Source organism: Semicossyphus pulcher, unplaced genomic scaffold (genome assembly GCF_022749685.1).
Source record: "Semicossyphus pulcher isolate SPU_LCO1_2020_fin unplaced genomic scaffold, fSemPul1.0.p SCAF_4, whole genome shotgun sequence".
In the NCBI taxonomy this organism is placed as follows: domain Eukaryota; kingdom Metazoa; phylum Chordata; class Actinopteri; order Labriformes; family Labridae; genus Semicossyphus; species Semicossyphus pulcher.
In genome coordinates this window covers 11,174,382-11,318,560 of record NW_027211715.1, presented here as the reverse complement: position 1 = coordinate 11,318,560, position 144,179 = coordinate 11,174,382, and the positions used below count along the sequence as shown (strand labels likewise).

Here is a 144,179-nt window from a genome sequence, read left to right as displayed (position 1 = left end):
AGTTTGGAGTTTTTGGAGTTGAGATGAATTGATCCTGATTTTGCTGCCCCTCATTTTGTTCATGTTGAATGCAAAATATTACCATTATTTAGAAGTTTACAAGTTAGAACTTTCAGTGTGGACTCATGTATGCTACAACTGTAGTATTTAGTTTTGGAAGTGTATGTGCACAGGTCTGTGTCCTCTGTTGAACTCCTCTCCCACACTTAGTGGAAGGAGGAGCATTGAGCGAGTTTGCTTCAGGCCAGACGTGTTCACCTCACAGTCACCTAGTAATTGTACGAGTAATTTCTTTGTTGACACTACTTAGAGTGACAGAACAGTATGTTCAACCGGTCGTAGATCAAGACAGTATCACAACATGTTTAATAGTTAAAACACATCAAACAATTTGAATATGTAGGACAGGAGGAGTTAACACAGCCCCTAAAATGAGCCTGCTAATATGCAAATTCTGAAAATGTGTGCTGTTGTACTGTTGTGTAGTTACAACTTGTCCCAGAGGCCCAGTATTAAGACACAGCCTCTGGCTCTGCATCGTCTTTCCCGTTCCTTTCAGTCAACACACTAGTGACTTTACATATTATACAACTCAGTCTGTGATGACAACAGTTGTTTAATGTTCTTTCCCTCTGGTGCCTGATGAGGTCTTATCCAAACAACCCTGATTTTATCATAGAGATGTCATCAGCATGGGTCTGGGGGCTATCATATGTGACAATCTTGGATGGAAGAAGTAGGGGTCCTAAGGCCAGCTCTAATCTATGCCTAATAATTGCCATCAATTGATTAAAAACGTTTTTAGTAATAGTGTTTGTTTGTTTGTTATTTTATTTAATTAATTTTAAAAAAAAATTGGGGGGGGTATGTATATGTAATACACCTTCTTACTGCAAACGGTTTGTGACACGGAAGTTATTTATCATTATTATTAGTCTACAATACTGCCGGCAAAGTTATGAGTCCTTTTGATGTGTCCCACTGTATGATAATAAAAAGCTATATGCATTATAAAATTTATTTTTTTCCCCTTACAATTAGCTGTGCTTGAGATGATTTATTTAATTATGTTTTGATGGAATCTTACTCACTGCCCAGAGAGAGAGAGAGAGAGAGAGAGAGAGAGAGAGAGAGAGAGAGAGAGAGACAGAATGATGCATTTGGTCAGAGGTACAAACAAGTTATAAAAACTTTATTTGACCATCTCGCCTCATGTAACTCAACTATAACTGTGATTTTGATTGTGAATTATCAGTGAAGTGTATGAACTATACTGCAGGGAGCAGTGTCTGTTAACAGTAGCAAGCAGAGGGACAGCAGTCTAACATGAACCCACAAGCAGTGTTTTTTTGAGTAAACACTTTACTTAATGAAATGGCTGCATCCTCTCTGCCCTGCATTATTACTGTAAGTGTGATGAACTGATCAGGGACTACATCTCTTACTGTGCACAGGCTGCCTCATTCCTTCATCATCTCCTATAACTTTTCCTTCTTGATTTCTGTGCTCTCGCCTGAAGTTTCTTCGACATACAGTTCTTACATTCAGTTTGCTTGTCAGTCTTGTGTAACATTTTGTGTTTGAAATCTGAAACTCTGGTGCACTGTGGGAAATGCAAGATGCAGGACAAGTAGAGGTTGTTCAATACCAGAAACTACAAGTTAATGATATTAGGCCTCTGCTGCTCTCTTACATTGAGGCTCAGTATCATCATAATGGTCCAAAAATGGGTCCAATTGTAATTGTGTGAATCTTGTGTTATTACTATTTGTTTCTAGTTGAATGTAAGTACTTCCAGCGTTTATAAGAATCCTGGTACTTAAATAATGATGAACCGAATCATCAGACAGTTTCAGGACTCTCATGAAACAGATAAGAATTCTCCCTCAGTCTCTTAACTATTTTATAATAACAATTTTCTCCTCAGATCACTCTTTCTGAACTGACTTCATCCTTTCACTTTGACAGATTGGGGATGCTGCCTTTTATTTATTCATTTCATAAGATTCATGAGATATTTGACTTTCTGTAAGTGATCTTTCCTGATCTTTATCTTTAAAATGAAAAATCTGATGGTGCAAGGAAAAAGCTTGGGAGGAGAGTTTACACTGGGGCTAAGTCCTGATTGATATTGGTCTTTTGTGTGTCTCTGCTGTTATTGGTCAGCACTCCTTCAAAGCTCGATGGAGCTACATCATTTTGCTCTAAAAGCAATGGGACCGTAAACCAGATGTGTGATCACAGAGGCAGCAGGACTTGGTTAATATCAGTGTAGATTCGGTCAAAAACTGTGTTTCACATTAAACACAAAACAAAAAGATAGAAAACAACCGCGGATGGTCTGAGACAAAAACTCATGTTGTTTTTGTTTTCATACTTTTATGAGATGATTCGTGAAGATCAATGTCGGCTGTGAGACGCGTTGTCGGAGATTATTAGCTGGCCAGAGACCAAAACGAACTGCAGCATTTAACAACAACAGTTAAAACCAAACCATAACATGTATTGAGTCTTTAATATCAAGAATCTGTTTTCATTCTTGTGTCAGAGCTGTTCTGTTGCACTTTAGCTTCTCAGCTCAGTGGATGAACTGTCAGTCATCTATCTCTGAAGGCCTCGGTATGATTCAAATGAACCAGTTGGTACAATTTGTTGAATTACATTTATATTTTTGTTACTGTCATTTCCACGAGAATATGGATAAATATTTTCTGCCAAAAGAACAGTCCCATGCCAACCATATGCGCTGTGGATGAAACAACCAAACTTTAACAGCTCATGTTTATGGTCTCCTGACAAGCAACTTTTTCTCCATCAGTGAACAGCGACTGATGTCTGTTAGAAGCAAACGCAGAAATTGTCAGTTGCTTTAAAGCCAGAAAACCTCAACCACTTTGTTGACTTTTAGTAGAATAACTGAATTAGATGACAGTGACGCGCTGCGGCTTTGAGCTGTGTGTGTGAGTTTGCATGTTTTTAAAACAGCTCAGAAAGAAGAAACCAGACATGAAGTGTCTGGTTTCTCTTTTTATGTTTGCACGAACAATCCACCTAATGACTGCTTTTTTGGGATTTCCCCCAAAACACCAAAAGTAAAGAACTGTGTGTGTGTGTGTGTGTGTGTGTGTGTGTGTGTGTGTGTGTGTGTGTGTGTGTGTGTGTGTGTGTGTGTGCGTGTGTGTGTGCGTGTTTTCCTCAAACATGCACATTTGTGTTCGTTAGTCCTTACATGTAAGTTTTCACACAAGCTGCTGTAATCTGCTGAGCTGAAAGGGAATGTTGATCGAGAGACAGACGCTGTCTACAAACAAAAACTTGAACAATAACTGTGATTACAAGGAAACTGTTCAGGGTTCTGCACTGTCCAATCCCACTGGTTGATTGTACCAGCATTACAATTTAAATGAATGAAAATATTTAATACGTTTTCTGGGCGCTTTTTGACTTCATAGGATGGTCATGAAAAGGTGTGAACTTTTTGTCCATGAGCATGCTTATGAGCTTTAACACTCATAATCACACTTGAAGCTCACATTCTGTAAATGATGAAACCAGATTGAGATGTTAAATCTGCAAAGCAGTGTGCATGAAAATGTGCGTTGTTGATCTTGATGATTAAAAAAGAAAAATTCAATTCTTTTTTTAATGTATTAGAAAAGGAAACATAATGAATATAAAACAAACAAAATGCAATGTGGGTATTCTGTGTGATAATATTTAACATCCTAAAATTGATGCGTTCATGATGACTAGTCTTGTGGATCCTGTGCCTCAGCCTGTATGGAACTAGAAGAGGATAAAATAAGTTGTTAAAATGATATATATACAATATAAAATGATGAGTGCATGATGACATTATGGCTGAAAAACAAGTGACATGAGACAAACTTCATTGTGGTGAAAAATATACAGTGTGTTTTATTAACAGAATATGCATCAGATATCTAAAGCCATTATGTTGTTTGTCATTTATTGTGTATGTGTGTGTGTGTGTGTGTGTGTGTGTGTGTGTGTGTGTGTTTCCAAGCAGCTAATATGAGTGTGTCTTGCAGGAATGCACTGGCTGCAGTCTAGACAGCTGATCCCCATCTGTCCTCTCCCAGCGTCCAAATAACCGAGACTGTCGCAATCCGCGATGTTTCCTCAGAAGAGATTGACATGGATGGTGGTCGGAATAAAAAGGGCAGATCCACCCAAAGGCTACATTCAGAAGCACAAAAAACATAGATCATATCATTCACGTGGAAATTCCACTAATACTGGTTTTGACATCACATCCACACAAGCCTCCACACACAGGTATGAACCATTACTCCATCAAAAGCTGTGATTAAGAATCCTTCTGTCTTGCTCCTGATCCTTGACCTTTGTCAAAAATTTGCTGGCTTTCCACGGACTGTTCATTTACTTATCCAGGCCAGTGCAGTAGTATGACGAGTTCTATGTGCGACTAGTTCCGGACAGATGCAATATAAACAACAAAAATTTGATCCGAGCAACAAATAAAAGCAGTCGTACTTTGCCACATCAAAATAGTAAAGCTATCTATTTCAAGATGAACATAACCCCCTCAGTGATCATTTGTATATGCTGTTTATGTAGACATGCAAATTTGGTTATTGTTTTGTGGTTCCGTTTTCTTTCTTGTGTGTTAAGGCTTCTCATTTGTCATTCAGTAGGATTGTGATTTGCTCCACATCGACCTGCTGTGTGAACTTGAGATAAAAGGCTACACATTAAATGACCCAGTTTTAAACCACGACAGTACAGTGGTTGTACCTTAACCTCTAACAAGGTATGAATGTGTGTAACTGCCCCGAGTGTGAATCATGATGTTTTTCTCATGCAAGTTTTTAATCAGCGGCGCAAGTCCTGTCTCAGCAGGCTCATCAGGTCTGTCCTGATGGAGCACTGTGACTGTGTGACTGTTTTTCACCTCAACATGTTTCTTGTTGTCGCTGCCAAACCGCTTTATAACCTTATCCCAGTTTCATTTCTAAGTGAAAATAAACTTTCATTTCTATTTGAAAAGCTTTTGCTGTAATATCTTTTCTCAAGACTGTAGGAAGATCGCATCTCCCTTGTTTGATCAGCATCTGCATGGGTCTGCACACAACAAAAGCAAATGTGGCATCCACGTAGTACAGCAATAACTGTTTCAGTCGTCATTGTCAGAATCAGAAGAGAAAGCAAAAGCCCTGGCATCTCAATATTATTCATTTCAATTGGTCAGTGAATGGTGAGTTACAAAATGCTTTGCTATGCATTCACATCATCAGTTAACACATGCAATGATAGCTGAGATGCAACTACACTACACTCAAAACATGCCGCCAAAAACAGATCAGTGGCCCACAACAACTTTGTTTTTATTCTTATGCTGAAAATTGCTTCATTTTTATGATAAATACCAGAGCATAACACAGCTAATTTAAACCCACAATCAGAAAGGTTTATATAAACTTAAATGACAATATTAAGCAGTTCTCAAATGGTGCACCAAAAAAGGTTTCATGTTGTAAAGAACTACCCTCCTTTCTTTATATTGAGTGTTGATTTTTTGTGGTCATATGCAAAATGTTCTCCTTACATATTCACTCAGCTTGTGATAGCCAGTTGACTAATCAATTTGTTATCATCACTTGATTCTATCAACACATTGTAGATTTCAAAGTTAGTATGGAGCCACAGATCACTGTAAAACATGGACATGCACTTGGGCATCGTATCAACAATTAATTTAAACTCGAATCCAAGCATTAAAACAAAGAACAAAACCAACTAAAGACCTGCAATAGTGTTTGTGTAAACCCTGTTATTACTCAACAGTTCTGGCATTGGGGAACAGGAGCTGACGACCACAAAGTACTACAGCATCCCTCAGACCTCATCAACACCTGCTCTTAACCTTAAATACTGCTGTTCCCCCAAGCACATTCTGGTTGTTTACATGGTGCTGTTGCGTTAGTGAGTGCACACAATAAGCTGCTGACTTTCATAAAGCATAATTATCTCAGTGACAGACACACTATGAGAGCTTTACGGCCTCAGCCGCAGGTACGCTCGCTATGCAGACAGCCGATGATTTGTAACGCTACCAGCTTTGTCCTGTCGCTGTGAGCTTCTGGAATCTATGACAGAGCTGTGACAAAAATATGCTGCAGCTCGTGGGAATCTTCTGTCGATGGAATGTGGCTATGAGGATGAACTCAAGAATTCCAAACATGCAGCTTACCTGAACTGCACAGCCAGACACAAAAGAGTCCAACTACAATAGAATACACTAGTGCAAACAATCTTACAGGCCGCTGTCATCCCACACTCATGTGAGATGGATGGAAACAGCAGAACCATGTTTAGCTTCCTACTGATTCGGGGTCACAGCCAGAGGTGGTCAGCTGATGGAGCAGTCAAGGGTTCTGTTTCCACTGCACACTACAGAGGCAACAAGGAGAATATTGACTTTAATGGACTTATTAGCACACAGAAGAGGACTAATATTTTCTTAGCACTTCAAAGACCAGAAAGAGAGTCCAGTTTCAGCAGTAAGTGAGGGCAGGAGGATGGTGACTTTTCAATGGTGAAGACAACAGATTCAATGGATAATATAATAAAAGAAAGATAGACCCTTTTAAAACAAAAGTTACAATGTTCTTTACAAAAGATGGAAGGGAGATCTAAGAGACAGAAATGTTTAAAACAATAAAAAATAAACTTACAACTCAACTTAACAAAATAAAAGGTCATGGAAATAAATTATTGAAAAGACAAAAAAATAGATGTTTAAGCAAACATGTCTTTGGCAGCTTCAGAGTTCAGAAGCAACAACACAAAAAGCACTTTCACCTTTTTTGTTATACGACTCATTTAAATCCAGTCAGAACTGCGAGAAGTGTTCGTGTAAGGAGCCTTCTGGACCAAGTACAGATAGTGAGTTTAATGAGGCAGTTATAGCAGGTGAAGTACGACATAACAAAAAGCAGCTATAGATGAAGATAAGATAAGATAGTCCTTCATTGATCCCCAGAGGGGAAACTTTGTGCAGCAGCACATAGACAAACTAGCGAGTAGTAAATACAATATAAAAATACAAATAGATAAAATACATAAATAATAAGAACAAATAGAATAAGAGCTATATACAACTGGTATACAAGTAGGAGTAAGTGAAAGTTAAAGTGACATGGTGTTTAATAGCAGCAGCTTTTAACAACATGACAAAATATAGCATGGTATGAGATTTAAGGTATAAGATAGATATAATATAAGGTGCAATGAAGTGTGTGGTTTTAACTGCTGTTGTACAGTCTGATGGCAGTGGGCACAAAGGAGCACCTGAAGCGCTCACTTCTGCACCTTGGTGGGATGATCTGGTGGCTGAAGGAGCTGCCCATCTGCCACAACTCATCATAGAGAGGGTGAGAGGGGTGTTAGATTAGAGAGAGAGAGACAGAGAGAGATTTATAACAATCTTGTAATATACGGCATGTGCTCTACACTGATGAGACCAAGAATTAAACACTGGGGTACGTCACATATGAAAGGGGCTGATTATCAAAAATAAACATTTGTGGAGACACTGAAAATGTGTTTGGACTAGTAAGAATACGACTTGCAGTTTCATACATCCCCTCCTGCCCCCTGAACACTTTCAGTAAGATACTGTGATCAAGTGTCAAATAAAAAGGTGATAATGTGGGAAACTAGATAAACAACTCACAAGACCTGAATGAATCCAGACCAGAGCTACGGTTAAATCTAGCAATAATCCTCACAGACTGGGGAAATGGAGGTTGGCGAGGTTTACAGGAAGGGCAAAGAAAGAGGCGGACAGATTCAAAGATACTGACTGGAGTGTGATGATGGTCTCCTGTCTGATTATTTTCCTGAACACTGAACACGTTAGGTAGGCTGCTCTGCATGGAGCCTTTTCAAGTCCTCCACAGTGTGTGGAAAGAAAAATAATTGAGTGTATGTCTTCATGTGTTTACTGTGCATGGCCAATGCTATTTAACTTGACATGATAGTGTTTATGAGTGTGTGTGTGTGTGTGTGTGTGTGTGCGTGTGTGCGTGCATTTGTGTGTGTGTGTCCGTGTGCGTGTTTGGTGTAGAGATGGGGATGGCTCAGACTGGTCGGGGGCTCTGCCTCAGAGCAGCAGTGACTTTATTAAACAAACCTGATGGTCGGAATTTGTTTTCTGTAGCCCCTCTCTCTCCACTCCACCTGCTGTCTGGGAATGTTCACCAGCTGTGGGAACACACACACACACACACACACACACATACAAGCCATGCATTTCAGACCTGTCATATTAATCAAAAGGGTCTGTGCATTTACAGTCAAACAAACCTGTTGATCGAGAGAGTGACATTATGTTTAAACACAAGGGCTCAAACACATCTGTTTCTGTACAGTATGTTGGTCCTAAACAGAGGAAGGTGTAGCGGTAGAGGTGTATTTGAACTTCTGCACCACCTTTCAGGCTACCTTCATCCTTAAAAATGTGGATAAATAACAAGAAATTATAATAAGATTGAATATATGAGCAGGTCCCCAGGATGACTGATCCCCCCCAAAAAACAATAAAAACTGATTACATAATATTTGTGGTCTTTAGCATCAAAGCATCTTTACAATATGTTACCATTTAACACCTGCAGTCACAGGTAAAAGGCTACACTGAGTCAGTGTTGTCCTCCCAGCGCTGCTTGTATATTCAGTGGGCAGTTGCCGGAAGAGCAATACAAGCAAACACATTCCTGTGCAGTTGTAACAGGTGTGTGCAGCTACTGTTAGCTTGGTTGGAAGGCCAGAGCCTCCGCAGCAGTAATATAACCTACCGGGAGACATTGGCTCTTTGATCCCAGCGCCGACCACCTCTCAGTGCTCTCAGAGTTTGTGGGAAAATCATGTTTACACAAATCCTCACCAGTTCATGCTGAATGGACTCACTTTGGATCCAGAGTTTGAGGTGCACAGTTTAGAGCTTCAACACTGAAAGCTTCTCACTACTCAATGATCAAACAGGACAAGAATGCCAGATGACAGCTGCTATTGTCGGACAGTTTTGGTACATTATTGTGATACAGGCTTATCCATGACTTATGGACTGTCAACGAAACAATCTTTGTTTGCAGTGTGCTGTTTTATATTGATTGTTTTGTTTATTTTCACCCTTGTGAAATAAATGTACATCAGCATGTGTGTGCATGGGTTACAACCAATCAGAGAGTGACAAAGATTGAAAATAGGCATGTTGTATTTCATTTTTACGTCCTGTACTTTGGCAGCTCCATGAGTTCTCTGTGACACTAGAAGAGATATTTAAACACCTAAGAAGCATTGAAGTGAAGAATGAACTGCTGTCGGTCCCCAGAAACAGATTTCCCAAAGCCCAGTCCTTTTATCACTGAGAATACATGATGACATCACCAAAACTGTACGATGCAGGAGGTAATCTCTTCGAGTTTTCACCATACTGTTGCAGCCACGCGCTTTCATGAGCAGAATATATCACATTAATCACTGTCATAGTACCAGTATATCAGTAAGCAGTAAATGGAAACCATACTTGCATTCAACTTTGATTGATACTTAAATAGCTGTTGTTCTGTGCAGTGAGTCTGTACATACTGCAGTTCACATGTAATCAACCCTGCTTAAGACACATGCCAACCAGGTCTAACAACTTAATACGTGTGTCGTACTCGAACACGTGTACAGCAGCACCATGTGTTCAAAGTGGAATCTGACAGCTTTGCTTCTTTTTGGATCAGTGCCAAAGGGGGAATGCAACCTTAAACTTTTAAGCTTTGATTCACCTCGTGAGTTCCAGGCGAGCTGCTCACGTGACTTTGTTGCTGCTTGTACCAGTTAACTTGGTTGCTGGGCGCTGTTGTTTACCTACCTGTAAGTAATTCTGATGTCAAATTTTTAAGGTGAACTTTTATTCTTGTCCATAATAACCAATCTTACCATAAGGTCCTATCAGTAGCTGTTAAATATCTTACTTAAGTTGAGTAATCCATTTAGTAGCTCTTTGAATAACTTTTTCCCAATAACTTTACCCAACAAGCTAGCACCTTTTTTACTATGCTAAAAGCACCACAAACAAATTTAGATTCAGAAAATTTGTAGGCCGACATCTTTGAATCTGGACAAATGAAACCCAACGTTGTAAAATAAAAAAAGACTTGAGTTCCTCTTCCCCGAAGGCTTACATAAATGTATTTATAAGTCGGTCTAGGGTTGTTGGTAACCAAAGGTTTCAGGCTAGCTGATGCACACAGTTACTTAAGCTTAACCAGTTGTGCAAATTGTCCTGCCACACAGCTGATTGGTTGATCTAAGTCCAGGTAAATTGAAACAGAAAAGGAAACATTTTGGATAATTTGGGATTAGAAGTCTGGTTTAAAAATTAAAACTTAAACCACTTAAAAGCGGGATAGTTTTGGCTCACATTGATCATACTGTGGCTAAAACTTAATGTTCAGTGTATTCTCATCATCTTTTTACGTTTTCAGGTTCATGTATCACACTCTTCACTTTATCTATGTTTATGGAATTATTGAAGCAAATGATCATTTTCTGACAAAAAAGCGCAGGTCCAACCCAGACGTGTGTTCCACCGTCAGTGCTGAGGAATGTATGTGGGTGCCACAGGTCTAAACACTGCCCATTCTCTGTGGTGTGGAAGGGCTTACACTTCCATTACAGGATATGTGTGTGTGTGTGTGTGTGTGTGTGTGTGTGGCTCAGAGTTTCCTCTCTGTGTGCGTGTATGTGTATGGCATTATTGCCAACTGCCTACCGACTGTTGCTGTCTGGTGTGAGGCATGACTCATATAATATACACAAACACACGTTTTCACACATTTGAATACAACTTTTAGAAGAGTGCAAGTGATGCACATCAAACCCAGTGTATAATGTGTATTACTTTGGTAAAATAGGACACAGTCTGAAGTTCACATGACTGGCTGCATTGCAAGGAATCTCTTATACTTAAAACGCTTAAGGCTCTACATTTACAAGTATACCATCCCTAAAGTAAAAACGAACAAAGCCATAAAGCTGGATTCAAACAAGTCATCTGATCATTATAACTTAAAACTGAGTATATAATAGTCATTTATAATAGCTTTATTCGTGTATGTTTTACTGTCGATTTTTTTTTTCCCGACTGTCTCATATGAACAGTGTATATTGGAAATGACCCACTCTGTAAGGCCCATCACCACTATGGTGACCACATTTCATCAGCTCCAGTGCTACTGTTTCACTTTACTGTATGAGTCAAACGTGAGTATTTTCAGGTCAGCGACTGTTTTCCCTGCCTGAGAAGTTTGCTCTCTGAGCCAGTCTTTCCCATGGTTCCAGGATCCCTTTAGCCCTCCACACTTCCTCTACCGTCACCAGATTGTGGTTTAGAAAGAGCTGTTTTTTCCCCTCACCCTGGTTCGAGGTCTGGCTTAACAGCAGAAGTGCCATTTTTCCACTGCTAAAAGAAGGAAAGAGAAAGAGAGACAGATGTAGAATGAATGCAAAGGGTAGCAGAGGGACAAAGTAAAAGAGTAAAAGAGTTGGTTTCAGAGGATGTACAGGAGCCTTGGTATTGTGTGATTTGTCTGTAAGAATCTGTATGAGCTCCATGTTTGAACTACTGTTTTCTGACCAAAGTTTTATATCAAACAAGGAATGTATTCAATAATTAAAGACTCATATACAGTATGTGTATGAATGTCTTCGTTTTTGCAGTGATATTGTTTGACATTGGACCTTTCTTTATGAACAAATGTTCCTGAAGAAACATATTTCTGTAAAAATAAATGTTTCGCTCTAAAACGGACACGTGTCAATGCAAATAAAATCAGACTAACCTTTCATACTAAACAGAACTGTACAGATCTTTCCACTGACAGCTGCTAAGTATCTCATCTTTCTAACATGCTGTGGAAATAAAGTAATGTTATTACTGCAGTGAATTATTTTAAATTAGCTTCAAAATTCTTCAACCTCTCAGATTTGTAAGAAAATCATGGGCATCACTGCCCTGTCAACAGGACACTGTTTGTATTGAGATGAAGATTAAAAAAAAGTGAAAAAATTGGAGGATAAGCGTGTTTCCTGTTTTTGTAGAACAAAAACCTCAAGGGAAGCACACATCTATGTTTTGGAAATTATGCTATAGACTTGTCATAAGATAAGGTAAAAAAATATATATATATGAAAACCTGTTGTCTGTTGTTGACAGGAAACGGAGAAGCTGACAGAGCACTGACAGATCCAAAACACTGGTATTGTTTATTTTACCTCACACATATTACCATCTCGACCATGTTAGACTATTTTGTGTTGATTATAGGAATAGGAGTTTATTAAGACTGAAAAAATCCTCATTCAAAAAGTACTATAACTATAACTGGTTCTTGTCTTAACAGGCGAGAACAAAAAACACACACACACTTGTTTTGTTTGCTTCTTTCATCTTAGATGACTCACCTTGGATAACCTTCATGCAGTCCTCCTTCTGTCAGCCAGCTGTCTTGGAGTGGATTACCTGAAGATTCCCTCACCTGACACACAGTGCAGGTATTCTGGTCTGCAGCTGGCAGGGTGATCCCTCTGTGTCTGGCTCACATGTGTTCAAAAACACTGGTGTTACATAACAGGAGACAAACATTTGCCATTTAGTGAGTCGTTTTAATCCCAGGCACTTTACACCTAGACTCTTTAAACATAGGACTTTAATGAGCCGTATGAAGTGACGAGTCAGGTGGGTCCAACCACAAAGGAGCTTGCCCAATCACTCAAGGAAGGCACACTCAGAGTACATAACAAAGAATAATTGCAATGGAGCAGAACAATGATGGTTTTGAGCAAGTAGGTAGTGTACAGTATTTTCTGTGCCTCAATTTGACCTCTGGGCCCACATCTGGGACTTTTCCATTACCCACAGGTTTGAGAACTCTGATAATACTGTTGGCCTTTCCTTCACTACTGTCTGTACAAGTCTTATGCATGGCATCTTCCTTCTAGTGAAGTGCTGAGCAGTTTTCATCACCCTCTGTAGAGACTCTGTAGAGGCTGGATATTGTTGCAATTAAGGACGTGAAACTTTAATTTTAAGCTCCATAAGACATTATCTAGATACTTCTTAAACCTTTATCAACTGAATTCAGATCTGTTCAATAAAAAATAAATACTATAGAGCTTTTTTATTCATGATATAGATCTGCAGTCACATTTAGGATTTAGTATGTGTAGCTCAAGAAAATAAATTATGAAGAATCTTCTTTTTTTAAGTATGTGATGAGAGAAATAGAGTTGCGCAAGGAGCTAAAGCAGATTTAAGGGTAATAATTTACTGTATGCTACCTTGTTTCAAGGGAGTAGCTGCAAGACATGCACCTGTTAACACATGTTGACATGATTCCCTGCACAGTGGGAAAGAGTGAGAGGGAAAGGATAACATACAAGAGGAGATGAAGGGCACAGAGGGATTGTGGCATGGAAAAAAATAACACTGTATCACTAACAGTAACTGTCTGTATCTTAGTTTAAATAATTGGAATTAAATTATGTGAATTATGTAAATGATATTATTTATTGATGTATATATCATCCTATATCAAATGTATATACCACTGCACGATTTACTTTAAATATTATCAAACCCATCCACCTCAGGTTTAATATTACCATATTTATTTTCCCCCTGTGAGCTTGTTGGCCCTTGTTTTGAGTTTTGAGTATGTGTACTTCTGTGGATATATATTAAGAGAGAAAAAAAATATGGACAACACAGCACAATATCCCATGAGGTTAGTAATCTGCGGGTATACAAATTACACACAATCACACCCACATGGTTAGTCTTACATGGTAGGCATAGATTTTGATTTGCATAGATTCAAATAGGGTGGGGGGATACAACGAAGATAAAGGATGTGGACAAAGTCAAAGGTTTTGTGTGTGTGTGTGTGTGTGTGTGTGTGTGTATGCTTTTTGTGTGTGTGTGTGTGTGCCCTTGTGTTTGTGTAAGAAAGTAATTTCCAACACAGTTTACTTTAAACTTAAGCTGCAGCAGTGTGAGAATGCAGCTGTGTGGGATTTATTGACGACCAATATGTGCATGTGGTCTTTTTACAGATGATAATATTTTTTTGGTATAGAACCCAGACACATTTAAGTAGATTTATTTATGTGTGGGGCTGTAAAGTATTTTGGCCTGTTTAACACAGGGACTGTTCAGTGGGGGCTGTGCAAGCAAAACATGAGAACCACAAGGGTTGATCTAAAAGGGCATTTGGTTTGGCTGCATGTTGGAAGCCAAAACGGCCTCTGTTACTCTGGCTTCAGGCTAAACATGATAAAGGACTGTGAGATTAGCACAGTTTCTGTGACACTACTGTAGGCCTATTTGATTGAGTCCAGGACTGTAAAACTTGCAAAACTAAGTTCTTATATTTCCAGTGTTGTATCACTGAAAGGTAGAATGTTGCTTTGTTTGAAATGTTGAAAACCGCAGACATCTTTTCTCTTACACAGGGGCGGATCTAGACTTTTTTGACAGGGGTGGCCCAACTGGGGCACTGATTTATGCAGGGGTGGCATGAAGTATGTGTCCACACACACACACGCAAATGAATAGCATTTAATTAACCCTTCCTTAGTATTTCAATACTAATTTCAGTCACCCTCAGTGGGATGTATGGTCAGTCAAGTCAGCTCAGATGAACGCCAAATGGAGCCTTGTAACTCGAAGGTAGCCAGAGAGATGGCTTCTTTTAGGATTATTCACATTCAAACAAAAGCCATCATTCATCCCATTGAGAGCTCAGTGGTGTTGATTAGCCAGTGCTGCTTTGCAAACCTCTCCGAGATGTTGACACAAAGAGTGCTGCACTTGTTGAGTAGGAATTACAGAAATTGACCCACAGCCAAAACACACAAACTTGCAGTTCTTGTAGGCAGCAGAATGAGTGATGGTTTTAGCGTTGTCACTTATTGTACAAATTGTCATATTTGAAGAGAAATCTTTGAGACCTTCACAAAGACTCTTCAATTACCTTTGAATACATCTTGATATCCAAACCATGTGATTGAGCTCTATTCAAAATTTAATTTAGTCTAATGCTGCCGCAGAGTCACACAGATATGATACATTTGATTTAATTTCCTCAGTGCGTGAGGACATCCCTCTCTGTCACTGTTTCAGCTCAGTGCTCTGGTGTTTGTCGTGTGACTCACAGGCAGACCAGGCATTAATCAGAAACCATAAACCAGCCATGTCAGTGAGCGTCTCACCACCCACTGGATACAAAGACATTCAAGAGTCTGTTGTAAAAGTCAATCTATTCTTAATCCTCTTGTGTTTATCTCTCATGTTTGATTATGTGTCACAATAGTTCCTGTGTCAATGAACTCACTGAAGGAGGTTGACACACTCTATCTACATTACCAAGTTGTAGTGCTTACTTTTAATACTGTGCCATTCGTGACAAACCTGGCTGCTGTTTGTTAAAGCTTACAGCAGCTCTGAAATGAATCTATTGGTTTAGTAAAATCCCTTTAGCCTGCCTGTGTCTGTGTTTCCACAATTTACTTAACTATTACCCTCATAACTCTCCACTGTGGGAACTTTTCAAGAGGACCAAAAACTTTTAAAGGGACTCTTTTTTTTGGCATTACAATTTTCTCTCCCCTTATTGGCTGCCTTTCTCTGTTATCTCATGAATCAAAACGTTTCCGTGCAATCCAGGCTACAGGAGTTACCTACTGTCAGGTCAGTTTTTCAGCCAATCATCACTATGGTTCAGAGCAAGATAGTAAATAATGTACAATTATAATAACAATAAGTAGCTGAATTAGGGTCAATGGTGATCTAATATCACAGTCATAGTTACATAAATGAGTCAAATCAAAAGTAAGGATAAGATGAGGGGCAATAAATCATATTTGGTGAGTGGAGAGGGGGCTGTCTCATGGAACCATCTGTTCGAGCACACTTCAGGATCTTCTGTGCACCTTTTTCTCTAATTTATCTTTACATTTACAACAACTTTAAGAACATAAAAATCCTCTTAAAGTCGGGTTGGTCTGATTTGGAAATTTGCGATTACACATACATCCCACCTGGATAATGCCAGGGAATTTTAAGGAGTGCGTAAGGAGTTTAACTGAGAGAACTTTACCATTCTTTGAGCTTGAAACCCATGCAGTGATGACTAGATGCTAAATAAAGCTAACAAAGGGCTAATATAGCTATACTCACAATAAGCACTGTTACAATGACTCATACTCGGCACAGGCATTTATTGTAGTAGATTTGTATGAATACCAGCTCTAAGCTGTTATTATCTTGCAGATTGGACCGTGCTTGCATGGATACAGTGCAGTTAATGTCATCCTCTCTGACTTTTGACATTAAACAAAATCCAGCGGGGCTTTTGTGGTGGATTTTAATTTGCTATTTCTAGTTTCAGAAACAGAAACGACATAATGAGCGGCCTTGAGGAAATTACTAAAAGATTCTTTCTGTCTGTGCCACATGTGGGGTCCCCCCTGGCCCCTTCTCTTTCTAGGACTGTGTGTGTATGAGTCTATTTTTGTCATTTTGTAGATGTCATTATGTGGTGTGGTTGCTCTATTTATACTCTCTCTTTTCAACCAGACCTTTTTATCCCCCTCTCTCATGGTGAGGCCTCTGGAGCCTCATCTCTAGCACCAGGCCGACCCTCTTATTTGTAAAAAGGGGCATGATCTGTAAATTGCATGCTGGCTTGTGCCTAATCATAACAACTCAGTGTAAATACCCCCCACCTCCACGCTGTCATCCATAAACCCCAAAGTACACATGCTTCTAATTCTCCTCTCACAGTAAAGAGAGAGAGAGATAAAGTGGAAGAAAGAGAGATACGATGGAAGAAACTGACAGATTTTAATTTATCATGTTCAAACACTTGTTTCCATATTGTTCTTCACATATTTCCTCTTACTGAGTATTTATGTATTTAAAAATAGAATAACAAAAAGAAAATATTAGATTGTATCATGTAAACAAAACAAATGTATCTGACTCTTCTTGAAGGAGAATTTGATAGCCTGCAGGTGTTAAGGTTAGAGTTAGCAGAGTGGCAGTGCGTTTATGTGTATGTGTGTTGGTGTATCGCTGTACTCAGCACAAACACGCTGATTATAGTTGTTTGGATAAATGGTGGTGTTTAAAACTGACATTAAAGCTTTCCCCACTCGCTACACGTTACATCAGGTTTCTGTGTCTGAGCCCCCAGAGATGGCACACATCAACCTGCTGCATAACTGGGACTGACGACCACTACAGAACACTTCATGGCTCTGTATGTTTTAAAATATATACAATATGATAAGTAGCCTACACTTAGGCAGTAAACATGCTCATAGTTTTAGTAAGATGAAACAAAGATTTAATGATATTTTCAATTGTGTTATTGAATAATAATGCCTTTAAATATTTAACATCAGTGTTTTTATCCACCTCACATATTATTAGAATGAATTAGTATGTTTTACCGGAAATTCAGGTATTCAGGTGTTAGTGTGTGAACCTGTCAGCCTGTTTGCAAAGTTGTGCACAGCTGCCTATGTGTTGTGTAGATAAGTGTGTGTATGAGGACAGCTTCTGAAACTGTGCAATCCCTGTTGTTTCACACTGCTGCTAGTGTGTTTAGTGTGTGTGTGTGTGTGTGTGTGTGTGTGTGCGTGTGTAGTAATGTGCACACTGGCATGAAGCTCTGGCGTGCACACACATGCTCACTCACATGTGCCACTGCAACAACTGTCAATAGCTAAATGTTACTTATATAGCACCTCTTTATTCTTCAGACCACTCAAAGCACTTTAACACTACATGTCCCATCCCACCCTTTCACACAATCATTCATACACATACAAGTACACTTTGACATGTAGACAAAGAGGATCGAACCGCCAACCGATTGAAAAATTGACCCACTCTTTTACTGAGCCACAGCCGCCCCAGCTGAATGTGCATGTGTACTAATGAATATAAATGAGCACATTTCCTCTCTCCATGTTTCATGAAAGCTCATCATAATCATAAGATTATTCTGAACCATAAGTAAAGATTCTTTTATTCAGTTATAAACCTAAGTGAACTTTTTTCAAGAAAAACATTTAATCCAAAGAAGGCAACCAATGAGGAACTCTCGTCCAAGAGTTTGCTGTTTAAGTCAACTTACCTGTTCAAGGGGGTACAGTGAACCTTTACACTGTTTACTCTCTCTCTCAGTGAACCTGAAACAGTGGGAGTACATGGGAGTGAACACCCTCCACAGGCCAACAGAGAGACCTGCAACAACAGAGATATGTAGCTTCTGTCAAAATAGCATATCAGTTTGAAAGAGAATTAGTAAACCCTCACATTTGTGATCAAACCTCAGAACATGATTAAAGGGAGATCAGCCAATTAAGGCAGCAAAAATAACCCATTGTTTATTAATACACAAGTTTCTTTTTAATGTCCTGTAGCTGGATGTATTTGAGAGCTGTCCTGATCTAAACTTTTTTTTTGAAGAACCTGTGTGTGAAATCCATATAAACACGGAGGCAGGTCTTCTGAGGACAGGTGCACCAACATTCACTTCAATAATTTAATAACATGTTTGTTATGTTAGCTGCCAGAGTGGTTTCCGTCTTCTTGCTTGAGGTGAAGTTTGAGAAGCTGAAGTGTTCTGACGGCGTTTAATGACAGCTACATAACTCGCATGTCAGCTACAGAGAACAAAGTCAGGAGGCAGTATCACAGCAGGAACAGGGAAACAACTCCATCAACTTAAGTCAACTGTGTACGTATGTGTTTGTCCTGTGTTAGCGTGTGATATTATGTCTGCCTGTTTGCAGATGTGTGCATACCTGTCTACATGGGTTATCTTTATGCAGACAAGTGTGTGTCTGCTTCTGTACCAGTGAGCTCCCCGGTGTCTCACGCTGCTGTTCAATTTATCCTAAGGAAAGGATTCAGAGGAAGGACTGCAGCAAAATGACGATGAAAAATACATTTCTTTGTATCTTCAGAAGGAACTTTTACATGTTAGAAAGTTCTTGTGCTTTTGACACTCTTTCACCAACTGTCAGCTTCATTTACCCTGTTTGCGTGAATGTAGGTGTGTTTGAGCTTGCGTGTGTGTGTGTGTGTTTGCGTGTGTACATTAAAAAATAGATACTTTGACATCACATCTTATGCTCACACATTAACAGTTTCCTTCTATGTGTTTGTGAATGTGTTGCTAGGTAACAAGCACCAGGTCAAACAGTCATGTGTGCAATGTAGGCTGCCATGACGATACCTGGTGATTCCACGTTCTTCGTAACAGTGCTAACTGTGCGTAATGAAACCACATGAAAGGCTTGGCCACATTTGGACGCATCAATGGAACTTTTTTTTTTGTGAGAGGCGCCTATGCTCATCATTTAATAAGCAATTAAACTGTCAGCTTTGCCGTCTGCGTGATGTACGACTGCAGGTTGCAGGTGAGAGGATGAGTCTTGGCATGTCCTCACAGCAAAGTCAGAGACCTGAAAAAGGACAATTAAGCAGAGGATTTCCAATGCTGCACAGCCTCTCTCTCTCTCTTTCTCTCTGTCTCTCTTTCTCTTTCTCTCTCTCCCTCTCACACACACACACACACACACACACACACACGCACAAGCCATCCACTTCTCCTCTTAAGTGTATAATAGGGAGATTGTACATTTTTCAGCAGATTAAGATAATTGTGCTTTGTTCCAGCAGGGTTGTGAAATGATGGGGGATGTATTGCAGCCGACTGTTATAGCTGATTTGAATAAAGCTGTCAGTTTAGTTCAGGTCAGATCAGGTAAACAGACAGCTGATATGATGATAATAGCAGAAAAACAAGTCTCTGAATTAATAAGAGCACGTGATGGGAGTGCAGGGGTCTATGAAAGCAATGAAAAAATAGTTCACAAAGACTTTATTTAATTACTTCAGAGATTTACGACATGTTATTATTCTTTCTACAAATCAGCAATAAGGACTTTTGAAAGGATCTATATGATACACATTTGATAAAGAATAAGATAAAAGCTTTAAGACAAAACAGCAGGAGATATAAGATAAATTGCTAAGAGACCTTGCAGGGAAACAAGAGGCAGTTTTTGATGTGTTATTACCCTACAGAGGAGGTTTGTGCCGTTTGTTTGTCTGTCAGAAAGCAGGGTTACAGAAAAACTACTGGCCCCATTTGCATGTTACGTGGTAGAAGGGTGAAGAATGAGCCAAGCAAGATCCCATAAAATTTTGAGCTGATCCTGGATCACACTCACAAATTAAAAGTACTAGTGGATATAACTTTACATATACAGCAAAGTTATTGACCAAACAGTGTCTCTGGCAAAGTGAAGGATGTGTAGTGCAACCAAACGTATAACAAAACACAAGAGCCATGTCAAACATCACACACAGCTTGAGCTTGTCAGAATGTTTTGACATAAATTGGAGTTTGGAAATACATCCAGACATACCGGATTGTGCTTGCCGATTTGAATTTCATTAAAGATTGGACAACTGGCCTTGGTGGAGGTCTAAGCTCTTTGACTTCCCTCTTCTTAAAGAGCATTCAAATGGTATAAAGATCAAATAGACTAAAACTGGTTTTGAGTGCTAATATTTTGCCCAGCAAAGGTAGTCTCAAAATTCCGATAAGTTGTTTTTTATCAGATACATTCAGAAAGATGTTATGAACTTGTTGTCTAATAATTAAACCAAGCAAGCCTTCAGTCATTAGTTACACATGTGTAGGTCACCATGGAGTCCGAGGGGGTCAGGCCTCTCCAACCTTTGTTATGTTTTATTATTTCATCTCTTTAAATTCTTGATTACTCTGAAGGACGTTTTTCTAGAAGGAATCCATCAATTAATAGTGCAAAGTCATAACCAAAGTTACCTTAAGACACTTTATAAAGAAAGCAGGTCTAGACTGTACTCTTTTTTTATGATATTCTGTAAATATAGATAGTATCCTTGTCTCTCGTGTTAGTCAACTTCCTGCCTTTGTGTTTCCCGCTTGTTTGATTATGTGCCCTTGATTGTCTCACCTGTGTCTGATAAGCCTCACCTCCTAAGTTTATTTAGTCTTTGTGCTCCCCTGTCTCGTTGCCTGTTCATTGTCGTCCATCGTGTGTGAGTCTATGTCCCTGACCTTACTCTGGATTATCTTCGTGCCTCCCCTGATTTCCTCGTGTCCCTTGGATTACCTGTTCCTGGTTTTGTTTGTAAGTTTTTTTGCTGTGTCTTTGATTTTCCTTTTTGTCTTTTGTTGGAGTTAGATTTTGTTTGTAAGTTTTTGCCTTTTATTTAATTAAATCCGTTGTCTAAGTCTGCTTCTGGGTCCTCACCTTTTTGTTTCTATTGAAACTGTGACAGTCAGTAGGACAATGTGCGATGATTAAAATCTACAGGAAACTTTAGGGAGGATTCATCATTTCCATTTGTGCTGTCTTTGCATGTATTTGTTAGTGTGCATTAACTTTGGCCAAATCAACTGACAGACATCAGGAATCAGTGAATCAAGGGATTTCACAGATAATCACACTCCTGAACAGTCCCCCTCCCCCTCCTCCTCCCCGCTGTGCAGACATGTGTTGGGAAGAGGTCCATTTGGCAACCAGAAGCACATATCCCAAAAACCCTGCTGAGTTTATTGTGCATTTATGTAGAATCAGGATAATCACATACAGCAGTTTCTGATGAGGCGAGGCATCCTCAACATTTCTAAAAGTCCTGCACTGAAGATGTAGTTTTAGGAATGTGAATGGGATACAAAAAGGCTGAACATCACTGACTACATCATATTGAATACATCACTCTGTCTAGTAACAATAAGACGTCAGTAACACACTCACTAAAGTGATGTGTGACTACAGTACAGTAAGTTCAGTGTGTGTTACTTTCAGAAAAGAAAACAATAAATTACTCAAAAAGTACTTTTTTTTTTACATGTCAGTGATTGCCATTACTCTCATCAAACATATCAATGACGTCAACCAACACATCAGGTTTGTTTTGAGAGTGTACAGCAGGGGGCCTAAAATGTGAACTGTGGTCACAAAGCTCTGTTTTAAGTCCATTTGAGGTATGGTGGCTCGGAGGTGTCTGTGTTCTGTAGGGGACTGTGTCCCTATGCACTGGCCAGCACCTTGCTGTGTGTGTGTGTGTGTTCTCAAAGTGAGGAACTGTTAGGGAACCACCAGAAGCATTCCAGTCAGACTCCCTTACATGACTGGATAGTCAGAACACTGAGCCATTTAGCCTTGGATCGACAATCACAAACCTTTTAATAGCTTAAGATCTTTTTTGGATCTTTGCTGCAAATACAGGACCCACATGTGACAGTTATGGGGAACAACCCATCAATGAAACAGCTAAGACTCTGGGCAAGAGACTGAATTAACAACAGAAACAAAACATCAGCAATTTGTCAAAAAAAAAAGACCAAAGGATGGCGGGAGAAAGATCAAGGAAGATACTAATATATGACAGCAGGGCTTGTTATCATGTGACTGAGGTTCCATATTTAAGTTACATGATTGCAACTGAACAATATCCATGAAGGATGTTTCACCCTGTAATGACAACATGAGATATGATTGAAAGTTCTGAAAAATATAATAAGTACATTTTTGGAAATTGAATTATTTTAAAGCTGTAATTAAAAACCAGGTTATTCCACCAAATAGTGATTTCTGAACTCTTCCTAAGTTAAAACATTAGTATTCTATTCTTTAAACATGAACTTGTTTTCTTTGCTTATTCAAGGTCTGAAAAACATCTTTTTTGCATGTTTTGGTTACCTTAACCAGTTGTTTTTCCCCACAATTAAAAGGCCTAAATGATAATATTTTATTTGGAAGTAGTGAGAAATTCATTTCATTTCACAGAAACACAAACCTATAAATAGAAGAACCAGAGAAGAACATTTTTATTACACATTATCTTCCGGAGCTGTAGATTATGTTACCTGCCATGCTGACCACACTAAATGATCTATCTATCTATCTATCTATCTATCTATCTATCTATCTATCCTTCTGTTGGACCTAAATCAGTCTGGCTTTAAGCGGGGCACTCTACCGAAACGGCACTACTGTCGGTAAAACAGAATCACTGCGTCTGGCTAAAGCTGTTGGACAGTCCTCAGCTCTATTGCTGCTAGATCTGTCAGCTGCCTTTGACACAGTGAACCACCAAATCCACATCTCCACTCTCTCTGAGCTTGGTATCTCAGGATCTGCCCTACACAGGTTCATGTCCTACCTCTCAGGGAGATATTTTAGAGTATTTTGGAAAGGAGAAGTATCCAAACCCCACAGCTTATACACAGGGGTGCCTCAAGGGTCAGCGATCGGTCCCCTTCTCTTTTCAATATATACCACCTCACTTGGTGCAATCATTCGCTCCCATGGTTTCTCATACCACTGCTATGCGGATGATACCCAGCTCTTCCTGTCATTCTCGCCAGAGAAAATGACGCTTCGGAAACGGATCTCACCATGCCTTTAATTATGCCCTAAATGGATGAAAGATCACCACCTTCAGCTCAGCCTATCCAATACTGAGCTCCTTGTCATCCCAGCCAGTGCATCTATGCAACCACAGATCAATACCCAACTTGGACAAACTGATCTAATACCCACTAAGTCTGCCTGGAAACTACGAGTCATAAATGACAACCAGCTAACCTTTAAGGTTCACATAGCCTTGATTGCTTGGTCATGTCGATTTGCCCTGTACAACATCAGGAAGATCAGACCCTACCTTTCAGAGTATGCAACACAAGTGCTGGTACAGGCTTTCATGAGATCACGCATGGACTACTGTCACTCAGCTCTCCATATCCCTCTACTGGCTCCCAGTTGCCAGCAACAAAAAGGGCTCCTGCCTACCTGAACACCCTCATCCAGGTCTACACTCCCTCCAACCCACTACGCTCTGCCAATGAAAGGTACTCCCATCACAACAGGGCCCTAAGGCACTAACAAGACTCTTGTCTAAGTTGTTGTTTATGTTGATTAGGATATTCGTGATGATGATGACTATATTGACCTTCTTGATGCTGCTGATGATTATAGTAATATTTTTTTTTTTTTAAACGCCCTGTGCACTGCCTGTTGGCACCAGTGTCCGGTCGGACTTGAAGCTGTTTGTTGGCACTTAGTGACTGTGTTCCTTCCTGTCTCGATTGTTGTTTGTGTTGTATTACCTCTCAGATGAACGTTGCTTTGGACAAAAGTGTCTGCTAAATGAAATTGTAACACTGTATGAGTTACTTATTAAATACAACACAATGGTGTGGGCATCTCTATGACTGTGTATAGCATGGGGCTGTTCAATAATACATCAGGATGTTTCAAACTGAGTTCCTTATAAACTGTGTCCCTCTTAGGAATTGAAATAATGCATCCATTATGATCCAAGTCAAACCGGAGTATCCTCAGTGAGCTCTTGGCAGTCAGCAAATGTGCTGTGAAACTGATCGGAGGTCTGAAGAATAACACTGATCAAACATTAAAGCAGTAAAATGCTGATTTCCTTGGAATGGAGAGTCTTTGTGGGAGATGGCTGCAGCATGAACATGCAGTGACTCTAACTCTGTCTGTGTGGGAACATCAGGGAGAGATACAGGTAGGTGGGAAATGTTGCTGGTAGTAGACTGATTAAATACAATGCAGTCATACTTGACATATGTCCTGTTCTCTAATGTACAGTGAATAATTTGTGTATAGTATGTAGTATAATTTTAATAATACAAACATTTTCAAGTAATTGTGAGCCTGTGTAAGAGCAGATGATTAACATATTTAGATTTAGCTGTGTTTTTGCCATTCTTAAATACATTGTATTATAAAATGATTTCGGATTTAAAAAACTCTGTTACTGCTCATTGTTAGCAATGAGTGACTTGGAAAATAGACTGTACTTATTTGGAGCTTTTAGTGTTCTAACCACTCAAAGCGCTTTTACACTACATGTCACTTTCACCGACACACACACACATATTCACACACCTAAGTGTCAATCTCCAATCAGATTTATGTCCATTCATACCTGATGGCTATGCCTTCAGGAGCAATTTGGGGTTCAGTGTCTTGCCCAAGGACACTTTGACATGTGACTGTAGCAGTCAGGTATCGAACCACCAACCTTCCAATAGAGACGACCGACTCTGCCACTAAACCACTGCCGCCCCAGGCAGCAAACATTTTTAGATTGTAGCATGATTATACATTTCTTATAGTAAGATCACGTATTTTGATTTGTCAGCTTTTTCTATGTGTCATGAACAATTCAGGAACAGCAAGAGCTTTGTTCTCCTGAGGGACTTATTAGAGCGCCGGCCTGAAGGAGTTACAGTGAATTCACTGGACAGAACAAAGTCACACTGGCTTTATAGGCAACTTGTCTCTCGCAGAAAAGGCACAGGTATCTCCAATTGTCTAGGAGCGCACAGTACCAATATCATTTAGGTTGTTCTTATTCTTTGCAGACAATCTTTTAAAACAGCAGATAACTATTGCTGGGTAACCAATTTATCTATGAATGCAGAACCTGCCGATATGTGACTCGAGTGCTGGTGTAAGCGTTCTGGTTTCTTATTGAAATCCAAGCAGTATCGTCCACCAGTGTTTCTGCTGGCATTGGCTCTGAGCTGAATAGTCTGGGTGGAGCAAAAGAGCCGTTACCCATCAGTTATCAATCACCTATCATCTGACAATGTTACAGCTTTTATTCATCTCTATAAACAGACATCTGCATGCCAGTGCAGCCAACAATCCACTTAGACATCTTCTGTTGACTATAAGTCATTCTCACGTCCCAAGTTGCTATTCAGACAATGACCAGCACACGGAAAAGGAAGTCTTGGCCAGATGTCCTTAATCGCCAACGGTTGACTCCACTGGAAGCACAGAAAACATTATCAGTCTATCGTTATCAGAGAACAGCTGATGGATTCTGAGATTTCTGAAAAAGTGAGATATTCACTCTCCATAACACAACAATAACATCAGAGCATTGAAAGATAATGATGTATTTAAAGAAAATGAGCATCATATCAAACATGTTAGGACATGAAGATAAGTGTAATTAAGAATAAATTCATGGTTCATTAAGTTATTACACCCAGAAATACCCAGAAATGGAGAAGGTCAGTTTTTAATAGATTCATTTATTTGTATGTTACTTGTTTTAAACAGACTTCTTATTTTACAACAAAACAAAATCATGTTTCCTTATGATAAGAAACAATGAAATCATTAAAACAAGAAAATTACAAAAAAAACAAACATTGACTTAATTGAAGTGATTCAAAAAATGATTGGCTAATGACTGCTCTTTGCAAATTTAAAAATTAAAGGCATAAAATTTTAGTGTTGACTATGAAAGTTCATTCACGACTTTGGAATCAGAGGCTTGATGAGAGTAAATCATTTTCTTGGCAAAAAAATGAATATCTTAAAGCTATCTTTCCCAGCAAAAACACAAAACTTAAGTTACTTCATCAATAAATAAAAAACTGCTGTCTGATGAAAGTGCTGGTTGAGGTCCTGTAACATTAAACCCAGCTGTAAACACACTTCTCTCCAGCTTCTCAGATGTAATATATTAATCTTATGACTTTTGTAAAATAGTGCTGCAGCTGGTTTGTAGACTTTATAAAAGCCTGCATCACACACTCCCATTCAGTTGTTGGTATATGTCTATATCATAGACTGTACAGTCATTGGTCCATATTTCCACAGCATGGAGGAACAGCAGGATGGAAACAATATGTCAGACTGTAAAATGTATTTAATGAACTGTGATGCCTTTCAGGCAGGGCCGGGTGTCAGTTAAACTACAGTAACAGTGCTTTTTCAAATGTTCCTGCTGATTTGATGATACATATGATGTGATACACTAACAATTCTGCATTCTCTAAGGCTCAGTGAAACTAACATAAACACAATGCAGGTGCAATTTGTTTGTTACTAATACAATATCCCATGAGACCATCACTGTATATGGATGACATTGTGTCTCAGTGTATCAGGCTGAACCTGGTTTAGTCCTATTGTGTCCAGTTAACAATGCCACACTCCATCACAGAGCCGAGCTCTAGGAACACTTTAACACAATATGATCTACTTTTAGCACTGCTTTTTTGTAAGCGTGCATGAGTGCGTGTGTGTGTGCACGTATGACTGCAAGTTTGTGTCACTGAATCAGGGAGCTTCCTCACTGCGGCCAAAATCCAAATGAGTTCCTGTGCGACATTTCCCGATGTGACCTCACTTACACAAACATTTCTGTGGCTGCACTAAAGACATGGCTGATATTCCGACTAAACATGTACTAGGCGCTGAAATTAACTTTCATACAAAGTTTCAAGGAAGAAACCCGCAGTCAGAAACACAGAAAAACAGACACAAGACAATTTTAAAATCACTTTCATGAAACATCTTTATTGATTTTACAGACATACATCCTTAAAAACAAGATACTTATATGTTATATAATCCGTTGGTACCATGTTACATTTTGAATACTCGTGCTTTCAATGTCACTTGCAAAAAAGGAGCAAAGTGATCTTTCATAACCAAATGAAAGTTATGAGCATTGTACACTGCTAATTGTATATTGTTTAATAGCACACCAGTTGCACTTGGAGAGCTGCTTTATTTTACATTTTTCCATTGTTTTGAGTATCAGCAAGTGCCACTGTAATTTTTTGTGTTGTTGCCTTGCACAGCAGTACAACACTGAGATGTTTTCAGCTACAAGGCAACAATGCTAAATAATATATTAAATATCCAAATTCACACTAAATAGACTGTTTTCTATGTGTAATTGGCAGTTTTACACAGGCAGGTTGACGTGGACCTTGTTAAGCTCTTTAGTTTAGTTTTGAGGGCCTTCTCCCTATATTTAGCCTCTCAGAAGGTTATTATTCCAAGGCACTGCATACCTTCAGGCAAACTCCATCAATGAAAGGTGTAGTTTAGGGTATCATATAAAAGATGGTTAGTAGAACCTTGAAACTTGATCTCATTTAAAACAGTGCTATTGTTTTAAACTTTAATTATCACTTGGATTATTCATATAGAAGAAGGTGAGTCTAGTTTTGCAGAAACGTTGTTTGTCGACCAATCATCCCACTGCTGTCAAATTTTAAAGCTATTCTCTTCTTTTCCACCGACTTTTGTTTCAGCACGATCACTGTGACCCTCGTCTACCCTGTTCACCTCCAAACCATCTCATCAGTGTCCAAGTCCTCAGCTCATCCTGCATCCTGTCTTCAGCCCCATCACCACCACTAATGTCTCCACTGGCGGTATCCTATCCTGCTCTCGGCCTCTCCTTGAAGTACATGAAGACATCACAAGTTGACAGTTTCTCACTCTCCATAGACAGCACCTCTGTTTCCCCCTCCCCTCAGGTTAAGAGTCTGGGTGTCATCCTCGACAGTACTCTATCTTTCCAATCACACATCAATAACGTCATCCGGTCCGCTTACTTTCACTTACGTAATATCAACCATCTCCGCCCCTCCCTCACTCCCCACACCTCTGCTATTCTTGTCCACAGCCTCGTCACCTCCCGCCTCGATTACTGCAACTCCCTTCTCTTCGGCCTCCCCCAGAAAGCCCTCCATAAACTTCAGCTTGTCCAGAACTCTGCCGCCCGGATCATCACCAGAACACCTTCTTCCCACCACATCACCCCCATCCTACAGCAACTCCACTGGCTCCCAATCAACCAACGGATCACCTACAAAATCCTTCTGTATACTTTCAAATCTATTCACAACCTCGCCCCTCCTTACCTCTCCGACCTCCTCCACATTGCCACTCCATCCCGCAACCTCCGGTCTTCCTCCTCCATCCACCTCACTGTACCCCCTGCCCGCCTCAGCACCATGGGGGCCAGAGCTTTCAGCGGCTCTGCTCCCCAGCTCTGGAATTCTCTCCCACCCGACCTCCGAAACTGCACCACCCTCCCAATCTTTAAATCGAATCTCAAAACTCATCTGTTCCGCCTCACCTACTCTCCCCAACTCTAAGCACTGTCCCTCACCCACTCTTAATGTATTTTATCTGGTTTGTTTTACTCTTGTTGATGTTTTTACTCTTGTTTGTGTTTTTTGTACAGCGACCTTGAGTGTCCTGAAAGGCGCTTATAAATAAAATGTATTATTATTATTATTATTATCACGATGGGGTCTAATCGCCAAAGACTTTGCACATTTCATTCTTTCCAAACTTGTAAATAAATAATTGTTCACTCTTGAAGAAGTCTCCTGATTGAAATATACATGGTTTCTCCAGCTGACAGTGTCTATGTCCAAGCTGTCTTGTGTCACTACCGCGTTCTCAGTTGGTAGTCTATAAGGAAACACAAAGGAGAGTAACAAAAATAGGTCAAAAGGTTGGAAACTGAGGACAAATTCTCAGACATGCTTATATAAAACACAAATGGGAATAAAGAAAGTGTTGCAATATATTTCAAGCATTCGTGTTTTGTGCTTTTTATGTGAATTTTATATCTTCCAGATTTTTAGAGGATTTATACTAAACCTGTTTTATGTGCTGTAGTCTTTTTAAACATTGGGAAACTAGCTATGGGAAATGATGACTATTAGTAGGGGGGCCAACGTAGCCAGTATCAATAGCCATCATTGTTTCTTGTTAATTTTTGGAGATTGTTACATCTTGATTCTTGGGGTTCCTAGCAAGACAAATAAAAGTGTCTCAATTTTTTTCCTGTTGGATTTAGTGATAATAGTTGTAGGTCAAATTTAGATGTATTCCCGCCGAAAATCCTACCTTTCCTCATGAACATCTAAGAGTATAAGCCTGAAAAACCACAGAAATACAACAAAGTAATGCACAAAATAGATTCAACTTCATAAAATAATATTATGAAGGCTTCTGGGCTGATGACCTCTTCCTTTTCGGAAAATTATACTAATTGTGACATACCAATTTTTATAAACCTAAAATGCTCAAATCTGTACAAGGAAAATAATACTGGTTCATTATTATTCATCACTCAGAAGTTAGAATTACCCATTCATTTCCCATATTTTTGAAATAACAAGAGTTGACACAGGAATTATTTTCATCGCTTTTACCATTTCAAAATGGGCCATTTCTCATCTCATAGACAGCATATAAGGGTAAGTTACATAGGCCCTTTTTTTCACTACCATTGTCTGTGTTTTCACTGTGATAACAAGCAAGCTAACTAGCTACCTAAATTGCACTGAATTTAAGGAATTAGTCATAAGAATAACACATCAGCACTCATCCCATTATGACCTTCAATATTTTGTGATGCAGATCTGATACCACCATAGACAGCAGTACCAAGATGGCACAGAGTCTATCCACTACGAAAGCCAGGCAGGAAACAAATTTTGCACAATGTATCCTGTGCCAGAAGGCAGATGAAGATAGAATGGTAAAAGAACCATCATTGCAGACATATTCAAAATGTCTTTATTTTATCCACAAGAGAGGACAGTATGGAGATGGCGATTACCCACAGATCAGCGATAGACTAAAACCCTACAGTGCAGATGATCTGCAACACAAGAAAGCGTCATGGCACAGAAATTGCTATGGATCCACCTGCAACAGTGAGCACCTAAAACGTGCTAAAGCTCGCTACCATAAAGCATGTGAAGAAGGTAAGAGTCAGGTTCTTCAGAAAAAGCTTGGACGACCATCTTCTGCAACTGCAGCTGGATCAAGTCCATCAAACTTGTCCAGTGAAACCTGGTACACTCGTTCTGCAGCAGCTGTTGAGTGGAAATCAGTGCTTCTTTTGTCAGAAGGAGACAAAAGATCCTCTTCATGAGGTTTCTTCATTCAATGCAGGTAAACAGCTGAGAGAAGCTGTCCAGAAAAGCAACAACCAGCAGTGGAAGTTCAGCTGAGTGCTGCCATAAGTTCAGATGATGCACGCACAATTCAAATAAGTCAAATATCACCTGCAGTGCTGGGTGAAGAATGTCCATTGTGGTAAAAAGAGTTGTGATGAAACCCAGGAATGCCAAAAGCAATAAGATAATGTTGGCATAGTAGCCTCAGATATTGCTAAGCTGGTCTACTCCAGTATCCTTAAATGTAATGGTGTGCATGATGTACAGCCATCAACACATGCCATCAAGGCGAAAATCATCACTCACATTGATGATGTCCAATTCACTAAGGCGAAACGCCGCAATGAGCCTGATCGTGTCTGTTTATCCAGAGTGTGCGATGAGGCTGTGGATGATGCAATGTCAAAAACAACTGAAGGTGCCATTTGCCAACTGTTTGACAGTGCCTCCATTCTCCGAGATGCTATTTATGCTCAGACCAAACAACCATGGAAATTTAATGAGAAACTCAGTACTGATGATGCTGAGAGCCATGTACCCAAAATGCTCTACACTTTTATCCACTGGGTAGTGGAAGGACTAACTACAAACATTATGCCAGAGACAGTGCGCTCAGCTGGTGTCCACAGTGATGTTCTTGCTCTAAGTACATTCTGTACTGTTTCAAGTCAAGGCACCAGGGGTCCGTTTCACAAAGCAGGTTTATTGAAAACTCTGAGTCTGTTAACCCTGAAATGAGGGAAACTCTGAGTTTTCCGTTTCACAAAGGGAGGTAACTTAAGCTCTCGGTCAGTTACCGTAGTAACAGACTCTATGAACCTAACCTGGTCGCGAGCAGGTTTTCTTCAGGAAACTCAGAGTTTCGCTCTGTCTCCTCCCTCTTATATTCTGTTATATTCTATCAATTCGACTTCCTCATTCATTCAGCCCGTCTCACGCGTGTGTTTAAGCGGTTACCGAATTAAAAGAAGAAACGTTGCGTCTCTGTGCTGCTCTGATCCCTTTGCAAAAGTCTTTTATAATTATGATAAAAAAAATCAAAAGACAAATCTGTGTCAAAGTCATCATTTTTAGATTTTCCAACACCACTGCCGAGAGCGCTCAAATAAGACACCGTAAGTTATTGGATTTTATTTATTTATTTAAACTAACACATTCAGTTTAATCAACATAAATTATAATGTATGCGAAGTCAGCATCATGTTAGGCATAAAGCTAATGCACATTAAAACAGCCACTGAATTATATTTCATTAGATTAATATTTAAAATATGATTGAAGTGCTTCCATGTATGTTTTTTTCTCCCGCTGCATTGCTCCTAAATTAATATACATTTTAGCTTCCGGTCGTGTTTAAGTATTAAATAAATAGACCAGTTTAAACTAGCGCATTAACTCGAGCAGCAGTTTCTTCCCACGCCGCTTCTCTCTCTTTTGCAGCTGCAGCCGTGTTACTTTGTTTTTCTAAAAACATGCTCGTATTTGCTGAACGTCCGCGTGAGGATTTCGAGCTCCACTGGTGTGACGTAGGAGGACCTCTTTTTGTGTACCGTTGCCATGGTGAATCGTGGTGTCGGGGCTCCATTAATGCTGGCTTTTTACAGTCAGCGTGCACGCACTTAACTCCGGGTGAACCTACTCAGAGTTGATTGAACTAACTCTGATCAGCTGTTCTGAAACCGAAAACTCAGAGTTTCCTATCTCAGAGTAGATCGACTCAGAGTTCAGGGTTAGACTCAGAGTTTGTTGAACCTGCTTTGTGAAACGGACCCCAGGTCATGTACAAGCCAAAACATCAAGATGCACCATTCCGACATAGCCAAGAATAGCCTAAGCAGCTAGCTGTTGGCATAGCTGTTCACAAGAAGCTTCTTGACTTCCTTCTTGGCTTTGTCTGTCTGTTGATTACAGTCGGATCCTGAGGCTTGAAACACAGCTGGCCAACTCGGTCATAGAACTGACCAGGGAACAGGGAGCATACTTGCCTGCAACCATGATAAAGGGTAAGTTCATATATTTTGCTATAGACAACAGTGATTTCAATGAAGACACTCCTGATGGTAAGAGGACTCTCCATGCTACAGCTACAGCCCTCTACCAACAGCGAGATAAGTCAAGAGACACACCCAGGAGGATGGAAATAAGGTTACAGGACCAGAAAGCAAGAGACCGCTCCCTGTAGAACCTGACTACTCCAGACTTCATTCCATGCTATGCACCCAAGACACAAGCAACTCATAGTAATACCTTTACAGACCTTAAACCTGGTACACGCCTTGAAAGAACTAAACCTTACTATGCACAAGACATTTTCTGGCTACTCACACGTTTCATCATGCGCACAACTGCAACTGATGATGTCCAGATCTTGGGCATCATGGCAACAGATGACCTGACGTCCTCTCGGGATCCCCAGCAAGATGTTTTTGATATCTCGGCAGTCAAAGCTCCATCAAAAGCCACTGAAAATGAGCATGTTCTATCTATGACCACCATTGCTAAGACACCACACCCAGAAGCTGAGAGCAAAGTTAAACTTCACAACATCCCTACCTGGTCAGCATATAACTCACTTCCAGCATCTGAGAAGCCTTTGACAGAGGTCTGTGCCCTGCCTTTGATTGCAGCACCAGCTCATGAATGGCAAACACTTATAACAGTCTTGAAGCAGACACAACAGATCAACTGTGTGGTCCTAGGTCCTGACCGACAGACTGTAATAACCTTGGACATGGCCCTGTATGAGCGTGCAAAGCAGCTAGAGATGACCAGGGACGACTGCAAGGGCAAGTGGGTACTGAAGCTAGGCTACAACAGTGGGAAAAGTGTCAGCAAAACAGTTCCTCTCAAGTAACAGTACAAAAGTTGAGCTGACTGTCTACCTTGCAGAGAAAGCCCTCCAGCTCAAATTTGAGAGAAAAGTATAAAAAAAATAGTTAGAAAAATGGAGACATGTTTTTTCTCAAAGTTTAGTCACCCAAGACAGTCCAACCACTCTCCAAAAATGAACATTCCAAAATTACAAAAATACATTGCCCCCCCTACTATGTGGAAAAGCATGAACACCAAGCAAAACAAAATATTTTTTTAAACAGTAAATGTATTTCTTACCTACCAGATTAACTTGTTAAATAGGACACACAGAGTTGGGTTTAATGGCTGTATTCCAGAAAAGACCCTTGTTAGATTCCAGCAGCTACGTGCAGAAGACACGGTCAGACTTTGACAAAAAAAACTGCCAGAGATCCATTCATACATACATCCATACTAACCTTAACCCTTGTGTCAATGACTACGGTGGCATAATGGTGTGGGGGACAGCACACTTTAATTTTTTTTTTTAGCTGTTAAATAAATGATAATAGTCCTTAGTTGTGAAAAACATTTATGCTGGTGTTTGTATCAACATTTCATACCAAATTCATTAAATAACAGCTTTTAATGAGTTTAAGGTTGTTTAAAATAGCATTTGCTTTTTCACATTAGCTCTGAGCCTGGAGGCAATGCTAACCTGAACTTGTTATAAATAATGTTAAATAAATAATGCCCTCTGATCAAATATTACAAAGTTGTTCACAGTGAAGTGGACATTCATATTTAGATGTCTTGCCTGAACCATCCTTGAATAAAAATAATTCTTCACAACAGAACTCAAGCCAAATATAAACAATGTTTATGTCCTGTTCCAAAGGCCACTCCTGATACATAATAAGAGAAAATGCTCTTATTACACAGAAATTATTTCAAAATGCTCAGATGTTCTCAGCCTGGAATCCACCCCTTGTGATCACCACAAACTTTTATAGTAAGCACCAAGACAGAAATACAAGGAAGCACTCTAACAAGCACAGGTCTTCCACAGGCATCATAAAAACATGTACAATTTTTCACAAATGTTTTTTCTTTTGGTCTAAGACTTGAACCATAATGTATTAATATTATACCAAACAGTCTTTACATAAAACAAGCATAAAGTGGACTCAGTGTTAAGTTACTATTTGAATTGGATTTGTGTGCCATCTCGTTTTCAAGGGGGTCCCAACAAATATCCAATATCAAAATTGACAACAAAATATGAAATATATAAGGCAATTGTTATAAGTACACAGACAACCAAAAACAACACACATAGACAACACACATTAGTAAGTTAAAATCATTACAACCACAAGATTGCGAGAGTGGCCAGTAATATCAAAAGAAAAGGGTGTGAGCCAATCACCAAATACAGTCAGGTATAAATAAAAATAGTAATAGTGACAGCATTAGTTATAGAAAGAGCATTCCATCCTCATATTTGAAAAGTACAGTAAGAGCACAACAGGGAAAACACATACACGCACACACCCACACAAAGATAAGTTGAGCTTAGTGGCTTCTTGCCCTGGTCAGCATCTGATTAACTCCTTATCTTTTCAGGAATCTCGGAATTTAGAGTAAGGGTTAGCTTGACTGCACTTCCTAATGGACACACACACACACACACAGACACACACAGGTGTCCACAACACAGTCTCAGGCAGGTTTAAAAAGTCATAAAGCTGGAGATCAGTATGGCCTGTTTATGGAAACCGTTCCAAAGCTGCACTCAGCCACCTAAAGAACACAAGCTATGATTTGGCGAATGATAACAATAACACACACGCAGCCACACCGACGCACACATGGCTCGCACACATGGCTTTTGTTATGGAAACACAGTTGTGTGTGCTTAAGGTTAGGCAGGGAATGGTGAAACTGTTTGCTCTGTAAGCCCAGCATATCTGGATTTAATTTACCTTAAATCAGATCTGCTTTAAGAGCAATTAGAATCAGAGTCCATGGCAGCTCTGTGTTTCTGAGCGTTGCTAGGGGCAACCAGGGGCACTCTGGAAACAATAGCACAGCTGTATAGTAAAAATGTGCTGGCATATCTCTAATTCAGCTAACAAGTGAGTTTACAGAAATTACCCTGCCAAGTTCCCTTAATGTAGACTGTTTCATGCCAGATGCCATATGTTGTTGCAACACACACACAACCATAATCTCACACGTGCGCACACACACGCACGCACGCACATACATTGATGACAGTTCAACAAAGATGAATAAACTAATCAAGCATGTCTACATATTAAATGTCTAATCATATGTCTAAATATCTGTTATTGTATCAATCGGCATTCAGACCCGGGTCAAATGACTGCATTACAGCCGGGTAATTATCGCCTCATCTCCGATCGGCATTGATGGGAACACAAAACCCATGTTGACATGTTAATATCCGCCCCCTTTCTGGCACCATGCTATGCTCCCTTGGTAACTTCTGTGACTCCTTGTCATCTCAGCTACAAATTCCACCCATCTCCGTCCGAGTAGCGCTCGAACATCATTCCAAATTTGTCGGCACCGAGTTTGATAAATAGACTGAATGAGTTATAGATATAAATAAAGACCTAACCACCGTAACATCTTCACTGTTTACTAACCCTGTCTCTGGTGCGTTTATGACGTCAGACGGTGACACAGCAGAAAAGAGACCGACAGGAGTATACTCCACTGGCAAAGGGAACGGAGACAATCAGCATCTATAAGCGGGTCTTCCCGGGTCTAAAAAACCTGCGTCAATACGGTGGGAAAGGGGTGTAAGTGTGGCGGGAACATGATGCATTTTTAGTAATACTTTTTGCAAAATATGCCTGGGTCTCCAAAAATGCTCCCTGGGATCTGCTCAGAGCATCTCTATCTTTTTATAAGCAATGTCCAAACCATTTAGGGAGAACAGGTTTTGTTTTTAGCTAACTGACTGTGTTGGTAAAAATGGCAAACATCGCTCGGAGCAAATTATATATTCCATAACTAATAATGTCACAGGCAACATGCAAAAAGGCCAAAATAAAACTGTGTTTCTGGTGGATGTTCTCTTTGTAACCCAGTGTCAGTATTTGACCAACAATCCTTGGTAAGGTAACAGAAGCACCGCTCCGTGAGGGACAATAGCATATGTTTCATCTGTTCTTGCATTCTAACAGGACCAGCTAAGTTTTTCTTTTTCTTCTCCATTTAAACGTTCATGCTGTGTCGTGTCAGTTTTACACAGTTCATGCTGAAATCTATGATCTATTCAACTTTAATCAATATCCATAAATATTTTAAGTATCTACTTAGTATGAATCAGGACCTCCAGTATTGCAAAAAGCTTGCAGCTTGCCAAAAGGCTGTAAAGTCATAAGGCTCCAGATTTTATTCAAATGTGTCACATATTTACAAGTACAGATTGTCGACAGTAATTAAGCAATAAAAAATTCTGTCATCAATCAGTTAAAGGTAACGATAACTATTTAAATGGAATCTTTGAGTAATAGTAGTAGATTAAAAATGTAACCTCAACGGATTTGATAAATGCACCAACACACCAAAACACACATTAACCAGGTGACACTTCTAATTCCCTGCAAGTTTTCTCTCAGTTTGAGGTTTCTTGTGTTCATATAAACATTCTTACTGACATCATTTTTAATTTTAAGGCAAACTGGGTAAAATTTGGATTATCTGTGCCATCTGTGGCTAGAAGGACAGCTGAAAAAATAATCAGTCCAAGTTTTATAAGGAAGTATCAGTCAACCAGTCAGCAATCGTCTCCATGGCAATTTTCTTCAGTAAAGGCCCAGAGAGGAAAAGTGCTTGACATATACAAACCACTGCCTGGAGTTGCTTGAAGTACCTGCTGTGTAGCACAGTGCAGCCAACTGCTATGGCAGCCGCCTGTAGTCTGTTAGTGCATTTGTAATTGTAGCATAGCGGCGTGCCAGGGCAGACAATGAAAGGACTGCAGCGCTCTCCCCCTCCTCTAACCACAGCTTTAACTGCCTGTCCTGTAACCATCAAACACTGCTACTGGTTTCCTACAAGGCTTTGGAGCAAGGGAACATGAAAGGGAGGAGAGGAAGACAGCTGAGGTCCCCACTTCTCCTCTGGATGTGGTAATGGAGGGGTAGGGCTGGAGGCTGCTGGTAATTGGTAGCTTGGTGTTTAAAGAGGGGTCCTTCAACTGAAAAACCTCATGGGAGGTCTTTAATTTGAGCTACTAAATACGCCCCTCTCCCCCTCGCTCCAAGTGAGGACGCATGCATGGCAGACGGTTATGTTGTGTGTGTGTGTGTGTGTGTGTGTGTGTGTGTTTTGGATTTAGATTTGGTATTGTCTCGAAACCACACACACAAGAACTTTTGCATCTGTGTGCACACACACACACATACACACACACACACACTCACACAAATACATTACAAACAAAACTGTGCCATATGTGGTGCACAAAAAAGTTCAGGGGTGAAACCACAGGTTATAATGAATAGCAAATGTTTTATGGGATATCGGCAAATACATTTTAAGCTGATTTTTTGTTTTTTATTTATTCCAAAACATCAAATACATAAACGGTATAAGGCAGAAAACATTTTTATCTAATTATTATCATGTAACAGGCTTTTTTTTTTTTCCATTGGCAGTTTTAACGAATGATATATGTGCCTGGGCTTCTAAAACAGGACATGAATTATAGTTTGTTGTTTGGTGTAAGCTAAAATGGCTTTGCTTAATTACCTTATAATAACTGCTGACTTTCATACTCCACCTCTCCTTGATGTGGTGAGTAGGTTAATGACTTTGTTGAATGTGGAAAATTTCTTTGGATGGCCTGCTGCTGCAAGGAAAATAATAGAATAGAATAAAAATAGAATAGAAATATTAGTATAACTGTGAATTAAGTAAGTATTAAGTATTACTGTAATTAAGTAAACTTACTTCCAAATAATCCAAAACTGATGTGAACCAATTTACTCTAGCTCACATTTAGTAACAGTAGTAATAGTTATAACTGTATAACTGTAATACTTGAAATTCTCTTTATTTAGTTATTTATTTTCTTACGCTCAGCTATTGTCTGGTTAATGTGCTCTTGTATTGATTTTAGTTTTTATTTAAAGTCGAGGTGAAATGAAACATGTCATTTTAATCCTTTTAGATCACATCCCCGGTAATAGTCTTATCTATTTGACAATATAGGCCAAAAAAATACAGAAAATCAATTTCTTTGTATTCTTATATCAAAATCCGATCATTTTTTCTTCCGGTAAAACTAAATTTACGCTTGATCAGTTAGCTAGCTACTGCGCTGTGGAGAACGTCTGTCTACGCCCACTTCTCAGCGATCAAATCAAATCCCTCTAATGATATGTCCCGCCTGCGCGTCCTGTTTCACAAATACGTCACAATACTGAAGCTAGATACTCTCGAAAGGCTGTTTCAGCTCGACTTTAAACCCCTTGAGATGCACCATCTCGTTTTCAAGGGGGTCCCAACAGAAATCCACTTCACAACATAACACTGAAATTGTGTTTGCCAAACACTTTGCCAAAGAGGATTTCATCGACCCTTCTCAATATCTTCTATTTCTGATCCAGCTATTTCTGAGCTGTTACTGATTAATTCAACAACTGAGTGCAAACAAACATTATGACAGCCGATGTATAGTTAAATGTTTTCACAATCGATAAGCACATTGTAACATTGTTCTAAGGCATCACATTACAGGCTTTGTTACAGAACAGTTTTTGATGCCCAGGGGCCGGACAGCTGTTAACAGAAAAACGCAGCAGCAGTTTCAAAAGTCACAATGACTTTTTTAATATTTGAGTAATATCAGAAGTGTATGACCACAGTTCAATATCTTACTTTTTTTAACCTTATCAAGCTGTCTGCTTACTTGAAAGTTGTCATGACATGCGAGTCTGAAAAAAGAACACTGGAGGAAAATTAATCAAAACTTAAATTTAAACTGTTGTGAATGTCAAATTGTCAAATTCCCTCCAGCCTTCTGCTGAACTGTACGTAACTCAACATTAAATCAATTGTCAGCATAGAAACAACACACATTGCTTATTTTACTGGATCGTATCCTGATACATGTAATAATCTGAAGAGGGACAAAGAGTGAGAGAAAGCTGAGAGACCTGAGAATCTGTGCTGCTTGTTGGTATCAGCCGAGGCAGAAGTACCCTGCTCGTGTGAGAGAATTCCTTAACCATTCCTTGGCTGTGGGCTCTGGCAGCAGCCCAGAGACAAGAGGGAACAATAACTTTTGTGAGCAGGGCCGTGTCCAGGTCGCTGCACATGGCCACCTCACCGACCTGTGAGCTGAAGTTTAATCAGGATTGCTTACAGGGGACAGCTTCAAATGCCACTACAACAAGCATTATTCTTTCACTGTCTGTCTGTCGTGTCCCTGCAGACACTGAGATCTTTCCCCCTCCTGTGTAAGTCTTCTCTCCCAATGTTTATCCTCTTCTGCACTCTTGCAGAAGATTGTATCAATGTCAAGAATTGCAGCATCTTTAACTGTTTCAACATGTGGACAAATCAAGACCTGACTTTACAGTTCAGCACACAACATACACAGCTCCTCAGGGATTTAAAACAGGGATTTATGCTGCCACGCTTAATGATTGCTCTCATGATAGATGCCATTAGAGACATAATTTCACTCTGTTTTTCATAGTGTTTGTTGGAGTGAATTACACTGGGTCACTGACTTGGGGTCTTGTTGGATTTTAACATTGGCTCACTTCCAACTTAGAAGCTTCATTTCGGAGGTGGGATTTCAGAAGCTAGGCAGGCCTTTAACTCCCTGAGATCCTCACATACATCTTTTCGTCGAACATTTAGTGAACTTTGGGCTCTAAATGGAACAATTTATGACTATTGTACCTGCTGCATTAACCACACTGAATGTAAATTAATTTTGTAATAATCATTCAAAATCCAAATTCCTCACAGTATAAGCGCAAACTGGCATATTATCATGTTGTTGCTTTTCTCTGCCTCAAGTTCATACATGCCATCAGGATGTATGACCCTCCACCTCCCCATCACTGCCCGGCAGCGGCGGCCCCTTAATGCGGGCGCCTTAATGCGGGCGCCGCCCCCATCAAAACATCTCGAGCAACTACATGTTAAACAAACGTATAAATACTTATAAATTAAAAATAATGTCTACAATGCGCCAAGTAGTCTGTCAGCAGTCAGCAACTGTCAGCAATCCTTAAAATTATGTTTTAAATAGAAAATTAATTTTAGTTAATTTCTATGCGAATACATGTATTTCATATGAGAGGGACGCCGGCCATATGAGAGCGTATGTAAGTCCTTCAACTTTTGGCAAGCAGCTGACCTGAGGCTACTCTCTAATTGGTTGCTTCAGATTTCACACGGGACGCAGCTCTCTGCGCCCCGGACACTCCTACTTTTATTTTCAGCGAATTGATATTGTTTTTGTGTTTTGTGATATAATGTGATTGGATGTCGACACTGTCTGTCAAGTTCGGCTATGTCAACGTCTAACGTCACCGTCACTTCCCCGCCACTTCCCCGCTACCCCGCTCTTTTGCTAGCTTGGTAGCGTACTTAGAAATGGCATCTTCAAGTGGAACCGTAAACGAAAGCAAAGAAAATTCGGTTATTTCTCTACAAAAACACCCTTTCTCAAGACGTTCGTTGGAAGAGAAAAAGAGGATAAAGGCGCTTGGACCGGACCGACCGGATTTACAAATTCAGCAGCAGGCAAGTGATCGAGGACGAGCTTACACCCGGGGCTTCTCCCGTTCTTGTTATGAAAAGCGGAGTTGGCTAGCTGGATGTTGTGAAAGCAATGCCTTTTATTGCTTTCCCTGTTTGCTTTTTCAAAATGTTGGCACCGAAGTGTTGTGGACAACGACAGGGGTACGAGACCTTAAACACTCTGAAAAATGCAAACGGCACGAAAGTAGCCGCAGCCATATAGACAACAGCATGAGGCTCAGCTTTTTGGGCAGGCTTAGTATCGCTGAACAACTCGACGAAGGCTACAGGATCGGCATTAAAAGGCACAACGAAGAGGTGACAAAAAATCGACACATCCTGTCCAGAATAATAGACTGTGTGAAATTTTGTGGAGCCTTTGAGTTGGCGTTGCGTGGCCATGATGAGAGTGAGAGCTCCGTTAACCCCGGGATATTCCGTGGTTTGGTGGATTTTGTTGCTTCCCTTGATATACTGTTGAAAGAGCACCTTGAGAACGCCACTGTATTTAAGGGAACTTCAAAAACGGTGCAGAATGAGCTACTGGACTGCATGCTGTCCGTTGTGAGGAAAGAAATCATCAAAGAAGCCCAGAGCAGTGATTTTTTATCAATCCAGGCAGATGAGACGACGGATATTGCCACACAGTCCCAACTTATGCTTGTGCTGCGCTACATCGATGGCAAAAACAACGTGCAGGAAAGATTTTTTGAGTTCATTCCTCTGCAGTCAGCTACAGCTGTGTCCATCTCTACAGCACTAAAAGAACGCCTTGCTGCCATCCTTCCTGAGGCTCAGAAGGGCAAGCTCATTTGCCAGGCATATGATGGAGCCAGCGTGATGAGGGGTGCCACTGCAGGTGTTCAGAGGAACATTCAAGATGTCTACCCAAATGCTCACTACATCCATTGCTATGCACATCAGCTCAACCTGATAATACAACAGGCCACCTCCCACATATCCAAAGTGAGAATTTTTTTTTCTGACCTTGGTGGATTTGCCACCTTTTTTGCCAGATCACCCAAGCGGACAGCTGTTCTTGACAAAGTAGTGGCCCATAGACTGCCAACATCCAGCAGCATCAGATGGAACTTCCACAGCCGCGCCATCAATACAGTGTCTGAGCACAGAGAGGACCTCATACGCTGTTTTGAAAGCATACGAGACTCAAGTGGCTTTGACCCACACCATCAGAGAAGCAGGAGCCTTCATTATGCAACTGGAAAAACCAGAGTTCAGGTTCTTCCTGCAGCTTTTTCATCACATCATGCCACATGTAGACCTTCTCTATGCCAAGCTCCAGAAGAGGGACATTGATTCAGTCCATATCAAGGGGTGCATCCAGCAGTTCCAACAGGACATACAAAAGATCAGGTACCTGTACTTCTGTTATTATTATTATTATTATTATTATCATTATTATTATTATTATTATTTGCTTTCTCTCTTGTGTTATCATCACTCTCTCTTTTATTATAATAAATTGTCTTTGTCTTTGGCAGAAATTCTCTCCATTCCATGGTTGAGCAAAGCAGTGACTCTCATCCACCAAAGAGGCGTCGGGCACTCAGTCCAGAGGACCACCAGAGGATCGCAGCAGAGGTGAGGTTATGCTGTAGAAATCAGTCACAGTCCATGTTACACCGAAGCGTAGTGTTTTTATTTGAATCTCTGTGGTCCACTTTTTACCTGCTTTGTGTAGATGAAATATGTGCATTGTGACCTAAATCAAAAACCTTGAGATCTAACTGTAAGTAGTTAAACTAGTATACACTTAGAGCTTGAAGCCTAACAATTAGAAATGGATATAGTCTTGATGAAACTAACCTGTTATTTATAAGTAAATGTGATTGGATGTTTTAAGTAAAGGCAATGTGAAAAAAGGGTTTAACACTTAGCTGCTCACAGTCACCAATAGGATGATTCTAGTAGTCCCTGCTACATATATTTGCATTAGGGCTGGGCGATATGGACGTATCAACTATCACAGTATTTTTGACCAAATACCTCGATATTCATATTGTGACAATATTGTAGGGATGTCTATTGGTGCTTTCACAAAATATTTACACAATAATCTTTTTGATAAAAAAATATTATTAATGTGTTTGGTTTTTTTTATCTCTACATAATTTTTTTTCTTTTTCTTTCTTTAGGTCTGTGATACCATCCTGGGACACAGAAGGGAGCGCTTCTCTTTCACAAACCACCTCGTCAATGCTACCTTGCTGCAGGGGGACAGGTTTGAACAGTACAAGATGGCATTTCCTGAAGATGCACTGAGAGACACCTTGAAGGCTTACCCAATGCTCAATGGAAGCAAGCTGAAGACCGAGCTGAGTCTTATCTACAGCACAGAAGAGTTCAAGGCCTGTTGTGGTGCTGTGGACTTGTTCCAGCTGTTCAAGGAGAATAATCTTGAAGAAGTCTTCTCAGAAACTGTCGCTCCCCTGAAGATCCTCATCACCACACCCATGACCACGGCGGAAGCTGAGAGGTGCTTTTCAACATTGAAAAGAATTAAAACTTTTCTCAGAAACACCACGACCCAGGAGAGGCTGAATGCTCTGGCCATGCTGTCAATGGAGAAGAGTCTGGTGACTGAGATGACTGACTTTAACCAGAAAGTCATTGACAGATTTGCAGGCCAGAAGGAAAGGAGGGCAAAATTTATGTTCAAATAGAGGCCAGTGTTTCGGCAACATTACAGTGTGTTGTTTATAGATTCATTTTAATGTTTTGTTTTTTTGCTTAGCTATGACGGAGGACTAGACCGATGTATCTGGCTGATTTTTGGGTTTTATACCATCGGACTGTGAGGAATGCTATGGAAATGTTGGTTATATATTATTTAGTTTGTATATTATGTCTTGTTTACTAACACTAATGTAAGGTTTCTGTTAAGCAGAGATGGCACTAGATAGTAGTTTTGTTCAAGTTCAAGTTTTGGCCCGATAAAAATGCCATTTATAGCCTATATGTTGTTATTATTATTATTACTCAATGACTGTATATATAGATGACGCGTCTCCCGTTTCTCTCATTGTGTGAAATTGAGGCCAAAATAGAACGGTTTTGGCCTCATGGTCACACATGTTAGCATATTTAACAGCAGAACAGCTTCTTTTTGTTGGTCTGAGGCAGATGTTCACAGATATGGAAACTTCAATGGCTGTAGTGATTGTTTTAGTTACATTTCCTCTCATCGTTCCTCCTCTATTCTGCTAATCCGGAACAGATCATAGCAGCATAACAGCACAACAGCATAAGAACTAACTATAATGACAGAAACTATGTTTGAGAAAAATGTATTTGACTTGTATTTTGATTGTTTGACCCATGTCCCACCTGTTAACATTGATCTGTGCTTTATGACCTATACTGCAGCCAGTCAGCAGGGGGCGATAGAGAGGTTTTGGCTTCACTTTTAGGGAGCTGTCATGTCCATCTTTTTATACAGCCTGTTATTAATACTACAAATATAGGTTAGATGATGTACAGTCTACCTATATAATCTTGCTGGGTTTTTCATACAAACTTAAAAGAATAAATCTGGACCTACACTAGACCCTTTTCTGTGTGCAATTAATCAGGTAGAGGAAAAAATATTTAATCTTTTCCTTGATATGTTGGACTGTAGCTTATGGTGGCCTATGGCTGGCTATAGCCTTTTTTGAAGGTCCCTAATGAAGACAGGTACATTTTAATTTTAACAAAGTGATCAAATAGGCTGAAGTAGCCTATTTATAGGTCTAGGGTCTTGGTCTTTTTTCAGCAGGTTCAGGGGTTTGGCCAGGGGTGTGTTAGCCTTCAGTAGGCCTTCATTTTTTAAAATATGCTCATGTCTCACTCACAATTTCAGATTGGCGTTTATACCAAAATTGGTTCTCCACAGTGGCTCATTTAATGAGTTTAGTTTCCTTATGCATACAATGATAACCAAGCATGAAATTAATTAGGCTATCGGCATGGGAGAGGAAAAATGCATGGACTATAGACCCATAGCATCCATTGCTGATGAAACATAAGTAAAGACATTTCACCAAAGGTTTGTGTTATTCTATAATTTTACACTACGATTACACAGAAGTGCTGCTTCATATACATTTGTGAATTCAGCAGTAGGTAAATTGCGCCCCCCCAAAATTTTTTATCACCAGCCGCCACTGCTGCCCAGTCTTCATCATCAGCTTCATCATCTCATCAGCCTCAGATGACATCATCAGCCAACATCTCCACTGCCAGTATCTGGACTCCACGGAGGGATATATCTTGCTGCATATCTGCCCATAGAGTGTACGGGCCATAGACTTTTAACAATAATTCATTATCACATCATCATTGTAATAGAAATATGACTCCTTACTTTATTTACTTGTCCAAATAATCAAAACATTCATTTTAATTTAGTTTAAGGCCAAAAAGGTTGTTTTCAATCAATAAATGTTAGTTTAAAAATGTTTTTGAATAAAACCTGAAGCATTAGAGTTTTTAGAGTGTGAAGACTACTTAACTGTAGATGCTTAAAACAAAACCCCTCCTTAAATCCGGCAAAGACAAAATTCTAAATAAGAAAATATAGTTGCTGCAGAAATCTTAACTTTGTAGTGTGTCTGATCAGTAATTCATGGGTCCTCATCTTTGGGCCTTCACTTTCACCTGTTATTTCAATACAGTACAGATGAAGCAGCAGTCCTTTCTGATTTCCATTGACTATTAAAAATGCAGCATGTAGGATTTAAAGTTTAGACTCCTCTTTTTTGTCAAAATATGATGATTCATTAACATAAATTGGAAGGATTATAGCCACTGCCCAAATAATGTGGGACTTTGGCTAAGTGGTCAAAAAGAACAAATGAGTATTTATATTATCATTAATTATTATTACCTTATTGGTTTTTATTAAGGTTTTTGCGTTCATTTAGTCAATGATTAAAGGAAGCATTTAGCTGAAAGCAGAAATGTAGCTGCTCTTCTCAATGATCTGCAGGTAGCGTACCTGTACAGAGGCCGTGAGTCAGAGGAGGGCCAGCAGCTCACTCTGCCTCATGGTTCTGTTTACCACACTCTGCTGTGAGAATCTTGGAAACATATTCTCTTTTATGGGCTCAGTTTCAGCTGCCAATGGTCCATCTCACCAACATGTAATTGGTTAAAGATGCTCAGAAATGCATGTGTTTTATGAGGTGATTACATGTTTTTATATAAAGGTTACACCACTCTGTGCAGGTGTTGGACAGATGTGGTGAAGCAGAAACTATGATACGAAATTATGTGAATTTTCAGCTACCTTTAAAATGCAGTCAAATACAATACTGACGTGTCAGTGCTCTGTAAACAGCAGTCCTGATGATGTGTTATGAAACAAATAGGGAACACAATAACAAAGTAAGAGTGGAAAAAGCATGGAAACAACATGAGCTGAGTTTACTCACCACAGAGAAACTTGTTTATTTGAAGCCAGCTGATAAAAAATGTTCATGAATGTTCTTTCCAATTAAATGTTTACTGTGTTACACTTTCATATAAATAAATGTCTGCAACAGGCAAAACACAAATTGTTCACTTCATGGAGGGTAAAGCTGCAGTTGAGGTCAGTCTGTTTGGAATAAAAAGAAAAGCTAAGGACATCGTAGGATCAGGGATTTCTGTTACTGCAGAATGTACAAATAATCAACGCCTACATAAACTCATAGGGCAGAAAATAAATGTACATTTGATAAAAGTACAAGCAGGAAGTTGGTTGGTTATCTAGTATTGTCACTTTTATTTTTTTAATTCAAATCCATTTTAATGTGGAACTTTTTAATTATTTTTCACAGCTCAAATACAATAAATGCAACAAGCGATTCCAGGTCTGTCTGACTCGTATCATTACCACTTACTGTAGGACCAATGTTGTTCTCCTTGCTGATAGAAAATGTAGAAATCAAGTGAGCCATGCCGATCAGATCATAGCATTAAACCACTGAGATTTGACATGAGGGAGCATTATGGGTATGTTGGTACGTATGTTAGGTAACTCTATGTGCTTGTAGCTGACAAGAGTTCATTTATTATAAATCCTTTTCATAACGCAGTCCGTGTAGAAACAAACACTTTACTGTTTGATGGACAGTGAAGTGGAGCAGCAGCTGCACGGGGAATAAATAAAACAACTTTAATTGGACCATGTTTATTATAATAGGTGGATTCTATTGAATTCAAGTGATCTTAAATAAATGATATAATCCACATTTCTCTCTCCCCATATTTCTGGTCTCTCTCTACCTTACAGTATCAACACTACAAAGGCTAAATAGTTTCTTGACTTCACAGACGTATTTTTGAGAAAGTTCACCGTGTTCCCAGAACTTAGCTTTCAACTTAAAAGATTGTCTTAAGCATGAAAAAGAAACTGCAGTGTTTTCTCACAGAGGAACGCAGCAGCCAGACTGGTGTGAAAAGTTATTTAAGGAGATCATAAAAATGTATTAACCTGTAGAAAGTATGGAGTATGTTTAAATTGGTTTTAAAGTATTGTTTATTGCAGTCTGCAAAATAAGCAGAAGAATTTCTGATTGCATAATGAAGCATAACCGATTTTTGTCCACACGAGTAAACAGCCCCCAGGTTTGGTGATGATTCAAACCTCGGTATGTAACAAGCTCCTGTGCCAAATGCAAACGCCATGAAAACATCAACAAGGACAATGCAGGAGAACATGACTGAAATAATGACAGAGGGAAAAAGTCAGAAGACACACACACAAATGCAGAGCAGACATCATAAAACAAACTTAAGGGAGAAAATGAAAGACCACAGTTAGGATCTATATACAATAGAATTTGGTCACTTACGCCAAAAGTGCAATGTTTCATAAAGACAACACAGATAAGAGCACATGTTCATAAAGGAGACAGACATGAGGGAAGAGAGGAAGGAAGGAAGATGAGCTGCCTCTTAAATACTTACAAAAGAATAAACGCTTGAATTTGCAGCGGTGGAGAGACATGACACTCTTACTAAACAACAAGGGAAAATCCAAGACGGTTTCCCTGTCGCTGCTGTAAGACTATGCAAATTAGAGTAGAAATCTTAAAGGCTTCTCTGACAAATGCTGCAGAAATATTGTTGCAACTGTTGCATTCTGTACTTGTCTTGCACACTCGACAGATGACAAAAGCCAGAGCGTATATTTCAATAACGACCTGCAGCTTTTAAAATTGTGAAATTTCAGTGGCATCTTTGTATTCAGCTAATTCACTGGTGGTGGCTAAATACATAAAATCTCATAAGTCAAGTTCAACTTTGGAGGTTCTCAGGCATCCAGGTCATGGCGCGGCTGGGGCTCAGTGGTACAATTGGTCATCTCTTAAAGGAATAGTTCGGAAGCTAGGCTATTTGCGGCTGCAGATAGGGTCAATCCCACCTAAAAATCAATAGTGGTTTCAATTGTACGCTATATTTCAATATTTCACTGTGTTTCACTTTCCAGTAACGAAGCCTCTCTATTTGGCTATCTTTGTGTGAAACGCAACCCATACATGTTACTACGCCTACGGTGTCGGATCAGCTGTTTGTGTCAGCGGTTTGTAGAAGAGGCTTCTTCGGTTGTGAACTACAGAGATACACAAAGATACACACACATTATAGGATGGGACTCTAAAGCATGTGGTAGATAAAGGTTTGTGAAGATAGAAGTCCATTAAAAGTAAGCTGCACAGCTCTATCTGTCATCTGGCTTTTCATGTTCTCATAAGAGACAGATATTTGCTATGCTGCTATAAAACAAACACATCACAACATATATCTCCTAATCTGTCAGTTAGGGCACAACTGCACACAGAGATTTTTATAACTGAGCCCTACAGTTGTGGCTGACAGCTTTTTTAAGGCTGACACATACACAGCAGCAGTCTTTGAACCATATCTCTATGTGACTGTACAAAATGTTTTTAAACCAGTGTTTATACTAACAGATCTTATAGAAAAGCTGTTCAAGTCTTGTTGTGTGTTGTCTATTCAATATACATCCCAGAACTACTATATCTAGCTGTATATAACAACCCAGAGTACAGCTCAAGAGCGCACAGAGCAAAAGAAGCAGTTCCTGGACTGGACTAAAGACACATTTTGATCTTTAAGATGTCTTTGTTGTATATAGTTATTTCAAACTGCTTCCAGCCTTTGTGCTAAGTTAACCACTTCCTGATTCCAGTAATGCACTTTACAAACAGACATTTTACACTTGCACCATTCTGTTGGCCGATATTCACCACTGTATAATTAAGACCAATGCACTTCCCCTTTTCAGAACACACACGCACACACAGTCACACACGCAGTTAACGTGGAACACACAAACATTTGTTCACCATATCACCAGCAACAGTTTACCCCTAACCCACCACTAGCCACACACACAGTTCAAGACCCCTGCACACACACTTAAACAAAGTTCTCCCTTTAATGAGAACTGCCTGTAGAAGTGCTCCCTGCACTCAGCAGCCATCATGTCTCTGTGGCATCTTGTCTAATGTGTGTGTGTGTGTGTGTGTGTGTGTGTGTGTGTGTGTGTGTGTGTGTGTGTGTGTGTGTGTGTGTGTGGTACAAACAGGGACCTTGGGGGTCTTGCCTCAGGCCACATTATAGCTCCTCATCACAAGTGATCTCTCAGTAATAGCAGGCCTCGTGCGAGCTAATGGCAGCATCTCTCTAATGATGTCTCCATTGATCCGAGTCCATGCAGCTATTTTCAGAGAACTGTGGCTTCTCCGCCACCCGCCTCTGCTCTTGTCTCTGTCTTTACAAGGTGCCATTAGTTGAGGTTGAGCCTGTGAGGTGAGTGCGGCCTGGTTAGAAGTGGATCTGGGTTCATGATGATGAAAATGCTCGGGCTAATTGAAGGCCGCGTCTCTGGCTCTGGTTTCACAATGAGCCCTGCTGGGCTGGTGAAGGTTTGTGGTTCAGCTCTCAACAACTGACTCTCTGGAGTTTATTTTTACACTTGTGCTAAACCAACAGCAAGACAATGGCGGCCTTCTTATCCATTTCCTCAGAACAAAACCTACAGACTAAGTGTTGTCAGCCCTCTAACAGCAGGGCAGCAAATAAACACTCGGACCACAGAGCTTCAATTAAGGGATTATTTCTGGTTCATTTCAACTGGGTGCTTCTTTTAGTAGTTTGGTCCAATATTTATAGCCGCTATAACAACATTGTTCTCATTAAAGTAACTGCTGATATCTGGCAACACAGTGAAATCCCTACAATGAAGTGTGATGTGGATTTTACAAGAGAGGCTCATAGTTTTGCTGTTCACCTATGTTGTCTAAATAAATTGGACTAATCTCACTGATTGTCTACAACTCGATCCTCGTAGTGCTTGCATCGTGTTCCCAGAGAAATCAGCTCTTACAGTGATATCATCACTGATAATCAAGTGCTGAAATAAAACAAAAATAATACCTAAGTTGTAAATAAAGGGAATGTCATGTCTGACCAAAGACAGAAAGAACATTAATGGAGAAGAAACCTATTGTTATCTCAAGCTGTTGTATTCCATGACTGAAAAGGTCTTTATATTTTTAAATCCCTCAATGCTTTTCAGCAATAAAAAAATAAACAAGGATGGCACCCTCTTGATTTGAAAACATCGACTCTGAAATGTCCGAATACACAGTTTATAAAACTGTTTCTGCTCCAGACATAATCACACGACCATCATATAAATTGACAGTAAAAATGAAGACTACAGAACTTAAGCAACAAGATAAGCATCCATCCAAATGATTTTTACAATTTGAGCATGTGGAGCCAAAACATTCAAAAAGCACTGTTAATAAAGTAACAAGTCCTTTGAGTGTGCTGTAAGTGTGACCCAGTAGACACAGGTCCTAGCTGCTGGGGCAGTAAAATGTTATTACCCAAACATTACAGAGTTGTACTTCATTCCAAACTCTCAGTGCAGCTATTTCCCAAGCTTTAAGGGCTCCCATTTCTCAGAGGTTACAACCAGCACTCCTACACGCTGAAAGTATGTGCAGTCCCAGAGCATGGCGGCTCTCAGGACTTTTAACTCCTCGGCTGCACACAAACGTTTTTAAACCCCTTCAATCAAAACCCATCTGTAGCTGTAGAACATACAGATCTACAGCTTGTATGCAAAGGATTTCACTACTAGTGTTGATGTCATCCAGTGGACTATGAAGGGTTTCATGAAGTCAAATATTTGAACTGACTGAGGGCAGGACTTCAGAAGGGTCCGTTTTAAATCAAATATTTCCCTGTTTTGATTCACTTAATCTTAGTTGGCCATCAGTTTATTAGAAACACTATAAAGAATACATATTATCCTAGAAGGTCCTGTGTGCATCAATCCTTTGTTGATGTCTGTCGTACATTTAAACTTCAGCTGGTCTAGAGATATACACCAATACTACACCTGACTACTTCATAGAGCTGCAACTGAAGGAAATTTGATTTTAAATATTTTTTTAATACTTGAAATATTTCTATTTATTTATTTCTATTTATTTTTCTTTGCCAGAGAGAGACTGAATCCCTTTTTACACTGCAGTTCCGCCTCAGCGCCGTAACGAAGCTCAGCCACCATGCAGCCTTTGCCGTTTTACATTGGACCAAGCAACAGCGGCATGAAGCCGCTCCAGTGTGTGTTATTACAGCATTCCAGCGTTGTGGAAGCAAAACGTGCACAAGGTGTAAAGAAACAGCGCATGCTTCAAATACACACACACAGCGCTGTTCCACCCTGCCGGCTCTGCTGTTTACACTGACGCCATTTCGCCTCTGTTACGCCTTTGTTACTATCTCCGATGTCGGCTCAGAGGCGGAACGACTTCACCCCACTATTCCCCCTCTGTGCGTTCTACATACAAGAGGGAACGTAACAGAGGCGTAACAATCCTGCCTTGAACTGGCAGTGTATAAGAGGAAAGGTGGGTTGAGGCCTGTGTTAAAGGCAAACCCTTCCAACTATTTTGCTGATTTTTTTTTTTTCCGAGCTCCTGTGAGGAACTTTCGGTCTGTGTTGATTTTGGCGCCACCCGTGGACCTTTGCTGACCTTGTCCTGTACATGTATAACAACTGTTTTTCAACAAAAAATCTCATCCTGCTTTCTTTTAACATTCAAACATATCACTCGCTGTGAATCTTTGCCATGTAAAATATAGAAAAAAGGCTGATTTGGCAGCACTAAGTTCACCACCTCGTTTGACACTTAGCCCCCAGCTGTGGGTAAAAACACAAAACAGCTGGTTTGCAAACATTACAAGTAATAACGCAGAAGTTCTGTTTAGATAAGCTCTAGATTTGGGATTTAATGATATTTATATTTGTCTTTGTAAACTGTGTATTGTTTAAACAGTATATTACTATATTTAGACTATACATAAGTTTGGCTAATTGTCCCTGAAATCATGTATCTTTCTCACAAGTTAGTGTTTTTAACAGGGTACTGCAACTAAACACCAACATGGCTATATTTCATTTTCTCTTGAAGACAAAAGGCTCAAAAATACTTGTGCTGCTTTTCGCGGTCTGTTCTCCAGCAAATTCTTCAATGTCACCTCTGTCCTGAGATTTAAGAGGGGGCCGTGCAGCAGTCTTTTTTCTTACAGGACTGAGCCAAGAGAGAAAAGAGTGGGACCAGCAGAAGCTGGAGAGCTGATGAGTGGTGTGGGAGTTAGCCTGGCGTTGGTGAGGTGTTGATAAGCTCAAATATATGTTAACGATTGTTCATTTCTATCATAATATGGTTTATGTGGTTTATGTACCTATGTACGTGCCAGCTCAGTGTCCCAGTTCTTTTCCACAACCAGCATTTTAAAAGTGTGTCAGAAATTAGTCAATCTAATTTCATTCATAAATATTTCTGCCCATTTTTGCATTCTATGTATGTGTCCGGGCTGCACGGTGGAGCAGTGGTTAGCGCTGTCGCCTCTCAGCTAGAAGCTTCCTGGTTCTAGGTACTTTGGCTTCCTTCCACAGTCAAACCCGTGTTTGTTAGGTTTATTAGTGACTCTAACATCATAGGTATGAATGTGAACATGAAAGGTTGTCTGTCTCTATGCCCTGTGATTGACTGGCGACCTGTCCAGGGTGTCCCTTGCCTCTCGCCCAATGACAGCTGGGATCAGCTCCAGCCCCCCGCGACCCTGAACTTGATAAGCTGTATAGATAATGGATGAATGGATGTTTCTGTCCCATCAAGGGCACCTCTCTATTGGTGTTGTCCTGAAAATTGTAGTACCTGCTTCTTGGTCATTTCAGCTAAAATACATTTTTGGTGTAATTCTTTCAGTGATTTTCCATCTGTCTCTGAAAAGGAAGCATTTCACCTGGTTGTACATTTGTCAGCAGACACACTACTATTCTACAGCAGCTCACAGTTAAATCGTGCATTACATGCTCAACTGAACCCTGAAGCCCATTTTGATTTTAAGTATATTTTCTATTGTTTAAAGGCCAGTTCAGATCAATGATTCGCAACGCAACAAAACAGTTTTAGAATGTTGCAGAGAAAATTGCAGTGGTGTGAACTGGTTTGTTGTCTGAAGCTGTTGCATGGAGTTGCAGAAGATTTGACTTGTCAAATCTCCAAATGCAGTTTTAGAACTGAATGATGTACCTGTTTCACTTAAGCCATTCAGGGAACAGCACAAATTGGCATAGGCACCCTGTCTCTGGCGCTGCAGTAGCCAAAGACAGCTCCTCTCTTTCCAAACTCTCTGTCTTCGATGTTTATTAATCAGTGTTACAGCTGACATTGCGAGCATGTCACTGTCACTGTCATCCACTTCTTTTTATAACAACAACAGAAATCGAGCTAGATAATTCATGTAACTTGGGCCTAATTGAAACGTTATATTGTATCAACGCAGAAGTAGTGGGGTAGGTCAGTGACTCGTTGCTATGGAGACGGTCAGCTGTGTCTGTGTGCGTCGCGTTGTGTTGCGTCGCATTGCGTCGCTTTAATGTGAACGGCCCGGCTTTAGAACGTTTACGATCAGATGTCAAGGGATTCTTTTGGCAGTTGCATCCAGCCTTGTTTTGCGAATCATTGATCTGAACTGGCCTTAACACACAAAGATACATTTCTTGTGGGATTGGCTTTATTCAGTACCAAATCACAGGTAACCTACACTCAATAATGCACCTGAATGCATCCTGTGTGACAGCTGCTGTTTCTGCTCTGCCAGTGTGTCACTTTAAGTGACACAAAACACCTTTGCAGCTTAAGTAACACCTAGTGAAATTTAAAATGACATCTTTTAAAGACTGATTCAAAATGTAGCCAACTGGAAATATATATGCTTTCAATAAAGTTATGTGTGTTTGAATAAGTAGCCACACTAAATAAAACAATTTGCTTTGTTACTTGTGTGTCTTGCAGTGTGTTTCCCCCTGCTTGTGTTAAATCACAAATAGACTTTGTAAGTGTGGATGTAATGTTGGTGTTTGAATCATAATATCAGTCCTTGATTATTACTGTTGCTTTTGGAGTTTCTATCAGGGGTTATGTCAGCTATCAGGGCACGCCTGCCTCTGTCTCTATTCCTTTGACAACAGTGCCTCCCTGTGTTATTGCACATTAATTTACATGTGCGACCCCTGCAGCATTACAGGGGAACTGTGAGAGTAAGGACATCTGAAATGAACCTCTGTAACATATTGAGATTATACTACATAATCTATCAATAATAAATCTATCAAATTTAATTTATATAGCGCCAAATCTTTACCAAAATTATCTCAAGACACTTTACAAAAAGAGCAGGTCTTGACTGTACTCTTTTTATATTATTGAGAGAGCGCCAACATGACTCCACCAACATAATAACATAATAACAACAACAAAACATAATAATGCTGACATAATAAAGATTCTCTTTAATAGGATGATGCTATTTACATATTAACATAACTGATAAGTACATAATTTACTGTAATCAATGTGTAATAGTTTGCCTCAGCGAAGAGCTTCGTGTCATAGGTAACAATGTCCAGATTTTGCCTTGATCCAAATGAATTCCCCAACACCTTTCAATACCAGAAACCTACTGTGAAAACCAAAAATATTAATATATATATTTATATAATATATAATTTTATTATAAGGTAAATCCTTTTGACATTCTTAATAAAAGTGAATCATTTCTGTAAGTAGGAAAACTTTAAATTCACTGAGATGACATAGGCAAAATATTTTATTATTTTATTTTATTTTTTAATTATAACACTAACTTCTAGTGAAACTGACAATTAATTATAAGTTAACATGACTAATTATTTTTAGAGTGATTATAGAAGCTGCGCATTAGGCCATGTATCCCCAGAGAAACACATTTACAGTCAGTAGTAACAGGGCGTTAACATCACAGACTCTTCTCCACAGTGGCTCCTCCTGCAAGGAGTTCAGTTCACTGTTCTCAATCCCCAGAGTTATGGAGCCAGCACTCCCATCATTCAGACCACAGACCCACAGAGCAGCTTTCTGCCACCACGAGGAATCCTGTAAATTGTTCGAGTCAGTGTTGGAGTCAGAGTTCACTGCATCAGAGGTCACCTGGGGACCTGTGAGGTCTATCCGTGGCTCCTGGCTATATCTGGACCACCAGGTCAGCCTGTACAGCTAGACAGGAGGGGAGAAGAATACAAGATTTTTATAAAAAAAATAGATAAAAGAACATAATAAACTGAATTAATTATATGTTCCTTACATGTTCTTTAGGTATTGGGGCAGTGGCCAAGCTGACAGCAACAATGATGAGGCAGGTGAGCGCCAACAGGATGAGTGCAAAGTACAGGTAGTGGACATCAGTCAGGATAGCAGGACGATGATCCGTCTGACCACAGGAAGGAGGTACATAGGAAAACTCCAGAACCATACGAATCAGTCCCACCACTAGTCCACTCATCAGACCCCAGAATGCACCCTGGGAGACACACACACAAACACAAGTCTTCTGCTTACCATGATCTGCTCTGATCACATTACAGTATATCTCTATGAATCAATGACCATAACACAGTGACATCATGGGCACACCTATTCAGTCATGAGATGTATTGAAATAACTTGTACGAATACGAAAGCACAACACAACCTAGTACAACATTTACATCTCATAGAGTTGAGAGAAAGTCAAAAGGGGTGAAATCCTATACTGAACTATGAATCCACACCTATTGTGTCGGTAACTACAGTACGTTGGAAATTTTCTTATTCATCAACACACTACGCAATCAAACAAACTAAGTTACGGACTCAGAGGCTCCTTTGGAGGCTTTTGGGGAATAAAAAAGTTCATAGATGTAAAAAATGTATTTCCTTTGTGCAGGTAACAAGTAATGTTTTTCTCGTCATGGTTATGTTGCAGCGTAAGAGGTTTTGTGTTTGTGTGTGTGATACGTACCTGTTCGTTGGCACGTGGCCAGAAGATAGCCATTAGGAAGACTGCTGTGATTGGCGGAGCTAGAAAGCTGGTCACTGACTGGACGTAATCAAAGAGCTGTCCACTATTGGCTGTTTGGATGATTGGAATCCACAACAGACTAACACACACCAAAACCAGGATGAACACCCTGATAAATACACAAAAACCTTATAATGTCAGCTTTGGTTGAGGTCAAAAGTTATTTTCAGTATGTCTGAATTTATTACATATGGTAACTGAAAGAGAAAATAGTAGTTTGACAGGCTTTATGTGGAATTTGTAAAACTTGAAAATATTAGACCTTCAGGAACTTTTTTGAAGGTTGCCTGCATCCGAAAGAATATTTTATTTGTTCGGAAAATCTTAATCAAAGTCATTTAATTTCTACTGATTAAGACACTTAGGACATCCTTGCTCACCTTCTCCAAGGTCATTCTAAGAGATGTCAGTTACTCATAAAGCACAGCTTGTTTTTATTTTCATCAACCCAGTGAGACTGTATCCACAATTACATTTAATAAACCAGTTCAACTAAAAAGCTTTATCAAGAAAGGCACTTAGAATCACACCATGGCCAATTTGAGCACCCACATGTCTCACTCACAATATTATCTTTATTGTGCAATATATTATTATATTACTGTCATAAAAAAATCTTCATCATCACTCTTCTTACCTGAACCTGACTTACTGCTATGTATCGGTTAATCTTTACACCCCTACCTTCCAACAATCATGAGCTCCCTCTCGGTAGCTTTAGGCCTGGCTTTATGGTAGAGGTCCAGTGTAAACAGAGTTGAACTGCTGTTAAAAATGGAGGTAAGGGATGACATCAGAGCAGCCAACATTACTGCTAGCATCAAACCACGGAGACCTGTACAGGCAGAAGAAACAAAAAGATGGAATATATATGATGGTCATTAGAAAATATTTAGTAAATCATTTGGATGTGTAGGTAATAGTATCTGGGGTTCTACAAGTCTACTTACAATTATTAAATGATCAATTTACAAGAGAGATAAGCTGTAATAACACAGAAGCAAAACTACACACCACACACACTAGTGTGACTTCTAGCTTATAGACGGGCATTAGTAAGTGTGTGTGCGCATGTGCACACGCCTGCGCTTTTGTGACTCTTAGCGGTCAGGCTTCAGTAAAGAGTAAAGCAAAAAATTTGATTACTGTTAAACTAAATGTGGACCACTTTAATAGTCTGTATAATCATCATTGTAATTTCATGTGTCAGCTCCCCTCTGTCATCCACAGCAGATGTATTTTACAATTAGCTAACTCTGGAGCAACTGCAGTGTTCTAACTGCACTTAAATGCACCTCTTTGACTTCCTGTCATTTAGAGAGTGTGTGTGTGTGTGTGTGTGTGTGTGTGTGTGTGTGTGTGTGTGTGTGTGTGTGTGTGTGTGTGTAGGTGTGTGTGTGTGTGTGTGCGTGTGTTTGAATATGTGACTCACCCACAGGCATCAGCTCCACCACTAGTTTAGGGTAGGCAATGTTGGAGCAACCAACTGAAGCTCCACAAACTCTCTGACACACTGCTGGATCCACACAACCTACCTCGTCTACAAACACGCAGGCACACCACAGAGAACGTGACAAAAACAAAAACAAACGTAGTAAGTGCGCTGTTATCTTGGTTTTCTAACTAACCAACTAAGATACACAATGGTCTGATTATGATTTGCTCCTATTATGTGCTCTGACTCAAGAAATAATTCACAAAAGATACTTCTCTGATTATATTGCAGCCCAAAGAAAAGCTCATAAAGTTTTGCAACTGAGTGTAATTTGCCCTCTTCAAATTCAATTTCAAATGGTGGCTTTGTGCCAAGAGCACAATAGGCAGAACAATGGCAGTTGAATAAACAAGTGATATTCTTCTTAGAAATATCTGCTCACAAGTACTTCTGGCTTGAGGATGCCTTCACCTGGCTATAATCAATCACTGCTGCATGATCATTGTATGTCTGGTCATGACAACCCACATAATATGTTTGCATGTTTTATTGTATATGTGGGTTACATTATCTGTAACTTTTGTTTGAATCAAATCTATATCAGCACTCATGGAATGCCTCTTGCCCAATCAGATTACTTGGTCGGAACTAACTGTTGTATGAAATATAGTATATAATGATATAAACGACTTTCAGCTTGTTAAAGTCTAATGATAGATAAAAATAAAGAGATTATATCCAGCTCAAGTTAGGCAATATGAAAGAAAAAAAATTAATTTGACAGTACAGTCCAACATCGAGAGGCAGACAGACTGACCTGGAAACAGTGCCCGGCTGATCATGCCTGGCATGACAATGAAGAACATGGGTAGCAGTTTGAGGTAGCCACCCAACACACTGCCTGCTTTGGCATGAGACAAAGACTTGGCTGACAGTGACCTCTGGACTATAACCTGCACACACACAAACACAAAATCACACACAAGATAGAAAACTTCAGGTTGACCTGTCTGTTCTGATTGTATGAATACAAGTGTGCTGGTGGCAAACTCTTGTATTTGTAGCCCAGGTAGTCACGGATTCACATAAATTTCACATCCTGCAACTGATTTTCACCATCATCATCGTCATTGCGTCATCATCGTCATCGTCATCTTCATCATCAGCTATTGTCTTCATTCTTCAACTCATCCACTGTCTATACCTGTCTAACATCGTGAGAAAACAAGGATGGATGATCATCTGTCATTGACGGTTCCTTAGGAACTCAAACCAAATGTTAAGACGTCAGTATTATTATTTGGTCAGTCTATACATGCTGAAAAAAGGACAGGGGGGTTAATATCTATGAGAGAACAAAATGTATATTATTGTTAATTACCACAAATACCTTGGGTTATTTAACAATTGATAAAACATTCAGAAAGTTACTTTGTTTGAAAAAGAAAGTATTGTGCAAGTGCAAGTATTAACTACAGTGTTGAAACTGTTGAAGAAGGGGCAGAGGTTATACTCGCCAGTACAGTTAGAGTTAACTGCTAAAGCTACATTTAATTCTGATACACAGGCCTGTGCTAAATTGCTGTATGGTGCTGCTTAGAATTGCTGCTCTTGAACTACACTTCAATAATAGACACAGTTTACCCAATCTTTGAACAACAGTCTTCAAATAGGACTGAAAGTCTAGTAGCTCTCAGAGCTCTTGCCCACTATATTCCACAGAAAAGAGTTCAAAATATACGGGGCATTGAGGTGTCTAATGGCTCTTTCACACAGCCTGTGTGAGCAGCGCGTTGGTCACTGAACTGCTGCTGCTCGTAACGCCATGGTGTTCACATAGGCTGCGTGTCAGATGCAGCGCTGCTGAGGAGCTGTGAAAGTGATACTTGCCTCATAATGATACCCCAAACACTTTATTAAAGGTTCCACTTCTTGTCATTTGTACTCTTTTGACTACCGCTGTCAATGTCATCCTAAAATAATCCTCTGGCAAGAAGTTGCCTGCCATATACAACCTCTTTAAAGGGGGCCTGCATGTTGAGAAGGAGAAAGCTGAGACTGTGGTAAAAATCATCCAGGCAGAAAAACAGCTGACCAAATGAAAAAGGGAACAATTTGATTGTCTAAAGTATTAAAACACAAATAAAATTCTGTACTGAGGAGTCGTACAGCACTAGCCTATGTTATCCAGTCTGCTCATTTAACTTTTCATCAGAATAACTGTTTGTGCGGTCACAGGCAGGACCTGCAACAGAGACAGCAATGCCCACCGACCTATTCAAAATTCTATGGACATATTACATATAAGTAAAGGTAAAGTCACCTGATCTGCGCACCAGACCCAGGTAGCCAGCACAGTTAGGCCAAACACCAGACCTGGCCAGGGTAGATCTCCTGACACGGGGTCTCTGAACAAGCGGAAGGCATCACGTCGAGGAAGGTGGCATGTGCTGTTGGCAACCGTAACTGAAGGAACAGCTGACATGTAACGATCAACAAGGCCTTCATACCAGCCAACTCTGGAGAATGCTGGGGGAAAAACACAAACATGAGCGCCCACACACACACACACACACACACACACACACACATACACACACAAACTCTATCTCTTAACTATGACGGATCAATATCATGCTTGGTTTGACGAAAGTTCTTCCTTGGATTAATGTGTGAGAACATCATAAATAGTTATTTCTGTGTAACATTGACTAGGACATGTTTAATCAACTGTAGGCTACTGATAAAAGTCATCAGTTCTCATCAATCATCTCAAAACATAATAGTTTAAGTATGATGATTATCAAGTAAATGAAGAAATGAGCCAATTGTCTGAAAATCATTCAGCAGGCTGCAAACTTTTTTCTGTGTGTGTGCGTGTGTGTGTGTGTGTGTGTGTGTGTGTGTGTGTGTGTGTGTGTGTGTGTGCATGTTTGTGTGTGCGTGTGTGTGTGTGTGTGTGTGTGTGTGTGTGTGTGTGTGTGTGTGTGTGTGCATCCTACCGATGAACATTAGTGCAAAGGCTCCACCAACCATGATCACAGTCTGGAGTGCATCAGTGTAGATTACTGCTGCCAAACCACCTACACACATACACACACACATAGTTGGGCACATTCTGTGTATAACAATTCCTTTATAAATGTGCTACATTAACCAGAATTCAATAGGGAACTTGCATTGGACATTTGTTTAGAGAGGACATACAGTAAGTATCTATAATTCAAGATGGCCATTAGCCGAGTCATTTGTTTGTGTGTCTGCACGTGAGCTCTGAATACAGTTTTTTGTACGTTTTTTATAGTGATAACCAGCCAAAGCACATTTTGACATCCATCTCTCTGTCTCTCTCTCTATGTTACTATGCTCTCTCTGTATGTACACATGTATATATATCTTTCCATCTGTATACATTGATGTCATCTGTATGCATTCATGTTCCATAAGGAATAATGTAATGTGATTCCTTAAATCGTTACATTTTATTAAAGCTTCTAACAGGCTCAACATAAAAGATATGATAACATCTATTTTAATAGATCATCTCATCTCTTTCTCACAAACAAAAGACAGAAACAGGAGTGTATGATCTTTCCCAGAGCTGCTCTCAGTGTTTGTATTTATACTTAAAGCAACGTTGTTTGTTTCAGCTTCCTTGTGACAATATAAATGGTAAATGGACTGTACTTATATAGCGCTTTTCTAATCTTGCGACCACTCAAAGCTGCTTTTACACTATATGTCACATTCACCTATTCACACACACTTTCACACACTGATGACAAAGGCCGAAGTTCCAATCTCTAATCGGATCTATGCCAATTCAATGGCTATGCCACTGGAAGCAATTTGGGGTTCAGTGTCTTGCCCAAGGACACTTCAACATGTGACTTTAGCAGGCAGGGATCGAACAACCAACCTTCCGATTGAGAGACGACCGACCGACTCTACCACTGAGCCACAGCCGCCCCCAATGTGGCAGTATCTCTGTATACAAAAGGCTATTGTTCACATAGGTGGGTATTTGGGTGTATGGCTGACTCTGTTTATATTGTATTGTATCTTTATCATAGTGCAGTCTTATCTGCACTTTGCTGCTTAAATTCTGAGTATCAATGTGCTTTAGGTTTTCTATACAGCTCATTATCCTATACACATCATTGTTTACACATAACCTATTATGATCTGGTATGATCAGCATTTGGCGTGCCTGCGTGCCTGCGTGCCTGCGTGCCTGCGTGCTTGCTTGCTTGTGTTCATGCGTGCATGTGTTTACCTGCCACAGTGTAAACAGCAGTGATGACCAGCAGAATTGCAGTAGATAGATAGAGATCCCAGCCCCAAGACATCTGGATGAACAACGCCCCTGAAAAGATATCTGTCTGTGTAAAACACACAAAGACAAATGTTTCTACTGTGTCCTTGATTTGCACCTCATTTGTATGTAACCTTGGAAAAAAGACTCCAAATGTGCGTCTTACAGATATTTTTGTGAAGATGTAGAGGATGAGTGACAGAACAGACATGTATATGCGTATCCTCTGGCCTCCAAAGCGCTTGGCCAGGTACTCAGGCATGGTAACCACACCAGCAGAGATGTAGACGGGGATAAAGATCCATCCCAGAGCTACCAGGACCCACGCTGCCTTCACAAATATACACAGTTAGAGAAACACATTTTCAGTATTGTCTGTAGTTGAACTGTTTTTTATTGTGAGATGCACAAAGGACTGTCACACCTGCCTCAGTTCTGTTTTCCTCCCTAGTGTCTCTCCCTAATTTTTTATACACATTCTCTCTTCCCCTGACTCTCTTCATCTCTATAAAGCTTTGTAGTCATTACTTTCCCCCTCCTCCAGCTGTAAGTAATTGAGGCAGCTCTACCTCTAGCTCAGAGATGGAGCGGTTCATGCTTGACTAGTAGATTGCAGGAGCCGAGGATTGAACAAGACACTGAACCCCAAATTGCTCCAGAAGGCAGAGCAATTAGTTCCTGAAACACAGCCTGGCACTTTGCATAGCAGACTCTACCTCTGATCTGAAGACTAGAAAAGCACTATTTAAGTGCATTCCATTGACCACATACCATCTACAGGACTGACCATTCAGCACTGGTCTAATCAGTCAGACCCACCCCTGCATCATTGCTGTTGACATGAGAACATTGAGTCATACACCCATGTGGTCATTGGCTACTTTGGCAAATGTATAATTGACATTGTACCAAGGAATATGAAAAGCTTTCATGAATTGTCTGTGCCATGCTTAAGGAACAAACTTTTGCAAACAGCATAGGAACACCACAGTTTCCTTCAACTCAAGGATCTGGGGTCAAACACCCCACTGTGCATGTGAGTCCTTAATGTTCTGAGGGGCACACCCCACATGGTGAATGTGGGTAACAACACCACTTCCACTCCCATCCTCACATTGGAGAGCCCAAGACCTGCATTTGAGCCCCCTTCTGTACTCCCTGTAAATACATGACTGTGTAGCCACTTTAACTCCAACACCATCATGAGGTTTGCTGACGGTACAGCTGTGGTTGGTACGGTATAATCACAAATTCATGGCCAGCCTGAATGTAATTAGAAGACCCTCAAAATCTAAATAAATACTACCCCTGCACTGTTAGGAAAGCATTCTAACGGTGAACATCAGTGCCTGTTGGGAAACAACATAATTTACTGGATACAGAACAGCAGAGAGGCACTCAGGAAGAGATCTAGCATTAGGCCACTCTGATCCTAAATGAGGTCACTGCTTGAAGCTACCCCCTAAACACCCACCCTCCCACACACAGATATAATTATGATTTACCCAATTATAATTATTACCATAACTTTTAATTTGAACTTGTGTATGTCAATTAAATGAATTAACTAATGAAAACGTGATTTACGTATATGAATAATATAAGTAGTTTTTGTATAAAATATATATTGTGTGTCTCTCCAAAAATCTGACAAATACTTTCAGACCATGTTTCTTACATTCCATTCAAATCCCCCAACAGCGACGCCTCCAGCTGCTCCTGTTCCAGCTAGACCAATAAATAAACCACTGCCAACATTACTGGACATCAGAGAGGCTCCTATCTGTGAACACAAAATAAATACACAATTACAAGGACAGATTATATTTACTTTTAAAAAGCTGTGCTTTCTTATATCTTTAAATTGATTAAATTGAATGACAACAAAAAATGACAGAGGAGACGAAGAACAAACTTACATTGGTCACATAAGGTCACATACATAAGGTCAGTTACAATCTTGTAATATCCTTGGGCAAGAAACTGAACTCCAAATTGCTTCTGGTAGCATAGCATTTGTTGTGTGACTGTGGGTGTGAAGAAGTCATTGAAACTAGTGATACACTACATGCTTTTACAGGACATGTCACATTCACTCATTCACACTCACATACTAATGACAAAGTGCCAATCTCCAGTGAGATCTATGCCCACTCATACCCGATGGTTATGCCTTCGGGAGCAATTTGCGGTTTGGTGTTTTGCCCAAGGACACTTCAACATGTGACCATAGTAGTCAGGGATCGAACCAGCAAACTTCCGATTGAGAGACGACCGACTCTACCAGTGAGCCAAAGCTACCCCTGAGTCCTCATTCAAATGTGAGTTTGAGGTTTTAACAGTTATCAAGTAATTACATTATACATTATCAACGTATTATCCGTGATTTCAAGAAAAATAATGCATATTGTTATAATAAAATTGTTAATATGCAATTATTTTTATTGTGCAATTTTTAGTGCTTTAAGTTAGATGTGACCTACCAATTAAAAAATAAAAACAATCTAAAAGTGGTCCCAAAGTTCAAGAATAATCTTCCATGTTAAAACATTGCAATACTGATTGGCTCCTGACCAATGAAGAATGACCAATGACGTGTCAGAATAACTGTTCTGTAATGTAACAATAGGGAAGAGCAGCCAATTCAACATTGAGTACAAAACAGGAATAGAAAAAAGACAAAAGAATACAGTTTGCTGACACAACCATACAGCATATACTGTAGATAAAGGGCATTAACATTGAATTAAAAAACATTACCAGGACCAGTTTGGTACTCACAGGCAACCAGGTCATTGAACGGCCAGCCAAGAAGTAACCACCCACAGTGCTGCGATTGGCTCGTACTGATGACTACAGGACAAAGAGGTAAGAATGATCAGTACACTTAAAACAACGCTGGAATTTAATGTGGAATTAACATTACACATTTGCATCCAAAACAAAATCTACATCATCACTCTTTCCAGATTTAATCAGCTGTGATGCAAAGATGAATCAGTTCCTGGTGGCTTGGAAAGAAAGGGATGATCATAATAACAGTTATGTAATAAATAATAATAATACTTATTATTTATTGTTTAACCACAGATTAGCATAATTCATTTGAGCCTGTCAAGGACATATTAATTGCATTTAAGGTATCAAAAATTGTTATTAGTTAATTAGATATCTGAAATAGGTTTAAGTCATTTTTAAGACATTATGAAAAATAATGCTGAAGTTATGAGTGTAATATGACTTTATTGAACACCATGTCTTACCCAGATTCCAACCACCATGACGATGATAAAGTAGACAACAACCACAGCGATGTCAGCAGCCTCCACTCTGAGATTTGTGCCAGCAGGTGTGTCAGTAGTGAACACAGTGGTGCTGCTGTCTGCAGGTAGATTAAATAACGGCACATCAGTCCGGTGACATTTTTTTTTCACAGACACAAAAAAGGTACAAGTCCAATATCTTTAAAGTACACATTCAAACTGTCTTTCAACAAGTTGATGCCAAAAATTACATATGACTGCAAAGAGTTTACATTTCCAACAGTGTGATAAAGAAAGGTTGTGCATACAGCATATAAAGGTTAGGCGTAATGTAAATATTCTGACAGAGTTGAAAAGTATGATCTGGGCTGTTTAAATTCTTTAAACGAATCAGAGTTGTCTCTGGTGGGTAGGAACTTCTTAAATATGGGTTTGTGTTATATTTTTTCCATTTCCAAGTTTTTTTTTATTGGGCAAGGCCACCGTTTGGGTGGGCCGCTTGATCACTGTTTCATGAGTTTTCAGCTTTGGTTATAATACTGCTTTAACAACACCAGCCTTTGAAAGGACTAATAAGCAACAAATTAATAATATAAAGCGACAAATGTGAATGCTAGCCACAAATCGATCTATTACCTCATGCCATTGCATGCTGCGGCTGTGTATAAAAAAAGAATGTAGTATTAAAAATAAGTTCTGTCTTTATTGCTTTCAAAAGAAATGCACGCCCAGTCAGATCAAGATTTTTTACACGAGGCAATCTTTATTCCATCAAACACTACACATTTTGTCCTCAGGGGCCATAAATGATACACAATTAAGTTTCATTACTAAATATAATGGTATTTTTGATTCTGAATTAGTCATTTTTGGAAAAAAAAATTTTTGGATGACTTATCCGGTTTTCTAATTTTATGATCAATCAAAAACTTTCTACATTTTTATCTCCCTCCCCCACAACCTTTAAATGCTACCAGTTACTGACCGGAGCACAGACAAACACTCTGATAAAGATCAACTTGACGTGTGGTTAGAAAAGTTCAGAGCAGCTGAAGTGCTTGATGAATGGTGCTTCTGGTATGAACAGCGTGGCTATTGCTCCTCCTAAGCCTCCTGTTTCAAGGAAACATGTAACAGATGCTGGCAGCCAATTCATTGGAAGTTCTATTATTACTTTTATTGATATAACACCTTTCTGTCCACTACCAGGTTAATTATTATCTGCTGTAGAGAGAAGGAAGCTGCTGGGCTTATTTCAGGCACACTCACACTAAGCCCAGGATGATGTAAAAATGCATTCATTTAATTAGGGCATATCCTGATAAAATATCAACAAGAGGAAACGCAGACTGATTTTGACCCACTCGCCGTCTTCTTCTAGGCGTGGCTGGAAAGAGTCATCAGCCAGAGTGAGAGGTCATGGTTCACTTATATCAGCAAATAGCACTAAAAACACTAACGTATGATTTGATTAATATACAATAAATAGTCATGTGGACAGAAATGTGGACTATGAATTCAGTCACAGCATGTTCAGTACATACATACATATACATACATATACATACATATATAACAACTAAAAAATATTGTTACCACAAAGATGTCAAGACAACATATAAAGTAAAACTGTCTCCACCATATGAAGGAGGAACTCTCAGCTCTTTTAAGTAGATCGAAGGATTGTGATTTATTAACACTATGAACAAGGCTTCCTCTGTGACCATGTCAGACTTGCCACCATCTACATGTTACCTAAAGTTCACAAGAACCGAAAGGTAACCCCCCAAGAAGGCCCATTGTGGCTGCAAATGGGAGTCTTACAAAACCAGCTTCACAGTTTGACCTTTATTTAAAATGCAATATTTTAAGCTACCTTCACGTCGGACCACTTCAGTGAGTTAAAGAAATTGAGCTGTGCTGACGACATGGTCTGGCATTCTATGGTTACAAAGGTTGTGGAAGCATTATATACTAATATGGATCAGTCTGTGGCCTTAAGGCATTCAGTCATTCATTGGCAGATAGAGAGGGACTGACACCCCCTACAGATGTATAGTGGAACTTACTGGAAGTGTACAGAATAAAGACGTCTGTCAGTTTCGAGACCTACTGTTGAGATAATGTAAAGGGATCAGCATGGGAGCCAGCTTGTCCCTGAATAAGCCTCTATTTGGGACTTTGGGAGTCAAAACATGTATTCAACCCTGCCATGAATCCCTTGGTTGACAAAATGAAAATGTCCTGCAGATTTATTGATTATATTTTTTGTCTTTAAGTCATAAGGACTTAATGGATTTCTATAACTAAATTAACAATACCAATAGGATTATTAAACAATTGAACACCCTAAAGAGAGGATAGATTATTTTTAATTTGACTATTTATTAAGGGGGTGACTGTAAATTGTATACGACATTACTATTAAGAAACCTACATGGGCATCATTAGCAATCAGAAAAGCTCATATATGGCACCTTATTTACCACTTCTTTTCTGCAGCCAACCTTACTGCTTTCTCTGCAAGATGCTTTGAAACCGAACTCCACCCCGGCTCCACCCGCCAGTATAACAACTTTAAAGAAATTGATCCTTTACAAAGACAAATAAATGGCATTTACAGTTAATCATCAGAAAATCAGGGGATGCATATACACTGACAGAAAATGGTTAAGTTTGTCTATTAAGAATGTGTGGACAGGCTGACATTACAAGGGAAAATGTCTTTTTGTGTCTTACGTGAACAGTGGCCTAACTGTGTTTTTTTAACCTCACACAAGACCTTGCATGAACAGGAAACAAAGACAGACTGCAAAACTGGTACTTCCTTATATGCCTCTTTAGCCAATATCTGTTCAAAGCAAAGGCTTGTGTCTTTCCCAGACTTTCAAATGCACTGTCCTGATAAAAGTTCCGAATAATATGGTTTAATTTTCTGTTATCTGTGTTTCTTGTCTTTAAAAGCTGCTTTTCACATGCAAAAGCAAAAAAAAAAAAGTATGTTGTTTTGGAAAAAAAAAACCGTCCCACAGAGAGCCTGTGAGAATAAAACTTAGTTATAGGTTAAAGATGGTTCAGACCTGTAGTGACACTGGCAGACATGTTGAATCCACTCTTCCAGATCGTGTTGAATTTTTATAGACACTAATTCCTCTGGCTTTCCCCTTGGAATGAGCACGACTGACTCTGAGTAACTTGAATCTGCTTGTAAACCTGGCAGAGGTATGTGAATCTATGCTGTCAACCTGAAGCTTAATTATTAATCTGTTTGTTGTTGAGGTCAAACTTCACTGGTTAGCTATAATATCCTGGAAAAGACTGACTTACATGGCATCATTTAAAGCTCCTGTGATGAACTTTCAGTTTGTGTCGATCTTGACCTCTCGACCCCTGTGGATCTTGCTGAATACGCAATTAGCATTTTCTGACAAAAAATCTCATCCCGCTTTCCTTTATCAAAAAAGTTAAGAGAAAAGTTGTTGTTAGCTAAAAATTCCTTACAGATATATACAGTATATCAGATATACAGTATATATTCTACCTAAACCTGTATATTTTAGACTTAAGTTTGGCAGGTTGTTAGAAGTGTTTTAATCTCACATCAAGACGTTTACTAATCTATTCCTTTAAGATGAAGAAAGAAGCATTTTTATAGGACTGGACTTATTTTCCCTTCAAGTTTCCAACAACAGTTCATTCAGCACATGTAATTGGTCCATCTTTTTACTCGTTTTGTCTCCATCCGTTTATAAAGTCGGACATACATTTTTCACAGGTATTTCTCTCACCTATTCTATCACTGACCTCCCTTTTCAACCCCAAACAAGAAGGTCAAAGAATAATACAAGTTAGAACATATACCTTTAATTCCATATAAAGGTAGTCTATATAAATGTAAATTCTAAAAAATAATAATAAATAAATAGATTTAAAATGATAATAATAATGAAAATAAAAATGATAAAGGATGTGCTCCACTTGTTTACTTGTTGACTCCTCCCCATATTTGTTTATCCACTCGCAGTCTACTGAATGTCTGACTGATACTTTTGTTAAGCTGAGCTGCATTATTTTTATACCTTCAGAATATATATATATCAAAACATGTATCAATGTTTTTGGAAAAATTTTGTCAGTTTTAAAAATGATTCTGTCCTTTGCATTTTATCTGTTATTCATCAATAGTGTCAGTAGTATCATGTTTGATCTGATCACTGTGGTTCTGTGGTAAGTAAATGGTAAATGGACTGTACTTATATAGCGCTTTTCTAGTATTTGCGACCACTCAAAGCTGCTTTTACACTACATGTCACATTCACCCATTCACACACTCATTCACACACTGTGTGCACTGATGGAACGTAAAGTGCCCAACTGTCAACCAGTCAAGATCAAGATCAAGATAAACTTTATTGTCCCACAGGTGGGAAATTTGTCTTGGGCTAATGACCCATGCTGCAGCCATAAACAAAGAAAACAACAACACAGCAGCATACAGAGTCTTCACATTCATACCCGTTGGCTATGCCACCAGCCGCAATTTGGGGTTTAGTGTCTTGCCCAAGGACACTTTGACATGTAGACTGAGGGAGCTAGGGATCGAACCTCCCACCTTCCAGTTGACATACGACCGACTCGATCACTGAGCCACAGCCGCCCCATAAATATCCTCTAGTTTTTGGCTGACCACCGGGGTCAGCCCCACACAGTAACTGACTGACTGAGTGAGTGAGTGAGTGATGGTACTTTCACAGCCATAGAGAGAGAGAGAGTTGCCACATCGCAATGGCGGATCATGGAGCATATTGGACCTCCACTGACGTGACTCTGCCTATACGGCTCTGGATACTTTGTTTGGGGAGTAGGCGGGGCTTCTTGTCCGCTGTCTGTCCGCTGTCCTCACCTACGTTCGCAGCGCGCACCAGTTTTCAAACACGTTGACATCGGCCTCAAAAGGACAGTCCTTGTAACACATTACCCCAAAAGCACACATTGACCTAATACGGTCAACTACATACTAGGTTTTGACTTCGGCTGTGTTCGAAATGCCGTACTATATACTACATACTACATGCTATATACTGCATACTGCGTTCGGCGGTAGTATGCAGTATGGAGGAGCTTTTCAAATTCATTTTGCAGTATGCTACGCCAGGCAGAAGAAAACAATAACCGCCGCGTCTTTAGCCAAAGCGCCTCCTTCTGCTGGAATGCTGCTGCTGTCCGTCATTTCATCTGCCGTTGTGAGCGAGGTATACTGGTCCAATGCATACTGGAGATATTCTCCGAATCAGTATGACATCTGGCCATTTTTACTGCACATTTTGCTTTTGTTTGCATACTGCATACTACATTTTGGTCAAATCAGTATGTACTGATAGTAAAGTATGGCATTTCGAACACAGCACTGGTATTGTTTGTCTAGTAATTTGACCTTTGTAAGTATAATTCTGAAAGCATTGTCTTTCATTATTTTTGGTGGTCTGTACTCTCCCTGTCTGTCACTCTCTCTCTCTCTCTCTCTCCCTCTCTCAATCCCACAACAGTGGAAGATGGCTGTTAACCAATGAATGTGGTTCTACTCGAGGTTCAAGGAAGTTTGCGTGGGTTCTCTCAAGGTACTCTGGCTGCTTTATATCCATCCATTCCATCCATCCGCTTATCTTATTCAGGATGTAAATATCCTGTAAATATCCTGTAAATATCCCTCCAAATCATTTTGTTTGAGTATTTTTTCAACAACTGATTAAATCAAGTGAACTGACAGAGTCCATTATGTCATTTTCACAAGAAATTTATTAAATATACTTTTTATACAACATACAGTTCATGTGTCTCCTCATAGTTTGGGGGGTCCAGCTAGCTTCCATCCCTCTGTCTTGCCAACTTTTGTGAAGAACGCCAGTGTACCCAGACCCAGACACGCAGTAGTACCGGTCATGGCACTATGAGCTGGGGATTGAAAAAACCCATACACATGAATACAGCAGACAATCTGGCTTCAATAAGGAAAGCAGGCCATTTTTACATTGCCATTAAACAGTATTAAAACATTCAATTAAACACATTAGTTCTCTTTCAATAGGCTGTGTAGCAGATTTGGCATCAGAATATATGGGTGCTTTCCATCCATTCTGCAAATTCTTCTTCCTCCTTGTGTGTAAACCAGAATTGATGGAAAGCACCCAGTTCCTCTGTTTCAAAGGACTGACACTTACTCCTTGCTCCCAGGAAGATCCCAGAGGCACAGCCCCCAATGAAGTAATTCAGTGGGTCATCTGGGGCTTCACGAGCCTGAGCACTGAGACATGTTGCCATGCCGAAGATGGCTCCCATGGTGGCTATACAACACAGATAGAAACACATATCAGGAGAACTCAATTTAATCTAATTTATAGAATGAAAAGATCTTTACTTCAACATATCAAGTGACCATTTTAAAATTAAACAGAGAGGTTCACGCACCTACTTCTTGCTTTTATTTAAGAATAATGAGCTGGGGTGTAATACTTAAGATACAGCCATAGCAGCCCAAAAGTATAAGGGCTAAAGTGGAAAGTTCTTGGCGGCCTTTGTCTTCACCTCACCTGAATCCCAAACACCCCTAAAAAAGCAATAAGTGATGCTGGCAGCAGAGAAGGCCTAACAAAAGCACCACGAAGACAACAGAAAGAGTGCTTTTGACTTACAAAGGCAAGTAAGACTGTTGGAGCTATTCACATTGTTCAGTAATATTTGGTTATTCAACATTTAGTCATTTATTTATATGTTGTTTTTGCTTAGTGAAGTTATAGGATTCAGTTTGATAGCATTAGTATTATCATTTATAATAATGAATAATTATTTGTTTATTAGCATATGTATTTATTTATGCTTTTGTTCCTATATGGACCTTTGGATACTTTTAAAAGATTTTAAGTGCATCTGGTTGTTGTGAATGTCATTCAGTACCACTTTGGTTTTGGATCGTTTTGATAAACTGTTCACCTGCTGTTCTGAGAACAGAATCACAGGCGAAATCACAGGAAAGTCAACAGAGCAGACAGAGAGAGTGCAGATTGGAACAAAAGGAGGGGGTCAAGCCGCCGTCTGTATTAAGAGAGGAGAGGTGCAGGTGTGTGTAGGAATGGGGACAACTGAAGGGAAGCAAGTTGAGCACTCTACAGTAGTTTGTGGACTAAAACCTATAATTAGGTGGAGAACAGAAAGTTCCTCTAAGTAACTTAAATAACTAATTTGTTGATCAAGCTACATACCCCCAAAAGGGTATGAGAGTGTATTTCAAGCTACAATCTGTAATTTTTTGCCATGACTGTCACTGTGCATCTTGATTAATCTCAATGAATCGCATCCAAGATTTTCCGCTGTGTAGTGGTAGACAAAAAAACACACAAGCACTAAAAATGCATCAAATAGTTATATTGCTTTTTCACAAGAGAAGTAAGTAGCCTATAACGTATATATAAAAACCAACTTCAGTTTCAAAATAATTTTAAACCGTCTGACTTCCTCTTTTCATGCCTACCAGATTTCTTACACACAGGGAAAGCATACTGCTGGGGCTGCTTAGTGGAAATGTTGTAGGGGGCTTGATCCTTTTCTTCACACCAAATCCAGCCCCCTTATCAGATATTTTGGTGCAAGCTTGTGACACGTTTGCCAAGTTCTGTGAGTTTTCAAAAATCTAAAACGTGTTTTCCTGTTGCCAGTAGTTGGCGCTATGACTATAATTAAACATTGAAATGTAGGCGTCTTCAGGCCTGGACAGTTAATAAAACGTGAAATTGAAAATTGTATGCGATAGTTACAAAAACTTCCTTTTTTTAAATGAAATAGCCAAAATTCTTAAACCAAAAAGTCAAGATTTTAATAACTTTCTATTCTTATAGTCTTCAGGACGCGCAACATGTTTGAGGGGGAACTGATTGCCTGTGTGACCCCTGTAAACAATACACTGACGGTCTGACTTTAGAATAAAATAGAAGGATGGCAACACGAAAAACATATGACGAGATGTAAGTAATGTTGTATAGTTGACAAAGTATGGAATGAATTATGGTAAAAAAAATAATCATCAGTCAATTTATACATTTTTTTTGTAACTATAAAACAAATCTTTCTACTAATAATATTTTAAATTCTCCCCAAAAAGTAAAGTTAGTCTTTCATTTCCAACATGGACAGTGAAAGGAGACCTGCAGTAAGTATAACCTTTAATTAAAATTTTAAAGAGACAATATGTTGTTGCACAAAAATAATATCCTTTTCTTTGTCAACAGGACTGTGTCTATAAAGCATTTTATCATTTAAAGGCAATGTTGTTGCTGCAGGCATCCTCTGACAGTCTCATCTCATTTTGCCTTTCTGCTCTCATCCACTAAAATGATACTCCATTTACCATGCAGTTGTCTGTGTGAATCGATGTGAATGCAGTATAAGGTTAATCAGTGAAGATAGACAGCCTTTATTTTCAGTTATGATAATAAAAGCTGCTGCTTTATCATCAAGCTAGAAGAACATTCTGAGAGTTGCTCGAAAATATTTCCTCGAGACAGTTTCATACATTTGCAAGGGTAATGAACTTGACCAGCAGGAGAAACTTTATCGGTGTACTACCAAGCAGTGGGATTTGGGACTTTTAAACAGTATTAGCCTATCTAAAATATAACACAAATACAACAGAAAACTGCATACTTGTAGAATTTGGAATGATATTAATATTTACCCATGGTAACAGTTGTGTTGCCAGCCCTCTGTATCGCTGTCAATGCTGAATCAGGTTGGAATGCCACCATGTGATAGGCTGAACCCACCAGGCCTGAAACCACACACACAAATACACAAACCTGAAATCAACACAAAAGTCAGGATTCTCTTAAAGGGCTGACTATTGCATCAAGTCATAATCTTGGGGTAAAACTGAACTGAGTCTTTAGTAGTTAGTAAATAGCTGTAAAGAAAAGATAATACGACAATGATACGACGTCAAACACTGTTGCAATTAAACAGTTTTTCTTACACCATACAAAATAAAAATTGGTAAAAATCTTCCGACATTTAGACTTTACACTCCAGATTAAATACCACCCAGAAAACAGGGCTACGTTGGGACTGTCCTCCAGTGTACACATGTATGGAATCAACAATCAGAAAAACTGTAACTTCAAACCAGGAACCGATGCAGCTAATCACCAAATGCAAACATTTCTGGTGATTGCGCAAAGCATTACAACTGGCGGTCGGTCCATGAAAGATGGGGCTAGATGTGTTCAAGGGCAAGTGCGTTCCAATACTCAAACACAATGTTTTTCATCAACAGCTTCCAGACGACACATTTTCTAACAAAGCTTTTAAGTTAGAAGTTAATCTTAGTAACCATTGTTGATGCGTGCTCTCAGTTCTCTGTTAACAGCAACCTATGTAACGTTACAATTGGTTGGACGTATACACTGGCTGTTGTTGGCTCAGGAACACAACACAAAAAGACATCCGAAGTCTAATCAGACCAAATCAAGCTAAATAGAATCCGTTTTAGCATTGTGTTGTGACCTGCAGATAGGTTGCTGCGTACCAGTCCTGTGCTAGCATGCTAGCTCAAACGCGTTTGCATTACCTATAATATTAACGCTTGTTCAGCACAGTTAGTTAAGTTGCACGGCCAGGCACAACACTCCATCAATATGTTTTCATCACTGCTGATACTTACCCAAAGCTGTGCCTATTTTGGTTGTGATCCATGTTTTTTCAACACAGTCTGTGCCCTCTTGTAAGTCCCAGTACCCCATTTCGGCTTTAGCAAGGACATCTGTGGTATGGAATTCTCGCGAGACCTGCATACCTCTTAAATTCGAACCAGTTTGTGGCTCATTACCGTCTCCTACTGGAATGGAGGGTGAAATACGTGGCTTGACACTCAAATCGAAAAAAGACCTGTGCTTGACTGGTTTCCAAGGAAAGTTTCAAAGAAAGACAAGAAGAAAAGTCATCACACGGATAGACACTTATTTAACTATTTAATAACATACGTTGACATGTAAGACATCTGGTAACACTTAAAAGAAAACAAAAACGGGAGTCAAATAATTTTGCTGCTTCACTTGGTGTTCATCCCATTATGAAAATGCCCTCAGTCTGTGTTTAATGTCCCACAATTGAATGTTTTGGGGGAATCAATTTTCCTTTCACAAAGAATTGTCCAATTGAAACATACTGTAGACAAAACAAGCTTAAAGATAGAAGATTTTAAGGGATGCTGGAACTGGCAGGCTTTACAGTCACATATATAAAACATTATTTCTTCTTCCAGAATTGGCTGTATTTGTCGGCTTTGAAGTCATCATCATAGTGGACAGTTGTCTGTTTTACTTTTTTCTTCACGTCTCTCTTTTTCTGTCGAGCTCGCCGCTCTTCTTCAGACAGGGTGGACAGGTCGACTGGCATCTTTTGAAACATAGAAAAACATGAATTAACTTACAGAAAATAAAATTGGAATTACCATTGTCTCATATGCTATACCTTGATTTGCTTTATTATCTTCAGCAAGGTTATGATATTGGTTCAATAAAAATAATGCTAATAATAATAATGGGGGTATGCTAGTGGTGTTTAATTGGCTCATGCCACTTGGACAAGTAGAACGTTTTACATTTGCAATGATAATTGCAGGATGCACAATGTTAAGAAAGGCTAAGTACTTAACAGTTTATTGATGCAAAAAGATAACTATCAAAATTCAAAATAATCTTCAAGAAAAGTCCATCTGATATTACAATTACATTAATTTTGTCCAATATAAAGATTCCCTGATACACAGAGCCTGATCAGTTTCCAGTTTGCTCTACAAAGGTGTTTAATTCATTATTGTATCAAAAAGCCTGTAATACAACTGTAAATCACCAAAATCTTGCTCATCAGCATTTACTAACCATATCTAAAGGTAGTCAACATTTGATACAAAGTTAAACATGATTATTCATTGATCAGCTTCTCGTGTGTCTAAGGATTCCTTGTGATGACCTTTATCAAACAGTTATTACTACACTAGTGTATGATTAAGTTTTACTGCAGCGACGTTAATGTCCATTATTAATGATATTATTCTGAGCAGAGGATGAATCCATGATGTGAACTATTGAAATAGACAGGAAAAAGCATGCTTACATTGATGACCTATTGATCATAAAAGTCTAAATTGGTCAAATAAAGATGGTCTTAGGGTGAAAACAAATAATGAAGATAATAATATAGCATTCCTAAAAGCGTAAACTTCTACGCATGAATGAAAACCTGCCAGTGAGCTCGTAAGCTTCACAACATATGTTACCAAAGTAACTGACTTAGAGTTGAAACTGATCCAGGTTCGTGAAACCGAAGTGCTTACATGAAATAGCGAAAGTGTCCCTAAATAAGTGGCAGGTGAACCTGTATTGAGATGGATCAATTGGTCAAGATCAAGATGATATTTTCTAAGCATTTTTCTATTGAAAAAAAAAATTGTTAGGGATTTATTATAATGAGGTATTTAAACTATATCTTAACAAATCAGTGGCCATTAAAAATCACGACACAAAAACAGCAGTGAGTGAAGGTGATTGTGTACAAACCACAAGGATGCGTTTGGGTTCAGTGTATCTGATGTTGACTGTGGATCCATCAGGCCGGACCAGCATCACAGGGTACAGTCTCTCATATTTCTGCCTACCACAACGCACCACTGACGTCCTATTGGAGTTGAGCTGAGTAATTTCACTGTACAATGACGCCTGGCCGAGCACTGTAGTGTGTGCACGGAGGGGTAACACTGGCAGGCGACCGGTCCTGGTAAACAATAGTCAAACACATGACCACACAGAAATAATATGCAGTTAATAAAAAGTTAGAGATGGCGTGACAGGTTTGTTAAGGTAACACATATTACAGGGTAGACATATGTTGACATAACAAGTGCTGCCAAAACACGCTGAACGAACACTGATCACGCCTGTTTCCTCCATGTGAGTGTAGAACACGTTCACCGTAAAGTAGCAACTTCCTTGTTATCTGAAGACAACAGGTGTTTAGAGGCATTTGACATGACCCTTCCTCTCCCCCTTAATTTTCAGGATGTTTAGACAAACTAAGATTAACTGGACATAAATCTAATTAGAAAGCAATTATTTCCAAACATTATAATGAGGGTCTTACCATGATAACAGACTTCGCGACGCACAAAGCCTTGACAGCATGACAGGGAACAGGAAAACAGTAAATCAAATCTTGTCCCTTAATCGTGCGGCCGAAGTGGTGAAGCAGTCAAACAACCTGAAGGAAGCACTTCACTGAAGGGTCAAACTGGAGTCTTCTTGTTCGTTGGTTTTTCGCTAGGCGTCCGAAATATTGAATTACCGCCTACTACTGGATTTAAGGTAAAACTACAGTTTTTTAACAACCTTACATTTACCACTAAAGAAAATGGAAAAATTAAAAAATTAAAAAATGAATTGAATAAAATAATAATAATAACAACAAAATACAACTCTTCCCCGACCCCACCCCATCCTCTATGCTGGCCTGCTCAATTTAGGCTCTGAGAGGGCCTGGAGGCTTATCTTATCTTACATTTTGTATTACCGCTAACTGCTGTGTTCGATGTGGACCACATCCATCTGACCCCTTAATTAAACTACCAAAAAAAAAAAAGAATAATCTGATGGAAAATATACAGTTCTTTCCCTCCAACCTTTCTGACACCCCTTTTTAATTTCTCTTGATCTCTTTCTTAATTTAACTGGACTTCTTTTGAAAGTGTAAAATTAAATTTTGTAGGCTACTGATTTTTCCATTTTACCACGTTGAATTATTCCTGTGGGTTGTTTTTTACAATTTGTGTAGTCAGTCATTGTAATTGGGTTGTCCCAGTTGTAACTTATACATAAAAAGTATTTCATCCAAATAAATATACTTGCTGTCCCTATTACATTTAGTTTGATCATTAATCACACACATGTACATTTAAAAACAGCATGAAAGACTTGATGAACTTATCAATGTGTACACAAAACAGGACACTAACTACAGCTGTTATGTGCTGGTGTCCCTCAGGCTGTCACATGCTTTCACATGGACATATTTTGATTCTTGTATGGCACTGACACATATTTTTCTTTTATTCTGGTCAGAGAGTGTTGAACTTTATTCTGTGTTCATAAGTGCAATAAATGATGCTCTGTCTTCAACTCAAGTCGTAAAACCTGACAAACCAGAGTTAGTTAAGACCAGGAGGCAGAGCTGTAGTCCTACACACTCCTCTGAGCTTCCCTGTGAGCAGTCTCCCAGCCACAATGTTAATGTTATAGAGACTGTGTCTGCCCCCCAATCCAGGCCTTTTATTACAGTTAATTCAAACTCAAATAAAAAAGGAGTAAATCAAAAAAAAATTATAAAAATGAAAACAACAACCGAAGTTATGCCAAAAAATATGAGAATTAAATGTGGTCTGTTAAATATCAGATCCCTGTCATCTAAAGCTCTATTAGTGAACGATCTGATATCAGATTATCATATTGATTTATTCTCTTTAACTGAGACTTGGCTGTGTCAGGAAGAATATGTCAGCTTAAATGAATCCACTCCTCCCAGTCATCTTAATACTCATATTCCTCGAGACACTGGTCGAGGTGGTGGAGTGGCAGCTATTTTCAGTTCTAGTCTTCTAATCAACCCAAGACCAAAACTTAGTTTCTGCTCTTTTGAAAGCCTTGTTCTGAGTTTTTCACACCCAGCTTGGAAAACTTTACAGCCTGTTTTATTTGTGATAGTATACCGCCCTCCTGGCGCATACTCTGATTTTCTAACTGAATTCTCAGAGTTTTTATCAGATTTAGTCCTGAGTTCAGATAAAATAATTATTGTAGGGGACTTCAATATTCATGTAGATGTTGATAATGATAGTCTTAGCATGGCATTTATGTCCCTTTTGGACTCTATTGGTTTCACTCAAAGTGTAAACCAGCCTACTCACCGCTTTAACCACACCCTCGACCTTGTTCTAGCTTATGGCCTTGAAACCGAAAACTTAATTGTCTTCCCACAAAATCCTCTTTTATCAGATCACTATTTAGTAACATTCGATGGTTAGACTACTCTCCAGTTAACAAAAATGTACTCACAAGATGTTTGTCTGATAGGGCTGTAGCTAAATTTAAGGAAACAATTCCAGCTGCTTTTAATTCTTTACCACATCTGTTTACTACAGAAAGCTCTTATGCTAATGTTAGTCCCTCTCAGCTTGATCAGTTTGTTGATAGTACTGCAGGTTTGCTGAGAAGTACTCTAGACTCCATTGCCCCCTTAAAAAAGAAGATTATTAAACGACAGAGGCTAGCTCCATGGTATGACTCAGAAACTCGTAACTTGAAGCAAATGTTGCGTAAATTTGAAAGAATGTGGCGATCAACCAAAACAGAAGAGTCTCGTTTACTCTGGCAAAATAGTCTTAATAAATACAGCAAGGCCCTACGGCATGCTCGAGGTGTCTACTACTCCTCCCTCATAGAAGAAAATAAAAACAATCCCAGGTACCTTTTCAGCACTGTAGCCAGGCTGACAGAGAGTCACAGCTCCACTGAGCCAAGTATTCCTATAGGCCTAAGCAGTGATGATTTTATGAGCTTCTTTAACTGGTGCAGATGTATCTTTGGAAACTGCTCAAAAACCTGATGTTTACCTTGACTGTTTTTCACAAATTGACCTTCCTGAGCTAAATTCTCTGATATCTTCGTCTAAACCATCAACCTGTCTTTTAGGCCCGATTCCAACCAAGCTGCTTAAGGAAGTCTTTCCCTCAATTAGCACTTCTTTACTAGATATGATCAATATGTCTTTATCGACTGGCTATGTACCCCAGCCTTTTAAACTAGCTGTAATTAAGCCACTTCTTAAAAAGCCTACCCTAGATTCAGGCACCTTAGCTAACTATAGACCTATATCTAACCTTCCTTTTATCTCAAAGATCCTTGAGAAAGCAGTCGCTAATCAATTATGTGACTTTCTTCATAACAACAGTTTATTTGAGGACTTTCAGTCAGGATTTAGAGTCCACCATAGCACTGAGACAGCACTTGTGCGAGTTTCAAATGATCTTCTTACTGCTTCAGACAGAGGACTTCTCTCTGTACTCGTCCTGTTAGATCTTAGTGCCGCTTTCGACACGATAGACCATCACATCCTGTTACAGAGACTAAAACATTTAATTGGCATTATAGGATCTGCATTAAGTTGGTTTAAATCTTATTTATCAGATCGATCTCAGTTTGTTAATGTTCATGATGTGTCCTCTATGCACACCAAAGTTAGTCATGGAGTTCCACAAGGTTCTGTGCTCGGACCGATTCTTTTTACCTTATATATGCTTCCTCTTGGTAATATCATGAGGAAACACTCCATTAATTTTCATTGTTATGCAGATGATACTCAATTATACTTATCTATGAAGCCAGACGAAACCAATCAGCTATCTAAACTAGAAGCATGCCTTAAGGACATAAAGATCTGGATGACTAGAAACTTTCTGCTACTTAATTCAGACAAAACTGAAGTTATTGTGCTCGGCCCAAAACACCTTAGAGATTCTTTCTCTAATGATATAGCTGCCCTAGATGGCATCAGCCTGGCATCCAGCACTACTGTTAGGAATCTGGGAGTTCTATTTGATCAGGATATGTCCTTCATCCCCAACATAAAACAAATATCAAGGACAGCCTTCTTTCATCTTCGCAACATAGCAAAAATCAGACACATCCTGTCTCAAAACGATGCAGAAAAACTAGTCCATGCATTCGTTACTTCCAGGTTGGATTATTGTAACTCGTTACTATCAGGCTGCCATAATAAGTCACTAAAAACTCTGCAGCTGGTACAAAATGCTGCAGCACGTGTGCTGACAAGAACTAGGAAGAGAGATCACATCTCTCCTGTATTAGCCTCTCTGCACTGGCTTCCTGTAAAATCTAGAATAGAATTTAAAATCCTTCTTCTTACTTACAAAGCTCTTAATGGTCAGGCACCATCATATCTTAAAGAGCTCATAGTGCCATATTACCCCTCTAGAACATTGCGCTCCCAGGATGCAGGCCTGCTTGTGGTACCTAAAGTCTCTAGGAGTAGTGTTGGAGGTAGAGCCTTCAATTGCCAGGCCCCCCTCCTCTGGAACAATCTACCAGCCAAGGTCCGGGAGGCAGACACCCTCTCTTCTTTTAAGAGTAGACTTAAAACTTTCCTCTTTGATAAAGCTTATATTTAGGGCTGGCTCAGGCTTGGACTAGCCCATAGTTATGCTGCTATAGGTTTAGACTGCCGGGGGGATCTGACACACCAAGCTTCTCTCTCTCTCTCTCTCTCTCTCTCTCTCTCTTTCTCTCTCTCTCTCTCTGTGTTTCTCTGTCTCTCTCCCTCTCTGTCGCTCTCTCTCTCTCCCTCTCTCTCTGACTCACTCTCTCTCTCTCTCTCTCTCTCTCTCTCTCTCCCTCTCTCTCTCTGTCATATTAATGCAGCTCATTAACTCTGTATCTTCTGGTCCCATTAACATTACTAACCACATATCTTCCCGGGAGTTCTTGTGATCCCTTGTCTTGAAGGTTCCTGGGGATCGTTGCTGCAGACCACCTGCTGCTGTGGACCCGCTCGACTGCAACAACTACTAACATCAGCCTTCTCCATAGTATCATTATTGTTGCTGCTAATGCTAATAGTAGACCTGTTGACTTCAACTGTTACAATTACGATTACCTCAGCCTTTATCATTACTCTGCTTCTCTCGCTAATTTATTTATTTATTTATTTTGTTAATCTTAACCCTAGTCTACCACTATTATTGGCATTGTAACCATAAGTATGTGTCTGTTGTTGTTCATGTAACAAGGACATGTTGTTGTTGTAACAAGGACATATGTTGTTGTTGTTGTAACAAGGACACATGTTGTTGTTGCTCTCTTTGCCTGTCTCTATCCTGCATCTCCTTCTATCCCATTTTCGGCCCATCCAGTCGAGGCAGATGGCTGTTCAACATGAGTCTGGTTCTGCTCGAGGTTTCTGCCTGTTAAAAGGAAGTTTTTCCTTGCCAATGTGCTGAATATTGCTAAGTGCTACTCATGGTGATTCATGTTGGGCCTCTCTTTAAATAACATAACAAAGAGTCGGTCTAGACCTGCTCTTTCTGTAAAGTGTCTCGAGATAACTCTGGTTATGATTTGGCGCTATACAAATAAAATTTGATTGATTGATTGATTGAACTCTGTAGACAGAGCTGACACAGCCTGTTTGCCTTTGGTTAGCAAGGTCTGCTTAGGTCGGACAGTTTCTATGGACAAGATGTAATCACCGTGGCTGTCATATATTATGTCTTTCTCAGTTTTTTGTCACAATAGTCAGATGGATCATCATGATAGATCAAAAAGGGAAAGAGGAAGAGCTCTCTCTCTCTCCCTCCCTCTGTCTCTCCCCCACTTCCTCCCCCCAACAGTTTGAGGCAGATAGCTCTCCACCCAGAGCCCTGTTCTGCTGAAGGTTTTCATCTCTTAAAGGGGAGTTTTTGCTTGTGCATTGTGGAATAGCTGGGTGTTAATAAAATTATACAGAGTATGCTGTCTAGACCTGCTCTCGATGAAAAGTGCCCTGATATAACTGGGCTGGGAGTGGGTTATAGGATTTTTAAAAAACAACATTTATCATCGATTAATGAATAAAAACGGTTTAATGAAGAGATTTTTCTACCCCAATAGAAATATGTAACTTAGTCCCACATTACAGCTTTAACATGGTGTTAATGCACCTTAAATAGTAGTTGCAGAAGAAAAAGAACAACAACAACAAGCAAAAACACAATCAATGATAATGATATATAGAGCAATGATAAGATCAGTTATTGATAATGGTTGCAATGCTCATGGATCAGCAGTTCCTACAGTGATTAACAAAAATGGACATTATACAAGCTAAGGACCTGAGAATATGTAGTGGAACATTTCATATTTCCCTGATTGAAATGGGTGAAATGCTCTTGGCAATCAGAAGGTATATTAACGTGGATGGAAATATTTTATAAAAACAAAAGCTGGATCAACATTGGGAGTTTCTAGGAAAAGCAAATAAGACCAAAACTAACTTGGGATAAAAGCTAAAGGCTGAGGCAGAGGCTATAAGAACTGCTAATGCGTGCCCTCCAGTCTTTTGGTCAGTTGTACCATTGTGGCTAATTTCAGAACCTGAAGTTGTGTATGCTAAATAACTGCAAGAGAAAGAATTCAGGGGATATAGTGCAATAAGTTAAGAACAGCCTGCAACAGAATTACAGGACATTTACAGATCTATACAGACTGGTCAAAGGATCCAGAGAGTGGGAGAGTCGCTTTTGGACTTTCCATTCCTAAAATAAGAATTCAAAAGTGACATAGAATATCAGACCAGATGTCAGTATTCACAGCAGAGATGGTGGCAATATTGGCACTTTGGTGGGTAGGTGTTATATGTCAAGTCAGTTATATATAGTGACTCAACAGCAGCTCTTACTTCAATAAAAGATAGAAAAACCATGGATAGACCCGATATTCTAACTGAAATATATCAAAGGTGGGATTTATTTGGGTACCAGCACACATGGCTGTACAAGGAAATGAGGAAGCAGATTCCCCGGCAAAGAATGCGACTCAAGGAAAGATTAGAAATCCCCTTACAATACGGACTGGGAGAATTCTCCTGCACAAACGCAAGATGGCAGTAATGTCCGGTAGGTATTGGTGGCAGCTGTAGTATAACCTATAGGAAGAAGAATACTGTTTAGTCTTGTGACCTGTAAATGAGGAAGCAGTGGGAACAACCAAGCTGGTGTAAGTGATCATTTTTTCTCGTTCAGATAATTCACTTTCTCTATTTAAGGCATTAGACCCTTTACATATGCTGCTTAGGTCTATTACTTCTTGCGGTTTGCGTTTTTAGCTTTAACTGATTCTCAAACACCAAATCAATGAGAATAAAAAAATTAATCTCAGGTGATGGAGTCGTTCTTTAATGCAGCGAACTAATTTTCAAACCTAACGTTAAATTTAGTGGCTCCCTCTAAGGATAATGTAACGCTGGTAAGTTTTATCATCACACCTTCGGGAAGTGTGTAAAGCAAAAGCATGGGGAAACTTCTGCTGTGATTCACGGTATACCTTTAATGACCGCCCAGACCTTAGGAAAACAGATCACTCAACACAACTGTGAACAAATGTCACTCCGCCAATCTTAATTATCAGTAACCCTTACAGGCAGAGTGCACCATGTCAAATAGTTACCTTTCAGAATAAAAGGAACAGAATACCATGTAAATATAAATGTTTACCCTTAAATGATATTACGTAAATTATCTTAATTACCTAAAAAAAGGAAATCTTCAACATAAACCTTTACAAAACAAATCTCATCTTACAATAATATAACGACCTGGCACATTAGGAAGTCGAGTGACTGCTCTTTGAAGTAGTACTGATATGTTGTCAATTTAGAACACTGATAATCCATACTTCCAGATCTTGAGGAGTTGTTACATGGATCAGGGCGATCCAATCCAATGTTACTTTGGAAAAAACTAAAGTAAGGATCTTGGATAGCGCAAGACTGTATTTTAAAATCCAGGTCATTCTGAAATATATTAATCTTTACCAAACAACTGAGCCATAGTGTTATACCTGCCCCAAAGGGCTGTTGCAGTAACCGCAATATTGCAAAACTGCATCTTGCTACGCAAATGATGTGATGACAAGCCATAAGTTTGTCTGGCTTTCTGCAATGTGTGGCCATTCTGTGGAAGCCAGAGGACAAGGACACGCTCACTGCAACCTCCTCCCTCACCTGCTTTACCTCAGGGAAATTCCTGGCTGATCCCTGAACAGGTAAAACACTGAAGCCAAAAATTGATCAAGCTTTCCCTCATGCACACTCTTAACAATATAGCCTCTGGGACCAACAGCCAAGTTTCTAGGGCTTCCAGGAGTGCCAGTGGTTATTCTGGATGAAGACTTCCTTTTCTGTGCGCTTTTCATTGTTTGTGGTTTGCCTAGCAACTTGAGAAACGAGAATGGAGTTGGAGTAAGAGATGACTTCTACGGTTAGCTGCACATGTGAGATTCTCTGAGATTAATTGAAAAAAAAAGCTCTATTGTCTTAAGATAATGCCAACGGGTTGTGGAATTGTATTAAGGCAGATGCGTTCCACCTCTTTTGCCCTCCACACTGACTGTTTTGCTGCGTACATCGTACGTAAAGCCTGCTCAAACACTTAAAGATTATACTATTGGGACTATAAACAGAAATCAGAACACCTAAAACACCAAAAATTCTATCACAGACAGATTCTGCATTCATATACAAGGTCTGGTAATTGAGATTAGATCATGAGATCAATGGGTCTCGAAATTTGAATGATAAAGGAAGTGATACTGCTGGAACAGCGTAAATGCATACAGCATCTCTTATGGTGAGACACACTAATAATGGTGTCTAATGTCAATATGGACTTTCTTATGCTGTTTTTTTTTTAAGTTTTTAAGTGCATGTGGTTGGTGTTGCTGTTATCCAGCACCACCTTGGTTTTGGATCTTTGAGACATGCTGTCATTTACTTAAAGCCTGGTCCACATGTGGCTCAGCTGCTGTTGTGAGAATAGCATCGCAGGTAAAAGGGTAGTAGATCCAGTAGCACAAAGGAGAAGGACTAGTATGAGTCCCTACTTTTAAAATGCTTTCCTTTTAATTCAGAAATGCTTCTGCACCGCATTTCACCTGAAGCATCTGTTCAATTAAATAATATCATATTATTGCTATGAATGACTTAGCTCTGTCTTAATGCAAAGATGCTTTGTGCGCCCTGTCCTTCAGGTTGACGGTGTCTATCAGTTTGCAGATATGTCGGGTCTTGGCTTGGCAAAGAGATGGCTACCGGCTCACTTGCTGCTCTTGTGGATGATGACCAACATCTCTGGTGACTGGCTGTTATTGCTATTTACACTGATATTATCAGCTTCTCTGAAAAAAATATTTTCAGCTGGCCACTGCATTGACACGGTGGAGGGACTCACACAGACGACCGTGACAAAGAAATGCACGGTGGTTTCATCCACTAATTGGAAAATAACATGATGTACATGTTTTGAAAATGTTAGACGTGACTATAGACGTGTTCAGTTACAATTGCATCAGTAACCTCTTCTTAGGATGTTGGGAATAATAGGATATGTCACATTTTGCATGCCCTACCATACGCTAATGAAAAGTGAAAAGGGTAAAGTAAGTTTAACAACTCATAATGAAATGGGAATTTTAGGCATCAGTAGCATAAAGTCTGTGCTGATAGGTGATGTTTGGGTGGTAAAACATAGAAACAACTACTCATAAACAAACTAATCTAAAGTGAAGGCCATGATGCAGGTGCAAGTTCTAAAGAAATGTGCTGTATGATTTTTCGATCCTGAATTGAAATAATTCATTAATGATGGCAATCTATCTGGTGTTTGTTCTTATTTCTCTGTCTGTCCTCCAGAGTCCAGAGTGTATTTCTTTGCTCCAGAGGTGGTCACACTCGAGAAATTCTCTAAAGGAAATGTCACCATTACTTCCAGGTAAGCACAGAAACAATCTCTTTAGAGTTACTGAAAAGTCACTTTCACATTATGGCAAAAAACAAGGCTCTTCACTGAATGTACTGCTTTACTCAGTGTTCTTTGGTCATGGAGTAACTTAATGAAAATTAGTTTTAACATGATGTAGAAAAACCTCACTCAGGTTCCACATTAAAGAAAGAATCATCCGAAAACATCAGGCATGGAGAGAGACATGCATGCATATAATAGTATGACCTTTCTGCCCCTCTGAGTCTTTTTTGAATCTGACAATTTAAACTTCAGTACTACTTGAGTCACATGTTGTTCTCAAGATAAGTCGTAATGACTGTCGTAATGACAATAACAGCTTAGGTTGTGAAACAAAGTTCCCCTACTTAAGAGCTCCCGTGTAAGTTAAGTCTGATAAAAAGGGTACAAAAAAGTAAAGGTACAAAGAGATTGGCTAATACAACTAAAAACTAATTGGTTTTACACTGTCTACTAGCATTTAGCGGACAAAATAATCAAAGTTAATATAGAATGTCTACTAGCACTGGACAGTTTTCATCATGAGTTTCTAGTTGTAATTGCTCTCCAAAGGAACAGAAGAGGAAAAGGCGAGAGAACATTTTTTTCTTATTGGGATATTAAACTTTATCTTATCTCTTCTAATGCCAAAAGACATAATTACACTATGAAATATGAAACACAAAGACTACCCCCACTTACTAACAAATTTCCTGGAAGATACCATGAACCGATCTTTATTCAAGCCCGTCTTTTAACCTCACTAGCCGATTCATTTGTGATAAGACTGTAAATGAACAGAGTCACATGCAAGGAAAAGAAACTGTTACAAGTTTCTGTTGGATTGGTTGTGCCCGTCCTTTGAAATGTTCAAGCTCTTATTGTCAGCTGAAACTAAAGTTCTGAGGTTTGTCAGTTGTGTTTTTTCAGGTTTTATTTCAGTCAAGGAAACTGGACTTGGTTGATGTTCTTGAAGACGTATTGCCTCTCATTCCAAAGGCTCAGAAAGGGCAAGCACATTTCAAATGAATACATTTTTTCTGATACAAAATAAAAGAAGTGAAAATCAGCCTTTGATCTTTCATTGATATTTAACATTTAAATCTCTTTTCATTTTAGGCATGTGTGTGTGTTTTCCAGGTCATTAATGTGTTAATAGTTGTTGTGGTCAAATAAGTGACATCAATTAACTACAACGTCTATTAGCATATTAATGACCCACTGAGTCTTATATTTCTAGCTCTGTCTATCAATCAGTTTAGCACTGAAGAAGCCTTTCAGATGAGAGGTGAAAGAACTTGAACCATGTCCAGTTGCCTTTTGGAATTACCATGACCTGGATGACTGAGAACCTTCACAGACTTCTTAGTTCTCTTTATCCAATGAACTTGTTTACATCGATTGTGTAACAGCTAAAACAGCTTTCAGAATTGATATCATTTCCTGATTTCTGTGTCATTCTATAGTCTACCTGTCAACCAGTCTGCTGTCATTGAGTTCAATGTGACCTACAGCTCCAAGAGGAACTACTCATCTGTAATTACAGTGCCTCAGCAGGTAACACATAAACGCAAATAAAAAAAAAGTGTGCTGCATAGGAAGCATACGTACTTTCAATCTACTATTCTTTAGAGTGTGTCTGGATGTAAATTGTTTTTCTTTATGTTGTCAATTTTTTTTCAAGTCCAATAATGTATTTTGTTCTGCTTACTAGTGGAGACAGATAGCATGCTTTAACATCGTCCTGTGTTGCAAATGTGATCTTTGCTACTTATAACCACACCCAGCTGTGAAGTTGGCTTTACATGCTCCATGGACGTGACCCTTTCTACTCTAACTCTTTTTACTATCCTCTGTTCAAATTATGCACTATGCACCAAAGATATGTAACTCTTATTTTTGGTGACCCTACTTTACTTTTCCGCAACCATTAACATCAGGCTAAAACATTCAGCTTAACAATATTCGTGTACCGCATTATGAATTCAAATATATGCTTCAAATATAGAGCTATTCTGCAGATACAGTTTTATAAACAATTCCTCCAAGGAGAAAGAGAACAAAAGTAGCTTATTCTTCTAAAACGTATAATTTAATTTGCCAAAGCTAAATGTAGGTTTTTTTCTCTGCACCACAGAACACCATTGTTGTCCAAAATAGATATTAAATGCCTCAAATACAAAGAACCAAGCCCAGATCTTTGTGAGCTTTAACCCTATGAAAGTCATTATTGCGCAATATGTTGTGTATGTTTAAGATTACAAAATGAAAGCATGAGTCACCTAAGAAAACAATCATAAAAGTTTTTTATTTATTTCTAAATACTCATAACTAGCACCACCACTAAGTCCTTTAAATGGAACCTCTTGGGTTAATATTCTTGTTTTGTTTAGGTTTTGCTGCCAGCAGAGGCAACCTCAGTCAGGTTTAATGTGACTGCCCATGATGTGGGCCAGGTGACCACACACCTACTGAGCAACAACACAGACCTCAACAGGTGGGTTTAGTACAAAAGCTGCATGCGCTGACACAACTTTACTTTCCTCCTCTTAAGGCCAGTTCAGGCCAAATATTGGGGACAAGACTAAACTAAACCTTTTTATTATAGTAATATTAGTAATATTGCAGAGAAAGACACAGCGCTGTAAACTGGGCCATCTCAGTTCAACAACTGCTTAGCAACTGTGTTGTTGACAGCTTTTCAAGTCACCATTGGCTGGTTTTAAAACAGGCATGTCATCTTTTTTATCCAATCAGCTTGTAGCATAGTCAGATACAAACCGTCAGCCGATGTGACCGGAAGAGATTTGGATTAAGGAAAGAGCAAGTTCCTCATCAATTTGTTTGAAGAAAAGCTGCATCTGTATGACAAGGGTCTTCTAACATTTGTTGGTTGCTATTTGTTAACACACTGTTTAATGTTGGTCCCTCCTCCCCTGCTCTCTAAGCGGGTGGAGAGAGGCAGTCATCAATCAAGCTAGGGATAAACGAAGAAAGCAGTGAATCAGGAAATTATATCTCATAGTTTCACAGCAGCTAGGTTCTAGAGTATAAATAAACATGCTTGCACTTCCTTACGAACCTGTACCACAGGTAGTGCAGGAAGCTACAATATTTTCTTACATTCTTAAACTAGACACTGGCCACTTGACTAGCTAAGTCAAAGGTTGCGTCATCAATCAGGAGGAGTCAAGCTGAGTTCACAACACAGCAACCAGTAGACACACAAGCAAATCATGCTGGCCATTCTGGTGAGCAAAGATCAGATTAATTATCAGGTTGCATGAAAACATTTAGAAACGATGTGCCATAAGTTTTAATAGTGCAGGACAAAATGTACATGATTTTCATTATGCCAAAAAGACATTTTAACCGTTTGACTGTTTTGAATGATAATGATGCTACTGTAAATTTAGATTCTGTTTACAATCCTGACTCTCTCTGTTTTAGTTTGTTCATCAGGATTCACTTTATGGTCGTCCGTAGCAACGCCCTTTCTGTAATCAGTCAGGTGATAGGCTGGATTTACTTTCTCGCTTGGTCGGTGTCCTTCTATCCACAGGCCTGGCAAAACTGTAGGAGGAAAAGGTAATATCTGTTTATCTCTGCTATTATTTTTAATCATGTAGGTTTTTGGATAGTTTCCTTTTGCAGTTTATTAGAAAAACACGGGGCTTACACTGGAAATGTGGAAATAAATCTGTCTACAAGAATGTTTTTGAATATGTTTAGGCCTAAAGATAGGCTACATTTAAGCAACATCATGCTTTATCTACAGATCTGGTTGTATCATTGTGTAATTTGTCCTTGTTGTTGCTTAATGATCTTGCTTAAGTATCTGCTGGGCTCACACTTATTTTTTGGACTTTCAGAAAACTTGAGGCTATTGAACAAAGACCTCACCGATTACACCTCTTGTTTGAATCCTCACAAAACATATACAGAAACCCAAAACATGGCAATACAGTGACCATAGCCTCCATTAGTAACATGGGGCTGTCTATGTGGAAGTTGAATGACTCAGTGTTAGTAAACCCAGAGGATGATGAGTTCAACATAAACTTTTACAAAAACCACATTTCGAAATATTTAGTGATGCCAAGGCAAAGGAAAATGGTGACCTTCCTAAATCTATGCATTCTGCGCTTGTATTTTCACTGCCTAATAAAGTACCATCACAGTATGGAGGATATCGGCCTATCTCACTCAATGATTGTTAAGGAAAACTGAATGCAAAGCATGAACCCTAACCCTAGCATGAACCCATGATCAAGTGCTTCCTAAGCTAAGGCCTTGTTTTTGTCCACGGTACTACCTTGGTCCTGGGTGTTTGGATCCCAAGTGGACAGCTCAGAGTACATCACTTCACACCTGGCAATAGAATCCATCTCCACATGCGTCTCAAGTGACCACTTGTGATCACTTCCCTGCACTGTATGCAGATAAACAGTTATGTCTTTTTTATAATGACAGATTTACATGATTAAAAACTGTGATGCAGAAAAAGTGTGAAAAGGGGTGTTGTGGCCACCCTACTAAAATTCATATACTTAATGTGTGCATGCTTGGAAGGACTTGAAAAGTAATTATACCAAAAGCCTTTTTGGAGAAGTGTTAAATCAGACAAGACTGACATGCAAGTTGCTCTGTTTAGGGAGACTGCTTGGTCTAAACTCGGGTGGGTTTTTAGCTCATAATCAGAAATTCCTTCTTGATCTCCAGCTGGTAGTTGGCTAGTGGGAGCAAGCTCAACACAGTGCATGCATGTTCCGTGGTTGGTGAACCTGCAACTTTATCTTGTATCTCACCTCTATAACACCTTTCTTAGTTGATTTATTGTATAACTTATTTCTATCTTTTTATAACCGTTTTATTATTGTTGTAGTACTTTATAAGACTAAATACTTTTTTATGATAATGTGTATATATTTTTTTGATAATGTATTTTCAGTTTGCCTATGTAATGCCTATGTATGTAATGTGCATATTCTAATAAGAATAATATAAGAATTTGGACCATGTCTAATAATGTGAAAAAAAACAACAAAAAAACCCCAACAACAAAGGCAAAAAGAACTTATTCACTGTGGATTTCATTAAAGTAGTTCAAACTTTTACATTTGCAATAATGATTAATCCAAATAAGCTACAGGGGCTTAGCAAAACACTCTTGAAGTCTATCTGGTATGTGTGCCAAATCGTTATCTCAGTAGAGTTTCAGGTCTGCCATTTACTGGGGATGGGGGTTTGTCTAGAGGCAGTGCTTGTTAATTTAACAAGTCCTTAAATTTCTAAGAATTTCCAAATAATTTAGAAGAACATTTCCTGGAGCAAACTCTGTGTACTGAACTGTAGTTATTAAATAGAGAAAGACAGAAGGCAGATTGCTGACAGTGAGTCAGGGGAATAAAAAGGGAAATTACATGTTTAGCTGGATTAAAACTGCAATGTTCCAATTACCTGGTTCACTGTGCCGATTTTTTTGAGTAGTTTTTTGCTAATTATAGAATCAAATGTAATCAATTTGTGAAATCGCATCTATGTATATCTTGGCTGATATTTCTCTGATCTTATGCTTTATAATGTCTATTTTGTCTGTGTTGTCTAACTGGGTATCCTGTGATGTCATCTGTATAGGCTAGAAGTGAAAAATGTAGCAAACAATTGACAGAAATAAACGGAGTCAAACACATCATATTAACATGATAACATTTGTTTCAGTGTTGTAGGTCTCAACTTTGATTTCCTGGCTCTCAACCTCACTGGCTTTATCGCTTACAGTGTCTTCAATATTGGACTCTTCTGGGTTCCTTATACAAAGGTAGTTTCATTCTTTATGGGGCACTCCTCTGTTTCTACATATAATGATCAGTCTTCCAGTCATGTTTAGAGCTACTGGGAGAACCTGGAGAAATCTTTTAGAAGTGAAATGATGGATATCTGAGTTACCACTTTATCAATTGTGTACAGTCATACCACAATTCCAATTCAGTGGGCAGCTACAGAACATGAATCTTTTATAGCTTTGAATTACAATCCAGAGGAAAATGACAGAACTAAACAGAGTTTTTTCTTTCTTTAAGTTTTATGGAAGTGGAGTGATTTTCCCCCTAAAATGTAAAAAAGAAACATTGTAAAACAGCAAAACAAGAAATAATCATACATGTTGCATCACTGCACCTAAGCTGGCTTAGTTTGCCAAAGATCTCTGACCTGAACATTTTGGTAAAAACACAAAACAAAACAAAAACATTACAAATCACATTCTATTTTTCTTTTTTTCCATTTTTTTGTCTATTCATTTGGCCACAAGTTTTGTATATCAGAGCAGTTTGCAGTGGAGTTTATAAACCACAAGGGATAAATGTTTAGAAACAGAACATTTGTCTATATATTTTACTCAATGCACCACAATGTAGCTCCAGACTCCTGTAAATTGGACATTTGTTGTTTCTTGATTCTTATTTGAAGAATTTCAATGCTCTTAAATGGCAGAACTGTTGCACACCTTGTGTTTTTTTGTTTTGTTTTTTTGACAGCATGTAGTGTCTGTTGTGTGTTAAGCTGCTGTGTGCCTCCACTGTAGGAGGAGTTTCTGAAGGACAATCCTAATGGGGTTAACCCTGTTGATGCCAATGATGTCTTCTTCAGTCTCCATGCTGTCCTGCTCTGTTTGGTTTACGTCATCCAGGCTGCTGTGTATGAGGTGTGTGTCTGCAATATTGAGAAGCTTTTAAAATAAAATATTTTCAATTCCAAGTGTTCAGAAGGAGAAATTGTCCCAAATAGCCATCCACAGGCCTGGTTGCTAAACTTTTATTGTGTGCAGTGGCACAAGTGTCTGGCTCTTAGTTCCAGTATAAAAATTGCCAATGCTCATTTTCCACTTAATCTACTGGTCGAGGTGGTTAGTAGTATTGGGTGAGTTTACAGGGCAATAGGCCACATCCATCAGTAGCCAGGTTCCCAACAAGCTCTTCAGCAGTAGACTTCCTGAAATGCCACTCGATCAGTTATTCCAAACTTTTCAAATATCTGTTTGCTGAAATGGGAAGCAAATGCTAACTTAATAATAATAATTACAGATTAAGAAAACCGTCATTCTTCAGGAAGTGTTTTATTTCATTGACCGTAACTTCATTCACTGCTTTTGCCTTCTACTCTGTTGTTTTTTGGCTGCATTGAGTCACATTTTCTGTTACAAATAGAAAAAGCTGTACAGCTGTTTTTTTACTAATAATATTAGTGCTGTAAAATGCACATTATGCTAAATGCACCATGTAAACTATTAATGTATATTAAATCTATATTTTCATATAAGAAATCCATTTAATTTTAAGTAAATGATTCCATTGTCCTTTTCTGTGAATTTTATAGGACTGAAGTATCCTTTACGCTGTATGCACATGTAATCCTTTGTGTCCTCTCTCTTTCAGAGGGGCGGTCAAAAGGTGTCCTGGACAGCCTTGATCTTGTTGCTGATTGGCTGGACTTTTGCCTTGGTCAGCTTGTTCCTTGCTGTAGCCAAAAAGATCACTTGGTTGGAGTACCTCTACTATTTCTCCTACATTAAACTAGCAGTCACTCTGATCAAATATGTTCCACAGGTAAGCTCTAAAGTCACACACTTTAGGACCAAACAAATGGAAACAATCAAACACTGTAATCTGTTGCAGTACAGTAACTTTGCGATAAATACTATATTTGTTCAAATGTTACATTTATGTTTGTTTTGTGTTTTTAGACTGTAGTCATGGTAGCAGGGTTGTTCTTCAAAAAAGTAACTACTATAACTATTCAATAGAGTCATATACAGAAACAGAACAAACTAACACCTCAAGAAGACTGACCGACTGTAACAGATTTGACAGGACACCCAAATATTATGATGGCATGATGGCAGCATGAATCATGTAAGAACCAGACACCAGATGTGATATTTAACCTGGAGGAGCCTGTTTCCACCTGTAGGCTGCAATAGTAGTTTTATTTGATGAAACTTCAATTACCTAATCATTAAAACAAGACATGAGAGATTTTAGACTTATTGACAGTTGAAGAATGAGAAAGCCATCCGAGTCTGGAGAGCATTTTTATTTAGGGCTACTCCCCAGAAGTCAGTTATTCGAGTCGTCACACAAAAAGGCCCCAAGTCAGCCATCATTTTGTGAGTTGAAAATGATGGTGACATAACTTTTAACACTACGGAAGTTGTAGGCTCAAAATATTTTAATCAACCAACAGCATGCACTCATGTAAATTCTGTAATGTTAACTTACAGGTAAAAAAATGAGACTCATGAAGGCAAACATGGAAGTTTAATGTGGCACCGAACTGATTTAAAAATCCTTCCTATATGAACAGACTTAATTATGAGTTCAGTACAGTTTCTTATTTCCTTTCACTCCACCAATCTCTCTCACTGTAAGACTATATTATAAGACAAGATATACAGTTCTGTTTAATCATTAACATGACCATCCTCAACCAGAAACATTGGCTCTGAAACATCAACTTTTTTCCTCATCTAGGGTTTAGCGCCTAGTCATCAGATCTGTTTTTGTAAGAAAAGAACAGCTACAATCTGTTTAGACTATGCAATCTAAGAAACACTTATTCAAACTTCAAGATCAAGACAAGTTGTGTATCACTAGATGCAGCAAGAGCATTTAACGAAGTTAACTTGACTTTCTTACTTAAAACTTGAAAACTAGTCAAATGTTGCTTCAGGGTGTCATTCATCCATTAGCTAAGTCCACTATACAATCACCTAAAGAAACAGTCCCCACAAATGCTATCGTCGTAGCCAGCGGTTTGCTTTTAAGGACATCTGGCCAAGATTTCCTTTTCTCTTCGTTTCTATTCTATACAGTCAGACTTACAATGTCAGAAGCAAGAATGGAATTGTTTAGAATTAGTTGCTCTGATTGTAGCATCCAAAGATTTTGTGGTCTGTGCTCTAGATAATGCTGAATGAAAATCAAAACTCATAAAATCAGGCTGAGTGGTAGAGTCGGTCGTCTTTTAATCGGAACGTCGGAGGTTCGATCCCCAGTTCCCTCAGTCTACATGTCAAAGTGTCCTTGGGTAAGACACTAAACCCCAAATTGCTCCCGGTGGCTTAGCCAACGGGTATGAATGTGATAACTGATTGACAGTTGGGTACTTTACGTAGCAGCCTCTGCCGTGTATGAATGTGTGTGTGAATGGGTGAATGTGACATGTAGTGTTAAAGCAGCTTTGAGTGGTTGCAAAGACTAGAAAAGCGCTACAAGCAAGTACAGTCCATTTATCATTTACCATTTTTGATTGTTTGCAGGGCCTGCTTCAGTGGCCTCTGTTGTCTGAAACAGATTTAAGCAGAAGTTTTTGTTAGGATTTAAAAAACATTTACTATCATGCTACACTTCAAATGCACTTCTTTCACAAGTTATTGTTAAAATTAAACTGACATAAAACACATTTGGATTAAGAATATTCATTGTACTGATTAAAGACACCCATTTAGGTAACTGAAGTGAACTGTTTAAAAATGAGTGAATAACATTTTGATGTGTACAGTCCATTTATCATGAATATGTGTTGTGATTTTTCTGTTAAGTTTATATATGAAATACACGGGTGAACAGGATTTAATGCACTTTTACTGATTGAATGTTTATTCTAGAATTGATAAATGTTGTATTGTTGAGTGTTATTATAGTCTGTTTCAGTGCTCTTCAACAAAATTAATTTAGATATAATATGTTGTATTTTATTTTTGTTCATTTTATGAATTATCATTTGAGTGAATGTAACACCGTTGTTTTTTTGTTTTTTTACAGGCTTTCATGAACTACAGAAGAAAGAGTACTGAGGGCTGGAGTATTGGCAATGTGTTGCTGGACTTCACTGGAGGAAGCTTCAGTATTTTACAGATGATCTTACAGTCTTACAACAATGGTAACTTTTACACTTTTTATCTTATATGCTCTGCTTAATCTCATATCAGTTTGAGTTTTTAGAGTACCCACAATTTTTAATGTACAATTTTTAATACATAGTATATAATAGAGGTTTTCTCCTTGAGGAATTGTCAATTGAGTTTGATTGCATCCTTTTGGGGACTGTATTTGGCTTGGTGGCCTAAAATATATTGTAAAAAGAGAGGTTGGTTTATTTCAAAATAAGGCAAATTATTTTCTCTCAAAGGTAAATGACAACTGGTTTAGAAAGGTTCTTTCCATGTCTAAAGTATTTATACATGTGAAGTATGTATATGCCACCAAACTAAAACGCACAGTGCTGCAATAAATGACACTTTTTACTTTATAACTAACCAAAATTTAGCCTGCATGAGTGTACTCACTTTATCTTCCATACAGGCCTATCTTCACATTTGGTGGTCAGTCAGTCTGCTTACAATTAAACTGCAAGCCCTGCATACACAATGCTACACTGCTGCCTTTAGAAATGTGACTACCTCCTGGCCTCCTCCTTTGAGCATTTAGCTGTATGACAGTTTGGAATGTTGTTTGTTAACTAGTGTTAATGTTCATTAAGTGTTATGTATCTAAAGCTCTGCCACCTCTGTGTCAAGCTTACCCAAATTTGTTCCAGAGTAGCCATTACGTTTTTTAGTAGACCTATCTCTGTCGGAGGTACCTGCAGGGTTAATTTCATTTAAAGCCTTCGAGCAAAAATCAGTCCCTTGACCAGCATACATGCTTGTGACAGTCCTTCAAATAAATGAATAGATTTGTTTGAGTTTAAACATGTGCACACTGTGCTGCTGCAACTATCAAAAAGATATGATTGCAAAGAAAACCAAACCTTAAGATGATAAAAGCTAAACTACTAGTGTTTACCATGTTCATATTTGCTGTAAACCAGTATTTGCTGATTTGAAAAGATTTATATATACTTTTGAAGACCTGCTGGTATGATTACAACTATGTTTGCCACAACAAATAACTTAATTTATATCGGACTGACAGTTTGTTGTTGTTCTCGCTGTATTGAATATGTGTCTCTCCACAGACGAGTGGACGCTCATATTTGGTGATCCTACAAAGTTTGGCCTGGGTCTGTTTTCTGTGGTGTTCGACATCCTCTTCATAACTCAGCACTACTGTCTCTACAGACAATCACCACAGTACGAAGCTATTAGAGAACAACCAGATGCCTGACACTGACTCTGTGCTCTGTTGATGGACTGTCTTTAAACACAATCACAAGGGAGCATATAACTGATTTCTGGCAGTCAACATAAAATGAGCACACCTTATCAACCAACAGATGATTGAAGCTGCTATGTTGCTTTTCTCAAGAGAAGTGTGCCTTCTTCTTAAATGTCTCAAGATCTGCACTTTATGTTTTGATGTCAATGTAATCACTTTTAATAAACGTAGTTATCACATGACTTTTGAAATAACATAATTATAGAGCCTGATTCATACATTGACAAGCAAAAATTGTTAGCCAATTTTAGCTCAGCACTGATCAGTATTGGTGTTTTGAAATTACAGAAAATATTGCAGCAGGAATGTCATAGTGTGTCTGCCAGAGAACACTGAAATGTTTATTAAGTTTCAAGATTTTCACAGGTGAGAAAGAAACCATTAAGATGTGAGGAACCAATGAACACCTGGAATAACATAACAAAGAGTGTAAAAGTAAAAATTTGTGACTAAGTGACAAAAAACAGTTCTTGAAAGTCAAAAGGGTTGGGGTTAGGAAAATATTCTTGATAAACTATTGGGTTGGATACAGTGTTGCCACTCTGCATTGCTGCCAAGTTGTCTAAGTGGTTTCTGTTCATTGCATCACATTACAGGATCAGGATTATTTAATTTGGACACAAAACAAAAAATTAGGTTGTCCAAATTCAGGTCTAACCAGGTGAATCCACTGTATAGCAGAAAAAACTGCAGGTGCACCTTTCTATCTTACCTGAATTACAATGTAATGAATATAAAAAAATGTTTTTTTTCAGTGCCTTGCTAAGAAACTGTACAGGGTATGTTATTGATCCAGTTTTACATTGAAATATGAGAATTAGCCCAACAGGTGGGCTTAACATCCAGAGTGTGGATGTCTGACAGAGGCATTAATGTAGTGTACAAAGTCTTTCTATTGCATTCCATTTATTTTTTATGCAAACCATGATTCAAACAAACATATCTGCTGTCACAGTCAGTTTGAAAGTTCAGCTCCACTCTGCCATGAACGTGGCTATTGAAAACAAAACACATAAGTCAGCAAGCAGATTCATTGTATTCTTTTGACACATTAAAATAATGCTGTGTGACACATTGATCTCATTTGTCTCAATTGTCTCTTTGTTTCCCTCACTTGAGTTTTAAGGCCTGGAAACAGGAGGATTTAAAGGAGCATAAGGACTGTTCATTCTTACCCATAACGGTTGTTGCAGTCTGCACCAGACAAGCAAACTTTGATTTTGCCTTTTAATAATACTCTGTTCCACTCATTGGAAAATATTGTAAAAAGAACTGGCACACACAACCCTTTTTGGCAACTTGGATGATGAATCTGGATCCTGAAGGGGTATTGCTGACCCTGACATGCTGAATGTGATTCGTTTATAAAAGGGAAAAAAACACTTAATTACAGAAGGCGTAACACTTCACATCTGTTTCAGTTTCCTGGTAAGCAGCTAAGGCTGCAGTGTATCAAAAGGAGAGCTAAAATGAACAAACAGATGTACATAGGCCTTTCTTATAGAGGAAGTCAGATAAGACCATCAGTTAACTAAACTTGGACCATGCATAAAGACATGGGTGACCAGCAATTTTCTGCTATCTAACTCAAACAAAACTGAAGTTATGCTTGGCCCCAAATGCTTCAGAGACAATGTATCCAATGATTGTGGACCAAAGCAATTTCCGGTCCTAGTTAGGAGCAAGGACAGGGAATAACGTAAATGTGAAGCATTCAAAATTTACCTTGGTATGACTCAAGTCATGTCATCACAGGCAAAGTCAAATGGCTTCCTAGTGTGACCTGATGTGAGACATGAGTTTGTACATAATCCATTGCTACATTAAGAGAAGTCCACTCCTACACATATAACATAATATACTGTTAAAAGTGTATTGGTCCACATTGTGTTCACTTGCATAAAAGTTGTTACTGGTCAGGCTTAAGCAGGTAAATACTGAAGTTACGTGCCGAGGTCCCCCAAACACACCCCAGAACAAAATGTGCATCAGACACTGAAGGTTGTTTTTCTTTTCAGATTTTTAATATGATTATTAATTAATTAGCACGATAAGGTTTATGGGTATTTACTTTTATTTGCAATGTTATAGATGAAATAAATTATAGTTACATAGTTACATATAGTAATAGACTTTCTGCTAATTGTATTTCCCACCGTTAAAGTCCACAAGCTTCTCTTCTCAGTACTGCCTGACACAAAATCTAGTTTCAAAATATACTAACCTTCATTTATGAATTTTATTTGATTGGCCTAAGAGTAGTAACAGTGCATTTATATTTGCTGACTCTCAAAATACTGCCTTCAACCATTACAATACCCAAATGCATGAGATAATGATTTAATTCTGTATTGTAGGTCGCTTGAACCCACCAAAATCACTGAAGAAATACAAAGGACAATTCTGCAGTGCAGCTTTAGCAGTGGTTTAAAGTTTTCAATGCTGAGAGTCAATCTTTCACAAGTATCTTATATTTCTTCCAACAGTTGGTCTTCTATTTTTATATAATTATATATAGTGTATTGACAGCATCATGTCTTTTAATGATTTTTTTTTCCCCCACCCAAAAATCAGTTTCTCATAAAACATACAGTATCATTAGTTACATTTTTATTTTCTATTTACACATTTAATTTGTTATATAAATATAATGCATCATTTTCAGGAAAGCCGTCAGGTCAATGCATACAAGAGCTTGATCATAATATAGTGAGATTAAACAAAAAGGTTGAGGGGTTATGCTGATTGCTGACTGTAGAAAAATCAACTGCATGCATGTGAGGCGTTATGGGTAGTCTGAGATAACGTCACACAGAGAACAGGCAGATGTGATCCAGTAGTCAGTAGCCTTTTACCAAAAACTTTAGGAGAATGGTTGCCCTGACAATGTAGACTCAATGAAAAGATGGTTGAGTGGCGAGGAGTACAATATTAAGGATGTATACAGCTTTTGTTAGAATGTCACAGTAAATTACATTTCAAAACAACTTATAAATCTGATACCACTGGGGATCAGTATATTTGCAAACTGAAGTTGTTGTCCGTTATAGCAGACAGCATCAGTCCAAAGGGTCTTGAAATAAAGGCAGTCCAGCTGAACTACACCAAATCCACAAAAACAGATACCTCATCAATTTGAGCCCTCTCATTTTGTGGATCAACGTGGGCACACATCATGCTTGAAACAAGTGCAGAAGTTTGATATAAAGCCTTAAAGTAAATTCAGAGAGAGGTTCAAAGATTTAGTCTAACACCAGCACTTGTCTAATAGAGGACCTACCTTTTCTCAGGTTCCAAACACACAAAGTAGGTGTTTGAGATGCTGGTGTTAAACGGTGTGGGTGTTAAAATAGAGGTACGGGGGGCATGATTGTGGGGGATAAACCTGTGTGTTAAAGAGAGGGCCTCTCAAAAAGAAAAGTAACATGCCGGTGAAATATTTGATGCTTGGCTGAAGACATGTAGTAGTTCCAAGGTCCAAAAACTGTCTGACCATTTCATCTATAACATCAAGTCATCAAAATTTACAAACTGTAGCTGTTTGTTTTAAATAAACTAATTAATTACAAAACATCTGTTTTCCTGCTGTCCAGTAAAAGTCAAGAAAAAAAAAGTATGGTCATGTGTGTAGAGAAGGAGCTAATGGACTCTGCTCAGTGGTTTCTGTGTCCACAGAGTCTAGGCCCTCATCTTCGCAGGCCATGTTGCTCTGCTCAGGCGTTGTTGATGATTATGAGAGCAGGACTAGCTGTCTGCTGACTCGTCTCACACATGGCGCCCTGCTGGGCCGGCTTGGCGAGGACTCGTGGAGTGTTCAGGTTATAGACTCCTGCCTGGAGGAAACAGGCTCGCAGAGTCAGGCACAGAACCTCTCGAGGCTTGAGCTGAAGCTTGTATTGGGTCTGACCCACCCAGGTGAATGAGCTGTGGATCTCTAGACACTCTGGGCTGAAAAAAGACAAGAGGTAATCAAGAACTTAGAAAATACTCAAATACTCCTATGCAAAAAAGCAAATACCCTATCCAAAAATGCTTAAAAAAAACCTCTCTTTCAGCTTTTGTGTATTAGAACAAATACTCTGTGGGTCAAACATTAAAGTGCACCATGTTTACTGTCTTACTTACTCTGTGAAAGATTCCAGAAATGGATGGAATTTAAATGATCTGATGTCAGATTATCATATTGATTTACTCTCTTCAACTGAAACCTGGCTGTGTCAGGAACAATGTGTTACTTTAAATGAATCCACTCCTCCCAGTCATCTTAATACTCATAACTCTCGAGACACTGGTCAAGGTGGTGGAGTGGCAACTAGTTTCAGCTCTTTTGAAAGCCTTGTTCTGAGTTTTTCACACCCAGCTTGGAAAACTTTACAGCCAATTTTAATTGTGAAAGTATACCGCCCTCCTGGCTCATACTCTAACTGATTTCTCAGAGTTTTAATCAGATTTGGTCCTGAATATAGATAAAATAATTATTGTAGGTGACTTGAATATTCATGTGGACGTTGCTAATGATAGCCTTAGCATTACGTTCATGTCATTATTGGACTCTGTTGGCTATTCAAAGTGTAAACAAGCCTATTCACCGTTTTAACCACACCCTTGACCTTATAATACACTACACTCCAGTTGTACTCACCAGATGTATGTCTGATAGGAGGAGAGAGAAAGGCATAGTAACCATTGATGACTTAATGAATGGTAACACATTTATTTCATGGACTGATCTTCAAACAAAATTTGGTTTATCTAATGAGGACTTTTTTTTAGGTATCTGCAGCTTAGAAGTTTATTTAACACGTTTGAAATGCATTCATTTGGATAGTACAGTGAACTAGATTAAACCATATTTGAATCAGAAACGGGTAATAAATTAACAGGTCGAGTATATAGACTTTTGCAGAAATCCTATTCTGTGGATAATTTGTTGACATCTAGAATACGTTTATGGAATTACGATTTGGATAGGAATTACATTATTTTAAGATGGAGGGAGTGTTGGAATATTACAAGAGACATTACAGTCAATGAGAACTTGCGGTTAATTCAATATAAAATTATGTACAGAACATACTGTACAAGAGATAAAATACATAAATATGATAGGAGTGTTTCAGGGAACTGTTTGAAATGTGGATTAACAGATTCACTGATTCATTCATTTTGGGAATGTAATAAAAATGACAAAGCTGGGTTATTCTTTTCTCATCAATTAAATTTAAGAAACTTCTTTTAAAAAACTGGAAACTTACATCTTCTCCTCTATTTAAACACTGGAGTAAAGAAATTGTTTATTATCTGAACTTAGAAAAGACAATAGCCACTGAAAAGAACAAAGTTACCCAATTTGAAAAGGTCTGGGGAAAAATTATACATGCTCTTAGTTTATAAAAATAGGTCTACATCAGCCTGGTTATGCTTTTTAGTTTTTTTAGGGTGGGTTATGTATTTCCTTTCCCGTACTTCTTTTAGTTTCTAAGACGGATTGTTGTCACAAAGGGGATTTTAATAGACGATACATGAACTGGATGAGTTCATTTATTTATTTATTTTTCCTTTCTTTGGATGGAAGATTTCATTTCAGTTTGGGATTTTTGGAAGGTGTACTCACAAGAGAGAAATAGTATTTGAGTTGTAAAATTAGTCATTTTTTATTAAACCCTTCGGCTGTCATAGTTTATTTAAGTGGAACAGATTAAAAACTGAGGTTGAGCTTGTGGGTGTGGAGTGTTGGGTATATGTGAATGTGAATTTTATTGATTTAATTTTGCTTTTTGTGTATGCGAGCGTTGTTTGGGTTTTGTTTTGTGACATTTGTGTGTGGAGTTTTGTATTCCAGTCTTGTCTCAGCATAGGGACGGTGTGTGTTTTTGTTTTTGACACTGATAATATGAAAAAGAAAAAGAAAATATTATAAAACATTTTTTTAAAAATATGTATGTCTGATAGGGCTGTAGCTAATTTTAAGGAAGCAATTCCAGCTGCTTTTATTTCAATAGCATATCTGTTTAATACAGAAAGCTCTTATGCTAATGTTAATCCTTCTCAGCTTGATCCGTTGGTCGATAGTACTGAAGGTTCCCCGAAAATAAAAAAATTATTAAACAACAGAGGCTAGCTGCATGGTATAACTCTTAAACTTGCAACCTGAAACAAACATTGCGAAAATTTGAAAGAATGTGGCACTCTAGCAAAAATAGAAGAATCTCCTTCACTCTGGCAAAATAGTCTTATATACTATGTATAAAATAAAATAAATACAGGAACGCCCTTTGACATGCTCAAGGTGCTTGCTACTCCTTCTTAATACAAGAAAAAAAAAACAATCCCAGTTACTGTTTCAGCACTTTTTCACTAGATATGATCAATATGTCTTTATTGACAGGCTATATACTACAGTAATTTAAACTAGCAGTAATTAAACATTTTGCCTAAAACAGCCGATTCTTGATTCAGACACCTTAGCTAACTGTAGATCTATATCTGACCTTCCCTTATCGCAATGATCCTCAAAAATGTAGTCGCTAATCAGTTACTTTCTTCATTTTATTGATGATTTTCAGTCCGTATTTAGAGTCCACCAAAGCACAGATAAAGCATTCTGAAAGTTTCAAATGATCTACTTATTGCTTCGGACAGAGGACTTCTCTCTGTACTTATCCTGTTAGATCTTAGTGCTGCTTTCGACATGATAGACCATCACATCCTATTACACAGACTAGAACAGTCAATTGGCATTACAGGATCTGCATTAAGTTGGTTAAAATCCTATTTATCAGATCGATCTCAGTTTGTTAATGTTAATGATGTGTCCTCTATGCACACCAAAGTAAGTCACAGAGTTCCACAAGGTTCTGTGCTCGGACCGATTCTTCTTACCCTTTATATGCTTAATCTGGATAATATCATGAGAAAATACTCCAAGAATTTTCATTGTTATGCAGATGATACTCAATATATACTATATATACACTTATCAGTGAAGCCAGATGAAACCAATCAGCTTTCTAAACTAGAAGCATGCCTTAAGACCTGGATGACTAAAAATTGTCTGCAACAAAATGAACTTAAACTTATAATTGTGCTTGGCCCCAAACAAGCAACATCTTGAGCCATTAACTAGCTTTGTCACAAAAGAGGCATCCATCAGGATAACAACCTTAAGCATTACTCTAATGTTGTGACCAAATAGCTCAGTCAAGAAAGTGAAGCAATGAAAGGATAATTTCAACAAATACTCCGTGTTTTTTAAACTTTCGACCCAGAGAAAATCTGTTTTAGTCAATAAAAGTTAAAGAGGGTCCATGTTGTCTATTATTTTGAATTTCTCTCATGGAAATAAAGTAGATCCCTATGGAGTTAACATAGGAATTGTATGGTAACGTGAAATATGAGGAATTTGCAAAAATTGAATTGAAAAGTTTTGTACTGAGGTGTATTTAAATATATGCCCTCGACTGTATATATCTTACCTGGTGCTTTTGTGCCGCAATTCTATGATGACATCCACTTGAGCCAAGGAACAGTTCGAGAGAGTCAGAGTAACCGGCACCACACAGAGGCTACAAATAGAGACAAAAACAGCATCACTTACCACTGACAACCAGCAACATCATCACTATCTGCAGCCTAAGATACTTAGTGTTATTGTAGATTGTTCCTGCTGTACAGGGGCTTTAAAACGTTTTGAACACATAAAAGTTTCTATACAAGTTTAGTAAAGAAAGTAGTTGGAATATGATTGAGAGAGACATCAATTGTAAGTAATTAAAATAACGTGGCTATAGTACATGTTAGAAGATCTGCCCCATATGTGTTGCTGTGCTATCTTTGAAATATTTGAGCCTTTCAATACAAGCCCCAGAATGCTCCCCAACTTTGGGGTGTTTGGGAAGTGAAATCAAGGCAGCACTACAGTTAACCTTGGTGACCAAGCTCTCACTGAACGTGTGCTGAGAACTGCAAGTAGAGGTAAAAGGCATCTAAAATTTCTTCTTGGTCCCCCTCTATGGATGCTGTCAGATATTGCTTTTTCCTGTAAGGCCCACAGGCATGTGTAAGTGCATTTAAATGCTTTTGTTAAGTTGTGGCAATACAGAGAGGACATGCTAATCATGTTCTGTTGACCTCTACATGACTGCAAAGTAGGTTAAGTCCAGTGCAGCTACAGTTCATATGCCCTTTGCAATTTATATAAAAAGAATGGACTGTATTTATATAGAGCTTTCTTGTCTTCCAACCACTCAAAGCAATTTTACACTACATGTCACATTCATCCATTCACACCCACATTCACATACTGATGGCAAAGGCCAATCTCCAATCAGGATTCTATGCCCATTCATACAGCGTAGGTTATGCCTTCTGGAGCAATTTGGGGTTCAGTGTCTTGCCCAAAGACACTTCATGTGACTGTAGCAGTCAGGGATGTTACGGTGGGCACTTGACTGTATGCGTGTGTGTGTGTGTGTGTGTGTGTGTGTGTGTGTGTGTGTGTGTGTGTGTGTGTGCGCGCTTGCATGGTTGTATGTGCGTGCATGTGTGAGGTGTATGTGCGTATCCCACCTATCCTGAACAAATGGATGAGTGTATGTCTCTGGGTAATGCAGGTTGGTTTTGATGAGCTGGGACAGTTCTGCAGAGGGGAGGACTACTGGAGGAGGCAGCTCTGATTTAAACTTGAGTAGTACCATCTCCTGTGCTTCCTGCAACAAAAACACAGATTCACACATACAGACACTTAAAGTTATGTTTGTGACATTGTCATTGACACTATGACATTGCCTTTTTAGCAGGTATATATCTTTTTCCTTTAGACAAAGACTCACCTCTATATCTTTTGCCTTGTAATTGTCCTTTTTGAATCCTTTGCTTAACACTGTTAATTTGCATATATGCACTCGTGATATATGTACATTGTATTTGTATCATGTTTTTATAATATTTCATATTCAAATGCCTTTTCAACAACTTACTACATTTTTTTTAATTTCCAGAAAAAACTGGATTGAGATAATAAAAGCATATTCAATTCTATACAGTTGGTGTGTATACCATACCTCTCTGGGAGTAAGAGAACTGGCCTCTTTGCCAATGGTCTGCAGGGCCACATGGAGCTGGCCCTCTAGAATCAGCTGTTTGTTGTCCTCCACCACATAGGCCTGTACAGACACACATACCCAAACTGGTTTCTCAAGAACTGACTGTGTATTTAGAGATTCATTAGTTTTAAGCTTTTGTTTTCAAAATATATTTAATGTGTGTCGGACAAAGTCAGACTCTCTGGAGTTGTTTACCATCTATCTCTTGTATATGTACCTTCCAAATGACGATTATGTTGAGGTCCAGCTCATTACACTTCTTTACAATGTTGTCAATGTCAGAGGCTGTGTGCTCAGTGGGATTAGAGCCCTGACTCTTGCTGCTGGATAATGTCCTGGATGATGCCACATTCCCTCGCTGAGACTCTGAGGTCCGACAACCACGGAAAAAGAAATCTCCACAGGGTGTGGAGGAACTGATGATCTGCAAAGAAACATACAGAAGAAGAAGATGAACACTTAGGCCCATGTACACCAGCATTTTGCTTAGATGTTTGCTTACTCTGTTAGAGGGAAATGTGGGTGCACTGTTACAGGTTCAAGGTCATGTTACGTCATGTGCATTATTTACTTATAACATTTGTATCTAACAGACTTGACCCTACAATCCTGGGGTCTTCGTAAAATTAGGTGTGCCAATATTTACTTAGTATTAGGTTATAAAAAGAGGCTATTTTATATTATCAATGGATCGAATGCAACTTTTATATCAAATGTGTCTCAAAGTTATGACCCCAAAGTATGAACCAACTCTGCAGTTTATAGAACTTCATGGCATATTTCAGCTGATGTTCTGATTTATAGCCTGCAAGTTCATAGTTTCACTGCACCTGCAGGAGAGAGCTGTTTCATAAAGAAAAAAAAACAAACATCTAAAAATGTTTTTACACAACAAGCATCTGGTGTATCAAACTGCAGAGTTATTAACAAGGACAAAGTGAAATGAAGCCCATGTCCGATCACTGAGCTCTAAAGTATCAGATGATATATTTTTACATTTATGAAGTTAAAATTAGAACACACATCTGACCATTTAAACTGACAGTAACATTTTTTTTGCTTTCAATTTACCCGTTCATTTCCCAGATTCAGGTCGGCAAAGGTGTATTTCTCTACAGCATCCGAGGTAGCTAGAATCAAAAGACAAAACACAGCAAAATTTGTGCTTATTCAAAACTGTAACTCTAATCAAAGCTGGTTAAACTGGTTTGTTTTTTCTGTAATACAATACCTTGGATAGGCTTGCATCGTGTGGCCCTGAAACACAGCTTGGCTCTTTCTCTGCTGGTGAGTTTACAGTCTGGAGGGGAAGAGGACAGGCAGAGTGAGTTGTGTTGGAAATTACATTAAACAGGTAAAGTAAAATGATCAGTAATTTTTGTTTAATGTAGAACTAAGACTGGAATGGTGAACAGCTTGAGCATGCATTATGATAAATACCACCACTGATTATCAATGTTCAATTGTGACATCTAAGCTAGTTGCATTAGTGACCATAATATGTGGTTGCTAAGGTCTTTTTGCCGGATTTCTGTGGACTAATGGGCAAAGCCTCTCTCTTCTCTGTGTACTTATTATACATATTTGTTTACATCTTATTAGTATTTCTTGTATTGTTCATGCTTAGCTTGTACAAGATTATTAATTCCATGGCTTTGGGTTGTCGGCTAAAAGTTTAAGCTTTTCTTGTTTTCTAACTCTCCAATCAGGATCTACGGACATTCATACACCGAAGGCGACACCGTAGTTCGGTGTCTTGCACAAGGTCACTTCTATGTGTGACTGTAGCAGCCAGGGATTGAACCCCCAACCTTCCAATTGAGGGACAACCGACTCTACCACTGAGCCACAGCCGCCCCATTCATTATTATCACATTTTTATTTTACTTAATAAGCTCTAGGAGTTTCATAAACCAAATGTATAGATTTAGTACTTCAATTTGTTTTTGACCACTAGAAGCACTGTACTTTTGAGACAGGGTCCCTGCATTATTCAGAATCAGGTTTACTGCCAAGATGGTTGTCACATAAAATAAAAAAGACAATAAAATATGAAAAGTTTGTACTTTACATTTGAGCTCCTGTGAGGAGTTTTTTCTAACTGGTTATGTAGTAGACTTAAATTAATACAGATGCCTGAACTACAAAAGCAAAAGTAAAGAAAATGTAATGCCTGACTCTGGCGATTAACAGCACGGAAACAGCCTTTGTTTACAGAAGTCAGTTATCCACCTACGGGTGGAGGCAGGCACACTCAACTAGGCCATCGATGCCACCTTTAAAAGCAACAGATACAGACTTCCCTGTGCTTAATAAACTATGGGTTTCACCTCAGTCACTGTAGTTAAGTGCTTAAACAGAAAAACACTATCTACATCTTCATAAGTTGATGAATGGAGTTTGGAAAAACAGGCAGTGAATGCCAATATTTGTTTATAATGGAGACCATAGTTGTGTTTACCACCGAAGTTAATACTTTCAGCTGTTCTCTATAAGTAACAAAAAAACTACAATTTGAAATAGCCCATTAAGCACTGTTGATTCAGTTTGCCAAACAAACCTTTATCCTTGGCAGGATTGATACACTTGTGGAGGCGCCAGTGTTGACTGCTGCTTGACACCTGGACAATGTGGAACTCTCGCACACCAGCTTCACTCTGGGATCCAAGAAAGGCAGAGTAAAAAATAGTTGGAGAAGTAATCTGTTGTTAGACTTGACAGCCTAGGAAAAAGCTGGGCACTGTTAATGTGAGCTTGAGGTGTGTGGCATGCTGTTTATCTCACCGTATTGATGTTCTCTACATCAATAAAGACCAGCGTTCCACCGCTACTTTTGTCATCCAGACTGTGATGTGGAGGAACACTGCTGCGGCAAGCTGAGGCCTGCACGCTCAGAGATCGACTGGCACAGATAAACACTGTGTGACGTAACACACGATGACTTCACATGAAGAAAGAGGAAAGAGGAAGAGAGGATGGAGATGGGTTGTTAAAAGCAGTCTGACTTGCACCACTGCTAGGTCAGTGTACAGAAATGTTATATTAAATTTGTGCAGCACATTCTTAATAAATACAACTTTGAAATAAAAAAAAGAAAATATGAGTGATGTCTTGGATTTCATAAAATCAAGGAACTTAAAAATAAATGTGTGAAATTTATGAAAGCTTTCAAGAGATTGTATCCCCCTTCAACTACAAGCATATCATAGTGCTTGCATGTCAGCACAGCGGCCCCCTAATCGCGGGAAGCCACCAATGTGGTACCTTCTTTAGTTAACTTAAATCTTTACCTGATCTTGTTTCCTTTCTCTGTGCTCTCATAGTAGAACAGGAAATTGATTTCATGCACTCCCTCCTGGTCTGGTCCTCTGAGCCAAAGAGGCAGCTGGGTGGACTCCCCGGGCTGTAGCGTGTTGCCATCTATTGGTATCTCCATCACACCAGACAGCTGGCTGAATTCCTCTGCTGAATGCAACATCTCTGATACTTCATAGTATGGATGGGGGGGCATGACCATGGTTTTATAGGCTGAGCAGTTTTCAGCCGAGGTGGGGGTAAGGGGCGTGAGGGGTGTTGTGGCCTGGCTGCCAAAGGTGAAGAAATCAGGGTGTGTGGACACCACTCGAAGACCACACAAAGCCACACTGCTGACGTTACAGAACTCAACGTAGGCCTTTCTGATCTCACCACACAGCAGAGCAGTGGGAAACTGCAAGAAGAAGACCTGGACAAACACAGACACAAATACACACACGTCGTGTGTGTATGTCAAATACTTTAGACAGGAAAAGATAAGATACAAGATACAAACTAGTTGATGAGCTTTTATTTACTTTTTGTTACGTTTTGTTTTGGTGGTGTCACAGAAGAATTTATGTTTTTTGATTTGAATCTTTAAAATGATGTAGATGTCTCTATGAAATGTTACATGCTGGGAATAACAACATCTACATTTTTAGGTTAAACATCTTCATTTGACATCATCTGCTTGGACAAGGATAGCCAGGATGGAAATTTTCCAATCAAATTAAGATTAGATTCACACATTTTGTGATCACTTTTGGAGCAGGGCATGGTCAGGCTCCTGTTAACATTGCAGTTTGAGATACATTTTGTTATTGTCAGTGAGTTGGCGTTACCTCCATCAGGGGCATGGGTGGCGTTATGATGGGATCCAGTCGATGATCAGGACCATGCCGAACCATCATCTTTTCCTCTTTGGTCTGGTTGAGTCGAGGGCCCTGAATTTTCAGATCCTGTCGGCCCCGAACCACTATCAAATCTAATGTTTGCTGGCCTGTAAACAGGAACGTGTGTTACTGTGACGGCAAAATACTAAAAATCCTGAAGCATCTGTTTTACCAACATAGAAAAAAATAGTACCAAAAAAAAAAAAGTACATGCAGCACAAATAAGTAAAACTATATAGGAAGTAAAACTATAAGTAAAAGAGAAATCAGACATATCTTCTGACACCAAAATGAGTCAATAATAATTTGATTGAATATGAGCTGAAAAATCTGTTTTTATTACCTTCAGTGCTGGAACCCGTCTCTCCAGATAAGGCTGTAGCCAGGTTGTACACCACACCCACAATGTTCAGCTGGCCCGTTCTGTGTGGCAGTAGCCTGAGACGAGCCTGAGATCCAAGATGGCAATGGCTGTTAACACTGCAGAATAACTAGATTGTTGGGCTGCATTTTACATTACAGCCCTATAATAACAAGGTAATAGTTTTTGAATAGTTTTGGAATTAATAGGTAATAATAATTAAATTTTAAGTAACTATCAAAGTAATAACCAGATACTAGTGTGGTATTAATTTATTATTTAGAAACACCTGTGGTGTTATACATTTCAATCAGGGCTAAAAGTTTCAGTTATGTTCTGATTGTCTTGTTTACTTTTGTAATTAATTGACATGCATCAGTGTTTAAAATGCGACTATTGCATAACCAGTTAAAGAATTCTCATAGAAGGTTTGAAGACATCCATTTAAAATGTGTGGTAGCTATTGGACACAGCCAGTACACCGATATGCACAAGAGTAACAATCTATAGTCTCCATGGGGAGATTTGCCATCGGCAAGAGTGCTGCATACAGTTTTGTTCATTTTATACAATACATGGATTAAAGACAGTCAACAAGTTACACACACACAAATAAAAGGATGCGTTTACTATTGCAAAGCCCCTGTGTCATAAAAGGTAGAAATAGAGAGACATTATACAATTAGGAATATTGCGTATGTGCATTAGTTTTTGCATTAGGACTGAACAAGTACATGTAACACCATTAAAAGTGCAATTTCTCTAAAACAAATTGCTAAAGCCAGGCATTTCCAGACAATGCATCTACAGGATACCTATTGTCAATCCTCCAAAAGTTAACCTTTAGAGACTCATGACAGCACCTTACCATTTTGGTCTCCTCTGGACCCATTTGAAACTCCTGGATGACCTCAGTGTTGACAATGTCATCTTTCTGGGTTATCTGCAAAAATAAACATATATTTAAGAGAGCATTTAAGTATTTTTTGTTTTTATTGCATTTATCAGTCAAAGTAAATAAAAATCAGGGGAAATTTGCTCCAGGTTGCCTTACTCCTAGAGCCAAGGTCTCCTCATTGGTGATGGCCAACTCTTCAGTTATATTCTCTGATGGAGACACACCATCGTCAGTGAATCTCCAGAGGAGTGAGAGGTTGGACAGAGACAGAGAAACCTTTAGAGGGTTCTTGAACATCAACTCCACTATGATTGGTTCTGCAGAGACAGATTGAGGGTGATACAATGAGCAGGCACAATTCAGTCACTATTATTCTTTATACTGTATGTCAAAATACAAAAATAACTTGTACTTTGGTGAAGATAATATTCTAGCTAGCATTTTAAATACAATTCCAGTGTTTTGTGCTGAGCACCATCTTACCTTCCACTACAGCTAGTGGGTAACGCAGGTTGTCTGTCTGGCTGTTCAGGCAGCACTGGGTGGGCTGGAAGTTCGCTGGAACAATTCCCCGGTTGGAGGCAGCCACAAGCTGCTCCTCCAGGTGGCACCACATGGCTGCCAAATCCTGGTCATACTCCTGATCGAGGGACACGTGAGTAGCTGCCTGCTTTTCCCCTGCAAACATCAGATAATTAAAATGAAAACATTTGAAATTTCAGTTCACTAAAAAGGTTATCTTAAAGGTCAGACATCTCTAGCATGACATTGTATATTTTGGTTTGAGTAATACAGTAATTGTACAGTTTGCAGGGTTCCCCAGTTTAACAACTTTTTGGGACCTTTTTAATACCATAACAGATATAATCTAATACCTGTGACATCACACTGGCTCAAGTGCAAGTATGATGGAAAACCAGAGGTGAAATTTAGACCCATTTTTTTGTTATTACGTTAATTTTTAATACTTCTCAGCAGTATGTCACTTCTGATTCTATCATTAAATTAACGTGACCTGGATACGGAAAAGTGGTAAAAAAAAAATGGATGGATGGATTAACCAGTTAAATTGAATTTTAAGATCCTGTTAAGAGCACTTAGCTTACTAAGCACTTGCCTAGTATGAGACTATGAGCTTCCATGTGACTGTTGGTAAAACAGTTAAAGAGCTTGCTACAGGTATGACAGTGCTAAAGTTCATAGATATGTTAAGTCTCCCAATAGTCCATTATGTTATAAAAACATTTTATAACGTGCATTACTGCCTATATTACTAACTTTTTAAGGCCTGCTCATACCTTTATACAAAATACAATTTGTATTTCACCTGCTGCATGACTGGTGGACTTTGACAGATATTTTGCAGCAGCATTTTGAAGCCTTTATTATTGATCATTGTACAATTGCCACACGGGCTGTTTGGAGAACCCACTGGAGTACCAAAACACATGCTAAAATTGATTTAGTTGGGACTTTTTTTTATGTAGCCAAGTTTTGCTGCAGTCCCATCCTAACAGTACCTAGCTTAGCTTCCGTCTTATAACTTGGGCTGGTTCCTCCAAACACGGGCAGTGCTTAATGGTATCTAGTGTGGTTAATAAACTCACTATTAAGTATCTCAATAGTGAGTTTACTACACCACAACCTCACTTTATAAATCTGAACTATTCATTTCAGAAAAACCTTTGCAGGTATAACGCTAAGAGGTGGATCTGTGTGTGTGGTGCGCAAAAAACCCACAGCAATTGGCTCAGGGTGATCATAAATGACTTATCTGTGCGTTACCTTCTGCAAGGCGGCGATCATGTCCAAAATAAACTCTTGTGGCTGAGCTGTAGATGCAGGGAAGAGGCAGCTGGGGGAGGCTGACTTCATTTCCGCCTATTACACTCTGAGAAACACATGCACAAATGTGTTATTTCTGTTTCAAGTGAACCTAACATGTCTAAGCAAAGAGCTATAATAATAAATATGTTTTTATAAACTTGATGCTGTTGTTTTTATTCAAAGTCTGTAATGACAAATACAATGTAATTTTTAAATTTGATATGGTTTTTTTTTCAGTTCAAGTCTCACTAAGGTCTACAATGATACCTTGTCATGTATCACTCTGCATTCAATTGTATGAAGACTGCTTATTCACTGACTGAGCAGAAGACATACCAAATGGCCTTCCAGCATTTGTGTGTGTTTAACTCATGTATGAGCAAAAATGTTGAGAAAGAAGAGTTTTTTATTCCCATTCAAGCTGTGATGTAACTGTGAAAGGTTATGTTAAATATTCTGGGATTCTACAGTACAATGCATTCAGAAAGTATTTAGACATTATTTACATTGAGTTGTGCTGTAACCTTATTTTTTATGTTTATTGAACATTACATTGACAATACATATTTAGCTCAGGTGCCTCCCATTCCTCTTGATGTTTTTTGTGATGTTTCTATACCTTAATCGGAGTCCTGCGATGGTACATTCATGCCACCATTTGACCTTTCACAAAAATGTTCGTACACTGATGGCAGAGGGTGCTATGCTAAGTGCTAAGCTGTCCATCAAGAACTAATCTAATGACATTCACACACATCCACACAACAATAGCTATGATTTTGGGAGCCATTTATTGTCTTGTCCAAGGCCACTTCAACATGTGGGCTGCTGCCCACATCTGCCACCAATCTACCAAATACAAGACAAACTCACTCTACCTCTGAGCCACAGCCTCTATCCTGTGGATTAGCATGCACACATGATTAGAAACTGTAGTTGTAGTTACCTTGTAAACAAAGAGATACTCTCTAAGAAAGGCGCCCTGCTGAGTGGCAGTCTGCCGGCTGTCGTTGGTCAAGATCTGTCTGAAGGCTACCACAGCATTCTCTGGTTGGCGAAGTGTGAAGGACTGTCGCCCAATTGTAAAGTTGATATGATCCTCTGCCAAAGACCAGCCCCTCTCCTTGTACACCTGCATTGCTTGGCAGTAACAGCGCAGTGCGTGCCTTCTCTACAGGCACAGACAGTCAAGAGGGTGGGGGAGAGGAAAAAAGAAGAGTAGGAGGAAAAGGAGAACATGGGTGTAAGGAAACAAAAGGTTAAATCAAGATTCCCCGTAATTACTTTAGGTTTTCATGGATCATTTATTCAATAACACAACTTTTTGTCTTTATGACCCTCCAGCTTAAGAAGGCTGAAGAGCAACTTGATAAGTTTCTTTACAGCAGGCACAGAAGGATGAAACATATTTCTCACACAGCTGTCTCTCATTCTCACATGAAACACGCAACTGATATAAGGTTACTTTAATCAACACACATACAGTACACAGTCAGTATTAATTAATACACTACCATAAAACATATAAACTATGTCCATTAAACAAATTTATATCAACATAGTTCTAGGTTTTTCCCATGACCTCATCTATAATTAGTGCACACAAGAAGAATAAAATAAGAAAGTTGATCCCCTCTAAGCAGAATAGAAAGGAAAAAAAACAGTATTTTGTTTATTTGTTTGTTTAACTTAAGTTTCATCATAGATCTTCTTTATTAGGAAATTTTAATTTGCAGCAGGTAAGCTGCATATATGAAATTAGTATAGAAAAGTATTTTTAAAAAGCACCAATAAACAATAACTAAACTTAAATAAATTTTGTTTGTGTTGTTTTAAGAGGAAAATGTGGATGTAATCCTTACAAAATATAATGCAACACTAACAAACAGGAAGTTAAGGGTTTGCTATGGTGCAGAATAAAATTGAACTTTGGCTAAAACAAACAAATAACATCAAGGATCATGAAAAATGTAAGGTGTTAAAAGGATAGTTTGGGTTTTTTAAGTGGGGTTGTCCCAACCCTTTAATGGGGACATAAGAGAGTTCTCATCCACTTTGTGAATACAATGATGTGCCTGTCTGTGACAGGGATAAATATGTTTAGATCTCCTGGGCTCCCTTTGGTAGCATAGATCACCTAGATTAGTGATAATGCAAAGGCTCACCTGTCCAGCTTTGCTGAAACGATGACCAGCCAGGATCATATGGAAAGCAAACTTGCGTACCATTGGGTTGCGCATATTAATAAAGCAATGGGCGGCCTGTTCCAACAGCAGAGCACTGCGCAGGTCAGAGTCCTAAAACAAAAAAGGAACAATCTATTACAATCAATAATTATTTTTCTATTAATCAGTACAACCATCCGTCAAAATAAAAATGTAAAACAGTTAATGCAGTAACCCAGGCCTCATAGGATTCACAGCTTTGACAGTACAGTAAGAGTAGTAGTCCTAAGGATTTTACTCTCATGTGATGGTTGTATTTACCTTCTTTGTCTCGCAGGGCAATGAGGGTTTAAAATTCTCATTTGAATACCAAACGTCAAATGCACTACATAATGGACTATACATGCGAAAGTTAACAATTAATAAATAACAATAAATGTATTTATCAGAACACACAAGTAAACTCAATTGATCACAGTTTTACAAGTGTACATGAGAACTTACGGAGTATGTTGGACATAAGTCACTATTTTCAAGAAAGTGGAGTTAAGTTTGCTTTGGTGGTGTGGGTTTCCTCACCTCGCTGGTCATTTTAATGAGAAGAGTTGCAGCTTCTGAGTATTTGCCCTGACTCTTGAGAATCTCAGCACTGAGTAAAGCACAGCGCTCTGCAAGCACCATGTTCCTGTAGAAAGCATAGGTAAGAGGAAGAAACATGTTAACATGTTGGATCAGAGCCACAGAAACAGAGGAGATTTCTGAAACGATAAGATAATTAAAAGGGCATATTCAATTACATCCAGTATAACTAAAGTAATCAATTTAAAGCCAATTCTTATGTTTCATGAAATGTAGTCGAAAATATAAAATTGTGTCACACAAGTTGCAATGTTGTGTGTCCCCAAAAGTCTAGGTTATGGTGGGGAGGGGTTTGTAAGCTTCACAATCATTTGGGCACATTTTGAAACAAGGCTCTGAATGGGTCCCACATGGTAAACTGACCCAAGATGTGACACAGTTTAAGTAATAGCAGTCCACCAACAACTATTGTGACTAGATCAGAACCATCAGACAGAGCTTTGTAAGGAATTAGGACATAAGTGGCCACCTCAAAATCAGGACTGCAAGTAGTCTTGCAACAAAGTAACTGATCTGTTATTACCTAGAAACTGCATGCATTCATTTCAATTGTGTTAGTTTATGTTAGTTTTCAAATTCTATTTGTATTTTTTGTATTCATATCTTTGAATTGAAAGAGCCTTAACTCACAGTCGTTTGCAGTGAACATGCTTTCTTGATGCCACAACTTAACATCTTTTGAGAGCTAAAAAAATGTATGTTAAAGGCACGACACCTTCCTTTAAAGTAATCCTAACAACATAGTAAATTAAGTCACATTGCAATACCACAATAATAGGTTATTGTAAAAGACTGAAAAAAATATTAGACAATGAGGTCATACTTGCAGACATCTCTGTAGGTCTGTATAGCAGTATCCATGTAGTGTGCTGGATATGGTCTAGGAGCTCCAGCCTGGAGAAAAGCTGACACGGCAGCCATTTCCTACAGTTAGGTGGAATGAATATACAGAACATGAGGACGAATAGAGAAATCAAGACAGTAAAAGAGGGGACTTGCTTTGTTCAAACCACTCAAGATCTTTTACTGTTACAGCCTTATTTGGTCTGATATGAGCAGTAGTTTATGGTGTCTTATGTAACCTACTGTGGTGAACTCTTCCCTTCACTTACACAGTGACCCCAGTTAAGGGCACAGCCAAATTTTTTTCAAAAATGTAGCTTGACCTATGATGGTGCATTCCCCCAAAACACCTTAAATTAAAATTCTCGACCAAAAGCAACATTTAAGAATCACATTGTTACAGAATATTGGAATCCAAAGTGCTGTGTTTTGGTATCATTTACATGTTCTGCTGTCTTACATTTGTAGCAAGAGAGCAAATTAAAACACTGACTACAAACTGCTGCTGTTGTGCTGCAGGTGATGACCAGGAGATGAAGTGCATATTCAGTCCTGAAAGAGGCACAGCCAAAATCTTTTGTGCATCCTTGCAGGAGGTGGTACTTGAAGCGCTCTGTATCACTTACTACACTGAAACTTAACAAAGTATACTACAGGAAGGTATTGGACTATCTGCTTTAATCTTAAAACTGCCAACCATGCTGCATCTCGTTGTGGAGCAATTTGTACTTCAGCAGAGCAGGGTTTATTAAACTGGACATTGTAAACTCTGCTTCTATCTATTAAGTTTGTGAGCTGAAGTCGAATTCGACACACTGTTGTGAATTATATCCTAAACTGTAAAAAGCGTTTGATCCTTTCTCTTTGGCAAACACAGCAAAAACTGAAGACTACTAGCTTGACACACAGAGAAAAGAAAATCTGTGAGCAACACTGTGAGAAATTTGAAAGTTGAACTTCAGATGAGAGAGGCAGAGGCCATAATTTGGGTTGGGGAATTTATGTTATTAACACCTGGTCCTCATAGGAAAACACAGAAAGGTTAATGTGAGTGTGTGCTTCTCACCAGTGCTCCTGCAGCATACAGCATGGCCTGGTCTGACAGGAAGTCTTTCTTGGCAGTGTGGTAACAGCTGTAGGCCAGTTCGTAATGCTGAACCAGAAAGCACAGATCGGCCATCTTCCTGATTTGCAGCTCCGGGGCTTCTGGAGGATATCTGATAAAATAGATGTGAGATGTCAAACCAGCAATATCGTATATCGTGTTTATGGTTTGGCATGGCTTTAACATATAAATACGTGGAAGCCCTGTAGAAGTCTCATATGACGTGTGACGGGGGTGTGATGGAGCTTACAGAAGGCCACATGTGCTCTTTGGTTCACTGACGCTCTTCTCTGGAACTTTCCCTCCACCAAACCACTTCTTGGTGGCAGTGAACAGAGACCGACTCAGACCTTTCCTGGAGACCAGCTGTGGGCAAAGAGGCAGATCATGTTCCAGCTGAACTAATCTTGAAAACTTGTTTCTCTCATTAGTGACATATACATATGGAAGCAATATTATTAGAAAAGGTATGTGAAAGGTTGTGAAATTGTAAATCAATACAAATATGCATACACACATTTGTGAATGTGTAAAAAAATCACCAATCACCAAACCAATTTATGTACATTCATTTTTGCATTACATTTGGCATGCAAATTGATTTTTTATTAGCAAGTTGAATGTTTAGGAATTTACCTTAAAGAGCGTGAAAAAAACAGACTATTCTTCGGTTTTATTCTTCAGTATGCCTCATTATTGCCTCTCTTTTTATGTGTGACTTTTGCTACTTTCATGCTGTGCTTGAGATGGCCAATATGTGAGGCCATCTGTCTGTTATTTCACCTTGAAGGTTGCTGGCTCACTGTGCCAGGCTGGCCCAACTTACAAGGCAACTTCCACAGCTGTACAAAATGGGTCCAAAACAATGATGGGAAAGGAGCTGTGTTGGTTTGGCTTGCTAGAAATTATAAAATCAAGGTAGCTCATAGATGGAGCTGTATTGTTGTGTCATAAATAAATAATCTGTGTGTGACAATATTATTACAACGGATGTGCATAAACATGTTCTTCATCATTCTTCATTTTTGGTCAAAATTGAAAGTATTTCTTGTGCTCACAATCAAGTTTAAGTTTAAATATGCTGACTGTCAAAACTTTGAGTGTTACCTGGTCATTGAGCTGTCTGATGTTCTTCTCTATGTGGGGCAGAAGGCCTCTGAAGGTGAACTCTTGGATGAACTGTCTGATGTGGTCATGGTCATTCAGTGTTAGGCATGCCCCGTGACTTCCGGCTCCCCCCGACAGGCTTTCTGGAACTCTTGCATCCTTCTTTAGGTCAGTGTTGACAGCACCAAGGGTGTACAGGCTCTCCGAGGTGTTTACTGAGTCAAGCTGTAGAGGATGGCTTTCCAGATTGTTGGACACTTCGTCTGGTAGGAAACAGCGTCAAAACTAAGCTGTCATAACATAGTGACCCTCGGTCTTTACTCGCATTGTCAAAGCTTTTGTGTGTCACAGCGACAAAACAAGCAAGTGCAGCAATACTTCTTCACATAATGTTGTGAAGGGTTTCCTGGTGAGACACCTAAGATCATATGTCTAATACACTATATATTAAGATGTATTGTGTGACTTTCGTTTTTGTTTTGCATATCAAGATGCTGATTCATAAACAACTGATCATGCAGATGTGAGGCCTTTCCTTTGTGAGAAAACATTGCTGTACATGCAGAGGTGGATTTTATCTTTACTAATTTAAATTAGCCAGCAATAACGGCTTAAAATTGTTTAATCCACTGTCAAGTTCATAGGCTCTCTTTCTTTTCAACAATGCATTAATTAAAATTAAATATAGTCGCTTAGAGAAAAAGTTGTGGAGCACTGTTCCAGTGTGTAGACAGTATGAATATAGTGATTGATTTTTCTTTGAGAGCAGGGTATCTTGTGTTGTTTATGTCTATGGTGTCAATGGGATTTAATTGTTCGTATCATGGAAAAAAAAGTTGGCTAATCTGGAAGAATTGATAGTGAGTTTCCTTTCCGATCTTAATGCGTTACAGACACATGACTCTATCCTATCAGGAGCATTTAAATGGACTGACCTTTGTCTGTTGAGTGATGGCTGTCGACTTCAGCTGTGCTGATGTTATTCTCATAAGCAACACTGTTGACAGTTGGAGCTACATCCTCAAGAGTATCCTGCAAAAAAGGATTACTATGTTTGCACAGAAGTTTTGTTTTTCTTTCCATAAAAGTTAACTATTGCTTATGGACCATGTTCAGTCACTGCAAGTTGAGAACGAGTTGAGTACAGTACTTACCTGGTTATGCAGATTACTCCTGTGCAGATACTGACTCCAGGGGTCTGGAATCTGTTCATCTACTTCAGCTGATAAGGTACGAGAGTTTATTTTCAAAAGGTAGCAGCCCTGAGAACCATACCTCTGTTTCATGTCCTCATACACTGTTTCTGCCCTGGAGAGGAAGGAAGCACACTGATCAGACAAAACCAATACAACATAAAAATGTACATGATACATTTTAGACTAGTTCTGTATTTTGTAAACATACAACATACATCTTTGTGAGAAAAAAGAGAGAAATTATACAACATTGAATATTCCAGTAATGTTTAGTAATCCCTTTGCAACATATACATAAGCAAAGATAACTGGCATTCTGCAAAACTCTATACATGCATATAGGGAAGAAGTTCCTTTGGTACCTCTGTTCATCCCCCTCGCTCATATCATGCAGTAAGACGTAGTACTTGAGGGTGTTGGGGATGAACCACTTCGGGTTAGTATATTCTCCACTGTGCTGAACCCTGTGCTGCTCCTGGGAAAGCTTGAGGAATTGCTCCACGGGGACTGCCTCTGTGGAGGACACCACCAGCAGGCCTGCCAGGAACAGTAGTCAAGGACACAACCGTAGACCATGTGGAACCACCAGAAAAGAGCAGATACACTGAACACAGGGGGCCTATGAGAGCATAAGACTAGCAAAACTACTTGTACTACAACAACCTAAACTGCTGTTACATAGAGCGATAAACAGTTACATAATATGAAATTGTCCAGATAAGATGATGACCAACTCATGAGCAGTGAGGTTGTAGAACAGCACACTCTTTCTTTGCTCTCACATTCCTCTTGCAATGGCTTCAGTTGGCTAAACTTCAGACAAAAAGAAAAGAACATGTTCTGCTGAAGTGCATAAATGGCATGCAATCAATGTTGTATTTCCACAGAGCTTGAGACATAAATGATACTAATACTGAACAAATAGTAGTAGTATCACAATCTAGTGCCGAGATTATTGTGCAGTTGGAAGGATACAGGCGAGGTAGTGATTGAGGAACTCATGGTCAGAGGCAGGCATGGACTGCAGGAAGTTCTCCCTGTAGGTTTCAAACCAGGGTGTGGTTGCTAAAAAATACAATAACAAAATGAGATATTCACCCAACAAATAACAAGCAGCCATTATTCCAAACTGCATGATTTTTTTCCTATTTTCAGGAAACATTTACAATGTTTTTTTTCACACCCACATTTTAAAGTTTTTATTTTTGTGTACAACACATATGTGAAAAACCTTGAGACTGATACCCATACTGAAAATTCCCTGATAACTGATATGATGGCCAATACAGTGTTTTTTGAGCTAGAATGACAATAGACCTTTTCTATTTGGATTGTGCATCAAAGTTAGCAACAGTACTCAAAGGGCTGCTTTCAAAGTAACTTTATTGAGGACTGATCAACATTATTATTAATGGTCAACCAATGGTCTGCTCAGCTGTGATGCCTTGCAACATGTGACTGCAAATCGTGATGAGGGTCTTGTTAACGATGGGGTCAGCGTGCACTGCTTGACACACTCTGTGATGACTATATGCCATTTTATGTTCTGTAAAGTTTTCATATCTGGGCATATCTGAAAACATATAAACCGATGTAGATATTTGTTACAGGCTCATATTCGCCTGATAACAACCTAGGAAAGTTTTTTTCTTCATCAGCTTTTGTTAGAAATAGAGGGTTTAAACTTGGTGGTCCAACAAGGCTCCCGCAACCAGAGATTCCAAGGTTTACAGTACACACACATTCACAAGCTTAAAGAAATGGTGTGTGAAAACATTTAAGTTGACAGATGTTAAACGAAGATCAGACTATTAATATTGGCTAGAACATTATGAATTGAAGAACACAGAAGGAGGCACCCGGGCTGACTAAGCGTTAGAGTGCATACCATGAACCTGTAGACCTAATACATAGCATGCAGTCAATGTTGTGTGTTGTCATTCCTTGTTATCTTTGTCACTTTCTCCTTCCCAGAGAAACAGTAACGTTTCAGCTGCCACTAAGATGTTTTGTTGCACTTTAACATGTGTACTGAGGTTCTGCACTGACATCATTATCTAATACTGCACAAGCAGTGTTGAAGCAGACATTCGCAAACAACAAATACTGTTGACTTTTTCATATATATTTATAAAGGGAACATTGCAAGCAGGTGTGCGTGCACCGTTTTGTAAAATCTGAATTATTTTTGGCACAAGCAGTTTTCAGAGTTGGTAGATACACTTTAGGATTGATTTCGCATTCTGTTTTATAAATGATACCCCTGATCCTTAAAGAGTTGGAGCTATACAGTGGTAACACAAGACTAGGTCAAAACCTAGAATGTGGCTGACCGTATCAGGTCAATGTGCGCTTTTGTGGGCAATGTGTTACAAGGACTGTCCTTGTCAGGCCAATGACAATGTGTTTGAAAGCAGGTACACGCTGCGGACGTAGGTGAGGACAGTGGAGGAGCAGCCCCGTCTACTCCCTGAAGAAAGTATCCAGAGCCGTATAGACAGAGAGTCACGTCAGTGGAGGTCCAATATGCTCCATGCTCCACCATTGCGATGTCGCATCTCTCTCTTTCTAGGACTCTGAAAATACCGTCACTCACTCAGTCAGTCAGTTACTCAGTCAGTCACATACAGACCAGCAAGTCCATCACAAGAGGAACCGTCGACCAAAGCTCTGATAATGAAACTGTGGAATCAAGCAGCACGTCTGAACCAGGAAACGTCCACACAGCTGAACCAGCAGCACCTTCAGCTCCACCTTAGATTTTTGTCCGTCCTGCACAAACTTCCTGCAACTTGTAATGGGAAGAGGACAGAAGGAGCTGCTTTGGTTCAACCTTTGGATCATTGTTACCAGCACTAAAGATTCCAGACATCAAACAGCAAGACTCCAGCAGCAGCAGCAGCAGCAGCAGCTGATTTTTTGGATCGGATTTGGTAACACCACATCCTCAAACCGTGGTGAGGCCTGCACCTCCTGAACGCTGCCTGCGCTGGGACGAGGACAGCGAGGAGAACTTCAGCAAGGTTAAAACAAACCCTCGTCTGCAGCCATTTTTCAGTGACGACAGTGGCAAGGAGACAGACACAGATGATTCAGAGGAAGAGCCACCACTTCAGATGATTCAGAGCCTGAGGAGCAGCAGCAGAAAAAGATGAAGAAGAATTGCTTCATGCGTTTCTTCCGCTGGGTGAGGAGTAAGTTCGTTGAGGACAGCTGACTCTCTATGTGGGTTTTTCCAGCACATTACCTGAGGGATTTCACACAGGAGATCAGACCATCCTGTGAGAAATGTTGTTGGGAGTTGTGTTGGAGAAACTTTCATAGCTGGTTGGGTGTGGGTTCGTCTCACCAGATTGTGAAATTTTGGCAAGCACTGAAACTTTTTGCCTCTGAATTTGGAGTTTTCAGTGACTCATTTTCACTTTTGTTTTTCGGTGTTTGGGGGTTCAAGCTATAAATAAAAAATTCAAACAATAAAAATTCAGGTCCTCAAATTTCGGTGGGTGAAGTTCGGATCCCAAAATACGAGTGGAAAAGTTCGAGATGCCAGGGAAGAGCAATCGATTCTGTCTCAACCAACATCCAGCCAATCAGGTTAAGCTCCGTTGGTCATGTGTGGCATGGCTTAGTCCAGCAAGTAAACGACACAACAACTTTGCTGCTTTATCCCATGAATAAATCAGTTTCTTTTGAGACATCGTGGAAAAAACAATTAGCTGGGACATTTTTCTGTTGGCAGCATTGCATGACGGTGGTGGGCCGGAAACTCACCACGCTGGTAATTTGCAGGTTCGGCAGTGTGGTGGGTGTGCAGTTCGCTGTTGTCATGCTGTGTTTCTCACAATGTCAATCATAGCCTGATTGGCTGGATGTTGGTTCGATGCGAGACGGAGTCGGTTGCTCTTGACTTGCATCTGAATTTTTTGCATCTCAATTGTTTGGCTCGTATTTTGGGATCTGAATTTCTGTGTTTGAATTTTTTGTGGCTTGAGTTTTTTAACATTGAAAAGTGGGGGTGGGGATGAGTTGAGGCAAAAAATTCAGACATAATTTAAATTCAAGAAAATTCAGGGCTTGAAATTCGAAGGCTTTAAAAGGGTCTGGTGAGACAGATTTGCTTCCATACTTGGGTGGCAAAGTGGCTCAGTGGTTAGCACGGCGGCTCAGTGGTTAGCACAACGGCCGCACAGAGAGCTCCTGGCTATGACTCTGTGTGGAGTTTGCATGTTCTCCCCGTTTCTGCGTGGGTTTTCTACGACGCTCCGGTTTCCTCCCACTCACCAAAAGCATACAGCTTAGGTTAATCCGATTGCCACTAAATCTGATTCAGTGTGGACGATGTCTCCTGTACTGCTGTCCTCTGGTGCAGGTGACACTGGACATTTTAACACGATGAAAGATACTTTAATAAATGATGAAAATAAAGTTACAAACCGCTGTAATTACTCAGAAGTTAATATGACAACCCTTAAATATAACATTTACTTGTTTCTTAATTGAAATAAAGACTGAAAAAAAGAAAATAGAAAAAAGAAAGGGCAGCTAATAGAAACTAGAGGAGGAGGAGCAGGGCAGGTGGGGCAGAGCTGAGAGGACAATATCAGCCAGGAGACAGTGATACCTGTATAGTTCTTGGAGTTGTTGAGTTCCAACAGTGTTTCTCTCCAGGAACTGTACCACGGGAGGCTAGCTTTAACAGAGTGATCTGATAAGTGGAAGCAGAGAGCCATGATAGATGTTAGCAACATCCCATTCTTTGAAGGTCTCCACATTGAAAATGAGAATTTACAGATGATCAAGGAGAAGAAACCACGGAGGAGAAGCTTCATAGAGTTTTCACACTGGGGAACTTTCACTATGTCAGCTATGACAGTGCTACTACTAAAGTCATTGTAATTTTGTGTGAAAATGGTGACATCACAAAAAAAGTCAAGCAATAATGTGTGTTTTTTATTACATTCATTGTGATTCATTACTATTTTCTGTTGTACAGAAACAAATGTGCATACAATTACAAGTTAGGTAGGTTAAAGAAAATAGTAGATCTGTAGGTGATAGTTTGGGGAATGTTGTCCCCTTTGTTTTCATGTTAAAAAAACATTTGATGGGTTTTTGGGGTTTGTTTCAAACTTGCCTGATTCTCTGTCTGACTGCTTGTATTTCTTGTGATCTTGTTTTTTTCTTCAGTAAACTTGAATTAAACTTATTTATAAGTAATGCTCAAAATCAAGTTGTATGTCGGGGCTACATTGTGTTCCACATGCTTTGTAGCTGAATTTCATTTTGTTCTTTCTTAATGAAGCATATTCCTAAGGGTTAATTCTTCATAACACAAATCATCATCCACTCCTTAATTTCAACAAGGTTAATCAAAGTTTGATTTGTGAGCCAAAAAAACCCTTTACAGCTGCCATGACAAAAAAAACAGGTGCAGCAGTGGGGGTATTTGCACCTGGGTAACTTGGTTTATCCAGACTCAGAAAACTCAGTCTCTTGTAAAGTTATTTTGTTTCCATTTTTTAGTCACCATCTTTGTCATCTAAAATCTAGGGCTGTCAAGCAATTAATTACATGCTTTGGGATTATTTAATCTTCATTTATCACCTATATCAAACATTTATCAAAGTTAGAATAAGTATAGAAATGTCAATGATACTTTGACTGCAGTTTTCTCACAGCGTGGCTTTTTATAAACATTCTTATAGGAGCCAATTTGTAATATAAATAATGGAAATAAAAACTTAAGCTTATTGGTAATAGTTTTAACTGTTTTTCAACATCTGGTATATTTGCCTAGAGATTAAATGTATTGCGAGCCTAAAGGTCAATGCATGTTACCCCTCTCATCCTTGATATGTTTTGGTTCACACTCCACTATTTACTAACATTAAATTGCCTTTAACTGTAACAGAGACATATTCTAAGTCCTTTGGTAAGTTAGCGGAATGATGACTTCTTTGGTTTTCACTATTCATAACAACTTTTGTGGAGGACTTCAGCAAAGCCAGCCTTATTTGAGAGCCAGCTGGGAAAACTCCTTCTACCCTTGCTTCTCAGACTGCTAGCCTGCCTTTTTTGTGATGTCACCATAGTACTAAAGTAAACCTATATTACAACTAAAAGTAATAAGTGGTAAACCAGTAGTGGCACCTTTACACTATTTCTAAAGTTCCAGTTCAGAGGTTTTCCTTACTGTTGGACAACAAAAAACATTCTGATTAAGAGCAGATTAGAACACAAGAGGCACAGTAAGACAAAGAGGGAAGGAACAACAACCACAGAGGTAAAGCAGTGCAGACACCCATTACCAGTCTCTCTGCATAATGTGTTCATCTTTGATATCTGAAGTGAGGTTTTGACCTCTGTAAAGTACAAAGATATCTAATATAAAAGATCATGTCTTTCACTTAGAGGGACTGGTAATGGTTCTGTTACTGGGTTGAGTTCAAGAAGGCTCTTACCTAAGATCCATCCATGTGTGTGAATGAAATAAACATAAGAAAAGAAGTCTCAAGTTTGATGTATTGAAAACAATTCAATGAGCCACAGTGCTGAGCACAATGACACGTACCTTCATTCCCATGAATACGCACACAGTTGTTTGATTTTGCTCAATCACACCACCCTGCAGCCCCAAATGCTCTACTACAGGAGGGGTATTTAACTTAAATTTCAGAAAGTCCACTTGCTCAGTGTCTTCCCCAGCAAAGACTATGAGGTATTACACATCAAAATGTTATTCACTTATTTTTAAACAGTTCACTTCAGTTACCTAAATGGGTGTCTTTAATCAGTACAATGAATGATAGTAAATGTTTTTTAAATCCTAACAAAAACTTCTAATTAAATCTGTTTCAGACAACAGAGGCCACTGAAGCAGGCCCTGCAAACAATCAAAAATGGTAAATGATAAATGGACTGTACTTATAGAGCGCTTTTCTAGTCTTTGCGACCACTCAAAGCTGCTTTTACACTACATATCCCATTCACACACACATTTATACACTGATGGCAGAGGCTGCTACATAAAGTGCCCAACTGTCAATCAGTTATCACATTCATACCCGTTGGCTATGCCACAGGGAGTTATTTGGGGTTCAGCGTCTTGCCCAAGGACACTTCAACAAGTAGCCTAGCTGGGGATCGAACATCTGACCTTCCGATTGAAAGACTACCGACTCTACCACTGACCCACAGCCGCCCCACCTAGACACTACTTAGTGTTACATGACAGCAGTACACACTTCACAACCTGTTTTCTATGTGAAATGCATAGCACCAGCTAACACCAAGACTTTAAACAAATACAAATATAATATTGGGTTGGTTTAAAAGCTTAAGTACATAGAACCTCAAAGTAAATGCAGTCTAAAAATAATCTCTGCACCATTAGCTTCAAGTCATTACCTTCCCTTAATTCATGTTCTTAGACATCCATGACAATGCAAAACCCTGTTTTCTCCTGAAAAGTATTACTGAGTGCAAATAACAAAAATTCTAAAGGGCTTAAAAGTGCACAGAACCTCACAGTAAATATAAAGCACCGTATAAGTTTTCTTCTGAGGACTGTTTATGAACGCAAATAACAAAGGATCAGGGGTCAAAAGCTAAAGTGTCAGGAACCTTACGCTAAACATTAAGCATCATTTATGTTAAATGATACCATTACCAAAGAAAAATGCAAAACGTAGTTTTCTGAAATTATGAATTATGAAAGAATAATCCATTCAACGTACGTAGCTCTTTGGCTGCACTGCTCATGCAGCTTATAGGATACAGTGAACCACTTTTACCCGAGTTTGTAAGGAAACTTCCTGATAATGGTAAGCATGTGGGTAGGCATGTCAAGCAAGGACAAATACTGCACCCCTTTCATGGTGTAAGCACAACCACTATGGAAAGGCTGCATTTTTAAAGACCTTTTACCTCTTCTGTTTTAATAGGAGGCCATGAAAGAGACATTTCTATATGCAGACCCAACTTCCTGCTATTTTCTAAACTGCTCCAAGAATAAAGCCCTAGCCTTGCTATATCAATAAGCCATCAGCTTCTAACAAGTTCCTTAGTGTGACATTAAATGTCTAGTTATTTCATTTAACTTTTTCATAATGCCCAACATGTTTTGATACTAATTTCCGACCCAATATTTACCTTCAAAGCCTCCCCAAAGTGAATTTGTGTGTTCTATTTAGGATTGCAACACACTGAATGTTGCATAGGTTCATAAAGAGACAAAAGCTCAAAGTTATTAAACCAAGTTGCAATTTTTTCTTCAGGCCTTCAAATAAATGAATTGAACCAAGTCCTTGACAGAGTTTCAATGGCTTCAAGCCTCCAAGGATCCACACTTTTCAGGGAATATCCTTTTAAGGAATACTTTTTCCCAAGATTTCTGAGGTAGCTTTAATGTTTCCAAAACTTTGCAATCATCAGGACAACTTTGTGGCCTTGACTGCTCGGTCATGATGATTTGCCCTGTACAACATCAGGAAGATCAGGCCCTACCTGTCAGAGCATGCAACACAACTGCTGGTACAGGCTCTTGTGATATGTTACAATGTTACAATGTTACAATTTCATTTAGCAGACACTTTTGTCCAAAGCGACATAAATCTGAGAGTTAATACAACACAAGCAACAATCAAGATAGGAGGGAACGAAGTCAGTAAGTGCCAAAAAACAGCTTCAAGTGCTATCGGACACTGGTGCCAACAGGCAGTGTATAGGGTGATATCACGCATTGATTACTGCAACTCCCTACTGGCAGGCCTTCCTGCATGCACATTCAAACCTCTGCAGATGATCCAGAACGCAGCAGCGTGACTGGTCTTCAATCAACACAAAACAGCACGTCACTCCACTGTTCATATACCTCCACTGGCTCCCAGTCACCGCTCGCATCAAATTCAAAACCAGTATTCTACAATGAGGGCAAATCATTCACGTCTTTTTGTTTTGTTCAACCTCTGGGAGTAAATTAATAAAGATATAACATTATGGCATTATCATAAAGTCATAATAAACTCTCCAAATTGACTTTGAAGCATTTCCATTCTTGTCATAAACGCTTTCATTTCTGTATGAGTGCAAATTATTCAAAATGGTTTTGCATTCCTGCTGAAGTATTTCGATGTTATTTACCAAGGCCTGCAAAACATACCCACAAAGATCTCACCTTCCACATCCATGTGACCCAACTATCTCAATCACCACAATCCCACAATAAGAAATTACCATATTAAAAATGAATACATGACATTACCAAAATATAAATTATCATAATAATACTACAATATTACAAAACAATTCATACATGCATTCATGGTTCCTTCATACCATAAGACAGAAGTAGGCTGAGATGTTTTAATGCCTGACTTGCTTGCTAAAAACTGCTGGCTGGCTGTGTTTAAGGTATGTTTAAGGTCTACTATGTTAGTGTTCAGCTAATGTTGTACACTGTGTGAAAGGCTGTCATATCTATCCATATTAAAATAAAAAATCTTGATTCCAAAAACATTTGTGACAAATTTTATATAACATGACATATTGCCTCTGGCCAAGATGGTGGAGAGGCATAAAAAAAATGGTTGTGGCTATGATCTTAATTTGTAGCATTTGATATTATTGATCATAAATTGTTACTTTTACTTTTTTTCAATAGCAGTTATGCTTGAATAGTAATTCCCAGGAATCTTATAGGACCACTTATTTAAAAAAAAAAAAAAGTAAAATTAATTTGCCATTAATGTAAGTATATGCCATCATTTCTCCATGAGCAGATAATTCCACAAAATTATAATATGACGAAAAAAAATATATGTATATAAAATAGCACTACAAAGAGTATGGTCTAGACCTGCTCTGTATGTAAAAATAAAATATATGACATATTCAGAACAAACATCTGGAGAAGTAGAAAAGGTCCTAAAATAGGAAATTAAGTTAAGACAGGAAAGCCATTATGAGATTAGCTCTCAATGTAGAAAAGGCTTAATATCTGGTATTTGGTTTCAAACAAATGTTAGAAATCACATACTCTCTACATTTCACTTTGGCACTAGCAGTTGTTGAGGCAAGAAAGGCAAGTGCATCAGATTGTGCAAATATTGGCAGAGGCATGGCAGCAATAAAACTCTGTAGAAAAACAATGTCTAGCGATGTAACAAAATAGTTGGTTCAAGTACGTCTCATACACAGAAATGTATTTATTTAACTCAATGACTCAATTATACAGGACAGCTGAAGAGAGACAGGAAATGTGGGGAGTAGAGAGTGGGGGATGACAAGCACCAAATCTCACCACTCTACAGACTGGGAGTTGAGCCTGTGATCAGTGTGTCGAGGACTGTAGCCTCTGTACATGGGGCGCCTGCTCGACCAACTAGCTAAACCAGCGCCCCCACAGAAAGTAATTTTAACAGGTTACAGGTTGCAAAGAATCGTCTTCCTGACCAATCCACGATCATTAATTTGTGGACTGTATCCCCCCCACTCTATCCATCCTCTACCTGTTCCTCCTGCTACCCTTTTAAACCTTCAAATCTCAAATGACCCCTGAAATCCAGCTCCATAAAAGCTCTAGTCCTTACCACTGAAGTTGAGGTCATAGTCTCCTGCCGTGATCACATTGGTCGAAGCACCCTCTTGTGGCTGGCAGGATAACACCACTTGATTGAGCATCCGGCGCTGGGCAGGGCTGAGGGCAGTGGATGCTGTGTTTAGACTTGTTGCAACATTGTTGACACAAATGCGCAGGTTTTTCACAACCTGCGTCTGGTTGTTGGGGTCCCGGATGTGACCTACAGAAGCGGACAGAAAATAATTTGTTTAGTCATCCAAGACAGTACATTTTTGCAGATAAACTGTCATTATGAACAGTCACAAATGTGACTACATGGCTGTGGTCTTAGACCCCTACGAAAGACATATTCTGTTGCTGTTTGCCTCCTTGTAGCCACAATTCTATAGAAACTGAATTTGAATTGCTCAACCTAAATAGTTGAATAAAATTTTTTAATATAATTTGAAATTGAATTTATTCCTTTGAGACTTAATTACAATAAACTTGAAACTGAATGTAATATTCTGACATTTAATTCCGTTTCTCTGAAAATTCCAATATCAGTTTAATGAGACACACATCCGTTTGATGAGGAAGAGCAATCGAGTGCAGATTCACAGCACTCCTTTTAGGCCGATCAGCACCTTTGTTTTTAACCAGTTCCTTCACTACATGGAGCTTCTGGTAGCTACCAGAACTAATGAGAGTTAGTTATACTATTTGTACTAGTTATATTATTACTTCTGGTGGCCACCAAGATCTGCCAGTGGAACTGCCAGTGGAACTGCCAGTATCTACCATGACCTGCCAGAACTGCAGTGGACTGCTTTTGTCCTCTTTTGGCCTCAAGATATCTGAATTTAGTAGAAGGAGGACAGGCTTCACATGGGAGATCCTGACATATTCCTCCTCTGATAGGACATCAGTGAAATCTTTGCGGGGCTTTAGGGCTTCCAACACAATATAGGGTAATACATTGTTTCTGCACTGTTGACATTGATCATGACTCACATTTTGAATTTTAAACCAGCAATTCCATTTTCACAGGAGCATGCGAAGGAGGCTCTTCGTTTAAGACATTGCGTGTACCAACGGTGTTATAAATGACACCGCAACCACACAGCTGCAGTAAAAGCTTTTAAAATAGTGGCATAGGAAGGTCCATATTTAACACGAGGTACAAGAAGTCCTCTCTCGCTGTTTGTGTGTGTTTCTCTGACGTGCCTGTGTGGAGATGCTGCCCGTGACAGGTATGGCAGAGGCACAGCGCGAGGGGAGGATTTTTAGTGATCATTCGATCGTAGATCTTGGACAGATAAAATAAGAAACATGATAGAATTAGTCACCAAACGGCCTTTTAGTATAGTTTTAGTGTGGGAAACACTTTTGTGGGTGTTAGTCGTGTGTGTACAAAAACCAAAACGTGTGTTTTTCCCAGCAGTGATGGTACTGCAAAATCCATGTCCTGGCAGAACGTGACACCGGTGACGGTATTGAAACCACAATATACCACCCATCCCTAGTTGCTAGACATAACATAAAAACTTCATGATAGGAAATGCCTTCGGAATTGGTTTAGATTTTGGGTCAACAACATGACATTTAATGGTGACTTCATTACATATTTTTACTTTTAGAGATTTTTATATCATAAGTTATATTTTGCTCTATTGTTTTTTTTATCTGCTAAAATAAATAAGTGTGTGGTTGAAGGGGATTATCAATCAGAGAGCTTAAATAGATTTAGCTTATATTACGGATTGTGCTCATAGACATAGAATCTGTGGTAGTTCTGGACTACAATAGGCTATACAAAAAGTCCCATATAATAATCATGTATTATAAAGCAACACAAACTCTTGCTGACATCCTGGGATGTGAGTATTCTTAAAATGACATCTGATGTGACGCCCTGGCAGTTTAAATATCTGACAGAATAATATAAACTACTTTTCAGCTTTTCTAAACTGGCAACAATATTGGAACGCGAGTAGATTGGTGTGATTAAACTTTAATAAACGTCCTGTACAAAAAGAAGGCTGATCGTGGTGACTGCAGTTGTTTTGTTACTGCCCGCTGCTGCCGCCGTCTTCTCTAGTCCACTTTCCAAGCGAGGCAAAGTTCATCCAAGATGAGCTTACTTTTCTGACAAGAGTTGAGAGAAACAGTTGAATCTTGGTCTCAAGTATTTGTGTGAACTGAAACTAAACCTATTAACATTAGCCAATTAACTTGTTTACTTCTTCGGCTAACTCTTGTCGTTCTGATAACTCAACATCAGCAGAATTGTTAGATGGCTGTAGGAATTATGTTTGAGAAAAGCTTCCAAAGGCTGAATATTCAGGTGTCACTCGGCCTTCTCAGATGTCAAGTCTGAACAACATCTGTTCTCCTGTCATCCCACAGCTACTTTGTCACAATCCAGTCTGCTAGCCGGCTATAAGCGAATTGCTAATGTCAACTACAACCCATTTCAGGCTCATGATGCAAGCTCCGTAACTTAGCTCAATTTGGGACTGCTATGATCCTGACTGTCAAATAGGTATGTGGTAGATTCCAAATAGATGTTCTTACCTTCGGACGTTAGTCTGCAGAAAGGCCTTAGCAGCTCCGCGAAATTCAGGTTGTTCTTGCGAGTCACTCTCTCTGCTTCTTCACTGCATAAGACGGCCACCATCGGGACGAACGAGTCCTGAACGAACTCCTGCACAGACTGAACACATTGAGCCATGTCGGACCTACGTCAAAACCAGCTAACACACTGTACTTAGTCAACTGTCCTGTAGTTTGAAAATCCCTGACTATTTCATTGCTTAAGACAGCTCCTCCTTTATTTTCGGACAACAGCCATGTTGAATTTGCAAATCCACTTCCTGTGTAGAACTGTGATGGTCAGGTGATGCCTGACGCGACTGCGATGACGCCGTAGCTTACGTCCTGCGTACCAAAGAGGATTGTGTGCATGGATAGCAGGTTGTGAAGAAAAAATAAATAAATAAATAAAATAGGCTGTTTACATGTTAGGTGAACTGTAACCTAAAAAGTTGTTTATTAACCCATTGTTTGCCCAACCTCAAAATTAAACCGTTTGAGGCCCCACGCCTAATTCTAACTTGAGAAATGAACACAGTGATTGTGATGATCGTCTTTCGAAATTACGTCACGTGTAACATTCTCAAATATAACCTCGTTATGCTGGAAACGAGAACAATCAAATGTAGTGTATTTATAATTAAGTCTATGTTAATACATTTGGTGGTGGTAGTGGGTGGGGGATGTACATTAGTCCGTATATCAATTTGTTTTGTCTTATTATGGGTCGTAGTTTGGTCAGGTTTAAGCACCAAAGGAAAACGTTGCTTGCTTAGGTTACTGAAAATGTATGGATTTGGCTCATTAAGTGAGTTACTCAGATTTACGATATTAATTATTAAGGGTCCCAATGCCATTAAATCCATGTCAGATTTACCTTGGTAAATGACTTTTATCACCTTCCAGTTACAATTTATGGATAAATCTTCCTGAGTGCACCAGAGTTCATGATTGGTGTATCTGGTCTGTCATATTGAATCTTTATCAGTGTTATTCCTCTTCCTTTTTTAAATAACCCATATAAATTTAGGCAGAGCATAGCTAAGACAGAGGCTTAAGAGAAGATAAAATAATGTTTTTGGTAGGAACTATGTTTGGATGTTTTAGGTAGGAAAGTGAGCAAATTCTGAGACGCATAAAAAAAAAAAACAGCTCACAGAGGCTCCAGTCTCCACTTATTTAATTTAGCACCAAAGTGCTCTTCAACTTTAATGACAATGTAAAGTACCTACCTCAATATACACAAAACAAAGTCATATGTGGGTACATATATACACACAAATATGTGTATTTGATGGTAAAGATCCTGGTTGAATAAAGCCAAAAAGCACAGAATATGTTTTTCTCACTTGTGAAGGGAAGTCATGTTATAAAACCAGGCAACGCAAACAAGATCGAATTGGGAAGAAAGAGAAGTTTGACTTAAAAGTAAACAACAAAATGAGTAGGCTTTACCATTTCGACGTTTCATAATGCTTCTGGTGCGGTTGGTTGTAATTATGCATTTGTGGAGTTATTGGATTTTGTGTGATCAGCCAACATATAAGGGCACATTGTTGGTGTACTGCAATGATGCAGGAGGTCAAGTTTAACATTCACACTGCATAGTTTTTGTGTAATTGTTTTTGTCCTCTTGCCAAAACCAACCACCTCTAACAGGAGCTTGCTATGGAAGTCAGACCATACTATACTGCATGATGAAGTATCCTTATCCGTTAACATGTTTATATTACTCTAAACTAAGTGATTTTATTGACACGGGCAGCAGTCTATTCATCCAAGACTTGTTAATGTGGAGGAATGCAGTTTGTGTGCCTTCTTGACCTCTCCAAAGCAGGGATAGTTACAGGCATACATCATGTAAGATTGGCCTCAGCAACAAAAATCCATACCACCAATCATTGATGTCTGTCTGCAAGAAGGTCCTAGAAAATGAGCTCCCTGCACAGCAATCCATTTGCCATCCCTCCAGAAGGGCAACCCCGATTTTGTCTGCTATATTCCAGAAACCATCTAACATGAATTGCATTTATGTGACAGGGTATTGATGAAAACAGCAATAACTATGAATTTTCTGCAAGGCCCACTGATGTTCCATTCCTGTCAACTGATGAAACAGATGTACTGTACTCAAAGTCAGTGTCTTTCTGCCTATTCATTATTGGTTTTCACAAAGCACATGAATGCTATTTCATCTCTATCTTACACTTTAATACAGTATCAGTAGCATGGTAGAAAGTTTATATACAACAATCAATACGATTTGGTACATATCAAAAGTCAGGTAATAAAGTGATGACCATTTGGCTGTCGGATGGATAAAAACCTAGTTTTAACATGCAGGCCAAAATAAAAACAAAATCAACACTGCAATGAAGAATACAGACATTCTGCTTACTATTTTCCAGGTATAAAGGCATTGATGTGATGATTTTCAGTTGGCAGGGGGGACTCTTGTTACACAGAAAATTATATTGGGGTTATTTGATGTTGCGTAATATGCGGCGAGCATGACTTGTTTTAATGGCAGCTAGAGCGAGCTCCAGTGCGGAGATGAGGTGCAGGAGGGTGCTGGGGTCTGTTTGGAGAATCCTGCTGCTGTGATCATTGTGGCTGTCACAGCCTTTTGTCAGGAGCAGACGCATTGTCAGCTTGGGAACAACCTGATGACGGACTGAACGACTTGCCAGCTGGCGGGCAGGAAAGGGTGAAAGTACAATAAGAAGTGGCAGAGAAAAAAAAGACAGAAAAAAGTTTAAATACATTTTTAATATTGATAAACAAAAACTTTATATCTTCAAGTAATAAAAACTAAAAATGTATGAGCACAGGTAATAAATGAAAAACACGCTATGTTGTTTTTTTCTCTGTTTGTAGCTTGTCCCGTCTTCCCTCCTTCATTATTTCATACCTGCGGCTCAGAAGGTCTGACGATGAAAGGGATTCGCTGACTGATGGTTTTATGTTGATTGTTGATTAACTTAGAAACTACTAAATAAACAATTACTTAAATAGACTGCACATAGCAGAATTGAACAAACATAACTACTATATTATCCATTTGTATCAACAGCAGTTGAATAATATTTTTCAAACTATCCAGCATACAAACAAACTGAAAACACACACCTGCACATCCAGTCTCCATTCCAGGTTGTGGTAGGCAGGCACGTTGGAGGGAAGCTGACTCAGGACGCTGCGAATCTGGCCGTGGTGCTGCAGGTAGAGCTGCAACAATAACCCCACAATCAACTAGAGTGCTGTAATGTTTCCAACATACTGACTAGTACAAACTCTACAATGCTCTGACATCTGAGATATATATGAAAAAAAATAAAAGTCACCTGTAAGAGTAACTGGTTAAGCTCTTCGCCAAACCCCAAAACCAATACAGAGTCCAGAAAATCCACTTCAGAGATCTACAAACACATATGCACACACACACAGGAAACAATTACTCTACTCACAACTACTCATTTTCAATTAGAGTTTTTATTTTTTTACAGAGGAATACAGAGAATGGGACAATAATGAGGTCACTATCGTCCTTGACTGATCTTGACTTGACTTGACTTGACTTCTTTACACCAGATTAAATCACTTCACTGTTTAGCCAGAGTGAATGCTTTTAGGCTAAATTCCAAAGAAATGTCCTCAAAATGTTTCTAAAATATCTGGTTCACAAGAATGGGACAGACTGAGAGGATGGCAACCTCTGTGCACAAGAACTGTATGGTTGAATTAACTTTGTAAAGTTATGAAAAATAAATAAAATAAATAAAAATGGAATAACTTTAGCCCATGTGTATTTAACATATATGGCCTCACCTGTAAGCACACCTGTAAAACCAGTCTCACGTCAATGTTATGGTAGTTCCCCTTTTAGATTGTTTATTTAGCCTTTAGACATTAAAACTAATTTTGGAATCTTGAAATTCAAAATAGTTTAAGTAGTCTAGACCAGTGGTTCTAAACTAGTCTAGCCTCAGGACCCACCACCGTCTCTTTAATGACTAATCACAACCCAAATTTGTGAAAATGTTCAACTAATTACATTTAATTAATGAAAAGGGTACAGTTTGGACCTGAGAGACGGAACAAAACCATCACAGTATGTCAACATCACGAAACACAATAGTATAATAGCCAAGAAAAATGACCAGCAGTGAATGAGAGGAAAATATTCCCTCTATAAATCATTTAACAGTCTTTTTTCAATAGAATAAACTCAAAGTGCATAATAAATGCTACTACTACTGTAGGGCTCATCAAGTTTTAAAAATGTAAATGTAACTGTAGCTGGGATTACCAAATCAGTGGATATATGGAGTGTAAATAAACTACACCACTACTGCACGCAAGTCATAGGAAACCCTTGTCCTTCAAAATAAAAGTGCAACAAAGACTTTTTGCCACACCAATTGAGAACCACTGGTCTAGACCACATCAAACAGAACCACAGTCATTTTGCACTCATAGTATAGTGACTGTGTGTGAGTTACCATGTGTTTGGAGCTCTCTGTCATCAGAAACATCAGGCCTTCAACTCCATGCTGCACCATTTCCACAGGAACACACAGCTTTCCTGAAAGCAGTCAGCCATTATGGTTTTATTTCTGGTAGGACAAAATAGTTGAATTCTTCACAGTTTTTTTTTTTATCTTCCAGACTGCCTCAGAAGAGGAGTGAGTGTTTTTATCTACAATCTGACATTTAAAGCAGGAAGATGATTGTGAAACTAAATTAAAAAATGTAAACAATCTGAAACAAATATGTCATGAAACATGAATCACTGACGCATGTTGTCCAATTCCCACCATGACATGTGTATATCTATTACAATGTATGTCAACTGTTAAAAATGTAGATGAATTTTGGGTTCAATAATACAGATTTTATAATTCATCAAGTTTCGCCCCCCAAAAAATGTGAAGCTGGGGTGCTGCCAATCATTTGGTGCATGTCACCCCCACGCCCTACTCCCCACATGTCCTGTCTCCCTTCAGCTGTCCTATCAAATAAAGGCAAAAAGCCCAAAAAACAATCTTTAAAAAAAAAATGTTAAGGGAAGCTCTCTTGCATAAGTATAAGAATAACTGGCATTCTTCTGTGTGAATAAATAGTTTCAACGTTGTTAGGTCAACTCAGCTAAAACTAATACAGTCTACAGTCAACTAGGGCAGCAGTTTTTGTCACATTAAAGAGGTGTTGGAGGCTGCATATTGGGACGCTGTTTGAATTCTGTTGTGTCATACTAAGAGGTGTTATGTCTGCCTTTCTTACATCAATTAAAAGGTAAACCTAATGTAAGAGTATGTTATCATTGCAGGGCTGTTGTATAGGACTGGAACTTTGGTAAGGTGTACCTAATAATATAAAAACTTAATATATTTTCAAACTGTGAGAACAGTGCATAAATGTGATGCTGTTTTAAACGATATTATTCACAAGTCCAATACTGTCCACTGTGTTGTTCCTTTGGCATTAGTCAGAGTGTAGCTGCTTGCTGCTTGATGCAAAAAAGTGAAGGCTCTTACTGGCTGCTCCCTCATAGATCCTGGTGCTGGTTCCTTTCCTTAGGAACTCTAGCGCTATGCGACCAAACTCTCCAACCACTAAGGACGAAAAGACAAATGGACACACATATGTCAATTTATTGAACAAAAAAATCAAATACGTTTTAAATTCATATTTGAGATTTAGGATTAGAAATATATACACAGCTTTGTTTGTGTTGTGATATTAATGCAATCCAATAATGCAGATGTTATATACAGGGGACTTATCTGTCAGAGGCAGCAATTGAGAAACTGAGAAGCCCATGAGGCACATCGTCTTTTATCCGTAATTCCAGATGACATTATCTCCTATCAAGTGAACTTATTTTAAACATATGTAATGAGTTTTCAGAGACAGCAATTTTAACAGATTTCATATCATAAAGGGCATCCTGACTGAAATGAGCATTTTGTTATACAGGTATCATTATCCATTATCAGTGGTGGAATGTTACTATGAAAGCTACATTTACTCAATAATAGAACTTATGGTTTTATTTCTGGTAGGACAAAATAGTTGAACAATTTTTGATATTGTTCTAGATTTAATTAACCAATAGTATACATAGTTTAAACAAGCTCCAAATCCCCACATAATACAACAGTCTGAAGGAATGACATTTTTTTCATTCAAACTATATGTCCTTTTAAAACTTTGATACTTTAAATATAATTAGGCAAAAAAGGGAGCAATCCTGAAAGTATGGTTTTTGTCTGGAGGTTTTCTTTGGGTCCACAGAGAATGTTGTATCAACACTTTGTGTAATGCTCCTTCTCCTATCACTCCTCATGCACTAACGGTAGTGTTGGGACGAGCATATGCAGGTTAATATTTTGTGTTGGTGATAGAAACTGGTGATAATCTCCATACAGCAAATTATTTCCAGTGTAGCTGATCTTCATGCTATCTACACGTTATGATTACGGTCAGCCAACTCAGCTGACAGTCACCAGTTCACATTGTAGAAGAAGAAGTTGATCAATTTCAGCAGCTAATGTGTTAAACCAGTAAAAGGCCAGTGATTTACCTGCGGCATCAACCTTCGGCAGGAAGGAGAGGTGTTCTTTGTGGTCTTCAGACAAAACAAGCAGCATCCTGAACAACAGTGTACTGTCAGACAGCCCCGTCAACAGTTTAACAGTAAAGAGCAGATATTCATCAAACCGGAAAACGATTTGGACTTGACTCTTCTTCTTTGAGGTTTTACGGCAGTCGGCATTAAAGATGGTGCTTTGCTGCCACCTTCTGGTATCGTTCTCCTTTAATGAACATTTATTTTAAGCCGTGTGCTTTTTTAACAGTACACCTTAAACGTTTTCCTGTACTCGCCCTATTGACTGCTGGACTTTTTTATTTGTTACTTTTGCATTACACCAAGTAGCCCTACGTGCAACTGTCTCAGCCTCAGAGATCTCCAATTATTTTTTAAAACGATGCAATTTTCAGCCTGCTAATAATATCTTGCTCTTTGTGTTTTGACACCACCTGTTTTGGATCGAGGGCAAATGTCTTTCTTTTATTGCATTATCCCTGTAACAATTTGCCCCTCCGCTATGCTCCCAGACTCAGACAGACAGACAGACAGTTTCAGCTTACTTTTCCCAGGTAATATCCTTTCCTCCTGATCATTCTTAGCCTCTCCACATCTACATGTTTTTTTTGTTTTTTTTTGCTTTTTGTAGTTGTACCTGGACTTACCTACACTTGCTTGTAAGACAGCTAATGCACAATAAGTGCAGCAGTCTGCCTGAGACCATCTGCACTTTAGTCCTTCCCTCCTCATGGACTGCAATGCACAGACCCAGTTCTATTGCCACTGTTGATTTACCTTTCTCTACACTATACTTTTCCATTCAATTTTGGATCATTTAATATGGACTTCAACAATTCCTTTTTTCAGTGCTTCTTTTGTTATTTTGTCTCTCATTTTTTATTTTCATATTCTCTTTTATCCATGAGATCTGTTCTGGGATGCACATGATGTGATATTTTATTATCTCCTAACCATTATTGAGAGAGTTAACAATATTCTATAAAGCAGATAATGACTTCTAGCTGAACCTGTGAATACTTGTAAGTGAAGACATAGAATCTCTACACATTAATATTTTGTTCCAACTAACCTGTTCAGCCAATTCAAAAGTCATCAACATGGCAAACACACGTCGTACGCCTTTTTAAATTAGAGTTGAAAAGGTGGAGCAATTTCATGCCTTGTTGAATCTGTCTGTATCATTTGATCCATCTGTGAAAATGTGCGTACTGTCTTTATTTTCATTGCTTGTATATATAATTCACTTGTTAGAATGGCAGTCTAATGACTGTAATTAATCTAAATTCTGTACAAAACTCTATGAACTACATCTTTCGCAGTTTGATTTCCTGTCCAGCCAAGTTTGTTTTTGCGTCCTCTCCTTCTCCTAACATGTCTTCAGCACCATTTTTGTTGGACGGCTATCTTCATGCCAATTTGACCCTAAAATTAGCCGCAAGCTGTTTTCATAATTACTCCGATGGCATTTCACCTGCAACTTGGACTGCACATACTGGCGAAATTCTCACTGCTTGTTGAAACACTCTTAAAGCCAGAGTTTGCCAAACATCTAGGTCTAGCTACTAGATAAGATTTTGCTGCAGATCCATTAACAATACAGTCTGTTTTTGATCCCATTAAGGCTACATACGTAGATTTATTTCAGAATTCCATCCCGGCTCCCATCGGCGGTCATCTGACAACGATTTAGCTTATAATTAATCTCTACAAACAAATATCTGCATGGAAGCTCAGCTAACAATCTGCTCTAGATCAAAAATATCAACCTGAGACAAATTCACTTGAGGCTGTAACGCGAAAGCCATTCAGCATTTACATTTCCCTGACTTCTTTCTGCTTGCATTGTTACTTTTTACAAATCTGCATCATGATTTTTGGGAAACTTAAGACAAGTTAATTGCAAGTAAATCTCAAGAAAGTGGGTTTCTTTTTCAGGTTCATACCACCGTGGTAAGCCAGAGTGAAGCTGTGTAACTTCTTATGAAACTCCGGGGTATTTGATGAACCAAGAAGTAATAGCACTTATTTTGTTGACATGTCTGGAGGGTGAGATTCGCTTCACTTTTGATGTGAACACAGG

The 144,179-nt window shown here is 39.0% G+C and overlaps 6 protein-coding genes across 8 annotated transcripts; 1 reads left to right on the top strand and 5 right to left on the bottom strand.

Annotated features, from left to right (window-relative positions):
* Window positions 1-55,417: 55,417 nt before the first annotated feature.
* Window positions 55,418-66,119, bottom strand: slc5a9 (solute carrier family 5 member 9). The gene is made up of 13 exons (XM_069679385.1): window positions 66,040-66,119; window positions 65,558-65,629; window positions 64,455-64,559; window positions 62,943-63,107; window positions 62,738-62,843; window positions 61,464-61,544; window positions 60,785-60,990; window positions 59,279-59,414; window positions 58,459-58,566; window positions 57,711-57,861; window positions 56,967-57,135; window positions 56,271-56,486; window positions 55,418-56,182 (listed from the first exon to the last, which is right to left on the bottom strand). The coding sequence occupies exons 1-13, from the start codon at window positions 66,055-66,057 to the stop codon at window positions 55,868-55,870; spliced, it is 1,848 nt and encodes a 615-aa protein (XP_069535486.1). The 5' UTR covers window positions 66,058-66,119; the 3' UTR covers window positions 55,418-55,867.
* Window positions 66,120-71,812: 5,693 nt separating this feature from the next.
* ndufa11 (NADH:ubiquinone oxidoreductase subunit A11) lies at window positions 71,813-75,857 on the bottom strand. The gene is made up of 4 exons (XM_069680381.1): window positions 75,746-75,857; window positions 74,765-74,857; window positions 72,258-72,380; window positions 71,813-71,991 (listed from the first exon to the last, which is right to left on the bottom strand). Exons 1-4 carry the CDS (start codon window positions 75,822-75,824, stop codon window positions 71,879-71,881), a joined length of 408 nt encoding a protein of 135 aa, XP_069536482.1. The 5' UTR covers window positions 75,825-75,857; the 3' UTR covers window positions 71,813-71,878.
* A 178-nt stretch (window positions 75,858-76,035) lies between these two features.
* Window positions 76,036-78,330, bottom strand: mrpl55 (mitochondrial ribosomal protein L55). The gene is made up of 3 exons (XM_069680202.1): window positions 78,223-78,330; window positions 77,643-77,856; window positions 76,036-76,479 (listed from the first exon to the last, which is right to left on the bottom strand). Exons 1-3 carry the CDS (start codon window positions 78,261-78,263, stop codon window positions 76,330-76,332), a joined length of 405 nt encoding a protein of 134 aa, XP_069536303.1. The 5' UTR covers window positions 78,264-78,330; the 3' UTR covers window positions 76,036-76,329.
* Window positions 78,331-84,862: 6,532 nt separating this feature from the next.
* On the top strand, window positions 84,863-99,976 carry ctns (cystinosin, lysosomal cystine transporter). 2 transcript variants are annotated; one of them, XM_069679549.1, is made up of 11 exons: window positions 84,863-84,899; window positions 86,931-87,033; window positions 87,592-87,670; window positions 89,146-89,236; window positions 90,073-90,176; window positions 91,130-91,267; window positions 93,401-93,500; window positions 94,266-94,385; window positions 95,116-95,286; window positions 97,504-97,621; window positions 98,699-99,976. In XM_069679549.1, exons 2-11 carry the CDS (start codon window positions 86,958-86,960, stop codon window positions 98,845-98,847), a joined length of 1,146 nt encoding a protein of 381 aa, XP_069535650.1. In that variant the 5' UTR covers window positions 84,863-84,899; window positions 86,931-86,957; the 3' UTR covers window positions 98,848-99,976. The 2 variants fall into 2 exon arrangements, with proteins under 2 accessions (XP_069535650.1, XP_069535651.1); XM_069679550.1 differs by lacking the exon at window positions 84,863-84,899 and adding an exon at window positions 85,818-85,946.
* Window positions 99,977-100,485: 509 nt separating this feature from the next.
* Window positions 100,486-135,730, bottom strand: trappc8 (trafficking protein particle complex subunit 8). Of its 2 annotated transcripts, none has more exons than XM_069679547.1 (29): window positions 135,469-135,730; window positions 132,923-133,132; window positions 123,309-123,398; window positions 122,696-122,870; window positions 122,292-122,445; window positions 122,073-122,169; window positions 121,138-121,400; window positions 120,281-120,396; window positions 119,992-120,142; window positions 118,906-119,006; window positions 118,023-118,128; window positions 117,444-117,575; window positions 116,225-116,449; window positions 115,237-115,342; window positions 113,935-114,129; window positions 113,608-113,768; window positions 113,422-113,496; window positions 112,536-112,641; window positions 112,142-112,299; window positions 111,293-111,726; window positions 110,787-110,943; window positions 110,563-110,659; window positions 109,234-109,302; window positions 109,074-109,132; window positions 108,220-108,426; window positions 107,961-108,062; window positions 107,467-107,606; window positions 106,374-106,463; window positions 100,486-102,846 (listed from the first exon to the last, which is right to left on the bottom strand). In XM_069679547.1, the coding sequence occupies exons 1-29, from the start codon at window positions 135,623-135,625 to the stop codon at window positions 102,612-102,614; spliced, it is 4,368 nt and encodes a 1,455-aa protein (XP_069535648.1). In that variant the 5' UTR covers window positions 135,626-135,730; the 3' UTR covers window positions 100,486-102,611. The 2 variants fall into 2 exon arrangements, with proteins under 2 accessions (XP_069535648.1, XP_069535649.1); XM_069679548.1 differs by having other exon boundaries at window positions 111,293-111,711.
* A 1,951-nt stretch (window positions 135,731-137,681) lies between these two features.
* Window positions 137,682-142,202, bottom strand: commd2 (COMM domain containing 2). The gene is made up of 6 exons (XM_069680287.1): window positions 142,073-142,202; window positions 141,024-141,101; window positions 139,989-140,071; window positions 138,831-138,905; window positions 138,616-138,714; window positions 137,682-138,176 (listed from the first exon to the last, which is right to left on the bottom strand). Exons 1-6 carry the CDS (start codon window positions 142,137-142,139, stop codon window positions 137,967-137,969), a joined length of 612 nt encoding a protein of 203 aa, XP_069536388.1. The 5' UTR covers window positions 142,140-142,202; the 3' UTR covers window positions 137,682-137,966.
* Between the last annotated feature and the right edge of the window lie 1,977 nt (window positions 142,203-144,179).

What these genes read in the sequence shown, in the direction of transcription:
- slc5a9 (XM_069679385.1), bottom strand. An exon ending in GGCCACGTGCCAACGAACAG is followed by an intron (nt 56,487 to 56,966) that starts GTACGTATCACA and finishes TGTGTCTCCCAG; the next exon opens with GGTGCATTCTGGGGTCTGAT. An exon ending in CCCCAATACCTAAAGAACAT is followed by an intron (nt 56,183 to 56,270) that starts GTAAGGAACATA and finishes CCTCCTGTCTAG; the next exon opens with CTGTACAGGCTGACCTGGTG.
- ndufa11 (XM_069680381.1), bottom strand. Translation starts at nt 75,824, where the DNA reads ATGGGGTACTGGGACTTACAAGAGGGCACAGACTGTGTTGAAAAAACA. An exon ending in CAACACAACTGTTACCATGG is followed by an intron (nt 72,381 to 74,764) that starts GTAAATATTAAT and finishes TGTGTTGTATAG; the next exon opens with CCACCATGGGAGCCATCTTC. An exon ending in GATCTTCCTGGGAGCAAGGA is followed by an intron (nt 71,992 to 72,257) that starts GTAAGTGTCAGT and finishes TTCAATCCCCAG; the next exon opens with CTCATAGTGCCATGACCGGT.
- mrpl55 (XM_069680202.1), bottom strand. Translation starts at nt 78,263, where the DNA reads ATGCTGTCAAGGCTTTGTGCGTCGCGAAGTCTGTTATCATG. An exon ending in TCGCGAAGTCTGTTATCATG is followed by an intron (nt 77,857 to 78,222) that starts GTAAGACCCTCA and finishes ATTGTTTACCAG; the next exon opens with GACCGGTCGCCTGCCAGTGT. An exon ending in AACCCAAACGCATCCTTGTG is followed by an intron (nt 76,480 to 77,642) that starts GTTTGTACACAA and finishes ATGTTTCAAAAG; the next exon opens with ATGCCAGTCGACCTGTCCAC.
- ctns (XM_069679549.1), top strand. Translation starts at nt 86,958, where the DNA reads ATGTCGGGTCTTGGCTTGGCAAAGAGATGGCTACCGGCTCACTTGCTG. An exon ending in TCTGGGTTCCTTATACAAAG is followed by an intron (nt 93,501 to 94,265) that starts GTAGTTTCATTC and finishes CCTCCACTGTAG; the next exon opens with GAGGAGTTTCTGAAGGACAA. An exon ending in CTTACAGTCTTACAACAATG is followed by an intron (nt 97,622 to 98,698) that starts GTAACTTTTACA and finishes GTCTCTCCACAG; the next exon opens with ACGAGTGGACGCTCATATTT.
- trappc8 (XM_069679547.1), bottom strand. Translation starts at nt 135,625, where the DNA reads ATGGCTCAATGTGTTCAGTCTGTGCAGGAGTTCGTTCAGGACTCGTTC. An exon ending in CACCCATGCCCCTGATGGAG is followed by an intron (nt 111,727 to 112,141) that starts GTAACGCCAACT and finishes GTGTTTGTCCAG; the next exon opens with GTCTTCTTCTTGCAGTTTCC. An exon ending in ACGATGCAAGCCTATCCAAG is followed by an intron (nt 109,133 to 109,233) that starts GTATTGTATTAC and finishes TTTTGATTCTAG; the next exon opens with CTACCTCGGATGCTGTAGAG.
- commd2 (XM_069680287.1), bottom strand. Translation starts at nt 142,139, where the DNA reads ATGCTGCTTGTTTTGTCTGAAGACCACAAAGAACACCTCTCCTTCCTG. An exon ending in CAGAGAGCTCCAAACACATG is followed by an intron (nt 138,906 to 139,988) that starts GTAACTCACACA and finishes ATGTGTTTGTAG; the next exon opens with ATCTCTGAAGTGGATTTTCT. An exon ending in AATGGAGACTGGATGTGCAG is followed by an intron (nt 138,177 to 138,615) that starts GTGTGTGTTTTC and finishes CCTGCCCGCCAG; the next exon opens with CTGGCAAGTCGTTCAGTCCG.